Source organism: Castanea sativa, chromosome 12 (genome assembly GCF_040712315.1).
Source record: "Castanea sativa cultivar Marrone di Chiusa Pesio chromosome 12, ASM4071231v1".
In the NCBI taxonomy this organism is placed as follows: domain Eukaryota; kingdom Viridiplantae; phylum Streptophyta; class Magnoliopsida; order Fagales; family Fagaceae; genus Castanea; species Castanea sativa.
This window is the reverse complement of record NC_134024.1, coordinates 9,509,707-9,613,833: the sequence shown is the minus strand read 5'-3', so window position 1 is coordinate 9,613,833 and position 104,127 is coordinate 9,509,707. Positions and strand designations below refer to the sequence as shown.

At 34.7% G+C, this 104,127-nt stretch overlaps 7 protein-coding genes and 4 non-coding genes across 15 annotated transcripts; 5 read left to right on the top strand and 6 right to left on the bottom strand.

Annotated features, from left to right (window-relative positions):
- The first annotated feature begins 27,644 nt into the window (after window positions 1-27,644).
- On the top strand, window positions 27,645-29,088 carry LOC142620148 (uncharacterized). Its single transcript, XM_075793561.1, has 2 exons — window positions 27,645-27,869; window positions 28,684-29,088. The coding sequence occupies exons 1-2, from the start codon at window positions 27,645-27,647 to the stop codon at window positions 29,086-29,088; spliced, it is 630 nt and encodes a 209-aa protein (XP_075649676.1).
- Window positions 29,089-40,211: 11,123 nt separating this feature from the next.
- LOC142621396 (small nucleolar RNA R71) lies at window positions 40,212-40,320 on the top strand. The gene has a single exon (XR_012841777.1). It is a non-coding gene; the product is annotated as a small nucleolar RNA R71 (small nucleolar RNA).
- A 5,524-nt stretch (window positions 40,321-45,844) lies between these two features.
- Window positions 45,845-52,728, top strand: LOC142618702 (hydroxyproline O-galactosyltransferase HPGT1). The gene is made up of 12 exons (XM_075791692.1): window positions 45,845-46,118; window positions 46,240-46,303; window positions 46,837-46,886; window positions 47,091-47,284; window positions 48,217-48,280; window positions 48,386-48,458; window positions 48,818-48,941; window positions 50,051-50,138; window positions 50,248-50,298; window positions 51,575-51,646; window positions 51,734-51,846; window positions 52,125-52,728. The coding sequence occupies exons 1-12, from the start codon at window positions 46,006-46,008 to the stop codon at window positions 52,145-52,147; spliced, it is 1,029 nt and encodes a 342-aa protein (XP_075647807.1). The 5' UTR covers window positions 45,845-46,005; the 3' UTR covers window positions 52,148-52,728.
- A 1,940-nt stretch (window positions 52,729-54,668) lies between these two features.
- Window positions 54,669-57,769, bottom strand: LOC142621006 (uncharacterized). 2 transcript variants are annotated; one of them, XM_075794328.1, is made up of 5 exons: window positions 57,412-57,769; window positions 57,256-57,308; window positions 56,313-56,477; window positions 55,841-55,942; window positions 54,669-55,069 (listed from the first exon to the last, which is right to left on the bottom strand). In XM_075794328.1, exons 1-5 carry the CDS (start codon window positions 57,623-57,625, stop codon window positions 54,935-54,937), a joined length of 669 nt encoding a protein of 222 aa, XP_075650443.1. In that variant the 5' UTR covers window positions 57,626-57,769; the 3' UTR covers window positions 54,669-54,934. The 2 variants fall into 2 exon arrangements, with proteins under 2 accessions (XP_075650443.1, XP_075650442.1); XM_075794327.1 differs by having other exon boundaries at window positions 55,841-55,945; window positions 57,412-57,759.
- A 998-nt stretch (window positions 57,770-58,767) lies between these two features.
- LOC142621224 (uncharacterized) lies at window positions 58,768-63,594 on the bottom strand. 4 transcript variants are annotated; one of them, XM_075794547.1, is made up of 5 exons: window positions 63,431-63,592; window positions 62,312-62,350; window positions 61,028-61,953; window positions 60,319-60,946; window positions 58,768-59,382 (listed from the first exon to the last, which is right to left on the bottom strand). In XM_075794547.1, coding segments are annotated over exons 2-5 (1,962 nt in total). In that variant the 5' UTR covers window positions 62,313-62,350; window positions 63,431-63,592; the 3' UTR covers window positions 58,768-58,975. The 4 variants fall into 4 exon arrangements, with proteins under 4 accessions (XP_075650662.1, XP_075650659.1, XP_075650660.1 ...); XM_075794544.1 differs by having other exon boundaries at window positions 60,319-61,953; window positions 63,431-63,593; XM_075794545.1 differs by lacking the exon at window positions 63,431-63,592 and adding an exon at window positions 63,101-63,366 and having other exon boundaries at window positions 60,319-61,953.
- Window positions 63,595-63,806: 212 nt separating this feature from the next.
- Window positions 63,807-63,878, bottom strand: TRNAM-CAU (transfer RNA methionine (anticodon CAU)). The gene has a single exon. It is a non-coding gene; the product is annotated as a tRNA-Met (tRNA).
- Window positions 63,879-65,254: 1,376 nt separating this feature from the next.
- TRNAM-CAU (transfer RNA methionine (anticodon CAU)) lies at window positions 65,255-65,326 on the bottom strand. The gene has a single exon. It is a non-coding gene; the product is annotated as a tRNA-Met (tRNA).
- A 610-nt stretch (window positions 65,327-65,936) lies between these two features.
- TRNAM-CAU (transfer RNA methionine (anticodon CAU)) lies at window positions 65,937-66,008 on the bottom strand. Its single transcript has one exon. It is a non-coding gene; the product is annotated as a tRNA-Met (tRNA).
- Window positions 66,009-77,049: 11,041 nt separating this feature from the next.
- Window positions 77,050-81,099, top strand: LOC142619784 (putative inactive receptor kinase At4g23740). Its single transcript, XM_075793069.1, has 3 exons — window positions 77,050-77,705; window positions 78,222-79,525; window positions 80,046-81,099. Exons 2-3 carry the CDS (start codon window positions 78,304-78,306, stop codon window positions 80,726-80,728), a joined length of 1,905 nt encoding a protein of 634 aa, XP_075649184.1. The 5' UTR covers window positions 77,050-77,705; window positions 78,222-78,303; the 3' UTR covers window positions 80,729-81,099.
- A 660-nt stretch (window positions 81,100-81,759) lies between these two features.
- On the bottom strand, window positions 81,760-86,382 carry LOC142618497 (uncharacterized). The gene is made up of 4 exons (XM_075791442.1): window positions 85,962-86,382; window positions 83,381-83,696; window positions 82,215-82,273; window positions 81,760-82,076 (listed from the first exon to the last, which is right to left on the bottom strand). The coding sequence occupies exons 1-4, from the start codon at window positions 86,209-86,211 to the stop codon at window positions 82,045-82,047; spliced, it is 657 nt and encodes a 218-aa protein (XP_075647557.1). The 5' UTR covers window positions 86,212-86,382; the 3' UTR covers window positions 81,760-82,044.
- Window positions 86,383-89,570: 3,188 nt separating this feature from the next.
- On the top strand, window positions 89,571-95,605 carry LOC142619671 (ubiquitin-conjugating enzyme E2 10). Its single transcript, XM_075792878.1, has 4 exons — window positions 89,571-90,073; window positions 93,619-93,746; window positions 94,170-94,274; window positions 95,233-95,605. Exons 1-4 carry the CDS (start codon window positions 90,004-90,006, stop codon window positions 95,374-95,376), a joined length of 447 nt encoding a protein of 148 aa, XP_075648993.1. The 5' UTR covers window positions 89,571-90,003; the 3' UTR covers window positions 95,377-95,605.
- Window positions 95,606-104,127: the final 8,522 nt, after the last annotated feature.

Below are 104,127 nucleotides of genomic sequence, written 5' to 3'. Positions count from 1 at the left end.
AGCTATCTAGCAGAGCTGAAACACGCTCTAAGGAACTTCTCCAAATGGTGTGAATCATTGGTGCCCATGATACAATAACAACAACCAAGTCTTGTAGTCTCAAAATTTTGGTGTGAAATATGGAAGCTTTGTGATGTAAAACATATTAAAAGGTACACGATAGTAGAGAACATACCTTTGTTGGTCTAAGAACAACTGCTTTTTCTTTCTCTTAGCCAATAGTTCATACAGTGCTCTGGTGAAAACTGAAAAATAGTCCTACAAAAGAATCCAATTCAACACTATTATAACAGGTTCTAATGGCCTTCACTAACAAAATTCTACGAGAAGCGGACAGAGGACCATGTAGAAACAGTACCAACATTTAAGAATAAAAATAAAAAGCAAAATAAAGGAACTTGATTTCCAACACGACATAAAAAATTATGATTTGAGATCCACATGTGCCAATGTGTCAGAGAATGATATATAAAAAAACAAAAATCACAGATACAGAAGAAGTATTCAAAACCATTGTTATTAATACCGTTTCGGACCCCGTTTCGATTTGTCCAGTGGAATGAAATATTTCGGTACCGGCCGATTTCGGCGTACCGTTTTAAGATGTTTCGGGTTCCTAAAAATTAAATTATATATATTCTTGTAAAACATAAAATTGTCAATTCTAATAAATAAATAACTAAATTTCAAATAATACAAATCATTTAGTCTTAACTCTTAAGTCTTAAACATCAATATAGCATCTATATAACATCACACAATAAGAAGATTTAGAAGACAATAACTAAATATCAAATAATACAAAACATTTAGTCTTAACTCTTATGTCTTAAACCTCAATACAACATCAAATAATAAGAAGATTTATAACAAGTCATTACTCATTACATAAGCCCATAATAATTAATAACTAATATGCCAACAAAATTTATAACATAATATTAGCCATCAAATAATAATAAATTTTTTTTTCCCATAGGCCAAATCATGTACCGGCCGGAATTCATATCTCGGTCAGAATTGGCCGGAATTGGCCGGAATGGCCAGAATGGACCGGAATGGCCCGAAATCTGGCCTGAGGTGGAACGTTAGGTATCCTGGTACCGGTTTGCATACCGGAACGAAAAATTCCTGCCGTTCCGACTGGAACAGAATCAATAACAATGTTCAAAACGACTTAAACAACTGAACCTATCAAGATAAGTGTAATACACTTATCAAAATCCTTTATTTAATACTTTTTTGATGAACAATCCTTTATTTAATACAAAAACAAGAACCCAATTCAACTTTATTAAAAAATTAGACATCCCAAGGGATTATTAAAAATTAAAATTCTGATTTGTGACTCACATGGGGAATAAAAAATACAAAACCATATTCAAATGCTTCCAAGAATCACAGATATAGAGGAAGGATCAAAACTTCAAAAGTGAACTTAAACAACTGAACCATCCAGGTTCCAAAGCTGTATATTGTATTAAAAAATGTAAACTGACCAAGGATCGCTAAATGCAATTAATGCTTGTCTATCTTTTCGTAAGCCCCAAATGAGTCAATGGTGAGTTAGTAGAAATTGTGACCGGACCGGTGCATGGTTTCCTAAATACCTCCTTGGTAGAAGGATCAGGTCATCACGTAGTTCATTGATTTTTTTTATTTGCCTTAATTTTTGCCTAGGCCACCCTTTCGGGTTTTCAACCTAGTAGACTCTCTCACACTCTTTTTTTTACTCTCCTTTTGCATAGATTACCCTTTTCGGTATTCAACCTACCCCTTTTTTTTGTTTGTTGTTTTTTTTTTTTTAGGTCAAGCCTAGGAAGGGAAAATAACATAAATTACAACCACTTCGAACGTGGCGTTTTCAGACTACCACCTCAAACATGGTATTTCTTCAATTGATCCATGTTGGTTGGTTCAGTAAAAGGGTTTGCATCTAAATCCATCAACTTTACTGCTCCCCTAGAGTATATCTACTTGCTAATGTATGGATCTGCCCAATTTTGTTTGAACTTTACATTTACATCTTGAACCGAGGCTCGAATCTCTTTCAACACTAAATCCCCCAACTTCAAATCTCTAGTTCTTACTTTTTTGTCAAAAGCTTTCCTAAGCCTCCTTTGATATCTCTATGTGTGTCTCTGAGAAACAAATGAGAAAGAGAGAGAGAGAGGCTCAATGTTTGACGAAAGACATGACGATGGGAACAATGTATTTAATGAGGTGATCAGCGTAGGTGACGAAATTGAATTCTAAATGTCGTCATGGCTCACGTCTCACCTTGGATGCATCATGTGTCTCTGAGCAGAAAGAGAAAATCTAAACCGCAAACTTCTGTTGCCCATAGCTTTGGCGCAATTTGTCAGCAGTAGCTATATGTGAAAGCCACCGACAACCAATCTAAAGTCTATCACATAAAATAGTTGTGAGAAAATAGTAGGTAAAGACTGTGGTTCTAGAATTAGTCTAATAAATTATTAGAACGAGAATCCTAAAAAAAATGTTTAATTCTAAATTGGTCTAGAGCGTCTATTTTTCTCTAACATATTTGTGGCAATTAAAATGATCATTTATATTTAATTTTAGTCACATGATTGTTTCAATATAGTAGCTCAGCTTTTATGAACAAGTTCTCCACCACAAGTTTTCAAATAAAACATAATTGATAGTTTGAGAGACTTATTTCAGTGAGCGCATTTGCTTCCTTAATGAAGATGTGTTAAATTGTTGAGTTAGGGAAAAGTCTTTAGAATGCTCTCTAATCATTACATAATCAAATTGTAAGTGCCAGTATTGTACATCTTGTCTACTCACTCCCCTTCTTGTTTATAAGAATAAATAAATAAAAGTAGATGCACAATCATTTCTGCCTCCATTTCTACGCTGATTGATTGAATTCTGAGTTGATGTGCTAGAGACTAGAGTAAAGCAACAAAATATTCCATTCTATATGCTTTTTTTGTCAAATGACAATTTTTTTTTTCTTTTTATAAAATGTTATAGAAAAAAGTTGGCCGACACTAAAAGTTTCACTTCACCCAATATTCTTGAGTATCTCAAATGATATGCAATTATTACCGGAATAAGGTGAGGAAAAATTATTGTATTTTTTGAAATAATATAAATATGTACTTTCTTCTTATATGAATGTTAAGTCTTATTAATTAAATTTATAATGAGACTTATTATTCATATGAGAAAATAAAATACATATTTTTTTTTATAAAAAGTTAGAAAAATCAGTATTTTTTCCTGAGTTTATAGTAAAACTGTTGAAAAAATCAGATACATATAGTTTTTTTAAAAAAAAATTTATGTTGACAAATAAATAGTGTATTGGTCAAAACCGTCATAAATAAAATGGAAGAGTGAAAATCTTGGAATAAATATTTTTATTCCTTCCGTGTCTAACTTTACACGAAAATAAATGCATGGATCATTATCGCAGCCTATTTTTCTCTACTCACACGAATTTTTGTTTTATTTAGTTTTTTTTTTTTTTTTTGGTTTTAAACAATCGCATCGTTTTGGTCAAATATTTCAGTGGTGAAATTTACTTGTCGTTGACACTTCAACATCAAAAATGATTTATGCTGGATTTGAATCATTTGATGTGACTTTTTCTACTAGCTGAGAGAGACTGTCTCACAAATTCATTAGGGCCACACATTCCATTCCATCTCGTGTGCAGAAAGTGTAGGACTCGTGTTGTTATACAACACTAGTCATTGTTAGTTTTTTGGTGCCATAATTATAAGTTTTTTTTTTTTATTTGCCCATAATTATAAGTTGATCAGGTTAATACGTGCTCTTAGGCACACATTAAATAATTTATTTTTAAAAATATATTTTTAAAAATTAAAAAAATTGTCAATACTTTTTTAATTTTTAAAAAAATATTTTTAAAAGTAATTAATTATTGTGTGCTCTAAGAACACACATTAACAAATTCTTACAAGTTATAACCATTAAACGGCAAAAAAGGAAATTAATAATAACCACATATATAGAATATGCAGTCATTACCAAATAATATTCCTATATTAGTATCTTATTAATTATTTGTGTTCACCAATTACAGAATGTCATCCAAGAAAAGCAACATATTACGTCCTTAATTTTTGTTTACATTTTAAGTTTTGATTACTTATATTAATTAAAGAAATAAGGGAAGTGTGTGAATTGTGATTCATGAAATATAAAGAGAAGTGTGGACAGAGAGAATTTTATTCATCCTACCCACATTACATATACACATAACTACCAATATTAGCAATTTAGCATACCTCCACCGTTGGTGGTTTTCTCAAAACAAACAAAAATAGTTACAAATGGTAATTTACAGGGCTATCTCAAGAAGTAATTCACAAAGCATTTGTGTATTAGTCCCACTCACCCTTCAGGCACAAACTTCCCTATACGAAATTGCAAAAAGAACCTCAAGATCAAGATTCAGAGGCTGAAAATAACCATTCTTAGGCTACGCTACTGAATTTATATGTGACAACACACACCTCTTTAACAACCCTCATTCAACGAAAATACTAATTTTACACCAATTTACCCGCCCAACAATTGGAAAAGTATTAAGTATTGGCTCCAAATTAAAAGCCAACTTATTTTACTATTAAACTTATTTTCGCTACTATTTATGGTCCTCACTGCGTTTTTTGATACTATTCATTGGTTTCATTGTACTATTCCAACTAAACTTTTACCTTTATCTTCAGTACTTTTAACAAAAAAATTTCAATTTCAGCAAAATAAGCGAATCTCAAATAGACCCAAATACTTCCAAACTACAGTTACATGGGTAATCCTTCCTTTCACATGAAGAATAGTGAAACTTACATAATAAAAATTGAATACTGATCATTGTACTTCCAAACACTGGCGACTCCACATGGAGTTCAGGGTGGTCACAAGACCATCTTGTCTTGGCAAAAAAATTAATTATTATATATAAAATTTATGATTTTATTATCCTTAAAAAATATTGCAATCACCCTAAAATTTTTTAGACTCAACATAATTAATTTTTGGACAAAATTTGACAACAAACTTGATTGTAGACTAAAACTACAACTCTACTCAATATTTTTTTTATTGGATGTGAATTGTGACAAATTCACCATTGGATTACATTTTCTTCCTATATCCTCCATATTTGTTCAATTTCAAAAAGATCAAAAATCAATAACTATATCACCAATTAAATCTTTAACTTTTGAGTTTTGTAGTCTAAAATTGAATAAAAATTTAAGTTTATTAATCAAACAATAAATTACAGCCGATTAACATGAAATTTGACTTGTGTTTTAAGAACATAAAAAACATACAATTCAACAATTAGATTTTCAAAATATATAGCTATAGTAATTTGTTAGTGAGAATGTGTGTGCACATGCATGCGCGTGCGTGTTCGTGTGCGCGCGTGTGTGTGTGTGTGTGCACGTGCGTGCATGTGCGTGTGTGTGTTTTGATCAATATATGAAGTAATTTTTTTTATTAAATTTTGGTCAATAATAACCACCCTGAAAAATATTCCTAGAGATATTCCTAGAGCCGCCCTTGCTTCCAAATTGCTAAAAATGACTCCCAACAATTATTATATTAATAATGTCACAACTCATTATTTATAATTTTGAGGTGCAATAATTAAGGTGAGTTGATATGTGCATCTATTTCCTCTACTTCATGTAATTTTATAATTTTAAGATTATATCTTTTTGTTATAAGGAGTTGAGTAAATAAATAAGGTGGGACAAATTATTAGGTAAGTTTTTGAATAAATCGTTTCCATTTGTAGCAGGTAATGATGAGTTTTCACTTTAGAAGTTGGTTTCAATTAAAAAAACCAATTCTGTTAGACCGTGAGTTGTGTCATTCTACCTCAAAACTAATTAGTGATGAGAAAAGCATACTTAAATCTTTTGTAACATTTGACATCACACCACGCAAGCCTACTTTTAGAGTAATTGTAGAGAGTCAAATTGTGGTCCCCTCAACAATCCCTCCCTCACAATGACATTCCTGTGACTCGAACCCTGACCTTGGCTCTGATACCATTTGTAGAATCGTGAGCTGTGTCATTCTACCTCAAAACCAATTAGTGATGAGGAAAGCACACTCAAATATTTTATGGTATTCGACATCACACCACGCGGGCTTGCTTTTTTATCATGATTTGCCAACATTACACATTGAAGTTCTAATACATTTAAATCTAATACATTTAGATCATAAATCCTTAGAACCTAACAAATTCCTTCTTTCTTATACTTTATTTTTGTCCAATTGTAATGTCATTAATAATATAAATAGTGTTATGACTTAATTGCATTATCTAATTCGAGGCTAAATCCGGTTTCCCCTCCTTTTTCTTTTTTATAATTCAATAATTATAACTGAGGATAGTAACGGGATGGGTATACTCCACTCCCTTGTTCTCATATCGACGGGGTGGTTGTTGCCGCCCCATCCTCAACCCCCCCCCCCCCTTTTAATAGCTAAGAGAATATAAAATTTAAAGAATAAAATCAATTACAACAATACTATATCTTCAAACTTAAACTAATCCATATCTTAAAAAAATATTTTCATAGAGTTAAGGGTTATAATTAGAAATGTTAAGATAACGATATCATTTAAATATATAAATCTAAGGGTGTATGCAGGTCAGGTATTGGGCGAGGTTTGCACTCTTCCTTTCCCTAGACCTGTTATGGCCTTTGGGTATTAATTTTAACCAACATGCTTGTCCCTACCTCATTAGAAAATGTTAGAGATACAAACTTTTTTACAAAAAAATTTACAAACTGCTGAGGTGGTAAATGATTATTGATAAATAAAAAAGTGATGTTAGTGGTGATCTTAGATGAAAATCAGTAAGAAGTTAGTCATAATAGCAACTTATAAAAATGTTATAAAATAGTTTGTGGTTATAACATTACTCCTACTTCATTTGACTCAAAGGTCAGATAAAATTAATACCTCATTTGGGTATTAATTTTAATTGTCATCTTTAGTAATATTAATGGGGAGTGAAAATCTAAATACTAGATATCGAGTCCAAATCTCCTGTCTCACTTTTCCTGCTCCACTCTATACTCCACCAATAAAAACTTGTCACGTGTTCACCTAATTAATTAAATACTATCATTATTGACTTATTAATGCTACCATTATTAATTAATAGTAGTATTTAATTAATTAGATGAACACGTGGTAAGTTTTTATTGGTGGAATATAGAGTGGAGTAGGAAAAGTGGGACAGAAGATTTGAATTCCTAGATATCCTTGTACAAATACAAGGCCCTTAACAAAATATTCCCTCATTGACTTATTGTTATTTTAAAAGAAATTCAAGAGTTAAAAGTGAATCGATATCATGTGAGGCCCAAAATATATCAAAGACTCGATAGAGATTAAAAATTAAAAAAAAAAAGTCTCGATAGAGATATAGCATTAGATTGTTTGTGACATACAACATCATTCTTTGTCTTATTAGCAAAGAATAACATTTCGGCATCCTTTTCGATATTGGGTTAACAGGTGTTAAAAAATGCTTCAGCTTTTTGGAATCATACTTTTATCAGTTTATAACCTATGCTGCAATTATATGCACGGATGTTCAACCAAGCTGAATTTGTTACTTAACAATCGCATCAATTTACAACTATGTTGTTATAAAGTTTTTGTGGTTATCAGTTTATAACCTATGCTTGTGCATAGCTGCAATTATATGCATGGATGTTCAACCAAGCTGAATTTGTTACTTAACAATCGCATCGATTTACAACTATGTTGTTATAAAATTTTTGTGGCTTCACTCAATCAAATCAAAAAGCATATGTCAATGAACAATCAAAGGTAAAAAACAGAGTTCTATAATGATACGTCCTGTCACAGAAAAAAAGAATCAAAACCAAATAACATATAGGGAATTTTTCCTTTGCAAATTGAAATAACTACAGATTGCCCTTCGAGTCTCAACTATCAGTCTATCACCATTCCTCTATCAGTGTCTCTCTCTCTTTCCCAAGTGCACTTATGCATTATACCAATTCGCATCATATCATAAATATATATACTTCAGAATCGAATTATTCCACTTAAAAAGCATATAGTAGTTCCAAAAAGTAATACAAATGAGAGGATACTTTTACACTTCAACAATAGTACTGCATAACTTCTGATCTTCATAGCCTCTCTTTCCTTTCCTTTTTTTTTTTTTGAGATTCAACCCTGGTATTATTAAATTAAGAAGGAAAATCAGCAACAAAAAAAAATTAAAGAAAAAAAATTCTAGTGAAACATACTCCATCCTAGTGAAACCCTGGTACTATTAAGAGAATAAAAAAACCTAGCTCTCATTGCTAAGATATCATATATAACTAAAATAATTGTAAAGAAAGTTTAACATTTGAAATATAATGAAGTCAAAAATTTAAGAGCTTTATATATAACTTAATTGACACTTTCTAATGTTTCTAACGAGAATATCAAATCCCTCTTTCATTTATTATAATTATCAGATATTAAAACAAATTTTATTGAAAATTTTACATAGAAAGTTTTTGAAAAACACATTGTGATTTTTTTTTATTAAATAACCTAACATGAATTGGGACATTATTTGATTTAGAATGCTTATATAATTTTTTTAATAAGTTTAAAATAATTAATTTGGACCAATTTTAATATCATATTATCATTTAATTATAACATTAATATCTAATGTGGAATATCCACTCAAAGACACCCTAGTGGTGGATTAAATAAACTTAAAAAAACATTCCATAAATTTAAATATTTTAAGTTCCGTTTATCACACCATCATGAAATGGGATTTACAAGTGCCTCATACATATATAAGCCTCATATACACGAGATGCAATAATCTGATTAAAGACTCTAAAACGTCAATTCTTTATAATAATAATAATAATAATAATAATAATAATAATAATTAACAGAAGATCTGGTCATTTAAGATTTAAATGAAGATCGAAACAGAATAAATAACATAAGAATGAGGGGACTCCACGATCTCCATAACGGTAATAGCAACTTTTATAAAAGTGCATGTCAGAGAATGTTCTTTTCTACGTACAACTAGAACACAAATCAACAAAGTGATCAAGAAAGCTACATAAATAAAACGAATATAATCCCTACGGATAAGAATAAAATATGCCTTCCGTTACTTGTTCAAATAAATTAAGGCACTTTCTCAACAAAAAAAAAATTATTAATTAATTAAGGTACTCCTCAACAATATATAGGTTTTCTGACTTTCCAAATATATAAATATAAATATATATATTCTAAACCTGAATGGAAATAAAGAATCTAGTGGGCACAAATGATGAACTTTTATTGTACTTGAGGTCATTTATAAAGAAAATTCATGGTATTATTTAACGATCCATTTGGGAAGGGGCCAGGAAATGAATGGATTTGGATCAAATCCTTATCATGTTTGGGAATTTAGTAGAATGAAATGAATTAATAAAATGAATTTCATCATAAGTGGGAGAAGAAGGATTCAAACTTATAGGTTTTCTTCAGTCGAAAATTTGGGTATTACTAAACTCCAAGGTTCTTTAGAGTTAAAAGGAAATGAAACCCAAACATTTTGCTCACATACTCTATGAGCCATGATTTTTTTTTTTTTTTTTTGTTTAAACGGGCAAATTATATTTTCGATCGCTAAAATTTGGGACAAGTTTGACTTTACTCCTTCAAAGAAATTTTATAGGCAAACAATTTTTTGTCCCTCAAATTTGTAGTTGCTTTGATTTTGTTCCCTTTGGTTCAACTTTTTATACTTAAAATATGGGGTTAATTCCATTATCAACCCTAATTCCATTATGTTTTCATTTTAACACTCCTCAAGTTAATTTAATATCTAGTTAGGCTTTAAACTGACCTTGGGCCTTAAAGTTTGAGCATCATTCGAGAACGAAGGCTTGAGTCATAAGGGTACTAAATGCAGTGTCTACAGATAGGTAGTGTTTATTGAGTTAAAAGTTCCTACTTGAGTTGCTATACTAAACTATTATTGCTTGATGCTTAATGAAAATTTTTTGTTCATAAAAATAATAATAATAATAACAAACTCATATATATATATATATATATATATATATATATATATATATATATATATATATTAGCAACTCATACTTTATTAGACATATACAGTTCAATTATTACCTCTACTTAGAATACGAGTATCACTCATCTTTGAAAATGGGTTTTGATTCTCTTACCTCCATTATTTCACATCCCTTTTCTTAAATCTATTTTTATATGTTAAAACATAAATATTCTCGCATCTATTGTGGATATATATATATATATATATATATATATATATATATATATATATATATATATATATATATATATATATATATAATTTGATAGCTGCATGGCTCTTAACAATTCGTGCTTTTTAAATCTATGCAGTTCAGTTATCACCTGTACTTATAATATGAGTATCACCCATTTTTTTAAATGGGTTTTGATTCTCTTACCTCCATTATTTCACATCTAAAATGGGTTTGTTATATCTATTTTTATGTGTTAAAACACATATAGTCTCTCATATATTTATTATGGATATGTATATAAAATAGTAAAAGTAAGTGAAAGAATATTTAACCTTGTTAAAAGCTTGTGCTTTTTTTAATTCAAATTGACCCAACCCTGATTATGATGATGATTCCATGATTTTTTTGACTGGTTGGAAGCTGATGAAGCAAAATCTCGTCAGTCGATAAGACTTTGTCTAGGTGATGCCAGTCACGCTCCTGTGCCTTGACGGAAGCAAAAGTTCCTTCAATTGGTCACCGGTGTGGTGCCTGCCAAAACGCCTTCGATGCCAAAGTCAGCGTAAAATAAGGTTTATGGTAAAAGAATCACTTCGTATCTAATATAATTGTGTTGGTGTATCTACCTGGTGGTGGAGGTGTGAAGGCTTTATATACCTTCTTCTGGATTCTAGCCGTTGCGTCATTAATTCCTTGCTTAATGACGCTCCCAACCGAGTAACGGGTCTTTAATGCACCTCCAATGGTCTACCTAGCTGGCGTTGTAATCGCCCAAGGTAATACTGGCTGCCTTGAATGATTTTGGTATCCTCATCAATGACGTGGTAGTATTATGTTCGTCAAGAAGGGATGGTGTCGTCTGCAGTATTATCTTCGTCCGTGATCTATCTCGTTAGTCCCATCAGATGCCCTCGGATTCTGCGGTCGTCATGACATGTCATGTCGACTACAGTATGCGAAAGGTTTATTGAACCGCAGGCGACTCTTGGGTTTTTGTGCCGTAATAAAGGCGTAGTGGCGGCGCCATACTGATTGTGGCCACGTGGCACTTAATGGTGGGTTCAGTTACTGTCCCCATTGTATGACCCTTGGGTTTCCCGCCGATTTTCAGTTTTTCTGGGCTTTGTTTTAAAAACTCCCTCTTTTCTCTTTTTTGCTTTTCATCTTCTCAAATTCCCTGTTTGTGCTCCGAACCTCCCTATCTCTTTAATTTTTTCTGCAAACCAGTGTGCACCTCCATTTTTCCAATTTCTTCTGTAAGTTGGTGCGAGGCAGGGTCCCCTACTTTCTCCATTTGAGGTATGTCCTTCTTTTCCCCTTTTCGATTCTTCCCTCTCTTTTTTTGTAATGAATTTCTGATATCTCCCCTCTTTCTTTTTTTTTCTTTTTTTTAGCTTCTTTGGTCTTTCTATGGTTGGTAGTTCTGAGGTTTGGACTAGTTGCCCCTCAATTTCTTTCCTTTTTGTGCGCTTAGGAGGGTTTTTAGGTGTTTTCCAAATCTTGAGGATTTTGTCTTTGAGGGTAACGATTTGGGAGTCGTAGTGGCCGATTTGTTGTCGTTGCTTCGTCAGTCCGTCAATTGGCTCGGGGATTTGTTAAGGGAGTGGGTAGAGATGTCCGAGGTGAGGTCTAGTGAACTCGAGACCGGGTTGTCGTCTAGTAACAACCCGGTGGAGGGAGATACAGCTGTTTCTACTCTTCGGGAAGCTAGGGCTTTCCATGCTCTTAGAGAGGTGTGTGGGCTGGATTCTGAAACGCTGGGCCGATTTAGGGATAGGTTTCAATTCCCAGAGCAGGTTAGGGTTCGTTTGCCCAATAAAGAGGATCGGGCCTATCATTCCTTTCCTGGAGAGGTCTGTTTTTATGAGTCTTCCTTTGTCTATGGGTTGAGGCTCTTGGTTCATCCTTTTTTTATGGAGTTGTTAGACCATTACGGTATTGCTCCGGGGCAGCTCATGCCCAACTCCTGGAGAATATTGGTCAGCTGTATGGGGATATGGCTGGCCGCGACGGATGGTGGAGAGCTTAGGGTGGACGAGCTCACCTACTTGTACCGTTTGAAGGAGTCCAAAGAATTCAGGTACTATGAGCTAGTCCCATGGGAAAAGAGGACCAGGATTGTCCGAAATTTACCCTCGTCTTTCAAGTATTGGAAGTCCCGGTTCTTCTTTGTGTCAGGGGACGATTTTGAAACCCCTTCCAGAGGGGTTTGGGGTGAACTCCTGAGGCTATCTCGTCAGTGGAGGACCCCTACCTTAGGTGCGTCATTACTTATTCTCGTCATGTGAGTTTTGTGTTATTTGCTTTTTCTAGTTTTTAATTTCTCCATCCATTGTTTTGTGCAGTCAAGAGGCGCCCTAAGCTCAAGAGCCGGTATAAGGAATGTGTGGAGAAGGCGATCGAATACGCGCTGACGATCGAAGATTGGGACGACCTGGTGGATCCGAGAACTCTCGCATTCTATTGCCTCGGCCCAGAACCTTCTGCTTTTGTCTTACGTAACCTCAGGATTGAGGGGAAAAAAAGTAAGTGATGCTTCGTCTGCACCGGGTTTTCTTGCACATGTATATTATTATTATTATTTCTTTCACAAATGTTTCCCTCTTGCAGAGATGACGACCAAATTTAACAAAGGTATGTATGATAAGATGAGGGCCAAGAAGGACGAACCATTGTCCCACCTCGAGAAGAAGGTGGTACGTATCACCAGGAAGGGCCCTCTCGTCACTTCAGCCGCTTCTGTCACCCACCTCGCCTCCGGGACTGATACGACGAGATTTGCCTCTCCTGCTGCTTCCATTGAGGAGATCCCCACTCCTGCTTCGAAGAAGCAGCGAACCTCAGATAAGGGGAAGGAGAAAGCTGATTCTCACTCGTCCTCAATCTGGGACAATGAAAAATTGGCAGTGGACAGGGCTCATGAGATTTTGACGGCAAAGGACTTGAGGGTCTTTTCGGGTTCGTTGACAAAGGACCTTGTGGGTCATCATCTCCACAAGCTAGTCCAGGTAACGCTCTTATTTCTCTTTCATTTCTTGGTGCCCGTCATTTCTTCCTTCCTTTTTTTTTTTTTTTTTTGAGGTGCGATCTCCTTGTGTGTTCTTCAGGTGTTGGAGGAAAGTATTCACCTTTCCTCCGAGTATTTAGCTCAGGAGGCCAAGGTCGAGTCCGCTTTGTCGCAAATAACGACCTTGGAGGTGGATAACTCAAAGCTGAAGAAGGAGCTTATAACTTCCATGGGCGAAGCCAATATTGCCAAGGAAGAGGCCAGGAAACTTCAAGACGACCTCAGGACCGAGCGGCAGTTGGTTCTAGAGAAGGACGAACAACTTGCCTCTGCTAGGGAGAGGTTGAAGGGTGTCGCTGCGAGGGCCATAGAAGGCTTCCAGCAAACTGAAGAGTACAACTCTGTGCTCTTCAGTTGGTACTTCAAAGGGTTCAAGCTGTTGAGGAGATATTTGATCAAGCACCCCTCTGGAGTAAACTTGGAGACGCTGGATATGGAGGAGGTAGACAAAGAGATGTCTGCTAACAAGGCTACGCAGCAGTCGGCCCCTGATACCAGTGCCCCGGCGGACGTTCCTCCTACTGATGATGCAGCTGACGAATGAAACTTGTGATAATTCCTTTTTTTTTTTGTGCCCTTCGTATTTTGGGCTTAAATTTCAAAACAATTTTATTCATATTTTGAGAACACTACCTTTGGTTTAAAGTAATTACTTTATTGCTCTGGTTTTCGTAACTACCTGCTCTGTTGTCTTTATGTGTGAGATAGTCTTTTTATATCGTCAGTAACGTACATCCGTCACGGCAGAATTTTATTACTTAAGACTTTTTTGGAGATGATTTTTTTATCTCGTTGGTAATGTACATCTGTCACCACAGAATCTTATTACTTAGACTTTTTTGGAGATAATCTTTTCATCTCGTCAGTAATGTACATCCGTCAATGCGGAATCTTATTACTTAAACCTTTTTTTTTTTGAGATCATCTTTTTATCTCGTCAGTAATGTACATCCGTCGGTGCAGAATCTTATTACTTAGACTTTTTTGGAGATAATCTTTTTATCTCGTTAGTAATGTACATCCGTCGGTGCGAAATCTTATTACTTAGACTTTTTTGGAGATAATCTTTTTGTCTCGTCAGTAATGTACATCCGTCGGTGCAGAATCTTATTACTTAGACTTTTTTGGAGATAATCTTTTTATCTCGTTAGTAATGTACATCCGTCGGTGCGAAATCTTATTACTTAGACTTTTTTGGAGATAATCTTTTTGTCTCGTCAGTAATGTACATCCGTCGGTGCAGAATCTTATTACTTAGACTTTTTTGGAGATAATCTTTTTGTCTCGTTAGTAATGTACATCCGTCGATGCGGAATCTTATTACTTAGACTTTTTTGGAGATAATCTTTTTATCTCGTCTTTGTGACCCGGTCTGCTAGCACGAATATATTGGGTAGGCAATGCTTTTATTAATTTCAGAAAAGTGAATACATTAATTTGTTACACCTTTTGGTGGTACTTCTTCAAGTGCTCAATGTTCCATGGTCGAGGAAGCATTTTCCCCTCCAAGGTTTCCAGGTGATAACTGTCTTGCCTAGAGTAATGGGTAACTTGGTATGGTCCTTCCCATGTGGTGCCGAGTTTTCCTTGGGTGGAGTCTCTAGTTACCGTAGTGACCTTGTGCAAGACGAGATCGCCTATGTCAAGTCGCCCGAGCCTCACCCTCCTATTGTAGTATTCGGTCATTTTCTTCTGGTATTTCGTCATCCTGTCAGAAGCTCTATCTCTTACTTCGTCCAGGCAGTCTAGGTTCACTCGTAACTGTTTGTCATTGTTTTCTTCGTGGAATGCTTCTCGTCTGATGCTGGCTACTCCTACTTCGATTGGGATTACTACTTTAGTGCCATATGTAAGCCTGAATGGGGTTTCGCTCGTCGAAGTTCTCGCCGTGGTTCTATAGGCCCATAATACATTGGGCGATTCTTTTGGCCAGGCGCCCTTCGCGTCATCCAGATTGGTTTTAATTATCTAGAGCAACATTCGGTTCGTCACTTCTGTCTGCCCGTTTGCTTGTGGATGCCCAGGGGATGAGAACTGATTTTTGATGCCGAGGCGGGAGCAGAAATCTCTAAAGCCTTGGTTGTCAAACTGCCGCCCATTGTCTGATACGATCTTCTGTGGGATCCCGAACCTGCAGATTATATTTTTCCACACGAAGTTTCGGATTCGTGCTTCGGTGATGGTTGCCGTTGCCTCTGCTTCAATCCATTTTGTAAAGTAATCAATTGCAACGAGTAGGAATCGTACCTGACTTTTGGCCGGGGGTAGTGGTCCAACGATGTCAATTCCCCATTGTGCAAATGGCCACGGGGATGATATAGTCGTCAACTTCTCCACTAGAAGTCGTTGGATGTTCCCAAATCTCTGACACTTGTCATAATTCTTGACGAGTTCTACTGCGTCTACTTGGACATTTGGCCAGAAATAACCTGTTTGAATGACTTTGCTTACCAAGGACCTGGGGCCAGCGTGGTCTCCGCACACACCTTCGTGGATTTCTTCCAAGATGTACCTGGCTTCGTCTTCGTCGACACACTTCAAGTAGGGCAGGGAATAGCCTCTTTTGTATAGGTGGTCATTTAGAATCGTGAACCTAGTTGCTCTCTGCTTGATTTTCTTGGCGTCCTTGGCATCCTGGGGGAGGTGTCCGTTTTGGAGGAAGGACATGATCGGCGTCATCCAGCTATTTATGCTTTGGATTGCGAATGTCGAGATTTCTTCAATGCTGGGGCGTTTTTGCATCTCCATGTTTAGCTCTGCGCACACCGGTTCTTCTTCTGACGAGGCTATGTTTGCAATCTCGCCTGCTTCCATATTCTGGCCTCTTGGGATCTGCACGAACTCCAATTTGTCAAATTCCCGGGCCAAATGTTTTGCCATCTTGAGGTATTTCTGCATTCTTTCCTCCTTTGCTTCGTACTCCTCTCTGATTTGTCCTATTACTAGCTTCGAGTTATTTTGGACGAGCAGATTTTTTGCTCCGAGTGCCTTCCCGAGTCTCAACCCTGTCAATATCCCTTCGTACTCCGCTTCATTATTGGTGGCTGGGAACTTAAGTCGAACCCCATATCTGAGCTTTTCTCCGTTGGGGGTGATTATGACGACCCTTACTCCTCCCCTTTTTTGGGCTGATGAGCCATCAGTCTGGATTGTCCATTGTTCTGTCGCATCTCTACGGTCATCATCGTCGTTAGGGGTGAATTCGACAATGAAATCTGCTAAAGCTTGGGCCTTGATGGCAGTTCTGGGAAGGTACTCGATGTCGAACTAGCTAAGTTCGATTGCCCATTGTACCATTCTCCCTGCTGCCTCCAATTTGTTCATGGATTTCCTGATCGGTTGGCCCATCATTACCAAGATTGGGTGTGCTTCGAAGTATGGTCACAGCTTTCATGAAGCTACTATTAAAGCGAATGCAATTTTTTCAATCCTAGGGTACTTGGCTTCTGCTCCCTAGAGGGCTTAACTGATGTAGTAAACTGGAAGTGCTTCTTGTCTTCCTCTCGAATAAAGGCTGTGCTGATGGCCGTGGCTGACGCTACTAGGTATAGGTAAAGGCTTTCCCCTTCCTTTGACAGACTTAGTAGGGGTGGATTGCCCAGGTAGTGTTTGAGCTCTTGAAACGCAGCTTCGCATTTGTCAATCCAGGCGAAAGCTTGCTTCAACGTCTTGAAAAAGGGTAGGCATTTGTCTGTTGCTTTGGAGACGAATCTATTCAGTGCAGCAATCCTCCCTGTGAGCTTCTGGACCTCTTTGATGGACCTCGGTGATGTTATGTCAAGTATTGCTTGTACCTTCTCCAAATTTGCTTCTATCCCTCTTTGGGACACCATGAATCCCAAGAATTTTCCTGATGCTACCCTAAAAACACACTTACTGGGATTCAACTTCATCTGATATCTTCTAAGGGTGTTAAATGTTTCCTTCAAATCGTCCAGGTGCGTCAATTCCCTTTTGCTCTTGACGAGCATGTCGTCCACATATACCTCTATGTTTCTGCCGATCTGCTTGCTGAACATCTTGTTTACTAATCTTTGGTATGTTGCCCCTGCGTTCTTCAGTCCAAAGGGCATTACCTTATAGCAGTAGAGCCCCTAGCTTGTGATGAAAGCGGTTTTTTCTTGATCTTCCTCAGCCATCTTTATCTGGCTGTATCCTGAAAAGGCATCCATGAACATTAGTAGTTTATGCCCGGCCGTGGAATCTACCTGCCGGTCTATCCTAGGCAAGGGAAAACTGTCCTTTGGGCACACCTTGTTTAGATCCGTGAAATCTACACACATTCTCCATTTTCCATTCGTTTTTTTTACAAACACGACGTTGGCGATCCACTCGGGATAATACACTTCCTTGATGAAGTTTGCCTGTAACAACTTGTTAACTTCGTCTATGATTGCTTGACTTCGTTCGGGGGCAAAGACTTGGCGTTTCTGCTGGACGGGCTTTTTCCAGGGATCTACGCTTAACTTGTGCTGAATGACCTGGCGTGATATGCCGGGCATGTCCTCGTGACTCCATGCGAAGACATCCATATTTCCCTTTAGGAATTGAATGAGCTTCGTCCTCATTTCGGGACTTAATGTTGTTCCTATCCTCGTCGTCTTGGTGGTCTCTCCCTCGACAAGCTCCACCGCTTCCAAAGCCTCTATTTTGTCTTCTTTTTCCTCGTCGATCATCCATGTGTGGTTCTCCTTCGTAGCCAATACAGCCTGGTAACATTCCTTGGCCAGGACCTGATCCCCTTTCACTTTACCGACACCATCCTCAGTCGGGAACTTCACCTTTAGGCAGTATGTGGATGTGACCGCCTTCCACCGTTTGAGCGTGGGTCTGCCAATGATTACATTATACGAGGACGGGCAGTTTACCACCAGGAAGTCCAACTGACGGGTCTGCTGCTTCGGGTAGGTTCCTATTGTGACTTTTAGTGTCACTATGCCCTTGGGGTACACCTTGTCCCTGCTAAAGCTGATGAGGGAGGAGTCGAATGGACGCAATCTTCCAGGATCTAGTTTCAGCTGCTGGAAGGCAGGCAAGTACATGATGTCTGCGGAACTGCCATTGTCTATAAGGATCCTCCTAGTGTTAAATCCTTTAATTGTGAGCATTATAACTAGGGGGTCATTATGTGGCTGCTTTACTCCCCGAGCATCCTTTTCGTTGAATAACATGTCCTGGTTTGTTCGTCTCTGCTTGAATGGAGGTTCCATATGGACGCTATTCACTTGTCTCTGGCTTGCTTTCTTGAGGGATTTGCACGACCCCCCCGTGAATGGCCCTCCTGTGATCGTATGTATTTCCCCAATCACATCCTGTCGTGGTTGTGAATGGCAGACTCCGTTCTTTGACGAAGAGTCGCGCTGGCCCTTAACGTCGTCCCTAAACCTGTTGGATTCTCCCTTCTTGACATACTTCTGTATTTTTCCTTTCTGTATCAACTCCTCTATCTGTCCTTTCAGGTCTCGGCAATCCTCTGTGTAATGGCCATGATCCTTGTGGAATCGGCAGTATTTGTTCTTGTCCCGCACATTGGGTGACGAATGCAAAGGTCTCGGCCACTGAAGGTAATGTTGATCCTAAATCTGTGTCAAAATTTTATCAACAGGCATAATCAGAGGGGTGAATTTTACCATTCAGGAAGCTTTCTCGTCTTTTCGTTTATCTACGTCACTTCCTCGACGGCTTGGGTGCTCCCTCTTTTTTCCCCGACGTTCGTCTTCATTCCTCCCCTCCTTTTTCGGTCTTTCCTCGTCCGCAATGGCTGCCAGTGCATCCTCAGCATTCATGTACTTTTGGGCTTTCCATGGGCATCTCTGTCATCCTCCGGGGCGGATTCTTTGCTAGCGAGACGACGAATTCTCGGGACTTGAGCCCTGCTTTAAATGTCATCAGTTGTACCTTGTTGTCTGCATCGTCCACCTCTACGATCTCTCGAGTGAAGCGTTTCACGTATGATCGCAAGGTCTCCTTCTCCCCTTGCTTAATAGTGAGTAGGTGATCCGCTGGTCTCTTAGGGCGTTGCCCTACGACGAAATGGTGCAGAAAGGTGCTACTTAACTGTTCGAAGTTGTCAATAGATGAGGTGGGTAGTCTCATGAACCATTCTCTTCCAGCTCCCTTCAGCATAGTCGGGAAGGAACGACACATTATTTCATTAGGGGGTTGTTGAAGACCCAGTGTCATCTTGAAGGTATTAAGGTGATCTTGGGGATCCTTAAGCCCATCAAAAGGTTCGAGTTGGGGCAACCGAAACTTTATTGGTATTGGCCATTCTAAGACTGCCATGGTGAAGGGAGAGTCCATTGCTTTGACCATTTTATCTAGGCTCCGATCCGTCTTTTCCTTGATGGCATTAATTCATCCATCTCCTTTCTCATTTCCTGGAGGAGATCAGAATGTTGTTCCTCAAGAGTAATGGTCCTTCGTCAGTCAGTTCTCCCATGGCTATCCCCTTCATCCTCTTGGACCGCTCTTGATCGGTTCTCCTCCTACTGAAGTCTTTCTCTCATCTTCTGATTCTGCCTGGTGAGTTCTTCCACAGTGGCTGCAAGAGCTTGGACTTGTTGAGCCTGGACTTGCTGAGCCAAGGCTGCTGAGTCTTGGTTGGATTCCATCTGGATATCGAAGTTGGTAGGAACTGTGCTTTCAGATCGTAGTACGAAAACGATTTTCCCACAGACGGCGCCAAACTGATGAAGCAAAATCTCATCAGTAGATAAGACTTCATCCAGGTGATGCTAGTCACACTCCTGTGCCTTGACGGAAGCAAAAGTTCCTTCAATTGGTCACCGGTGTGGTGCCTGCCAAAACGCCTCTGATGCCAAAGTCAGCGTAAAAGAAGGTTTATGGTAAAAGAATCACTTTGCATCTAATATAATTGTGTTGGTGAATCTACCTGGTGTTGGTGAATCTACCTGGTGTTGGAGGTGTGAAGGCTTTATATACCTTCTTCTGGATTCTAGCTGTTGCGTCATTAATTCATTGCTTAATGACGTTCCCAACCGAGTAACGGGTCTTTAATGCGCCTAACGGTCTACCCAGCTGGCATTGTAACCGCCCAAGGTATTACTAGCGGCCTTGAATGATTTTGGTATCCTCGTCAATGACGTGGCAGTATTATCTTCGTCAAGAAGGGATGGTGTCGTTTTCGGTATTATCTTCGTCCGTGATCTATCTCGTCAGTCCCATCAAAAGCCTTAGCTTTCATCGTGTACCTCTCCTGTTTTTCAACATGGACAACAACGTGGATGATTTCATTACCATCATTCATCTTGGAAAACTTGCTAATCTTTTTTTTTTAATACAAGATAGAATTTCACCTCTAGCCTAATCTAAGTGTATATGTGTGTGAAGCTCCCTCCTAAACATTTAAACCCTGACTCTTGCCCCCCACACTCCACAAGCATTTACACTTGTTAATCTTAAGTGTGAGTTTATATGCACAAGCAGCACATATAGGTAATGTTTGAATAAGGCTGAACAAAAGTTAATGTTCGCCCACGGACGACACTGTTCACGCACTGTTCAACAACTTTTTCATTAAAAATAAATTTCGCAGCACTATTCACACATTTAAAAATTATTTTGCTACAGTATTTTCAGTTTTCAACTATATCCAAACGGATTCATAGTCTCTCATTTAATATGGATATGTATATAAAATAGTAAAAGTAAGTGAAAGAATATTTAACCTTGTTAAAAGCCTGTGTTTTTTTTATTCAAATTGACCCCACCTTTATTATTATGATGATGATTCCATGATTTGATGAATGGTTGGAAGCCATAGCTTTCATCATGTACCTCTCCTGTTTTTCAACATGGACAACAACGTGGATGATTTCATTACCATCATTCATCTTGGAAAACTTGCTAATCTTAAGTGTGAGTTTATATGCACAGGCAGCACATGCAGCTATGTTACCACTTAGATTATCACCCAAATTCTTTGAAAATTATATGCACAAACCTCAAAGTCCAATCACTATCTCTTCAAAAAGAGGTCCAATCACTCTCCTAGCTAGCTAAGTTTAAACAAGAAAGAAAGGAACCAAAAAACGATAAGTCCCAAAATGTATGAGCCATAGCCTTAGGAAAGACGATGACAAAATGAAGTTTTGTCTCGTAATGGTTGGCGAAATTGACAAAAAGCCTTATGCTCATAAATTCATTCACATGGAAAGCCTGCTTAGTGCTCACACTGCTGGAAATAGATGTATGGTCTATTCAATGAACGTAAATGATTTGTCTACAAAGTTTTCTTAGGTGAACTTTGATAAGTTGTCGTCGAGGTGGAATGGCACCTTTTTGACGTGGCCTGCTAATTATATGAACCGAATGAAAATAAAAAAATTTTAGAGAATTTTAACTTATAGTATCCGTTTTTTTATAATAGCATATTAAAATATTAATCAATTTTTGGTGTAGGTAAAAATTGAACCCTTTTTAGTGTAGGCAAAAATTAAACATTGAATATCTTATTTAACCATTAAAGACTTTACTAGTTGAGTTAACTGGAATCCACACCAAATGAAAATAATTGTTTTCTTTAGAAAGTTATTGAAATCACTAAAACTTCTTAAAAACTCGTTTTGTGACAAGCATTTGGTTATCAAATAATCATGACACTCAATAGTTTAAAGAAGAGAGAAGGTGAAGAGAGGACATTTCTTCTATTTTAAGAGAGAGAGGACATTGTTTTAGGTTTATTATCTCAAAGGATGGAACTACTAACTTCTAAAATACTTGAATTTGCAATATAGAAGCTACATATTTAATTTTCTTCCTTCAAAGATTACGAGTATAATAGAACAAATCAAATTAGAATTTTTTTTATTTCTCAATCTTTTCAGTTGCTTCTACGCAATTGAGATTGAAAAGATTGAGAAAAAAAAAATTTGTTCAAAAAAGCTTCCTAAAAGAGTTATGGATTGATAATTCTTTTAGAAATAAAATGGATTTAATCTTATCAAACACGAGAAAGGTAATAAAAAATTTTGGTAAAAGACAATGTTTCTATAAGATAATGACTAAAAAAAATTTATTTCTCTAGTTACCTCAATTAGTGAAGGAGAAAGGATTTTCCCCAATAAGTGCAAACTCAAACTAAAAGTATTTTTCTGTACAGAAGAATTCTTGTTTCAAATTAATACCCTGTCATAATTATTCTCAATGATTTTCCATATTTAAATAGTAGTATATCAATTTTTTTTTCTCTCCTTATCAATGCTTACAAAAAAAAGTTGATTAACCAAAATAATTTTTAAATTAAAATATAAATTCATACTTTTTAAAATGAAACAATATTTAGTACTAATAATTAAACAAACATAATATCCAAGAAACTTATTAATCAAAATTTATCAAATCATTGGTAATACATATTAATTGCAATTAAATTGAATAAATTATAAGAAGAAAACGTTTCACTGCTACATTAATATTCAAATATAGAGAAATAGGTAAATAGACATTAAAAAAAATTCCAAACAATCAAATAATCCAACTTAGCTAAAAGTACTCAAGACTGATCAGGAGTAGAGGCAGCTCACATTTTAGACGAAAGCAGACTCTGATAGGCAGAAGTATGTTTGACAAAAAAATTTAGCTTTTCTATTTTGTTTCATTTTTTATTAAAAAAATAACAAATTTAGTTTTTTTTTTTTATAAATAAATTAATTTTTAACTTTTTGTTACATGTTCGGCCAAAAATATGTATATCAAAACCTATATCTTTTGATTAAACCGACGAAAATCGGCTGATTCACAAGGGGTAAAAATTGAAGTCATGATTACACTTTATTGCAGCATAATATAAAAATGTCGCTCTCTCGAGCTTGCAGCATAACTGGACAAGAATAGACGGTTAGGTGTCCATGCAAACTCCATCACCACATGCGTCACTTGAAAACGAATGTCAGTAGAAAACAAGGATATCTTAAGTTAGATTAATTAATACTTTTTAAGGTAAGTACACTTTTTTCTTTCCTGAATAGATATATTATGTTCTAATAATTACTCTCTAATTATTCTTTCCCTCTCTCCCCACTCTCTGCATGGAAACGTTACACATGCTTTCCCTCCAAAGTAATTTATTTTTAATAAACCTTGTAAAAGTTTGAATAAAATATAAAGAAATAGTAACTAGCATTTTTTTTTTTCCATAGAATTAATCATGTGCTCGAATTAGCTCGATCACTTCAATTTCCTGGGACTACAAACAATCAACTGGAAAATTTGTATATACACAAAAATTCATTCTCTCCTGTTAAAGTGGAGAAGCATTAATTCTGTATATATATATACACACCACATCTTTTGCTTTTGCTTTTTCTTTTTTCTTCACGAGTTTCCTATGGGTAATAATTAATTCATGAGTAATGCTTATAATCATGCTACCAATGACATATATTATCTGGGGTGTCATTCCAGTCTGCCTAACTGAAAACAAATTGCGTTCTTGATCCTAAAAATAATAATTAACAACAGCAAAAAAAGGACCTGTGGCTTTCCAAGTTAAATAATTTATGCGTAAAAATCATTCAAACTATGCAACCTCCAATTATTTTTATGTCTTCATGTTCTTAATTAAGGGCATCGCCCATATACAGAGATCAGTCTTGGCAGATAAATTTGCCCATAATCATTCAAGAAGATCTCTCTCAGATGTGTACCAGTACACTACACAGAGGCAAAAAATTGAAATAGAACTCAAATTGAAATAGAACTCTTATTCAACTAAAACACTAAGAGAGTAAATATCTCAAAAGTATATTCAAATGGAGAGATAAGAGTGAAATAGTGTTTGGGTTGCTGTGAGTTTTTTCATTCTGCAAGATTTTTGTATTGTTATCTTATCTAGAAATCTCAAGTGAGATATTTAAAGACCCACAAAAGTTGTCAACGTTCATTTCAGTTCTTACAAATTAGAACATGCATGAACATTAAAGTTTCTAACGTTTATTTAAACTTTAAAATCAGATCTCCAATCCACCTCACTGCCCCACCCACAACTCTTTATCCCTGAGAAATCTCAATGACATATTTGACCACGTCAAACCCCACACAACCAATTATAGCCAAAATATGCAATTCAATTATTCAAACAATTTTATTAATAATAATCATCTTATACACAATATTGTGTAAAGTAATTTCTTTCGAGAATTACGCACATACACATTGTAAGTTATTTAACCAAACAGTTCAACATCCATATTCTGGGCTATTTGGCCACACAGTCCAACACACAGTTCTTAAAAAATGCATGCCCTACTTTTTGTTAATCAGTGAAAAAACAGGACCTCAATAATTTAAGTCTCGCACTTTCACTATCGGCTTCTCTGAATGATTATATATATATATGCTCATACAGTCTAAAACTGTGTAAGACCAAGATCATTGCAGACCCAACAGCACATTTCTTTGTTAATCTTTATAAAGAATCTAATCTCATATCTTTCATGTAAAAATTCCAAGGACAATGGAGATAGATCTTCTGCACCAACTGGGAATGGGACAGTAACTATCTGTAGCCTTAGTCATGAACATCACGTGGGAATGCAAGTCAATAATGGCCCTAGCATGCATTTCTTTTTCAACCAAAGCTGGATCCCATCAGGCATGCAGCACCATGTGTTACTTGCAACAACTATTTTATGTTATTTTATGTGATTTGACTTACTATTCTTTCTCTGTCACTCATAGTCAACCATGTATGACATTTATGATGAATGATGTGTAAAAGTGTGTGAGCCTACAATTATAAAGGATTGATATTGTATACAAGGAATAAAAATTTAAAAAAGTTAGTGCCTTGAGAAATTATACAGGATTGTTATTGTATAGCAAGGAATAAAAATTAAAAAGAGTTAGTGCCTTGAGCAATTAAATTGACTCGATCAACCGGTCCAAGCACACAAAACAGAACATAAAATAGAATATACTCTTCCAAGTTGGTCATTGCTCATATTCATCAATATGTACTAATAAACCAAATAATTACCCTCGTTCAGAGAAGCCAGCCTGGACGAGGATAGAATGTCATAAAGACATCAATTGAATGCTCCGACAGTTACGTATTAAAAATAAGACCGTTGGAACCTCCATTAAGGGCAAATTAAGTAGGTCAGAGACGTTACCAAACAAGCTTTCAAGCTACCATTCAAGGAGGATAACGGCTAGTAAGGTGAGCCTATTTATAGGTCCTACCAAGTTCTAGACAAGATACATACACATTGATCACTGCTTATTTTGATCACCATTTTCTTTCTATTTCTTGAACTCTGTTCACTGACTTTACCATTGGAGACTCCATGGCCGGTACCACACCGGTGACCACCTAAGAGGATTCCCTTTCCTTTCATTGATCATGCAGGAGGTTGGACAAGCTCGTATTAGTTTACCTAGACGAACCCAACTACTAACAATCTCAGCATCATCAGTTTGGCGCCGTCTGTGGGGATGACAAATTCAGACTTTCATTTGAAATTGTAGTCCCTTTTGGTTTTGACATCCAAATGGAATCCAATACACCACAAGATTTAGCAGCACTAGCTTTGCAAGTTTAGACGCTTGCTACCAGTATGGAAGAACTCACCAGGAAATGAGGTTACAACTGCAACAGGAAGAAAATTGTTCACCCACGAGGACTGGGATTAACAGGAATAACGATGAAGATAGCCATAGGAGAGATGACTATCGACAACCAAACACTTCCGACAAAGCGAATTCGGACCTCCTCAAAGATATGAGGAGGGAGATGGACGAGTTGAGGAATATGATGAGGGAAAAGACGAACCAGAATCTGAATTGGATGGTCAGAAGGGCAGACTCGCCTTTCACTACAAAAGTCCTGGAGTGTCCTTTGCCCCTGAAGTTTCATCTTCCACAGCCTAAGTCATTTAATGGCCTGAAAGACCCGCTGGACCACATCACTACCTTCAAGACGACTTTGAGTCTACAACAACCCCCGGACAAGATCTTGTGCCGCTCCTTTCCAACCACCCTCAAGGGAGCAGTGCAAGTGTGGTTCAATAAGCTCAAAGCAGGTCTATAGCCGCATTTTTGAAAACGCAGCTATAATCCGCAGCCTATAACCACAGTTATAAACGCAGCTCAAAGCGGGTCTGTAGCCGCGTTTTTAAAAAAGCGGCTATAGACCCGAAGCCTATAGTCGTGGTTAAAAACGCGGCTTTAGGTTTGATCTTTAGCCGCGGTTATAAAAATGCGACTACAAATCCGCAGAGGGCTGTTGCTGCGCAGCATAGGCCTAGTTTGTAAACGCGGCTATATCCTATAGCCGCGTTTTTGAAACGCGGCTTTAGACCCTGTTTTTTGTAGTGCAACATCGTCCATTGACAACTTCGAATAACTAGGCAACTCCTTCAGAAAAGACCAGCAGGCCATCTACTCACCATCAAGCATGGAGAAAGGTAAACCTTGAGGTCGTATGTGAAGCATTTTACCAGAGAAATCCTAGAAGTTGATGAAGGGGATGATAAGGTACAATTAACCACCTTTAAAGCCACCTCTAAAGGAGGGTTAAAATCCAGGGAGTTCATGGTCACCTTTGCGAAGAGCCCGCCCAAGACAATGGCCGAAACGCTACTAAAGGCCCAGAAGTACATGAATGTAGAAAACGCCCTAGCTGCGATAGGGGACAAAAGCATGCCCAAAGGAAAGGAAAGTGTCAGGGAAGACCGAAGGGGACGCAAGAGAGAAAGGAAAGATCGTCAGACCAATTCTGAAGGGAATAAGCAGAGAGACGAAAAAACTCCACGGATGACAAATTTCACTCCTTTGGTTATGCATTTCAACAAAATTTTAGTGCAAATTAAGGACGATCATCATCTCAAGTGGCCAAGACCACTACATTCCTCGCTCAACATACGAGACAAGAGGAAGTATGGCCATTTCCATAAAGATCACAGCCATTACACTGAAGATTACAAAGACCTAAAGGAGCAGATAGAAGAATTGATCTAAAAGGGAAGTTGCAAAAATTTGTGAAAAAGGGTGAGCCCAACCGATCTAGGGATGATCACAAAAAGAAATCTAAAAACCCTTCCATAGACGAAGACAAGTCATACAACCGTCCGCAAAGCGCGATTGGGGAGACAAAGACAATCACTGAGGGACCATCCACTGGTGGATCTTTGAAGTCCCTTAAGAAGTCCCAACATAGACTTGTGAATAGCGTTCACAGGATGCATCCTTTGAAGTAAAGAAGATGAACAAGTATGGACATCCTATTCTCAGAAGAAAATGCTAAAGGTGTGAAACAGCCACATAACAATCCCTTGGTCATCATGCATATGATAGAGGGATTCAACACCAGACAAATTCTCGTCAACAATAGCAACTCTGCTGACATCATTTACCTCTTAGCTTTCCAGCAGCTGAAAGTAGATCCAAAGAGGTTGCGACCATTAGAATCTTCTCTCATTAGTTTCAGCGGAGACCAGGTGTACCCTAGAGGAATAGTGACACTAACAATCACAGCAGGTTCCTATCCCCTGCAAATCACCAAATAGCTTGACTTCCTAGTGGTGGATTGCCGGTCATCGTACAATGTGATCATCGGAAGACCCACGCTCAACCGTTGGAAAGCATCAACGTCTACGTACTGCCTGAAGGTGAAATTCCCAACAAAACACGACATAGGCAAAGTCAAAAGAGACCAAGTGTTAGCAAGAGAATGCTACCAAGTCGTCACAGACGGAGCCAGGACTTTAAGTTAGGCAGCTCTGACCTCTAGTTCGGCGGCTTCTTAGTCACGAAGGCTTTTTTATTTTATTTTTGAGTTTTTAATGTGTACATTTGTTGGATAAAGACAAAATTATTCTGTTTAAAACTTTTTAAATGGCCAGTTATTTGTTTGAGTAAAATTGGTTAATTGGACTTAAATTTTTTTAGCTTTGCTCTTAGTGATTTTTCTTGTTGCACAAATGTTTTTGGGCTAGTATATGTTGTTTTAGATTTTAGATATATAAATTTTTGTAATGGCCTTTAAAATGAGGAAAGTGCTAGAGGTATATTGCTAATATAGTGAGTGATTATTGGTAAGTAAAAAAGTGAAGCAAGTAATAGGCCCAGATGCAAAACAATAAGAATTTGTAACTCAACAGTTTATAAAAATATTGTAGATAAGTTTGTAACTATAACGTTACTCTAAAAAGAATCAATAATATTGTCAAGGGGGAAAAATGTAATTTTATAGAATAGAATTGCTAAAAGTAATGCATATATACATACTAATATATTTTAAAAAAAATTTAGTCAATTAATGCCTCCATCCCTGCAAGTCGTTCTAGCCACGAAGGAGAACCACACCCGGATGATCGAGGAGGAAGAGAAAGAGAAGATGGAAGCCCTAGAAACGATAGAGTTGTAGATGGAGAACCAACGAAGACGACAAAAATAGGGATGAACTTGAATGATCAAATGAAGAAAGAGTTGGTACAGTTTCTTAAGGAGAACCTGGAAATTTTCGCATGGAGTCACAAAGATATACCCGGTATAGCGGCAGAGGTTATTCAGCATCGCCTGAATGTCAATCTTGGAAGAAAGCCTGTCCAACAAAGACGACGAGTCTTCGCCCTCGAATGTAACAAGGCCATCATGGATGAAGAGGACAAGCTACTTGCAGCTAGTTTTATCCGAAAGGTTTACTACCCCAATTAGCTGGCCAATGTCGTCTTAGTGAAGAAAGCAAATGGGAAGTGGAGGATGTGCGTGGACTTCACCAACCTGAATAGTGTCTACCCTAAAGACAGCTTCCCATTGCCAAGAATTGACCGGCTAGTAGACTCCATTACCAGGTATAAGCTCCTTACTTTTATGGACGCCTTTTCAGGCTATAACCAAATCAAAATTTCAAAAAAAGACTGTCTTCATCACTAGTCAAGGGCTTTACTGCTACAAAGTAATACCCTTTAAGCTGAAGAATGCAGGAGCCACTAACTAGAGGTTGGTCAATAGGATGTTCAGTAGACAGATCAAAAGAAACATGGAGGTATATGTTGACGATATGCTCGTCAAAATTAGAGAAGAGAGCACACACTTGGACAACCTTAAAGAGACCTTTGCAACCCATAGGCAATACCAAATGGGGTTAAACCCTGGCAAATGCGCCTTTGGGGTGTCATTAGGAAAATTACTCGAGTTTATGGTGTCTCAACAAGGAATACAAGCCAACCCAGAAAAGATACAGGCCATCCTATAAATGACCTCTCCAAAGACAATGAAAGAGGTACAGACGCTAACAGGAAGGATCGCCGCCCTCAACAGGTTCGTCTCAAAAGCTATAGACAGATGTCTGCCCTTCTTCAAAACCTTGAAGTAGGATTTTGCCTGGACAAGTGAATGTGAAAAGGCCTTCCAAGATTTGAAGCGTCATTTAAGCAATCCTCCCCTCCTAAACCCATCAAAGAGGGGGAAAGAATTGTTCCTATACCTTGTAGTGTCAAATACGGTCATGAGTGCAGCTTTAATTCAAGAAGAGAATAGGGTACAGCTCCCTGTTTACTACGTTAGTCAAGCATTCCAAGGATCCGAGGCCAAATATCCACACAGGGAAAAGATCGTCTTCACCATAATCATAGCTTCACATAAGCCTTAACCCTACTTCCAAGCGAACCCCATTTTGGCAATGACGGACCAACCCCTTAAGAAAGCAATGAACAAGCCTAAAGCGACATGGAGGTTAGTAGTACAATGGGCAATGGAACTAAGTTAATTCAACATTGAATATCATCCCAGAATAGCCATCAAAGCCCAGGCATTGGCTGACTTCATCGCCGAGTTCACCCTATCAGAAAACTAAAAAACATAAGACCAATCAAAAAGATGGACGATACTGACAGACGGATCATCGGTTTAGAAAAGAGGAGGGGTCGGGGTCATCATCAATACTCCTAAAGGAGAAACCCTCAAGTATAGAGTATGGCTTCAATTCCCCGCCACCAACAACGAAGCAAAGTACGAAGTTATACTAACAGGACTCAGGATCGGGAGAGCTTTGGGATCCAAAAACATACTCCTTAAAAGTGATTCTAAGCTGGTGATAAGGCAGATAAAAGGAGAATACGAAGTGAAAAAGAGCAAAATGCAAAAGTACCTCAAGTTGACGAACCAATTGGTTCAAAATTCAACTAAATGGATTTCATGCAAGTCCCCCGAAGCCAGAACTCAGAAGCAAATGAGATAACAAAGCAAGCATCGTCAGAGGAAGGGACAGATCCACCGAATTTGAAAGTGGAGGTACAAAGACACCCAAGCATTGACGACTCCACACTTTTGTGATCCAAAGCCAGAATGGCTGGACAAGTCCAATCATCTCTTTCCTCTGAGATGGACATCTCCCAACAGGCATGGATAAGGAGAGGAAGGTCAAGAAGCAAGCAATTAGGTTCACAATGCTGAACGACGGTCTGTATAAAAGGGGCTTTTCAATGCCCTATTTGAGGTGCGTCGAAGAAGAGGAAGTTAAATACATCTTGGAAGAGGTTCATGAAGGAGTTTGTGGAGACCATGCAAGGCCAAGGTCCCTGGTTAGCAAAATTATCAGAACAAGTTATTATTGGCCAACTATGCAAAAGGATATGAAGGACTACGTGGAAAAGTATGACAAATGCCAGAGGTTTGGGAACGTTCAACGTGTCCCCAGAGAAAAGATGACAACCATCACCTTCCCATGGCCCTTCACACAATGGGGGATTGACATCATGGGCCCCTTACCCCAAGGTAAAAAGCAAGTAAAATTTATGTTAGTTGCAATTGATTATTTCACTAAATGGGTAGAAGCAGAAGCTTTGTCAACAATCACAAGCGCAAGGATCCGGAGCTCTGTGTGGAAAAATATAGTCTGCAGGTTCAGCATACCAAGGATGATCATGTTAGATAATGGTCGTCAACTCGTCAACCAGAAATTCAAAAGCTTTTGTTCAGAGCTTAGAATCAAGAACCAATTCTCCTCACCGGGACACCCACAAGCCAACAGACAGACGAAAGTGATGAATTGAATGTTACTGAAGATCATCAAAGTTCACCTAGAAGGGGCAAAGGGTGTGTGGCCAGAAGAGTTACTAAATGTCTTGTGGGCCTATAGAACCACAGCCAGAACCCTGACTAAAGAAACACCATTCAGGCTCACCTATGGTACTGAAGCAGCAATACCAGTCGAAGTGGGAATCACTAGCATGAGAAGAGAATTCTTTCAAAGAGGCAACAACGATGATTAGTTGATAATCAACTTGGACTGCCTAGACGAGACAAGGGAGGAAGCATGCAAGAGAATGACCAAGTACTAACAAAAGATGACCGAGTACTACAACAAAAGAGTAAAGCTCAGAAGACTGAACATAGGAGATCTTATTTTACGCAAAATTACACTAGCAACAAAGGACTCAGCACAAGGAAAGCTCGAACTAACCTAGGAAAGGCCTTACAAGATCGTCCACTACTCAAGATAAGGAAGCTATCACCTGGAATCGATGGATGGGAAAAGATTGCCACGACCATGGAATATTGAGCATTTGAAGAGGTATCATCATTAGAGACAATCAATTATTGTAATCATGAAAGAAGTCCTTTATTGAAGGAAATAAAGCAATAAAAGTATTATTCAGCAAATATTCTTAAAAGTCGTGCACAAACAAACCATGGACAATCTTATTATTATCAGTGCGATAAACCACTTAAAATAAGCCAAGTGATAAGATTCCTTAAATTGATGTAAATCATCTAAAATGGCTAAATGATAAGATTCCTTAAATGGATGTAAATCACCCAAAATGGCTAAGTGATAAGATTCCTTGAATGGATGTAAATCACTAACAAAGCCAAGTGATAAGATTCCTTAATTGGATGTAAATCACCTAAAATGGCTAAATGATAAAATTCCTTAAATGGATGTAAATTACTAACGAAGCCAAGTGATAAGATTCCTTGAATGAATGTAAATCACTGGCGAAACCAAGTGATAAGATTCCTTAAATGGATGTAAATCACCTAAAATGGCTAAATGATAAGATTTCTTAAATGGATGTAAATCATTGATGAAGACAAGTGATAAGATTCCTTAAATAGATGTAAACCATCTAAAATGGCTAAGTGATAAGATTCCTTACATGGATGTAAATCACCAACAAAGCCAAGTGATAAAATTCTTTGAATGGGGATATAAGCTGCCAGAGAAGAAAAGCAAATGATGCAACCCCTAACAAAGATAGGAATCATCCAGACAAGGCTAAAAGATTGCCACCTCGTAGGTAGTGGCAAATGGCAAAAAAAGAAGAAAGTTCATACAACAGGATAAACAACCATCAAAGGTAAAGAAAGCAAACACATGATATATATATATATAATGCAATTGTTCCAGAGTTACCATCTAAAGCCTAAAAACATACTGGGCACTGCAAAAAAAAAAAAAAAAAAGGAAAAATAAATGACAAGAGCAACAACAAAAAAAAAAAAAAAAGTGCTTCAAATCGTGGCCTCGTCCCCACCAACAGCATCAACAAAAGCGTCCTCAAGTTTAGGGTTGTTGCCCTCTGGAGCGTTCTCTTCGAGAGCAACAGCAGCTTCGACAGCCTCGTCAGCCTCCATCTCCTTATCTACATCCTCGAAGTCTAATTCCTCCAAGTTGACTCTAAAGGAGTGTTTCACCATGTATTGCCTAAGGAGTTCGAAGTCTTTGTAATACTAACTAAAGAGTACAGTGTTGTACTCTTCAGTCAGCTAGAAAGCCTGAACAACCTTGGCAACCACAAATTTAACTTTTTGGTTCGCGGCCTAGAGCTATTCGTCCTTTTGCACCATCAACTGCTTCTCAACCTTGAGCTCGTCGGCCAACGCCTTGGCCTTCTCTCTAGCTATGTCGGCGTCATCCATGGCAATAATGAGGTCTTTCTTCAGCTTTGCAACCTTAGCTTCCAAAGCCTCCACCTTGGACCTTACTACCACGGCTTTCTCCTCCTGGCCAAAGTACTCAGATATGTGGATCGCCTCTCCTAGCGCCTAAATATCATGAGAAGGGAAGAGTTCTAAAAACCGAGAACCATCCCACTTTATGAGTTGTACAAACCAAGTGAAAAGCGGTTTATTTGGATGAGCTTGTGAATATAGCGGTTCACAACCTCATAAGAAGGAACGTCAAAAAGCACCTTGAGGTCTTCCGTTGTAACAGTAGAATGGGCCCTTGCCAGGGCAATTCCAACATCATCCCAGACACTAGACTCCTGGGAGCCCACCTTCTCCTTCCCCTTTACCAAAGTCCTCTACCTCTTTGGACAAGGAGTAATCTCTTCCAAAGAAGTAATGGGAGAGGCCATCTTCGTGGCCTCGAGAGCGGAGGTAGCTGGGGTGATCAGGGTCCCTTGCTCGACGACCCGCACCACTTTCTTTCCCAGGCTGGAAAAAGGCTCGTTCTTCTTAGTCTTTATCCTAGTGTACATCTCCTAATTCAATTTGGTCGTCATCTCTGCATGACCAAAAGGATATATATAAATAAATGGAAAAAGAAGAGAAATAGAAAAAGTTAAAAAACGGAGAAAACTCATTTTTCTCTTCAATTTTGTTAGCATGCAAGACAAAGAGAGAATGATCCGGACCGAGATAGTGACAAGCTAGGGTTCTAGGGTCGACAAGATCGTCAAAGTCGTTAATTGTCTTCGTGTATTCAACGGCTGCCTAGACGCGCGTCTTGTTCCTGCTTTTAAGCTTGGGACGCTTCTTAATTGCAAAGACACAACAAGTAAAAGGTTAGTAACAAATCAAGAAACAATAAGAAAAAGAAGGAACTGACGAAGAAAAATCGAAAGGACAACGCATCTAGACTCGAGGCCCTCCACCAACAAAGCAACCTAGGAACTTCACCCCAAAAGTCATTGGAAAGAATCTCCCATCCATCCCCAGACACAAAAAAGTATCTAAACTTCTAGTATCGGAAGGATGAAGGAAGATCTGTGACAATCCTCGCCTTCCTGACCCAGGGCACAAGTTCGTAGTACTTGTACTCCTTAGACTCCTTCAAATGGTACAAGTGAACGAACTCATCCAACCTAATCGTGTCTCCCTTAGTGACGACCATCCAGATCTCCATGTAGATGTTGTGAAATTTTAAAATACTCGCAAGTGTACGAACCGTACCAAAGTATAGTTTGACAAGAATGAGGTCGAACCCACAGGGACTTGAATGAACGTAGGAAAATTAATCAAATCTTAACCAAATTAATCATAATCTAGTTTAATAAAAATTGGTTTTTTTGAAATTAAATAAACTACGAAAATAGTGAAACTAAGCAAAAGATATAAAGCAATAAAAAGATGTAAACAATCAAGGGAAAGGAATTAAGGTTTTGGAATCTGTCTTGTAAGTCATAGCAGCATATATTTATGATCATTAATTTTTCCCAACTACTACATAATAATCTAGAAATCAATCTTGCTATCATGGAAAATATTCTCATTAAAATCCTTATTTTAAAAATCAAAAGCATGTTCTTCTTCGCTTCTTAAGTATAAAATCAAATCATCAATTGTATCCATAGCCAAACAAATCACAAGATATATCCAATTCTAAAAATCAAATCATAAATTGTATCCATTGACAGATAAATCACAAGCGATATCCAATTTTATAATCAAGAATTAATAAACCAAGTATTCAATTAATTAAGACAAATCCTAAATCATGAGAAAAACATGATTGAACTCATATCTAGAATCTCATCATAGTCAATTGATATGAAGCAAGAACAATTTAAATTATTAAAGAACAACTATTGTGGAAAAAATCAAATCACATAAATATTACTAATAATCCTTAACAAGGTTTCATCATCAACCCTAATTATAAATTTAGCTACTCATAGTGATTAAAATAAAACACAAGAATAAAATACTAAACATTAAACTAGACAAATAAAATAAAACTAACTGTCATGAAAGAAAACCAAAGAAGTAGCCGCACTCTCTATGTTCAGCCCCCAGCCCTAGCACTCGCCTCCTTTAAATTTTGCCCTAAAGAGCCTTTAAATAGGTCAAAGAATCCTATTACAAGTTGAATTCCCGTTTGGGGAAAATTTCAGATTTTTAGGCTTCACTTAACCGAAAATTTTGGCCCATTCAACGTCAGAATTCGGACTTTTGGTAAACTACAAAGTTGTAGCCTTTTAAGTTAACTTTCCAACCCAACTTGAATCATCTCAATTGGACATCTGAGCCGAAAGTTATGCCAAAAATACTAACTGATATGCAGGCTGGAATCCTAATCCGAATTGAACTTGGATTTGATACAAATTTCCTTTGATTCCTTGCTCCAACTGGACTTAAATTTAATTGGGTTGGTCTTCTTTAACTTCATCATGGCCCTTGTAAAAGTAAAGTCCATTAGCTTTCTTCTTTACACAAATCCACTTATTTAATTCCATTCTCCTACAAAAGATAAATTCATGCAATAAGATTCAATTAAGTACAAAATAGATTATTCACCATTATTCTAAAACCAAATATAAAATGCATGAATTACCTCAAAATAAGTATGATAATGCTTTCTAACAATGATATAAATATGCAAAATTAAGTTATTATCAATGCACATCAAATACTCTCAAACCTACATTTTGCTAGTCCTCGAGCAAAACAGATAAAGAGTAAAACAAAATAAAGAAATAAAAAACAAAGAAAAAGAAAATCCTAACTAATCCACTTTCGCTGGAAATTTCGATTGCATTTAGCGTATGCAACAAGCCTTTAAACCCCTAGCTTACACTAGTGGACGAATTGTAGTCTCGTGAGGGTTTGCAGGGAATATACCCACAAAATTCTAAGAATGAATACTAAAATAAACAAAACAAAGAAAATCAAACATTTTTTTTTTCAATTGCCTTTTGCAAAGAGGATTAGTTCAAGTTCAAAAACACTACAAATGCTAAAGAAATTTATCATGCCATCAAAACTCAATGTGAGTGAAAAGTGGTAGCCAACCCAAACATACTCTTAATTTTAGAATAAACTTGACTCGAATCTCTATTTGAAAGTATGCTTCAATTCAAATCTTTCCAGTGTTATCACTCAACAAATGAAATCACTCTGAAATGGGATGTAACACTCTCAACAACATATGTGAGCAGAATAATGTAAGCAAAATCAAATACCTCACATATAAATCACATGAAAAACGCTTAATCAAGAAAGAACAAGTAGTCTCATGAAAGGATGCCAAAAAGAATTTATGCCACACATTTTTCTTCTCAGTCATATCAATATCTGAACTACACAATCTTCAAGATCAAATAAGGACTTTATTAGGACATAATGTAGGGAAAAAGCAAAGAGAATGAAATAAAAATGGGTGAAGGTAAATATAAGAAGTGTTTTCAAGATCATTTGAAATCTCGATACTTTTTGGAATTTCCATTCAACACTTTTTTTTTTCCAACCCTTCTTCTTCAAAGCAGTACTCCTTCCTTCCATTTCACTTCTCAAAATTTGATGAGAACCCTATTTATTTTCTTCTTTTTGACACTTTTCCTTTTTTTTTTTTTCTTTTTTCCTTGTTCTTGAATTTTTTTTTCTTTCTTTGACTTCTTTTTTCTTCCTTCTTTGAATTCTCAAACAAACCACCATATTGAAACAAACTGATCAAATTCTATCTTGAAACACTATGGATAAGGGTTTTAAGAAAGAAAGGCTAATTAAAAGGCTCAACGGGGTGACTAGCGATAATGTATCAAGAAAGAAAAAGAAAAACACATATATGGCTCAAAGTACACAAAAATGGCTTAATCTCATCTCTCAAAGACTAGTATAGTTCATTCAACATCAATGATTTCAAAAGATTCAAGTGTGGCATAAAATTAGATTTTTTTTCTTGGCCAAAAGAAAGAACAATGAGACTACAACAAGGGAAACATGTTATGCACTTCCAAATGAACTTTTAAGATTAGAAACAATAAATAGCCCTCAAAAAATAATGACTGGCTCAAAACTCACAAGGGTTACAGTCTCCACATTGTTATCATCAAGATTTTCTAATCATTTTTATCCTTTAACAAGAAGTTGTGTTTGAGTGGCTACGTGCATGTGCAATGAATTGAGCATGAAAGTACTGAAATTATTTAAGCAGGAGTAGTATAACAAACTCAAAACATAGACCTCAAGCTAGGCAAAAGTTTTTTTTTCTTTTTTAACACAACTAAACAAAACAAAACAAAAAGATAGAAATCTATATACATCCCCCCCAAACCCAAACCAAACATTGTCCTCAATGTTAAAAATGATACTCTCAAATATATGTCTTGAATGAAAAGAGAGCAAAAAAATTAATATGCAACATGAGAACCAAGTAGTAACAAGTAAGGTAAGGAGAAGGAGAAGATGTACCTTGATCAAGCTGATTGTTATAAATTTTAATTTCTGTCAAATATCAGCTAGAACAAAAGAGAATAAAACTAAACAAGAAAATAAACACAAATATTAATCTAAAAACAGAAAATAAACAAGAAAAAGTTTTTTTTTTTTTTTTTTTTTTGCAAAAAAATTCAACACAACTAGAGATCAATCCTGATAAACAAGACCATCCAAACCTCAACAACTCCATGGAGATAAATAATGCATATTATGAATGGACTAGTCCAATGAGATTGTAACTTACCTGGATCAAAAACATATTGGGAAGTTTTTGTAGTGTCTTCCAAGTGAATTCTTTGCATAACCATAGAAGAACTAATACTCTTAATATCAGCAATTTTCCAACCTATAGCTTCCTTGTGTTCTTGAGGTATACTTATCAAGTGGTGTTCCCAAAAGTTATCCAATTTTGGCGGTTCTACAATAGATGGGAGTGGGGATGAAGAAAGTGGAAAAGGGACCACTTTTGGCTGCCAGTTATCAATACTTAAGAGAGGAACAGAATCCAACAATGCATTGACTTCCTCAATTGATTTTTCAATATCCGAATTGCAATAAAAAATGGTTAAGCAATCCTTTAGGGGATCCTCACAGCTTGATTGTATAAGATTATCATGGACTAGGTTCCCAATCATGTTAACCTCACATATATTATCATTATCTAGTACTTGCTTACTTATGTCAAAGATATTAAGCTCAACAGTCATATTTCCAAAAGAAATCTTCATCACACCACTTCGACAATTGATCAAAGCATTGGATGTGGTTAAGAAAGGGCGACCCAAAATGACATGGATTTGTGTATTGGCATTTAGAGCAGGCTCAGTGTCTAACACAACAAAATCAACAAGAAAATAGAATGCATCCACCTTAATCAGCACATCCTCAACAATACCTCTAAGGATTTTCACAGGCCTATCAGCTAATTGAAGTGAGTTGTTGGTTTTAACTCCCCCAAACCTAGCTGTAAATAAACTAAATATGGCATTAAGTTCACACTTGCCCCCAAATCTAGCAAAGCTGGCTCAATAAGGCGATCCCCAATCTTGCATGAAATTGTAGGAGATCCTGGGTCCTTACATTTCACTGGATATTTATTCTGAATAATTGAATTGACTTGCTCTGTCAAAAATGCCTTTTTAGGGACATTTGTCTTTCTCTTCATTGTCACAAGATCTTTTAGAAACTTGGCATAAGCAGGAACTTGCTGAATTGCATCAAGAAATGGAATGTTTATTTGCACTTGCTTAAAAACCTCTAAAATGTCTCCAAATTATGCACTTTTCTGAGGACTGATTAACCTTTGAGGAAATGGAGCTTTAGGAACAAACCTCTTATCAAGGGGGGAACTAAGATCCTGAATTGGAATGGAGGGTGGGTTGTCCTTCTTTTCTCCATGATCATCATGTGAACTATAAGTACCTTTTTCCTTTAACACAATATTTTCATCATCCTCCACTTCTGGCATTTTTACTTGATTATCAACTTGCTTACCAGACCTAAGGGTAGTAATAGACTGAACATGTTCTTGTTCATGAGTAGAACTAGAAGAACCATTGATGGCATACTGTCCTTTTGGGTTAGGTATAGGTTGACTAGGAAACTTTCCTTTTTCCCTCTCTCCAACTTGGGTTGCTAACTGGCCAACTTGATTTTCCAACTTTGAAATAGCTTGAGTACTCAAATGGGTGGAACTTTTCATCTCTTGAATGGCTTGGCTAGTTGATTGCATGAAAGTTTTGAGAGACTCCTCCAAAGATGATTGTTGTCTTGGTGGTGCTACAAACTGAGAAGTTGATTGAGGAATGGGAGGATATGCTTGAGTAGGTGGACGAAATTGACTTTGTTGATGCACTTATTGTCCACCTACATTTGATGAAGGTTGATTTTGCCTCCATGAGAAATTAGGATGGTTCCTCCAATTTAGATTGTATGTCTCTGAAAATGGACTAGCAAATGGTTTTCCATAATTATTCAGTGAATTTGCTTGCTCAGTATAAAAATCAGGGTACCCAGCTATGGAAGGACACATTTGTGTTGTATGCATAGGACTTGCACAAATAGATCATGTTTCACTTTGAACTTGATTGACAGAATTCATCCCTATACCTAAAGCTAAAGCCTTAACCTTACGAGTGAGATTTTCCAACCTAGCTTTTATGTCTAAATCTTCACTGACTTCATACAATCCTCCTTTCTTAATTGCAGGGGCAGATCTCTCTTTACGGTTGAAAAAATCTCATTGCTGTGAACTTTCAGAAAAATTCTCAAGAAATTTGTATGCCTCATCATCTACAAGACTCAAAAATCCACCACCATTCATGGACTCAATCATGTTACGATTTGCTTGAGTCAAACCATTATAAAAATATTGTACTAGTCTCCATGTTTCAAAACCATGATGGGGACACTTTAAGATCAAGTCCTTAAATCTCTCCCAACTCTCATAAAATTTCTCTTGTTCATCTTGATAAAAATCTGCAATTTCTCTCCTCAAAGCATTGGTCTTGGCCATTGGGAAAAATTTAGAGAGGAATTTTGTGACCAATAATTCCCATGAAGTAATAGATCCAGGTGACAAAGAATTAAGCTATGCTTTTGCCTTATCCTTCAAGGAAAAAGGGAATAAACGCAAGCGAACAGACTCATCAGTAAAATTCGGGAACTTACAAGTAGCACAAATCTCAAGAAAATCCTTCACATGCATATAAGGATCTTCTCTATCCAATCCATGAAAAGTAGGAAGAAGATGGATTATTTGTGGCTTTAACTCAAAATGTGCAGCAGTGGTTGCAGGCAATATTATGCAAGATGGAGGGTTGGTGATTATGGGTGAGAACAACTCCCTAAGAGTTTTTGAATCATCTCTTGTTTCTCCCATTGTGGATGAACAATCAAAACTAACAAGACGATTATATTTATCACATATCCAAGTTCTCATACACCATGCACAAAGAAATAATTTTTTTTTTTAAATAAAATAAAACTTAACTACAACTAGTAGAAGAAAAAATTCAATTAAGACTTAATTTATTTTCCTAACCAAGTCCCCGGCAACGGCGCCAAAAACTTGTTGTAAAATTTTAAAATACTTGCAAGTGTACGAACTGTACCGAAGTATAGTTTGACAAGAACGAGGTCAAACCCACAGAGACTTGAATGAACATAGGAAAATTAATCAAATCTTAACCAAATTAATCCTAATCTAGTTTAATAAAAATTGGTTGTTTTGAAATTAAATAAACTAAGCAAATAGTGAAACTAAGCAAAAGATATAAAGCAATAAAAAGATGTAAACAATCAAGGGAAAGGAATTAAGATTTTGGAATCCGTCTTGTAAGTCATATCAGCATATATTTATGATCATTAATTTTTTCCAACTACTACATGATAATCTAGAAATCAATCTTGCTATCATGGAAAATATTCTCATTAAAATCCTTATTTTAAAAATCAAAAGCATGTTCTTCTTCGCTTCTTAAATATAAAATCAAATCATCAATTGTATCCATAGCCAAACAAATCACAAGATATATCCAATTCTAAAAATCAAATCATAAATTGTATCTATTGACAGATAAATCACAAGCGATATCCAATTTTATAATCAAGAATTAATAAACCAAGTATTCAATTAATTAAGACAAATCCTAAATCATGAGAAAAACATGATTGAACTCATATCTAGAATCTCATCTTAGTTAATTGATATGAAGCAAGAACAATTTAAATCATTAAAGAACAAATATTGTGGAAAAAAGCAAATCACATAAATATTACTAATAATCCTTAACAAGGTTTCATCATCAACCCTAATTATAAATTTAGCTACTCATAGTAATTAAAATAAAACACAAGAATAAAATACTAAACATTAAACTAGACAAATAAAATAAAACTAACTGTCATGAAAGAAAACTAAAGAAGTAGCCGCACTCTCTATGTTCAGCCCCCAGCCCTAGCACTCGCCTCCTTTGAATTTTGCCCTAAAGAGCCTTTAAATAGGTCAAAGAATCCTATTACAAGTTGAATTCCCGTTTGGGGAAAATTCCAAATTTTTAGGCTTCACTTAACCAAAAATTTTGGCCCATTCAACGTCAAAATTCGGACTTTTGGTAAACTACAAAGTTGTAGCCCTTTAAGTTAAATTTCCAGCCCAACTTGAATCATCTCAATTGGATATCTGAACCGAAAGTTATGCCAAAAATACTAACTGATATGCAGGCTGGAATCCTAATCCGAATTAAACTTGGATTTGATGCAAATTTCCTTTGATTCCTTGCTCCAATTAAACTTAAATTTAATTGGGTTGGTCTTCTTTAACTTCATCATGGCCCTTGTAAAAATAAAGTCCATTAGCTTTCTTCTTTGCACAAATCCACTTATTTAATTTCATTCTCCTACAAAATATAAATTCACGCAATAAGATTCAATTAAGCACAAAATTGATTATTCACCATTATTCCAAAACCAAATATAAAATGCATGAATTACCTCAAAATAAGTATGATAATGCTTTCTAACAATGATATAAATATGCAAAATTAAGCTATTATCAATGCACATCAGTAGATATCACTATCCTTTACGAATTTGGCATATGTTGCCTAAGAGCAATATTGAAGTGGTTCAAGAGTTCCATGATGAAAGGGTGGACGAGGAACCTAGGGCCACTTTGAAAAGCATCCTCGTGGAAGCACACTTCTCCAGGCGAAAAATGACAGGCTTTTTCCCTTTCTCTAGGAAGACAAATCTTGACTTCCTCAAGAAACTGGACCGTATCTCTAAACCTAAAGAGGGTGTCAGCATCCAAATCACACTCCTCCTTGAGGGCATGGAAGTACCTAACCTCCCTTTGTCTAGGTGAGGACGGGCCAAAAGCCGTGTCTACCTCTACCTCAACGGGGTCAGCACTAGACAACAACCTAGTTTCAAGTTCGTTGGACCTTACCTCAGACGCTACTTCTCTCTCACCCACCATTTCCTTAAACCACCTTAGAGATTGACGTAGCAAAGGGTGTAGATCAACCAACACAAAACCTAAACTACTGCCACTAGATACAAAACCCTCAATTGGGGAACAATGGGTGCTAAAGGAACCAAGATTCCCCTAAACGCGCAAAGAGAAATGAAATAGAGCGACAAATTTTCCTAACCTCAGAGCTTTCGACCATTAAATATAAAAGGAAGAGATATGAATTTGTATCCCTAAACGGAAAAGGAAACGAAGATAAATTTCATTATAAAAGGAAAAAAGAAATTGAAAAGAAATCGTACCTCCAAAAGAACCAAGCTTAGAAAGGAAAAGGTTGATAGAGTTCAAAAGGCTTGAAGAGGAAAAACGCAAAGCAACAATGGCAAGAGAAAGAGAGAAAAAGAGAAAAAGTAAAGAAGGAAAGGAGAGGCTAAGTGATTTAAAAAGCTAGACTTGGGAAACTGAAAATCGGTGGGAAACCCAAAAGCTCCTTGAACAAAACGCTGCCATCCACCACTCAGAGTGCACCACGTGGCCACGACACGTATGGTGTTGCCACTCTGCATTAAATGTGGACACAATAGAAAAAAACTCAAGAGTCACATCTAAGCAAAGGACCTTTCATATTCTCTAGATCGTCATCACACAAGGACGATCTCAAAATAAGGGGGAAACTGATAGACCAAATAATTACCCTTGTCCAGAGGAGCCAACTTGGACAAGGATAGAGTGTCATAAAGACAGCAATTCAATGCCCCAACGTTTACGTATTAGAGTTAAGACTATTGGAACCTCCATTCAGACCAAATTAAGTAGGCCCGAGACGTTATCAAACAAGCTTTCAAGCCATCATTCAAGGAGGACAATGGCTAGTAAGGTGAGCCTATTTATAGGTCCTATCAAGTTCTAGACAAGGTACATACACATTGATCACCTCTTACTTTGATCACCAAATTCTTTCTATGTCCTGAGCTCTGTTCACTAACTTTACCATCGAAGACTCCATGGCTGGCACCATATCAGTGACGACCTAAGAGGATCCCCTTTCCTTTCATTGATCGTGTAGGAGGTTGGATGAGCTCGTATTGGTTTATCTAGACGAGCTGAACTACTAACGATCTCAGCATCATCATGTACACCCAGCTTAGCTGTCACAAAAAATTAACAGAACATAAAACAAAATAAACTTAGCAAAGTAAAATGGATGTCTCGGTGTGATTCTATAAGTGTAGATAGTTACTTCATATTTGGAAATGGCTCTTTCTACTTTTTGATGGAGTGAGATCGATGATGTTTTGTTTTCACATTAATTTTTGAAAAAGAACAGATCTAGCTCGTTGTGTTGACTGATAAGTAAGAACCAACCTTCGTACACACATAATAAATAAACCTGAGAATACAACTCCAACTTGGCCATGCTTAGGGTCTATTTGGGATCCGCTTATTTTGCTGAAATTGAATACTTTTTGCTGAAAGTACTGTAAATAAAGGTAAAAGTTAGCTGAAATAGTACAATGAGATCTATGAATAGTACCAAAAAGTATAATAGGGTCCATGAATAGTAGCAAAAATAAGCTAAATAGTAAGATAAGCTGAATAGTAAAATAAGCTGGCTTTTTAAGCTAGAGCCAAACAGACACTTAGGATTGTAATAAATTCTATAACATAAAACTAAGTCTAATACTAAAAAAAAATTGAAATCCAATTGTTTAATTTTGCTTTGAGAAACTAGCTAAACTTGAACTTACAAGTTACATTATTTGTTCACTAATCTAATTTATGAGTTTTGTATGATAAAGTTATTCTCTCATTCGAAGTAAAAACTCAAAACTATGATTAAAATTTTTTACCCATTTATAGTCAATTTTAATCATAAATTTTTTATCTTTGTAAATTGTAATCATTACAAGTTTAAAAAATAAAGTCAATGATAATCATTAGTTGCTTAATTCTAGCTGATATATATTAATCATATTGTTTGAGCTAAGTCAATTAAATGGTACTAATTTTCATTGGCGGACTTTATAACTAATAATCATTAGCTACCCAATTATCACTTATTTGAATTTGGCTTATATTTTCTGAAGAAAATAACAAAACTATTTTCCATTCCAAGTTGAACTATATATAAACACATACAGATATGTTCTTTTGAGTGCCCCCATGCCCCTAATTGTATAATAAACACATACCTAATGCAATTCACCCGCTTTCTCTCACAATTTTTTTTTACATTTTTAACTTTTGAACTCTTCTTTAATATATTTTATTTAATGGTTGAGATTGAAAGTTTTGAAAGTTGTTTTTTCAACTTTCAATCTTAGCCATTGATTACCGGTGCAATACCTATTGCACCTAGGTATTGTTAGCCCAACATTGGGTTTATTGCATGTAGCCCAACATTTTAGCAACACTGGTCCACAATAATATGCTTGGGCAAACATTGAATTCTAGCCCATTTATAACCTATCCAACTTGAACTGAAACTATTTATTGTTAGCCCATGATGATGCTTGCCTATGAATTATTATTTCGTGCGGAAAAAAGCCCAATAGATGGCCCAAAACCTAATTGGGGCAGCCCGGTAGAGAAGCTTTTTGGGTTGGTGAGTGGGAAACAGCTACATTTGATGAATAAATGGAAGGTGAATTTGGATAGATTTGGATTAATTATTAGGATTTTGTAGAGTTGTTAAGGTATCTTTGTCATTAAGTTTTTAAAATTTTATCCATAATAAATTAAATTTTGTTATTAAGTTTTTTTAATTTTTTGGCAGTTTTTCAGTTTTTGGCAATTTTTTTTTATCTCTTTTAATATTTTTTTTTTTTAGTGAAACACAACAAAAAATGTTAACAAACACTGCACGGTATCAGTTAACATTTTTCATAAATTAAATTTTGTCATATTATTAATAATTTAAATAGGTAAAAAACATTATGCGCACTTTTTTAAAAAGTTTAATGATATGGAAAATTTTCATTTATACATACGAGGAAACCACGTTGCATACAACTATAAACTGCCGTTTTACATGGGTTTAAACTTTAAAGTAAGGCAACTGGCACTGAAACCCAAACTCACGCAACCTCCGACATCAACAGCTCACCTATCTCCAATTTTCTCTCCTTTTTTAAGACACCCACATACATATACAATTGGAAGATTCTGAATCCAAACACTGGATCTGCTTAGCACTTTTACAAGCACAGAAAATGCATGGTAAGGGATCCAATACCCGCCTTTCAACTATGGCTTCTCGGTCCCGAATCCCAACTCTCTTGCTCTTCATGTTCTCCACCTTCGCTACCATCTATGTTGCTGGCCGGTTAGCTCTCTTTTCTTCAATGGCTTTTTGAGAATTTGCTTTTGTTACTAATGCAAAGTTTTTAACTTTTTGGTTTTTGATTTTTTTTTTGGTCTCGATTTTTGGTGGGGTTGGTTTACAGGCTATGGCAGGACTCGCAGAACCGGGTTTATTTGATCAAAGAGCTTGATAGGATAACTGGGTTGGTGGGTATTCCTTGTTATGCTTCAATTTTACTTCTTTGTACTTGCTTTGGAATTTTTATGTTTATTTGGGATTTGGGTTTGTAAAATCAATGCACATTTGTTGGAGCTTTGCAAAAGTTAAATGATTCTTGCAATTTGTTGGATCACTAATGGCATTGTTAAATGTATTATATATATATAAAAATTCAATTCCTAGTCTGAAATATCTATTGTGAATACATGCAATGCGGGCTAATTCTAGTTTGGGCAATTGTTCCGTCATTCAGCCTTGGAAAATTATGCTAACTGCATAATTCTTACATTAATTTCAGTAAACTATCATAGTAGGGGTTAGTGACATAATCCGGATGTCCCATATGTAATATTTTTCATTTAATATCTGGTACATTGTTCACAATGGGGTTGCTGAACAATTAAAATTTCAATTGCTCCTCATTTCACACATGTATATCTCACATATATACCTACGCAAATGCTTGATTCTCTTTGAATTAATTAAATTAACCGGTGATTTTATTTTTTTTCTACTTTAGGGGAAAACTGCCATATCAGTGGATGATACATTGAAAATCATAGCCTGCAGGTAAGCTGGTATTCATGTGTCATTTGGTTTTTTATATCAGGACTCAGGTTGGAACGACATCAACCTGAGTCCCGATTATACTTATCAAAAATATATATTGTTCTTCGATTATACTTATGATCCTTAACTGCTGTTTAGTTGAGAATTTCCATAATTATTTTAAAACTTTGACATGGGTCTGATGTATGCTGTTTTGCTTGTTAGGGAACAACATAAGAAGTTATCAGCCCTTGAGATGGAGTTGGCTGCAGCTAGACAGGAGGGTTTTGCTTCATTGCAATTAGCAGAGGCTAATGAGATTACTTCTAAGAAAAGGCCTCTAGTAGTTATAGGAATATTCACAAGGTTTGGCCGCAGAAACAATAGAGATGCAATCCGAAAGGCATGGATGGGAACTGGTAAAATATTTTTACTCTCTTTTGGATAACATGCTCTATATCTTGGAATGGTAATCTTCTTTTTGTCCATCTCATATGTGTTTGATATCATCCAGTCTTACATGCTCTATAATTGCGTAACATAGACAGGATAATTGTAGAACTAGAACAGTAAATGAATATTACAGTATTCAAGGGTTCTATATGGAATTAGGAACGATCACTTAATTGTATAAATCTGCAACTACAAGTAGGATTTGTATGGCTATATTGTAGTATTTAAGATTTTTGGCAATTAGAATTTCCCATGGTAGCCATTGGATTATGCATTTATGAATCCATATGGAAAGACTAATCTGGAAGCATGTTACCAAACAAGTAAAAACATTCTGGCTGGTTTTGGGTAGGTCATTTAAGCCTGAGCTATAGAAACAAGCAAAAAGAGGTGTTAGGATGTTAAATACATAAAAGAACAGGTACTTTATTACAAGATGTCCTAGTGGGATCCTAGAGGAAAACATCATGGAGACTAAATTACTTTAGTTATCAGGAATGCATAAAAAAACATTAAAAAAGATAAGTTAAAGCCAAATAATTTGTGGATGTGATCAGAAAACTTGTGGAATTGATGTAGTGGTTAACTGTAGTAGGCTTTTTTTAATTTATGAGTAACTGTAGCAGACATATTCTCTGCAGCATAAATAGTTTTATAATTATTGGACTATGTACATCATACCCTCTCAATAATAGATGATATACTTGAGGATTTGTCTGCCTGTGTAGCACTGTAGCTTGTATGTATAATCCTTTGCAGTCAGGCTAAGTTGCGTATGAGTTGTGTATAAATTATTTGATTCTGGAACATTCTTTCTTTCCAAATCATTTTACTTCAAGTAAGCAATTATTTATTTAAAATTTATAAGAGTTGTGAACCAATTGCTTCAACTCTGCAGGTTCAGCTTTGAAAAAAATGGAGAACAACAAGGGAATAGTTGCACGATTTGTCATTGGAAGAAGGTTTTCTTCTTTTTTTTGTTATTGTTTTCTTCTGTTGTGACCCATACCAAAGAAATGTATGATGGTGGCTATAGCCTTTTCTTCTGATGATATTTTCCCTTGCAGTGCAAATCGTGGGGATAGTTCAGACAAGAGCATTGACATTGAAAGCAGACAGAATAATGACTTCATTATTCTTGTATGTCATCAAACTAATTATAAATGCTTCTCCTAGATTTAAATTCCTTAATTTTTAATGGGTTCTTCCTATTAAAGATGGTTAATCCTGCAAAGCAAATTGTGAGACAACCAATGAGTACAAAATAGAGAATTAGAGAAGATGATCAAAAAACAGCATGATTCCAAAGAAAATAGAAATATTGTGGGTACACAACTGTTGTAGTTCCCAAATATGTCAAAAGTATAGTTTGATCGTGAATTACATGCTCTGCTCAGCCTCTTCTTTCTGTGTAGAGAGATATAGAACTGAGGGTAGGAAACAAGATCCAAATAACAAAAGCTCATTTACCTGATCATTTTCACCCTACTTGTTAGCAGGATAACCATGTGGAGGCAGATGAAGAGCTACCGAAGAAGACTAAACTATTCTTTGCTCATGCTGCAGATATATGGGATGCTGAGTTTTACGCTAAAGTCAATGATGATGTTTATGTAAATATTGGTTAGTACTACTATCTTTAATTAGATGGATTAATGGGTAAATTTCAAAGCAGTAGGTGGATTAAGTGTTTTATTCACTTTTACTATATAAAGGTAGAAAGATGAGTTAGTTATACACAACTCTGATATTCTAAAGACACCTGCTAATGGCATGTGTAGTAGTTATTCACAACTGTGATATGCCCAAAGACGTGCTAATGGCATATGTAGACCTCCTAAAATAATAATAAAGTTGGTTTTGAAACCATCTATAGAATTAGATATTTGATTATTGGTGAAATTACATTGTAATCATATTGTTTATGGGGGAGCCAATGAGCTCTAGCTCAACTGCCACCTCCTCCTCCTCCTCCTCCTCCTCCTCCTGTAAGTGTTAGGTGGAGGGTGAGGTCATGGAGTCAAGACCATCGGGTGCGTGTGTAACTTACCAATAAAATATTGTTTATTGGGGATTCAAATTAAACCCTATAGTTTAATAAGTTTCAAATTAAATACTATAGTTTTGTAAGTTATAAATTAACCCTGAACTTTTAAATCCTTTTCAATCCAAACCTTGAGTCCTATGGTCAATGACGGAGAGAGAAAGAAGAAGGGGCTTGAATTGAAAAGATTTTAAAAGTTCAGTGTCTTATTTGTAACTTATAAAGGTATATGGTTTAATTTGAAACATCCCCTGAACTATAGGGTTTAATTTGTAACTTATGAAACTATAGAGAGAGAAGAAAGGGTTTGAATTGAAACACTTTTAAAGCTTGAGTGTTTAATTTGTAATTTATAAAGCTATATGGTTTAATTTGAAACATCCCCTAAACTAGAGGGTTTACTTTGTAACTTTTGAAACTATGGGATTTAATTAAAACCTTCCCTAAATTATAGGGTTTAAAATGTAATTTTTCCCAGACTATCTACCTTCAACGTCTGGCATCCATCTAGTGTTTTCTCTTCTCATAAGACATATAGGAAACTTTGGTTGGTGTTCATTGTTATGGATTTTCTATATTTAGGGTTTCTTATCAACGATATATTATAGAAAGTCTTTTTCAGATTTTGATAAAATTTCAGTCTGTACGTGAACATGTTTTCATGGCCCATATTTTTTTCCCTGCACAGATGCCCTAGGCACTACACTTGCCACTCATTTGGACAAACCTCGTGTATATATTGGATGCATGAAATCGGGAGAAGTTTTTTCAGAACCGTGAGTCTGGCCTTAAAATCTAAGTATAAATTGCTCAGAAGATACAAGTTGAATTAAAATTTGAAGATCTTCTGTACTTCTCATACTTATAGTTACTGGACATTTTCAGGAACCATAAATGGTATGAACCAGATTGGTGGAAATTTGGCGATAAAAAATCGTAAGTAATACTGCAACTTATTACATCTTGTAATTCATAAGAGAAAGAGTTACTGCATTTCATGATTGGCATTTCATGATTGTTACATGAGCAATTTATGAAAATGTCAATGACTAGTTTGAAAAATACAATTTGGTCAAATTTCAACCAATGCAGTTGCTTGCAGATGTTGCTGGAACATGTCTTGCTATGTCACACACTATTTAGCTTGGCTAAACATGCATTATGTGCTTAAACTCACACATTTGGAAATTTATTTCCATAAACAAGATTACTTTCTAACTTTTCTGTCTCTTCTCTCTTTGGGATTTGATTATCAACTATAGTATACTAGATGAATGTATAATGAAGGTAGAGGCCTTGATACCCACCTAGTCAAGTGAGTTCTGGTTAAAAATGAATCCATGAAGCACCTTGGTTTCCTTAGTTCGCTTTTCCTGCCAAATAGATAGTTTGATGGTCATAATAATCATGTGAACATGACTAATTTAATTGCCTGATCTACATTTTACAGCTATTCATTTAAGAATGATAAGAGTATGATTATTTATTCTCTTCCATCCCTAATCAGTCTTCATGCTTAAAAAAGTCAACATTTTTAATTTTTCAAAGGAGAAAAGAAATAGTCAACAGTAAGGAAAACTAAAAAGTGGGTCATCACTAATTTAACCATGCCCAACTAGTATTACACTAGTCTTATTTTTTAATTGTGATGGATAATTAATTAGGCACAATTTAGGAAAAGTGGATACAAGGGATGGCATGGGTCAGGCTTAGTGAGTTTTTTATCTAACCTAACTGACCTAATAGTAAGGGCTTGGGTTTAGCTTTAAATCTGCTGGTTTTTTGGAAGGGTTCGGTTTCTATGCCCTATTTACTCAAACCCAACCTGTTTGTGCATATAAATTACTATATTATCCCTACTATTAGTTTTTACTTGCACACACACACACACCAAAGAAAAAACCCTAAGTTAGGTGGTGTTTTGGTTTCTAAATATCTTTTGGATGGATAGAACTTAAAACTATGTGATGTAAAAAACAGTAACATTATATTGAATTTTCAGTATTTTTTTAGTGGGTTAAACATTATGAGTTGTGACAACAATTGAGTAGGTATAATGCTTGATTTCCTTTAGATTATACTAAAAATATGGTTTAATTTAGTGTAGAAGTGTGTACTAATACATTCATTGAAGGAGTAGGTATATATATATATATATATATATTCACAATTTTGCGCCCTGAAACTCAAATAAATTTTTTGCATCCTACAGATACTTTCGCCATGCTTCAGGTGAGCTATATGTCATATCACAGGCTTTGGCAAAATTCATATCAATAAATAGGTCAGTTCCTTTCTTTTTTGGCTCGTTGGTTTTTTAAGCAATCACTTTATGAAGCAAGGACTAAATCAAGGTCTATTGAGTATGCAGATCTATTCTCCGTACCTATGCCCATGATGATGTCAGTGCTGGATCCTGGTTTATTGGGCTCGATGTCAAACATGTCGATGAATCAAAGTTTTGCTGCTCATCTTGGTCAACAGGTCTCTCTCTCTCTCTCTCTCTCTCTCTCTCTCTCTCTCTGTGTGTTTGTGTGTGTGCATATGGCCATGCTTGCAATGAAATTTTAAATGTTAATTGAATTATTCTTGCAGTAGTACCAAACTCAATACTGCTTATCTAAGTTAAAGCTTTTATTTCTCACAAGATTTATGGCCTGTTTAAGGGCCTCCTCCCTCTGAACAACAATATATCTGTATAAAATAAATGCTGGAATGGAAATCTGCCTATTGATCAATTAAAATTATTCTCTTTTTTTCAGGAGCTATATGTGCAGGTGTTTGATTTGATTCACTTTAAAGATCGTTAAATGGAAAAATGAACCAGATGCTATTGGATTGTTTTGAAGTTGTTGCTATGCATCTCAGCTGTTTTCAGTCTTCTTGATGTGAAGTTTTGATAGAAAAAAGCATTACGCTCTGAAAATTTTGATAAGACAGAGCACCTCTCATTGAAATCTCTCTTTCCCATCAAATGAAAATTTGGAAATAGTCTTGGTTAAATTTGGACACATTCTGGAGATAGGAGCAACCAGCGATGCAGTATTAGCACACAATGATTGCAGAAGACAGGCAACCCAAACCAATAATAGAAAAGTGAAGAATACAAATTTTTTTGTTACATGATTTATTGTTACTGTCTTCTTGCTTCATTGTTTGTATTTTTAGGCTAACTTTTTTCATTTGGGTGCACAAAGCGTGTGGCACATCCTCATGTGAAAAGAGGGGAGGGGAGGATTGATTATATTGAGAGTGATTCTTTTTCATTTTGGAACTAATGAGAACTAGATGTAGTTTTCATACAACCATGTTGTTTGCTGTACTTTATGGCACAATACAATGAAATTTATTTCCTTCTGCTGACTATTTCAGTATTTCTAGAGCATTGAGTAAGACATCTTGTGGGGATGGCAATTTTTTTTGTGGTAAAACAAGATATCATTGCAAGCAAACTAAGCCAAGAACAAAGTCTCAGGGCAATCCCTGTTTAAATACAGTCCATTTAACTCAGAAATAAAAATTCTAGACACGTCCACAGGCGGACAAACAAAAATCTCAAGATAACTCTCTTGGGCAGCTCCCATTCTAGCAAAGCTTGTCAGCACTTCTGTTTGCTTCACAATAACAAGGATTAAATCGAATCTGGGGAATATGGGTAGCCAGAAGCCTGCAATCATCCACCAAAGGTGAAATCAAGTTGTTAGAGCAACTAGGAGAGGACAGTATATCTATGACAGTTTTTGCATCTACATCTACTTCAGCAACTTTGACTGTTTCATATCAATTGCCAAGAAGCATAAACAAGGGAACTTGATTATTTTTGCCTGCTAAGTTGGATCTAATGTTTGATAAACTCTGACGAATTCCAACTAAAGTTGAGACATGCGAATGCTCCTCAAGTTAATACCCCTTAATGTTTATGGTAAACCTTATGAACCATTTGTATATGCTGTATAACAAAAGATACCAGTCGGGGGCAGAAAAGGTATTCTACCCACCCAATCCAATGTAGTATGTTTCATTAAAAACACAACCATTTAATCCATCATCCTTCCAACACAACCTTATCCCAGAGAATGTTAGTTGATCCCAATTACCAATTAATTACACATTTAGTGCAAATCGAATAATTATAATCATAATTATAATTATAATATAAAAATAAATATTTGAAGATTTACATACTTGAGGATATGGTCACGAAGAAAAATCTTGATGTGTCGCGACTTGTCTTTATTAGAAGATGATATAGAAGCTTGGCATATTGAGGATAACTAAAGCCCATCTCTTTGCATCCACTAAACGACGACAAAAAATATCTCAATTTTATCAACCAAATGGAAAAATGAGATCAGCAATTCAACATGCAAAAAGCCAGTGAATCTTCTTACAAAATGAGAAGTGTCAATGTGACTAAAAATAAGATTATCTTATTAAAGTTACTCTGTAAAAGTTAGGTTACTTTATTAAAGTTGATCAGTTAACAACTATTTTTTTATTATCTATTATCTTTACATTCTCTTCACCCGTAAAAGGAAAAAAAAAAATGTTGTCTCAAGGTCCCATGAGATATGAGACCTCTCTCACATGTAGGTTCTAGTCCACACACAAAAGTCCCATGTGTTGTGACTTGTGAGACGAAGGTCTCATTGAGAAACAACCTCTTTTGTAGAGATCACCAAATGTACTAAATATGAACACCAGCAAAGCTTTAAACTCTTATTATGTTAATTGTATCTTCCAAAATCTTGACTTACAATCAAATTTACTAAATACATAGCATTAAATACCTTTGATCCTATGGTTTGATTAACCAAAACATCTTTTCAAGAAATAAAATATTCTTATTAGTCTTAGTATTCGCATAGACACTATAGCTCCAATTAGCAGTTGTAGATAAAATGCTCTTCCGAAAAAATTGATGCTTATGAAGATTATTATTGGCTTATTGCCACAAAAGGAACTGATAGTAGAGAAACGAAAATAGAATATAAAGCAGTTTTCTTTTTTTATTCATGTCATTCTCATTTCTTCTCAGATATTAAGTGGTAAATAGAGACGTTTCTTCGAGCAAAAACCACTTAGTTCGGTAAGACAGGATAGTCATGTTTATTAAAATCTTTATTTACTAATAATAATAATAATAATAATAATAATAATAATAATAAGTTATCACTTCTTCTTTTTTAAAATAATAAGTTATCACTTAATTGTTAAAGAATGTAGTGTGACTCAGCTCAGGTGACTCCTAGAGTAAAATCTGTCCATGAGAAGAAAGAGGGGAAATAAAATGAATACATAAAACCTTCTGTTGTTGAACAAAACCTGTTTAATTTATTTACATAATTTATAAAGGAATTCTTCTACATGATAAGATAGTCACAATACACTATTGTATGGAAGATGTTAAAATGAACGAAATGGAACCATCCTTCGACATTGTACTAACAAAACCCATAATGTTTTTCATCACCAGAGTAAAGCCACAATTCTCAAACAAAGACGCAACTGTTTGTATAAAACCATTACTCAAATATTCACTAGCACACACAGCAACGTGTTTCCTGTATCCTTACGTTGAACTGTTAAGGAAATGAGCTATTGCCTTGTCTGTATCGTTGTCAAACATGACTAAAGCTTCTGCAACATTGCTCGATGAAAACCCCATTTCTCGGAGGAGCCCGTAGCCTTTGACAAATTCCTGAACCTTCAGCAAGTGAAAGCAAAGATATTCTTTTTAATCATCTACTAGAAAAATCAAATTTAAATGCAAAGCTGAGGCAGATCACCAGGTATAAGAGAAAGAAAAGATAAAAAGGTCCACACTAACTAGTAAGCACAAAACACAAAATCCTTCTTGAGGCACAGATATTTCCATGAAATAAATGAATAATAGGAATTCCGTCATAAGATTATGATCATTCAACAAAATAAATGAATAATAGGACTTCAGTCATTTTTGGTAACAAGTGAACCCCAAGGTGCAAATGCTAGAAAAAATAATTACAATTGAACCTCTCTTCCTGTTCTTTGCCTGTCCATTTTGAACTTGGACTTGGTTAGGAACCTTGTGGCCTTTGGACTTCGAGCACAATACAATGGCCTACCTCTGAAGATAAAACTCCAGAAGACCATAGCAAAATTTTTTCCTCAACACCCACCCTTACAGACAACAACAATTGAAGTAAGAGATGTTCCAATATTAAATGTACATGTGCCACACATCCAAAAAGATAACTATACAAATGTCATCGTCAATTCTTTACCAACACGCAGGAATAACTTCAACATAAAGCCCATTCTTTAGAACCCATTTATGGTGCACACCATCCAGGAAAGTCAGTACACATCATAACCACCCCCCCCCCCCCACCCTCAATTTTCTCATCCCCACAGTACTTCAAGCGTAACAAATTTTTGATAGGTACTTCAGGTGTTACAATAAAAGTTAAAATCAAGAAAAGACTCAGGAGCATACCTTGGTTGGATTGTCTCCATAATTCGCAACTGCAAGAGGAACGGCTTCTCGGTTGAGCCCCATAGAAATATATTTGTTTACCACAGGATCTCCGACAGAGCGCTGCTGCAATTTACAATATGATCACTTCATATCTCAAAAGTGGAAAGCTAATGTCATTTACAATCCTTTTTTTTTTTTTTGACAAGTTCATTTACAATCCTTCCTGAAGACAATGTATTTGTCTAAAGTAATAAACCATAAGAACACATTTTTTTTTGGCTGAATAGTCAAACAATTAGGTAATGAGGGCTTTGCATATGAACCCCTGATTAAATATATGGGAAACTCCAAACCATGATGAAATTGTTCCTTCACAGTAATTATTGTAACAATTAGAAAATCAGGTAAAGTGATTATAAAAAGCATATATCACAAGCTAGTATAGCTTGTGAAAGAAAAATGCAAAAATCCCCATAGAAAACGAGCATACCATTGAAGATGTAGACTCCGTATTTCTAGATGGAAGGTTTTCCGGCCCAAACCTGCTCCAATTCTGGCTGTCCTTCTCTGCTTCAGCTAAAATTTTTCTCTCATATTCAAAGTCAAACTGGAAATTGCTCCGGGGAATATCTCCTATTTGTGTTGACAATTGAGGCTACAAGATAAGCAAAAAAAAATTTTAAAAAAGCTTAGTCCAATTTAGAGAGCATATGAAGTAACTCTTCCCCCTTCTCATTTTTTCCACACTTTCTCAGCTACAAATAATGTAACTAATGCAAAGTAGACAATTCAATCGCTTGCTCATGTGATTAGCACTTCTATCTATAATTAAGAAGTTATGATAGTCAAAATTCATATACACTTCAAGAATTTTCAATTAATCATACCACACCAGTACAAAGTTACAAATAGAACTCATCCCCTTACAATAAAAGATCATAAATTTTTTTTGCCCCCTAAAATTCTATTTAAGTTCCTAATAAAGAATAGCATAATCGCATCGCAGTTCATCTAACCGGGACACATTACAAGTCTAAAAAAGAAACAATGAATGAGACCCAAAAAGCCACTATTAAAAAAGGCCAATTCTAAACTAAATAAGTAAAGCAATGTAACAATAGCATATAAGTTCACTCAACCATAGAAACCGGAGTCGAACAACCAATGATTAGAAGAACCTAAGAAGCTTCCCCCAAATTATAGATAGTATAATATAACAAGGATCCGGTTAGCAGATGCCGTTAGGCCACTTGTTAATGAACCATTTACGATAACTTTTCCGAAATAACAATGAAACAACGTTAGGATTAGAAGCAAAACATCATCAACAGCAGCATATGTATTTTGTGAGTACAAAGCATATTGTGTAATAGCAAGTGAACCAAAAAAAAAAAAAAAGCGTAAAAATTAAATTAGGAATAGAAGAAAGTTACCGGAGGAGTGATCCGATATTGGGGTTTGATGGCAACCCTAATGCCCAATCCAGCTGCAACAAATTTAGACATATAATTAATAACAAAATTAAATAATAATAAAAAAAGAAGAGGTAAATTTTGAGAGAGAGAGAGAGAGAGTAAAAGTGAAAATACAAGGAGGGGAGAAGTGGTGGTGGGAAGAGGTGCGGGTTGGCGGAGGGATCATGTTGGGGCCGGGTTGACCCACCCGGGGATATAAGGATGCTCCGCCGCCTCCGCCTCCGCCTCCGTACATTGGATGGTTGGAGGGTGCCGATGAGGTGGAGGATGTACGGTACATCGGTGAGTCGTATGTTGACCCGGACCTGGTCCTGTAATCGTAGTCCATTTGATTTATAATTTGAGAGAGAGAGACAGAGAGAGAGAGATTGGTGAGAGTCAGAGACCTGTGGGTAAAGTAAAAACTCAAAACACCACGCGTATAACGAAATAGACAAAGAGAAAGAGAGAATTGGTAGGAAGAAAATGTGTTAAGGCAGCGTTTGGGAATGGCTTAAGTTAATCTATAATTCGCCAATTTCTCTTTTCGCGCGTGCGGGAAAATTAATATTGGACTTAAACTTAACACTCACCTTTGCGTTTCGGCCCAAACTTACCTGTTGAAACAACAACAACAACAACAACAACAAAATTATGTATTTTTTGGATTAACGACCTATTAACCGAAATAATATCTTACTATCATATTTATTTTAATTTATATAACACTAATTTAGGAATGTTGATATTAAATTATTATTTGTAACTTATTAATGATATAAATAGCCCATTCATAGTCAAAATTTATAAAAATTATGAAAAAGTAAAATATTTTAGTCATGGTTTCATACTGTATAGGAAGAGAATAAGTAATTCAAATAGCTTATAAACAAGTTCAAGTTTGTTGGATAAAAAAATGAGCTAAGCTTGAATATAAAATCTTGTTTAATAATAAGTTCAAGCTCGACTTGCGTTTGAAAAAAATTAAATGAAACATTCAATACTTGGCTCGGTTATAACCCTACACCTATGATCTAACCTCATCTCACCTCATTGCCATTCTTAGCATCCAAGTGCCAAAATAAACTTTTTTTTCCAAATAAAAATGCTAAAGATTCTACAAATTTCAGCATTAAGAGTCTTGAATTTTTGTTGGTTTTGGCATAAGACTTTTAAATTTATAATTATTCCATAAACCTCTAAATAACTCCTCTAATGCACCAAAACATTTGAAAAAATTTAAAATGTAAAACTTATTTTTCCTTTCCACTGAGAAAAAACGAGCTTCAATATGACATTGACTCTGTTTACAAGAAAGACAACAAGAACTTCAATATGACATTGACTCTATTTACAACGAAGACTACAAGAAAGTTTTATAACAATTCTTCCCACCTTCCAAAAGTGAGGTCATTTATTCTTGCTTTCAATATGCTATAATTTACGGAAGGGATTAACATTTAAAATAAATAAATAAACAAACAAACAATGTGCAAAATTGAAATTGATAAAACTTTCATGCCCAAAATTGAAATTGATAAATATCTACAGGGATGAAAAGCTATATGGTCATTGGGCAGATACTAATTTATCATTAACCAACTAGATAAAGAAAAGGCACCTATTGTAAAAGGAACAGATACAACTTACAAGGCACTTCAGAACTAGAGATACACTAAAGGTTAAGAGGGCTACACAGTTACAAATTAAATATGTGGTCACTTGCACCAAATATGGCAGCATTAAACTGTCTAGTATTCAAGTCACTCCCCTCCAAAGCAGTACCAAACCTGTCAAGCCACTGAGTTGGGCTTGGGTTGTCACTCTCCTCTACCCACTCTGAGGTCATATCAATGTCATCAAATTGAATAGGATCAGCTTCTAAAGACTTTGTTCTCATCTGCCTTGCCAACTTGAGATTGTAATTTATATATACAAGGTCATTCAGTGTTTCTTTATCGATCTTATTCCGCTTCTCAGAGTGGATTTGCTGAAATGTGTTCCAGTGCCTCTCAAAAGTGAAACTGCTACAAACTTGACTTAGTATTCTAATGGCAACTCGTTGCAAAACAGGTGCAGAATCACCATATTGTTCCCACCAAAGCCCTACAATGAAATTAGCAGCAAGTTTCAGGACAAAATAAAAAGTTAGAAAGGAACAAAAAAGCTGGAAGGCTGCATATTACAAGGCCCGATATGTGTTTAGCAGCAAGTTTGCCAATTCAATGACTAAGAAGTGCAGACACACACAGAGACATTACTATAATAATATACAAGCCATCAATCCACGAAGGTGGCAAAAAAACTAAATATGAGAAAATCCAAACAATTTTTTGTCTAACCTACTTGATGGTATTAAGAAAAGTTGAAGCATCTTTGGGTCTGAATATTTACATCTGTCTGTCTGGCATAACTAAGAACTCATATGAAAATGCTTGATGGTATAAGATATGTATATGACATCAGAATACATATACATCCAACTATTTCACATGAGAAGATTGATCAAATGTTTCTTTTATTATAAGATTGACTAACCTTTTGGTCTCTTTGTTCAAGAATTTATCACATTATCATATTACACTTAGCTTTACCTAGATTTTAACTACTCAGATATATATATATATATATATGTTAAATTTATGCTGAAAAAAGTATTCTTAAATCTGACATCTATTATTGTTATGGTAAAGACAAACCCTAAATTTTATTGGAACTCCTGAACTCCATAAATCTGACTTCTTAATCCAGTTCAAATTTGTGTCTGAACTAAACAACTAATTCTACAAGCTTCCAACCTGGGCCTTCAAAATACTATTGTTTAAGCAGGATTCGCCTAAAATAGGATATTTCTACAGCTAAGAGATCATTCCAACCATGATAGTCATAATGATGCACTATAATGGGATTGCAGTTGGTGTATAGGGTGCAATCTGCTCCTCACATCTGTCTATTCTACTAAGATGCTGAAAAAATGTATAGCATACAACTCACTCTTAGATGCTTATAGACATCTTATAGAATACAAAATCAAGTACTTACCAGGTGGAACGGTGTCTCTAGCTTCCTTTGCTAAATTACAAGCAAACATCCCTCTCACCTTAGTAAAGGTACATATTTGATTCGTGATGTCACGTCTCATATCAGGCATAGGAAGTAGAATCTCCAGAACTTTGTAAAGATCTTCTTTCATAGCTGGAATAAATTTCATTTCTGGATTATACTGGATACTAGGGTTCAAAAATGCTGCTGCTGCATGTAAGGGTGAATGGAGTTGTTCCCGCCACTTTCTATCTACTATATCTAAGAATGTCTTGCACTTATTCTCATCCATTATATAGTATGTCCTTATCGATTCCTTGGCCCTCGTCATTAGCTCGTAAATAGAACCCACAGCTGGTTTCCCTGCAGATACTTCCCTCAACACTTTCAGAAAAGGCTCGGAGATGGCCACACTTTCTTCAACTGCCCTCCAGAAATCATTATCCTCAACAATGGCAATACAAGTTATGCTCTGCGGTTTATTTGTGTATGAGGAGTTCGTAGAATACTCAGGGCTATTGAACATAACCTTCAGTCTAGATCTTTGCTTCAACAAAGACTGCAGTGAGAGGAAGTGGGATATGGACTTTGTGATACCAGTCTTAATAAGTTCCTGTGCCCCAGTATACTGTTTCATCAAATCAAGCATCAAAGCATTATTGTATATAAACTTTGTTATGGTTTGTGCTTGTAAGATACATCTGCTTACCCAATCTACCTTTGAAATTTCCTCCAAGATAAGATTCAAACATTGAGAGGCACAGTGAGACACAAAAATGGTTCTGTAGTTGTGCGCAATATGGGTTGCAATACCAGTATAATTGAAACTACTATCCATGATAATTTGCACAACATTTTCTGGGCCAAAATCTTGAATAACAGAATCAAATAAATCAGCAAGGCATTTTGTGTTCTTGAAATATGAAGATGCATCTACAGATTTGTGGAAAAAGGTCCTGGAAGGAGATGAAACTAAAAAGTTAATCAGAGCTCTTGATTTATTGTCAGTCCACGTGTCTGCAATAATGGTACAACCTGTGGTTGTCCATTCTTTTTCTACATCTTTCAATTGTAGGCTCACCTCAGACTTTATCCTTTCCAACCATATAGTCTTCAGTATCTCTGCTGATGGACCTGTAAATCCAGGACCACACTTTGCTACTGCATCAATCATAAGCTGATAGGATGAAGAACGAGCAACACTGAAGTCCAGCTTATTCTCAAAAAAGAAAAGAGCAATATTTTTCTCTGCATTTTCTTGGTTGTTCAAGGATGGAGGAGCTATTGGTGTTACAGAAGGAAAAACTTTCTGAACTGGAGATACTACTGACTCCAAAGGCATAGAAGCTTTAACCACAGATATATTGCCAGGAGGTTTGGCTTCTACTAGCTTTGGCTTTGTAACACAAGAATTTTCTTTAATCTCCTCCTTTTGTGCTATTATAGCTCTCACCCTGTCAGTGACATCATCTCTCACTTTGGTACATGGATTTACACCTTTACTTGGAAGTCGAGATAGATGATGCTTCAATCTACTGATTCCGCCATTCAAAACTCTCTGGCAAAATTTGCATCTCACCTTATTTCCTTCCAGTTTCTCAGCATATTCCCAGCAAATGTCTTTTTCTCGAACCACTGCCAGAAGAAAAATGTATAATTAGTTCATATAAATGTTAGTAGTTTCTGCTTTCTTGACATCTCCCACCAAAACAAACTAATCATAGAGAGTTGACACAATTAACTTCAAAAAAGATGCTATGTCTTCAACTTAAGAAGCAATATATACATATTTGAAGTATTAATTTGGGAAAAACAAACAGTATATAATTATGCAAAGACACAGTTATCAAGCAATTGACAGTGTTATCATGATATAATCACACTAGATCATAAACTTTCCCATTATTTAGAGCGTCTATTACACAGGACTGCAATTCTACACGCACTATATACTTAACAACAATCATAATGGCAAAAAAAACTAAGGACTTACTGAGGGTGTGGAAGTTGTATAATTCTCCTGTAGGTCAACCTATGCAGGAAGCAAGCCAAAAGTGAATATAAGCAGCTGGATAATCATTCATATAAACCATGAACTAGTTACATTTTCAAACATTGCCAAGAGCCCAAGAAAAGGACACAAGCCCTCCTGATGTAGCAACCCAAAAAAAAGTACTTGTTACACACTCAAGAATACACAAGCAATCATCAGAGTAACAAGGATGACGGCACATTTTGAATAAGATCGAATTCAATACCAATAGCAACTTGATTGAAATTCTTAAAATGTAGATATAAAATAAGTAATCTCAATGAAATGTGTGACCATTACTTCAATAACATAGATAAACGATAAATGTTATAGTTATATAGCTCAAATTGTGGTCCCTATAAACTGATTGAAACAGAATCAACTCGATCAAGCACAAATAAATGATCAAATTTTTGTGTTTTTTTCTTTTTAACCCAGAATTGTGAGCACTGTTGGCACATGAATTCATGAATTCCTGTGAAACCCAGTTCTGAAATAAATCTTATTGCCTCCTATATTCTTATCCCAGCTTCACAAATTTCGATAAAATTTTAACGTTTCTCTTTTCAAATAAATCCAACACACTATGAAAAAATACATAAACAGTAAAACAGATACAGACAGAAAAAAAAAAACATTTTTTAAAAAAAAAATGTGTGGGTTTCCTTCCAAATCTGCTTGTAGAAATTAAACAAGCTCCAAATTCCATTTCCCATAATGTATCCTAGTAAAACAACTTAAATATTTTACCTTTTCCAGGAAAACATTTTCCATGGAAACAAACAACAATGGCTTTGCAGACCCAGTTTGCATATTACAGAAAAGAGAAAAAAGTTTCGAACTTTCCTTTATTTTCCTCCATTTTCTCACAAACCAAACAAGTAATAGTTCAGATTTGCAGTGAATCCGACCCATATAATAGCTGAAAATGTTTTCAGATTATAAGAGCACAAAACATAAAAAACAGTTACTAAAAATTAAAAAAGAGCAAAAACGGTTTGGGAGAATAATTTTAAAAAAAAAAAAAGAAAAATGAAAAAAAGAGTGAAAGAGAAATAGCGAGAAATTTAAGGAGCTTACTGAGAGAAAGAGATTGGGCTTCTCGACGGAGAGATAATCGGAGGTTTGCTGAAGATTCTGGTTCTTTTTTTTGATTTTATCGCGATATTTTTAAGGGGTTAGGGATTTTTCTCTTTTTTTATTTTTTTTTGGGGGTTTTTGACTTTTAATAAATCCTCTCTTTTCTCGTTTTCTTCGATTTTTGAATTTCTTTTTTATTTTATCTTTTTGTTTCTGGCGATATATCGCCCGGACAGTGTGCGAATGGAGCCAGTTAGGAGTGAACACGTGGATAAGGATTTTTGATAGAGTGGTGAGGGTGAGCTGCTACGACGTCGTTTATGTGAGTTTGGAAATTTAAGAAAAAGAATTGGGGGCGACGGAAGCTACTCAATTGTATCAGAGCCAGGTTTCGATCCTGGGACCTGTGGGTTATGGGCCCACCACGCTTCCGCTGCGCCACTCTGATTTGTTGATATACCTTCAATTATAATATATTTATACCATAAGTTTAATGAAAAATGCATGATTCAATTGGGCCTTGGTCTGTGACGAAATTTTAGGCTTGACAATAGAAAACATAATCTTTTCCGCCTTTTGTTTTGCGGGCCACAAGAAAGATATGGACCTTTTTGCTTTTTTGGGATCAATAAATTAAGAACAATGATTCACATGCCTAAGGCCCTAAGTTGGTACTCTCCTTTTTGTGCATGTCAATTTTAAAGATAAAATTTTTATCTCTAAAATTTTGGTAAAATATTTTACAAAAACACAGAGTAGCTTTCTCTCTCTCCCATCTAGTGACTTGTTCACCGGTTTGATGGGCTAGATAGTCGATACTGGCAATCCAATAATCAGAAACATTATCTCACCAATGTCCAATGACCGAAGTTGTCATTCCAATAACTAGTGTCTACAATTCGGTCACTAGAGACCACTTTGATGGTAAGTATCTAGTTTGGTGGTTTGCTTAAAAAACTTTATATGTCATATCAAACACCTGTAAATGTTTTATATATAAAATATTTTATGTTTGAAGATATTTTACTTTAAAACAAACTGAGCATTTGTGTTGGAATAAACCACTAAGAATGGGAGAAGAGTTTTCTCTATTAGCTTCTTGCCATCAAATATAAATCATTTGTACCACATTTTGTATTATAGTTTATGTTCTACCAATCATGGTATGTCATGTATTCATTTGACTTTCCTTATAAAATAATCAAAATTTAAAATAGAAAATAATTTAAACAAATGGCATACCATGATTTAAAAAAAGAAAAAGAAAAAAGAAGTGGGCTACCCATTTATTGAGGGTGGGGGTGCCCTTTAACCCAAGGGCAAGGGGCTTGCTGAATATTGACACTAAGGTAGACAAATTAACATACTAACCACATCCCATTTAGTCAATCCCAACATACTGAGTTACTCAGTTACAAGCTTACTCTACTAAGCTCAACATACCATGATTGGTAGAACATGAATGGAACACAAAAAGTGGTATAGAAAATTTGTATTCTTTGTTATCATTATTTGGGTGGGTTTTTTTATGTGAAATACAAATCCTCCAGCCCATTTGCCCTGTATACAAAAGTTTAAAATGAAAAAAAGATCCAAAAAATAAATAAATAAAAAAGTGGAATAAAAATCCTTTGTCTCACTTGCTATATATTCATATAACTTTCCTTATAAAATAAAATTAGAAAAGTTAAAAGAATTTGCTGTGCAAATGGAAAAAATCAACAAAAGACATATATTCATTTCACTTTCCTTTTATATATATAAAGATTTTGTAGTGGAAATGGAAAAATAAAATAAAATTCGCAATGGACACCTACTCCTTTATATCAGAGCCAGGTTTCGATCCTGGGACCTGTGGGTTATGGGCCCACCACGCTTCCGCTGCGCCACTCTGATCAGTTGATATGTACTTTTTTCAATTATTTTTATACACTATTTTACAAAAAAGAAAAAAAGAAAAAAAAAGACCGGTTCAGTTGGGCCTTTGGCCTGTTAATGATTTTCAGGCTTAACAGTACAAAATCTTTTTTTGTTTTGTTTTGCGGGTCAAAAGAAAGACATGCACTTTTTTCTTTTTTTTTGTGCTCAAATAAAGGAAAAACAATTATTAATATGCCTTTAAGGTTTTTTTATTTTTTTGCTGAATAATATGCCTTTAAGTTGGTACTCTCCATTTTGCGCATGTCAATTTTTGTGATGGGATAAGTGGTAACCACTAAGAATAAAGTGGAATAAAAATCCTTTGTCTCGCATGTTATATATTCATATAATTTTCCTTTTAAAATAAAAATAGAAAAGTTAAAAGAACTTGCTGTGGAAATGGAGGGAAAAAAAAACAACAAAAGACATATTCATTTCACTTTCCTTATAAAAGAGTAAAATATTTTGTAGTGGAAATGGAAAAAAAAATAACGAAGACATATATTCATTTGACTTTCCTTATAAATAAAAAGATGTTTAAAATCGAAAATAATAATAGAATTTGCAATGGAAGCCTACTCTTATATATCAGAGCCAGGTTTCGATCCTGGGACCTGTGGGTTATGGGCCCACCACGCTTCCGCTGCGCCACTCTGATCAGTTAATTTTTTTTTTTATCAATCATATTTATACACTATTTTGTTTTATAGAAAAAAATGCCTGGTTTAGTTGGGCCTTTGGCCTGTTATGGAATTTCAAGCTTGACAATACAAAACTTTTTTTGTTTTGTTTTGTTTGGTTGGTTGAGCCCAAATAAAAGAAAAACAATTATTAATATGCCTTTAAGTTGGTTCTCTACTTTTTGTGCATGTCAATTTTTGTGATGGTATAGCCAATGAGACTTGGAGAAGAGTTTTGTTTTCTTCATTAGCTTCTTGTTACTATCACTTTTTTGGGTGGGTGACCAACGTTATTCTTTAGTCAATGAACATGACTTCTTTGAATTTTTGAACTGTTCAAATTGAACACAGCTAAGAAATTCTTAACTCTAATCAATAGAGAAAATTTGTGATTACAATTAGAATAAGCAAAACGCCACGTTTCCTCAATGTCTCTGATTTTCAATTCCGTTCGAATTTGGTTTTCATGTCAACTTCTATTTCTATTTTCCAATCAAAACTTTGTTGAGTGCAATGTAGATAAATTTAGCTTTAAGAAAAGTTTTTTTTTTTTTTGCATGTTCATAAATATTATAATTAGGAATTTGGACCTGACCAGGAAAACGTAGCACTTTCTCAACCTTTTTCCACAATTGTTTGATTAAATTGTGAACTTCTGGACATGTTTGTGTTAGGTAACGTACATGATTAATTTTTGTAAAAGCATATTATATTAGACATATTAACATCTCGTATATGTCCAAGCATGTTGGCCTAATTTGGTTAGCTGGGAATCTTATAATAATTTGAATTATTAAAGATAATGACATGTACATGTATATTGAAATATATGGATGACCAAAATAAAAGTATCCCATTGGACCATTGGTAATAAAATATAGTGGGGCATATAGAAAATGCTATTATTATATAGAGAAAATTACAACTTAATTGCTTGTGGTTTAATTGAAATTTAAGTTACTTACTTGTGGCTTAAAATGTAACATTTTACCCACCTCAAGATAGCTTAGTTAGATTTTTGTAACTCATTTCTGTTAAAAACAAGGCTAAATAGGTAGTTTTACTCCATTTTTATGTCTCTCTTCTTCAAAAACACAAAAAACATAAAAATACAAAATCAAATAAGATCAAAAAGAATCCAACGGAACATTTGCATCACGGAATTTCAAACCACAGGTAAACAAGGCTAAATTTTGGACTCATTCATGCCTATGGTCCATGAAGTACCCTTTTCAAGATTCTTGCCATGTTCTTTTAATTTTTTTGGGCAATTTCGTTTTTAAAACTCTATCATGACATGAATATGATGATTATTGAGCTCGTATTTTTAAGCATTAAGGTATATGGATGTAGAGGAATGAAAAAGAATGTGAAAACAAGATTGCTATAATCATTTCATGGAGGCATAAACAATCTCACTGGCAATTTAGTGAAATAAATAACATACATAAGACAAAGAAGAATGTATTTATTTTGAAACAGAGCAGTTGATAAAGGTTTTGATAAACCTTGCTCCCCAATCAGCTAATGACACATATCTCTGTCAAAACTATATGCCTTACATTTTGTTTGGTAGAATACAATATGAATTTCATCACAACCCATAGACTAAATTCCTGTAAAAAACTGTCCCTAAGTTTTCTCTTTTCTTTTGCATGTCCTTTGGAAAGAAATAGGATGTACCTTTTGGTTCATAGACCATTGATATGATGAACATGTACCTCTACAACCTTTATGTCTTTTCTTTTGTTTTATGGCTTTGGCTTATTTCAAAACCTGAGCCTTGAACCCAACACCCACCTTTGTAGGGTTATTTCGGGTTAATGGCGGGTTTAGCAAGTTAACACGAATTAACTTATTTATTAATTATGTCAAAGTGGCTTGACCTGTTTTGATGCAAATCCATGTATTCATGTCATCTTCGTGAGTTGTGTTAAATATCATCACCCTTATTTTATTGTCCATTACCTAAAAATTGAAAATAAAAATAATTAATTAAATCTTTCTTGCCATTGATTTCATTTGAATGAATATATTAACATGTGGTTTTAAAAGTTACAAATTATAAACTTGTACTTAGTTATATATATTTTTTCATTCATTAATTCAATATGTTGAGATTGTAATTTATTCGATGAATTTATTTTTACAGTAAAATTGATTTAAACGTGTATTTTTTTTTTTATCAATTTTGGATTAATCTTTATTAAAGAATTAAACCTCATGCAAGTGAAATATAATTTTTTATATATTAAATATCAGCAAACCATATTCAATCCATCTGATTGATGGAGAAACTGTAAGTAGTAACCTGATTGATGGAGAAACCATAAGCAGTAATTACAAATAGCTTCTTTAGTTATGCAAAGCGCTAATCATGTTTTAATTTGGTTGAAATGATAGAAAAGTAGGATGATGAAAAATATTTTAATTTTTCACCATGTGAATTTAGTTGGAAGAATGAAAATGTAGAATAATGTAAGATAATATAGATTGCATTTGTTTGGTTGAGAAAAATAATGAGAGAAAAAAAAAGTAATTTGTGTAAATTTACTTAAAGTGGTTTGGAATTGACCAAAAATGATAGTTGAAGAGTAGGAAAAAAAAAAGTTGTATGGAATGGCAGTTTACCTCCCTATATTCATCCCAGATTTCTTCCTGATTTGAAAAGAAAACAATTTGATGGATTTGAGTGAAAAAATTTGAGCCCCACTTATTTTTTCCATATTTTTTATTCTTAATCAAACAATGAAAATTTTCAATTTTCCACTCACTTTCCACCGAAAGTTTTTCATTCTTCATGTTTTCACTTTTCACCTAAACCAAATATTGACTTAGCGTGCGTTTGCCATGCAATGATTTTGTGTTTCGCGCTTTTTTATTGGATCTTATGACACTGTTTACGAACCAGCTAAGTACTGAAAACGCAACAATAAGCAATAAATCATGGGTCACACGGAACTATTCATAATTTAAAAATTATTTTGCTACAATATTTTCAGTTTTCAGTAAAATAAACGGTATCCAAACAGACCCTTAACGTACATTAGCATAGAAATTGTCTGCGTTTTGGAGCCAGGTCCCATGGCACTGTTCATGGACAAGCCACCCAGGGAAAAACGCAACAATAAGTGTTATACAGTGTTTTTAGTTTTAAAAATTATTTTTCTATAGTATTTTTAGCAATAAATTTTTAGTAAAATAAACGATATCCAATCAAAAAGTATTTTTGAGAAAAAAAACAAAAGTAGATACGTCAAAAATAGTTGGCGACATTGGATGAGGCTTTTAACCCCGCCCAAAATCAAATTATTTTATAGCTTTAGGGGGGGGGGGGGGGGGGGGAATTTGATATTTGGAATTTTTGAAAAAAAAAAATGTTCTACTATTCTTTGATATGAAGTTTTCCTATTCATTGTCCACGCTTTATAATTGCAAAGTTTTAAAGTACCATATATACTATTCTCTATTTTGTAAAAAGAGAGAAACACCTAATCTTCATTACTTTGGGACCCTCTAGTTTGGCTTTTACGAAAACAAATAACATGATTTTGGGTGATAATTACAGTGTCTAGAAAGTCAATTTTTGACCATTTTATCACATGCGGCATATAGTGCAATGTCTCATGCGACTAACTATTTGAAGAACAAATTACCTGGATAGTCTGGATCCCAATACCTCTCCATAATTTACCATATTTTCTTTTTGTATCATACTGGGATAAAAAGGAACAATATAGTACTTTTTCTTCCTAGATTCTCTCTTCTTTCATTGAATCATTGATTGACTACTCTTATTCTTCTCTTTTTTTTTTTTTTAATTAAGGAGAAGAGTTGCCCCCATAAATTTTATATCCAATTGCACAGAACTGCTTGAGAGCATTTCTATTTTTAATTCACAGATTTTCTCTACCACTTCTTGAGTCCACTATATGAATGTGCCATATAGCATCAAAGACTCTCACTTCCACACAATAACCTTATATGGTCTTTTTTTTTTTTTTAGTAAAACTAATTATAAATCGAATCTTTCCTCCCCCATTTATTGTAACAATTATTAAAAAAGAATTTTTTTAAGTTAAAATCCTTGGAGAAGAATTTACGTAGTTAGGTTTTAACTGTTAACTATATAGTTAGGTTTTTTCATATGCAATGCAAGTATCAGTTAACAATGTAAGTTACTGCCTTTTCCGAGTAGCTACTCTTTCTAATTTAAATAGTGAAATTAACGTAATTATTCATTTGATTGATAGTTTTGTTTAAAATTGTTTTGGTTTCAATGATGATCGGTGGTTATTTTGGGGAGAGTCTCCTCAAATTTTGTTGTTGTTCTTAAATAAATAATTAACATAAAAATGTATAGTTATTATTGAATTGCATAATTCTTGCTCTCATTTGTGAGCTTTGCAGGGTTGCATGTACTACGTGGTGCCTTAGAACCAATTTGGAAATTGGTAGAGTTGGTGGCGTGTTTAAGTTTGGAATAGGTGTTGAGACTCTAACATTAACTTGGCATTTATTTAGAGAAATTAAACAACTACAAGGGAGATTTTTGTGCTTGTATGTTTGCTTTTGTTTACTGTGCCTTAATATGCATGCAGATGGAATAATAAATTTGTGCAATCCTGTTAGGCAAGAAGTAAAGGCAACCATGAAATTTCAAAGGGTGATTGAAGATGATAATTTAAATGGAAGTGTTAGTTGAATGACGTAGGTTAACAATCCTTATAAAGAAAAGTATTTAGTAGTTCCATTAGATTTATTGTTTTTAAAGTTTTTTTTTTTAATTATACAACAAGTCAACTATATATCAATAATATGTTCTCCATTACTAAGTTTTGGTTATATATATAGTGTGGGGATAAAAGGTTCAAGGTGCATTTTTGGGTCATGGGCTTTATCCAAGAATGTTTACCTGTCTGAGGATGGATTGATAGCGATAAAGATGTCATACCTAGAGACCCACGAGCAAATTGTGGCAGAAGAAGCTAAGGGAAGTAATCCAAGGAGGGATATCTCCTCAACTAAGCGAAGTAAGGCTCAGATGGTGCGTCATTTTTGTCCAGAATGATCTTCTAGGAGGACTTATGTATGAGGATATGTTTCACGGGAGCACGGAAAGCAGGAAAATTTGGGAAATATTTAAGAAAAAATTGTTATCACCGCATTGAATACTCTGTACCTAAGTCTCTGGCCGCATTAATGAGGAAGTGATATCTGAATAGTGATTTTTAGCCTTATAGCTATTACCTAAAGATTTCCCGAAAGTGTTGATGGGACAAATATCAACGTTAACAGACTAGACTTACACGCGGAGAGCAAGAAGGAAGAGATAAGATGGGAGAAGGTCACGGACAAAGGGGATTGGGAGAAAGGAAGAGAAAACACTGTAGACTGAATATCTGTAATAAATCTTTAAGAAATAAGAAATATAAAAATCTGCTCCTTAGCTTGAGTTTGAGGACTACTTTCATCATACAAACTAATTCAATCTCATCATTTTGTAATCTTGGGCCATTTTTGTTGTCATTTAAGCTCATTAGAAACAAGATTTCTAACTCACTCTTTATTAAATTTATTGTATTGGGCTCTTTGGGCCTATACCATTCCTTTTGTTGGGCTTAGGTACAAATTGCAACCCTACATATAGTATTCAATATTTTGAATTCAAAAGTTGAAAGGCTAATAAATGTGCATGAATTGAAAGAGAACTTTTATAATTTATTTTCTTAAACAATATAAAAGGCTTTATTAATTAAACAAAGAGCTAGAAAATTGTTACAACTATTCTACATTGGATTAATATAACCTCTCTCAATTTGAATAGAGTTTGTCCAAATAAAATTGCACTAGAAAAAGACCAAACTTCAAGTACATGGAGTGCAATAATTAACACTATCATTCTATCATTAGAATATATATATATATATATATATATATATATATGAGATGGTTCAAATTATATCTGGTGTAACTTTACAAGAGTTACACCTTTTATGAACCATTGATTACTATTAAATCTAAGGGTCAAAAAACGTTCATAGTAGTATCATTATTACTCCCTAGAAATCAGTGATTTAGGCATTAACTCTTCTTATTAAAGGAGAAAAAAAAAAAAAAAAACCCATAGCATTAGCTCTATTCTTTTTTTTTTTTCGGTCCATATCATCATCTTTTTCTTCTTGTCTTTCTTTTTGCATTATACTTTCAAGCCTCCATCATGAATGGCGGTTGGAATAATTCTGAAAATAACATCTCAAGTTTTTTCTTCTTCTTAGACTTGTTGTTGGAAAAAATTCTGAAAATAATTCTCAAGTCCTTTTCTTCTTGCTAGGCTCGCTGTTGAAAGAATTTTGAATATAACATCTCTATATATATAAAAAAATATTTTAGTCAAGATTCTCTCTTAAAGTTAATGTGAAAGTTCTTCTCATGGTTGCTCCACAAAGAAATTTCTTCAACAAAAAACGCATTATCTACTTAAAAACTCCTTTATAGATACAAGACTATTATTAATGTTGGTAAAGGAAATCCAAATTTAAGAAATATCTTTTCACTGCAATAATTTTAAAGCACATGTGGTCTTCTCAACGTCAACTATGCAATTACCTAGTAACACCAGACGAATAAACAAAAGAGAAACTCTTGTGGCTGCTTTCTGACCCAACTTTGAGAATTATATGAATGGTGGAGGCCTGAAAGTATAGTACAAAAAGAAAGACAAGAGGAAGAAGATGATGATATGGACGAAAAAAAAGAGAGTTAATGTTGTGGACCTGTGGTTTTTTTTTTTTTAATAAAAATAGTTAATGTCTAAATCATTAATTTCTAGAGAATAATAATAATACTACTATTAGTGTTTTTTAACCCTTAGATCTAATAGTAATCAATGATTCACATAAGGTGTAACTTCAATTTCTTTCTCTCTCTCTCTCTCTCTCTCTCTCTCTCTCTCTCTCTCTCTCTCTCTCTCTCTCTCTCTCTCTATATATATATATATATATATATATATATAATCCACTTCAATTTCAGATCTCAGTCGAAACTAACAAGGTAACTAGATTAACATATAATATAATGGGTCGTGATAAAATAGAGTCTAAGCTTAAATATTGCCATGGCAGTGATAAAAAGTAATTATGCATGTAGAAAGTAAAAGGAAATAGAAAATATTAAATAATTATGCAGATATAATAACGGTCCCTTGATTCTCAAAAAAAAAATAACGGTCCCAGTTAGGCACAAGTAGACACACACACACCCAAGCTTGGCTTGCACACCTGAAGTACTGACAGAAGTCACAGAACTGAGCAATATTTTAACATTGCTTGTTTATCTAATTATTTTTTTCACTTAAAACAATTATAAATATTTTATTTTTTGTCCTAAAATTGTATTAAATTTTTTTTTGTATCACTAAATTATTGAAAAAGTACTCTTTATGTTTTTTGGGAGGACTTTCTATTTTTAATTTAGGTTTGAAATTTTTTTAATAAAATTTAAAAATCAAAATAATATTATAGTAATTAATTAAATTTCTTGATGAATAACATTGCTTGTTGGTGGAATAGACAGAGAGTAGCTTAGCGTGCCGTAACTTCGCACGTGGAAGTAGGTTCAGCTGTGTCACTGTCAGTCCGCCACCACCATCACCATTGATTGGATGAAGCTTGAAAAAAACCAATTTATATTTAGAGGAAGCGTGTGTTTCGATCACGATGAAAAATAAAATTATTTTACTCTTTAATTTATTTTTATTACTATTTATGAGTTTTATTGAAGTTTTTGATATTATTTATAAGTTTTACTGTACTATTTCAGTTAATTTTTATTTTTATTTACAATACTTTTTGTAAAAAATTTTTAATTTCAACAAAATAAGTGGTTTCAAACAAACCCAAAATCTAGTGTCATCAATTTTTTTTTTATGATTTTATCACAATTTTGCTACATGGTGATTTGTGAATAGTGTAGATAAATTAAGAGGATTATGTGGGTCCATTGTTTCACTACTCATAAGTTATTACATAGCAAAATTGTGATAGAAAATTTTATAACAATCAAATTAATCAGTCTCACGTAAGAGAGATGAGTTAGAACTTAGAAGTCAACTATTCATTTTATTAGAGTGTGACTAAACGCTCCAATCCTATAGTAAACAGAATTGTATAATTCTCCTTTATTTATTTATTTATTTTATTATTCATTCTCTTTTTCCAGTGTACAATTCAATTTGGTAGGTTACCAAACTTACCTGTGGCAAATTTTTTCAAATTTCAAACTTTATAATGTTTCTTTTTTATTTGGCGGTGGTTTTTTTTATTATTTTTATTTTTTATTGACCATGTTATTCATCTTTGCTAATAATCCCATTATTCTATGAGTGCTTAGTAATATAGCCGCTAATCTGACACTTAATAATTAAATTACTAACAAAAATAGAAAATAGAGCTAATATAAAAATAAAATCAAATATGAAAGGTTCAAACGCAAGTTTGAATCGAAAAAGACAAAAATAAAAATAATTTCAAATTTAGAGGATCAAAAATATACTTTAATCTTTATTTCAAGAAAAAAGTGTTTTCCAATTGCAATTTGTATTAGTTTTTTGTGTAAGTTTGGACTGAAACAAATAACCTTGAACTAGGGACAAGGTTCTCCATGAGTTATCTTTGATGGTTGATTTTTGAATCTGGATGTGGTTTGCACTTGATCTACGTTATCTACTCAGCTTAGCTTATCAAAAACATCTTTATAACCTACTTGGTTTGGCCCTTAGTTTACTTTGGACAATCTCAACTCAGCTTTTTAAGAGACTAGTTATCTTATCCCAACTAATCACCTTGTAAATTAATCATGTTTTGGAATTGTGCTAGTGGTTATTACCATTATTCACTATTGTGATTAAAATAGTATCTTTTAGAATAAAACATATGCAACAATATATAAGAGGTGGACAACTTGAAAGATAGATACGATGTGGTGATCCAAGTTAAACAAGTAAAAGCCAAGAATGATGTCTAGGATGCTAACAAGTGGAATTTATCTAGTAAATTAAGCTCGAAGCAGTTGAGAAGAGAGTGAGATAGTTACCGTAAGGAAGTTAAGAGCAATTACCTTGAGCAGTTAAAAAAAATACATAAGAGAGACATTTGGCATTGACACAATTAAGTTGAGAATAGTTGCCATAGGGAAGTTATAAGAGGTTATTGAGACCCGTTGATAGTCTAACACGTGTTATTAAGTGTCAACAAGGAAACTATACATGAAAAGTATAACTCTTAGTAATCGTGAAGGTCTCAAGTATAAATAGGGTCTCATTAAGCAAAAAAACACACCACTAACATACAAGAGAACTTTTTTTGTGTTATGTATATATGTTTGAGTGAAGTCTTATATTAAATAATAACGATAAGAGCAAGTGCAATAACGGCTCTATGATTTTTTTTTAACGTGGTTATTAAGAAATTTAAATTATACAAAATCTAATGAAAATAACTTGAATATTTGTTATAACTGCAAATCGAGTCGTTAAGGAGAGCAAAATTGTTGGATTGCAAAGTCAAAAAGAGTATAACTGTCATCATCATTAAGGAGAATTCACAACGACAATATTTTTATTGGTACCATTTTTGAAGGAAAAATGAAATTATAATTTATTTTTATTGAATTGGTTAAATGAGCTACAAATTTGAATGATTATCGATTTTTATCTTTTTGTTTATCATAGGTTTTTTGTAGAATAATTTTTTCACTCGTTGTTTTTTGGTCTTGTCTTGTTTTTGTTTGGTTTATGTTTATTGTTATTTGAGTTAATATTTATTGTTGTTAAGCCTTAAAAAAAGGGATTAAGGATTATATTTAGGGGGCAAAATTAATTTTGGAGTAATACTATGCCCACAACATTTTTACAATAAAATTTATGCAAAAAACTGTTATTGATGGGTAAAAAAATAATATCAGTATTGGATTTAAATTAAAATCAATAACATCTTATCATATTAGATTTGTTGATGAAATTGTTGTGAATATAGCATTACTTTTATTTTTATTGAATCCAAATTTTTGTAATTCTCAAGTTAGGGTATTTAACATTTTTATTAGGTGGTTACAATAGGTTAGTTTAGCATATAATTTCTTTCTGGCAAGTGTATATATAATTTTTTTTTTTTTACAAGTTGGGGTTATCCTATGAACACTCTGACTTGCATGGAGCCGCCACTGAGTAAGTAATTGATATAACATAATTGGACTCAAACTCATAAGCTTAAACTTTTTAAATATGTTATACTTCCTCCGTCCCAATTTGTTTATTCTGTTTGAAAAGTCAAACTTTTTAAGGGAATATCATTTATTGTCTTGTCTACCTTATAAAAATGTATAAGTTTACAAAACTATCTTTAAATAAATTAATCAGCTTTTAAAAAAAAGAGTTATTCTTAATGAGGCAACTAAAAAAATGTTTCAATTAGATTGATTTTTTAAATATTTGTTAGTTTTCTTTTCAAATAGTTTTGAATATAAAGTAGGGGTATAATAGGAATATTAGTAAATTAATGACTTTTATTTTTAGAAACGGAACAATATTTTAGGACATCCCAAAATAGACAAACAAACTGGGACGGAAGGAGAATTAATTACTCAATTAGAATCTTCTTAAGTTGTTATCTCCTTAATATATTGTAATTAGTTTCTTAGTTGATGATGATCTTCTAATTCTTAGAATTTGAGAAGAATTTATGTTGCAACTACTTTCCTTGTACTTCGTATTTAAGTTTAATGCAAGTATTAAGATGATTTAGGCTCTTGCTTGGAATTAGTTTGCTTATTTAAGAATTGTAATGAATGAAAATCATTCATATCTTTTCCTCTTAATTTTGAAAAAAAAAAAAAAAGAGAGTATAATTTCTAAAAGTAATTTTACCCTAAGGCACGCGCCACTATGGTAAGTGGACTTATCATTAATAGTACCTAACTAGATATATATATCTTATTCAATTCATTTTTGATGGATTATTCAATTCATTTAAGTAACCCACTTACCCGCCTCTCCAGTCACCGCCCACAATTAGTATAGCTTTTTTTTAACTAAATTTATATAGAGTTTCATTTTCTTTGCTACAATCACAACTTAGACCAGTCACATACAACTCTTTAGATTTAAAGAGTACCCAATAAAAAAAACATTAACAAACAAACAAAATTTCTTTCTATGAAGAAGAAGAATAAGAACAATCACTGCTAAAATTTTCGAACTCAACAACCATGTTAATTGCTACCTATCTTCTTAAACTTTCTTTGTTTTCATGATCTCTCTCTCTCTCTCTGTCTCTCTCTTCACTCTTCCCCCACATGCACCCTCCTGTTCGTGCGCTACAAAGAAAATAATATCATAGAAACAGTGAACTTCTTTGGCACACAGCTTGCTTGGCTTCTCTCAATGATTATCTAAATGGTTTTCTTATTTTCTTTGCATGTGACACTGCTTATTTAACAAGCATACACCAGCTCATCCCCCATCATTACCATTATCATTGCACTGTCCCCCAGTACGGTTTTTTTCTTTCTTTCTCTGGTAACTGTTTCTGAAAGTCCAAGAATATGTACAAAGCTTTAACTGGCTATTCAATACTTGCAAGAAAGGGAACAAGTTTGGTCTGATCTGGAACCATGAAGTAAGTTTTTGACTTTTTGTGTGTGTTTGTGTCTTTCTTTCAACTGTTTATTTTCTGGTGTTTTTGTTTGAATTCTTTGTTTTGAATCTTTTGATGATCATGAAAAAAATGAAAGCAAACCAAAAAGAAAGGAACTTTTTATGCCTATTATCTATTAGTATGAAACAAAGAGTTCTGTTAGGCTCAATGAAGTAGCTATTCATGGGTTCTAAATTCTAATTATTGAAATGTCTAAAATTGTGAAGCTTTTGAATTCTGTCTGCTCTTATGTAAGAGTCCTTTGGGGGTTTGTGAAGGAGCAGAGAGCCAAAGTCAATAGAAGACTGAACAAAATTCAAATTTCTAGATTAAACTGCTTGTCTTGACAAATTAGAGCACGGGCAGAATATTTATAAAAGTCAATCTTTCATAACAGAATTTCCAATAAATGTACCTAAAGTTAATGATTATTTTATTAGCATATTCTTTATGTTTGGCTTTCAGATTTTAATTCATCTTCTGCTAAATTTCATGTAGATGTGAGCAAGTTTTGCGGACGCAGTTTCATTTGAACTGCAAATTTGCTTGAGCACTTGGTTCTGCAACTCTGATTGAGAAAATGAACAGCAAAAAGGCCCTCTTGTTCATTTTCTTTTTTGTGTCAATTTTCTCACACATTGCTGCTGACCTAGTTGAAGATACACAAGCATTGCTTGATTTCTTTCACAATATCTCACACTCTCACTCTCTCAATTGGAATGAGAAAACTTCTGTGTGCAAAAGCTGGACAGGAGTGACCTGTAACAGTAATCAGTCCAGAGTCATATCCGTCCGATTGCCTGGAGTTGGTTTACAGGGTCCAATTCCATCCAACACACTCAGTCGTTTATCAGAAATTCAGTTTCTAAGTCTCAGATTGAATGCTATATCAGGTCCTTTCCCCTCTGATTTCTCCAAGCTTGTAAACTTGAACACCCTTTATCTTCAATATAACAAGTTCTCCGGCCCATTGCCTTTGGATTTCTCAGTTTGGCAGAATCTTTCAATCATTGATTTATCAGACAATGGCTTTAATGGGACTATCCCTTTATCAATTTCAAATTTGACTCACCTCACATATTTGAATCTTTCTAACAACTCTCTTTCGGGTGAAATTCCTGATCTCAATATTCCTAGTTTGCAACAGCTAAATTTGGCCAACAATAGTCTTACTGGAAGCGTGCCAATATCCCTTCAGAGATTTCCAAGTTCCAAGTTTTCCGGTAACAATCTTACAATGGAAAATGCTCCTTCTCCTGCTTTTCCGGTTCAACCACCTAGTGCTCAACCATCAAAGAAAGGCATAAAACTTAGTGAACCTGCAATATTGGGTATAGTCATCGCTGGTTGTGTTCTGCTGTTTGTGGTTGCTGCTGTTTTTATGATGCTTTGCTGTGCAAATGGAAGTAAAGATGGGGTTCAAGGGAAAGAGAAAAGGAAAGAAGTCTCTTTAAAGAAAGGTGCTTCTGAGAAACAAGATAAAAGTGAGAAGATAGTCTTTTTTGAGGGGACTAATCTTGCATTTGATTTGGAGGACTTGCTGAGAGCATCTGCTGAGGTGCTTGGCAAGGGAACATTTGGGACAACATATAAGGCAGCTCTGGAGGATGCAGGTACTGTGGTGGTGAAGAGGCTTAAAGAAGTGAGTGTGGGGAAACGTGAGTTTGAGCAGCAGATGGAGGTGATTGGAAGTATTAGGCACGAAAATGTAGCTGCATTAAGGGCATATTACTATTCCAAGGAAGAGAAGCTTGTGGTGTATGATTACTATGACCAAGGGAGCGTGTCTGCAATGTTACATGGTATGTTAAACCTTTCCTTCCCCTCTACCTTGCCCAAGTAGGAGATGTATATAGTGTGAGGTAATGGAAATTGTGAATCATCATTTGTAGTGTTACTTCCCCGTGAACTGATTCCTGCTTGTTGCACTAAAGTCTGATCATAAATTTGGGTCAAGATATAAACAGAACCTTAGGTTATAGGTGGGAGTTGTTAATTACTAGTTTATTTGCATGTAAGCTTAAACATAAATAATCATTGTGATCACAAGGTCCTGTCTGACTGCTTTTAGTGGAGTTTTCTTGATTAAAGTAGGATTTCGTATGAAAATTCATCTGTTCTAAATGCCAGCATGTATGAACATCGAAAAGGAAACATAAGGTAGAATTATATGAAGCTGTTCTCTCAATTCTTTTACAGTCCACCTTTGTAGTTTTATACTTTTATTGCCCCTGCAATTTTTTCTTGGGTTAAAATATATACTGTTTTAAATTCTCAGGTTATACTTGTTATAAAGATGTTAATGCATCTACAAATTTTCAGGTAAAAGAGGAGAGGAGGGCCGGATTCCATTAGACTGGGAGACTCGGCTAAGAATTGCAATTGGTGCAGCAAGAGGCATTGCTTATGTCCACACACAAAGTGGTGGGAACAAACTTGTCCATGGAAATCTAAAAGCCTCTAACATTTTCCTCAACACCCAAAGATATGGTTGTGTATCTGATGTGGGTCTAATAGCATTGATGAATCCAATGCCAGCACCAATGAGGGCTGCAGGATACCGAGCCCCAGAAGTCACAGACACCCGGAAGGCAACCCAAGCATCTGATGTGTACAGCTTTGGGGTCTTGTTGCTTGAGCTCCTCACTGGAAAGTCACCTATACAAACCACAGGTGGTCATGAAGTTGTTCACTTGGTCAGGTGGGTGAATTCTGTGGTTAGGGAGGAGTGGACAGCAGAAGTGTTTGATATAGAACTTTTGAGGTATCCTAATATAGAGGAAGAAATGGTGGAGATGTTACAAATTGGGATGACTTGTGTTGCAAGAATGCCAGAGGACAGACCAAAAATGCCGGATGTTGTGAAACTGGTAGAAGAAGTTCGTCGAGTGAATACAGGAAGTCGACCATCAGCTGAGCTTCGACCAGAGTTTACAAACCCCACACCTATTGCAGCTGATATAGGAGCAGCCACTGCCATAGCATCTTCCTCCGCGACACTTTGAAATTCTTTAGTAATTGGTTGTTGCTATGATATATACTTTTCTATTTTCCATTTCAAATTCATAATTAATTGAAATTGAGTTGGGGGAACGCTTTTGATCTGGGGTTGTTTGTGTATCTTAAATTATGTGAAAAACTTGATGCCAAGATTAATTCTAGCTACCTTGGCCAGCTAAAGCTTAAAGTTGACTTGCTTTCTTGGCTGTCCTATTCTTTGGTTAGGACCTGAGTAGTTAGGCATGTGGAGTTTAGCGGTCATTGCTAATAAAAACCAATTTGTTATTGTATTATTTATTTAAGTGCTTAGAAGTTAAGCATGTGGAATTTAATGGCCATAGCTAATAAAAAACAGTTTATCTGTGCTTGTACAGCAGAGCAGGTGAGTGCAGGATATATGCTCTGTAGATCCACATAATTTCGAGTCTCTATTGGCTCGTAAGTCATAAGTCATAACCTACCTACTTAATTGGATTTAAGTATATACATTAGATTTTAGAAATGTGCACAATGAGCCTCTTGGCAAAAGTCATACCAAAGCCAAAAAAGAAGAAATGCAAAAAGGCTTCCTTGACGACTTTCATATAGCATACCAACCCCAATCCCCACCCACCATTGAAAATTATTCCAAACAGACTGGTTTTTTAAGAAATAAGCAACCACAAGGTCATCCACTGGAGAGAGAGAGACGTGTAAGAAAGTTCTTCCAGAGTTTAGATAGGCATATAGTATCGTACAACATGACATGGCTCACAAAGAGTATAACCGCATGCACTCAGGATTCGGAGGTCAATTATCATCTTTCCTTCAATTTCCAAACTGCTTGGAGATTTTGCCGTATTTTATGGTCTTAAACTACGGTATCTGAGGCAGCTGTTTCTTTAAAACTAATTGCTTGTATTTGCTTCCTTCATAGTCATACTTCTGCCAGGAGGATTATATGGAATATCAGAGGCAGACTAGTCTAGTTTCGAAAAATTGACTGAAAAGGAAAACATTGAGACATACATCACAAGAAATGTCAGTCACAAACGACTTTTAAATCAATTGGAAAAATTCTATATAACCACATTTCAATGATCTCATACATCCAGATGAAACTGGTTTGAAGTTGAAAAAATTACAATATCTTCTTTTATACAAGATTACACAGGATATTTGAACTCAAAAGCAAACCAAAAAAAAAACTATATATTTCTCAATGAAGCTTGACGCTGAGCGCAACCTTTGGATGCCATGTTTAAAGAATCACTCGTCTTTACTATATTTCCAATCCCTTGCAGAGTCTACAGCACATGATGGCAAAGGAATGAAGTGCAACTCATTTTCTCAAGATTCTTGTTTTAACACCTCCTGAAATAGACATACAAAATGGCTTTAGAAACACTTGAAACCAGGATAACCAAACCAAAGTTCTAAGCGTATAGCTAGAGTAATAAATCCAAATGATCCAAAATTATTTCTTTACAAATAGTTCCACAGCCCACAGACCTTCAACTTCCTCGAATTGTACTTCCTTTGTCAATTCAGCGCTTGCTTGATACTCAAAACTACAAGAGTTATGGAGCAACAAGTTAGTACGAGCAATTTTAAGAACAAATTTCAATTATAACTCTACTGCAAAAACTCATTGAGGGAAACAGATTTTGCCAAAAAAGAATATATAGAAACTCATAAGAAAGCACCAAACAATGATGAATGTGAGTAATAATAATTTTTTTTTTTTTTTTTTTGTATAAGTAATGAATGTGAGCAATAATATTGCAGGTATATCAAAATTCCTATATATTCTAAAACCAATAAACTAAAATCACTACACCAGCACCATTATCTTTTTGTAAAATAAAAGAAGACCACTCCATCAACTCTCACCTAACAATATCTCTCCACATACATAATTATACAGAAGCCATATCTGAAGTATACTACCTATTTTCTCACTTCATAAGGCAAAAATGAATCTTCCTATTGCCTACAGCTTCTAACAAGAGTGAAGTAAAAGATATTTATATGCCCCATTTATGAAGATTAATGGACCCCATGGCGGAATCATTGATTCTCTCCCAAGTTGTTAGACCATAGGTATATCAATATCCACATTGAGGCAAGAGTACGGAAATAAAACTAAAGTCAAAAGAAGATTATGTTTTCCTTCTTATTACACTATTACATGCTGTGGGTGAGTGTTTGTGTGCAGAAATCAGTGACAGGCCTTTGAAGCAACTCCTAAAGACATTCAGTATGTGAACATATTAATGCAAAACTTAATCGGTGACAGACCTTCAGCTTCTGTAAATCCAAACAATGACTACAGTAAAACTTAAGCAGATCATCAAATAATCTGGGTGAACCCCACCTATTCATGATGAGTGGTCCTACAGAAAAGTGGAATGGTGTATTCAGATGAATTAGCTGGAAGAAATCCTCATGGCCACAAAGTGAACTGGAAAGGTTTCATAGATTTCCCAAGGTTCTTAAACTCTCCTGATGAAAGCACACATACATGGAAAAACTAAACCTTGAATGCTTGATGCAAACTTCTAAAGACAGTAGAACATTCCATTCATATAAACAATGATGATCTCACATGGAAACAAACACACAAAAAAAAAAAAACCCTGAAATAAGAAACAGAAAGAGTGTTAACTTTCTTTTACCTATTTGAAAAAGCCACCTCAACTTCACCCGATGCACTCTTAGTAGCTTCAACTAACACAGTGACAATTTCAGTCTTCCGGGTACTGGCCATGAGTATGTCGTACTCCGTAGGAATGATTATTGCAAAGAAATTGTCACTTAGTTCACTCAAACACATCTTCTCCACAGCTGCCAGGGAAATCCTCCGTTTAAGTGCATCAGTCTCAGGGTCAAGAATGTAAATGGCGAAGTCGGTAATTAATAAGATACGCCGTTTCATCTTCCCTGAACCAGTGAACTTCAAGACTTTATCAGCAAATACAACTTGCTTGTCACCTGAGGAGATAAACAAATGGAGTAGCATTTAGACATACAACTATTAAATAGACAAATCTCTCTATTGTGCATGGATTTTTTTTTTCCTGCCTTTTCAGGTTGGGGGGCTGATGAGAGACTGCAAAATACTTCTACTTAATATTCTATAATACATATTTGAGCGCACCATATGTTTCTATAAAGACAATTGAACCTACACTCTCACAAAATTTATCATTCATTTCCAGAAAATGTACATGTAATGATTATTTCTAGACCTGATATTCAACTAGGAAAGCCTTCAAATTGGGGTTTAGGTCTGTCTGCAATCAACACAGGTTAAAGAAACATCTCTAATCAAAATTCTTATTCAAATTGCACAACCTCAAACTATTCCTAGATATAGAAAGGGACTCTCATACAAGTCATCCTTCGTTTAAAGGCAGTCCCCCACTCATCTCCGGGCACATCCTAATATGTTGATAGCCATTCTTCAAGTTGATCTTTGTCAAGATCGTGACTCCTGCTATCATATCTAGCATATCTTCTAACCTTGGAATAGGAAAGTGATATTTCACAGTGATCTTGTTATTGCATGACTATCCACACACATTTGCCAAAAAGACATCCTTCTTAGGGGTTAAAAGTGCAGGTACTGCACAAAGGCTTAAACTTTGACAAACAAACCCTTTATGAAGCAATTTTTCTAGTTGCCTCTTTATCTCAACATGCTAATGACTCATCCTATAGTGAGAAAAGTTTGGGAAAGCAACTCCTGGGATAAAGCCTATAGCATGTTGGGTGCCAGGCATAGGTGGCAGCTGGTCTGGGAGTTCTTCCGGAAATATTTTTTACAAGTACAAATTAAATTGACTAAAAGAAGAAGAAAAGCTTCTCCAAGAACACATGCTGTGTACTAAAGGTGCATCGAAATCAAGTAAAATTGCAACAACCAAGGGTGTCTTTCTTCTTGTGGTGTGTGACAATGGGCAAGAACTTGACCAAAGAACTTGAGGGAAAGTGATATCATCATTATGAGCTGCTGTTTTGTGTAACAGGCATGGTGTGAATGTGCCTCACCTGTTTCTCCATTGGGGTGGCTTGTGTTCTTATTGCTAAAGACCCTTTACAAATGGATAACCTCAAGTTGATTCTCTACTGTGGACTGTTTAGAGTTTTTGGATTCTTTACACTTTATACTGCAGAAAGATTACTGAATTCTCCAAGTTGATTCAACCATGCAATAAATGAGGCAATTTTTATATGCATGATCATTATTGCTCTATTTCATTGAAAATTTTATTTAGTTTTGAATTTTTTGCAGAAGGAGATTTTTTTATCCCTAAATTTTAAATATTTAACAAAGAAAACTCTAGTTTTATATGTAAAATATTTTTGGAGTAATGTTATGGAGTGTTGTTTGACGTTGGATTTGTTAAAGTTCTCTAGAATAGGCATTATGATCGATCAGAAGTTCAACAAGATCTAATCAGAGTCTTGCTGTGACTCAAAACTTAGAGTCTCACCAAGGCCTTCCAAGCTTCTCAGCTATATAAGAATCCTGACGGAAACTTACCATTAGACAATTTGCAAGCCATAATTGATATCAAAGTCCACAGAAACAAGTAGCTAAGTTACGTGCCTTTAGCTCACACAACTATTCAAAGAATCACAATCAGAGATTTTTTCTTTTTATTAATTTCCCTAAATTCCCATAATCAACTTACACATTAACCAACTCTATAAGACACTCAACTTGGATTATTTGATTAAACCCAATAAACGAAAAGCACAAACTTTCGAGCACTCTACATTAGACATAACGGTAGAGCACACACATTGATGACACAATATGAAGTACACAATGCTCAACGATTACCGATATTAATGGCAAATAACATGTCATGTAACTCTAGAACGACTAGCAAACTCTATAGCAGAAAGTAGACACCTTTAATTGCCATAAAAATGGTATCAGAATCAGACACACAATGACACAATGTACTCATCCCACATAAAATATATCAACATAATATCAGAAACCCGTATTGCCAAATGCATATTTCCCAAGTTCAAAAACTAAATTAAATTTAATTATTTCAATTTTTTGGGTCAAAATCAAAGTTCCAAACTTTGATTAAACCAGAATGAAACTATGCAAACCAAGATTGACCCATGTCAAATTTCACACTCAATTTCATTCCCACAACAAGAATTTAGTAAAAAAACCAAAACCCATTTAAAAAACGAAACGAATCGAACACAAATAGAAACAGAGAAGCTGACCTTGTTTCTGCAAAATTTTCATCAAGTAGGGATGTGAAGCCACGTCAATGTAGTCACCCTTATAGTCTCTGTGAAGCGAGGCTCTTCTGCGAACCTTGACGCCCATGAACGGTTCTTGATCTTCGGTGACGTTGATATCTGAGAGTCTGAGTCGCAATCCATTTACCTCTGCGCCGTCCTCAGCGACGTCGTATTTGGGTTCTTGGGATTCGTCGATTTGGACCCGCCTATTCGATCTGATGCGATCCATTGTTTTGCTTTTTTTTTTTTCTTCCGGGTTTGGGGATTGAGTCAGAGTCTGACTCGGTGTGAGTGAGTTGAGCGAGTTTGGTTCTGTAGCGGAGACAAAATTTGAGGGGCTAAGCTGTTTCTGTGTTGTTTGGTGCACGCACCATGTGGGGAAGGTGAGAGTCGAATCGATATTCTCAATCAAGTGGCGTAATTATTATTATTATTACTTTAATAATTAATGGCATAATTATTGTTCATTAAAAAAAAAAAGAGCGTAATTAATTTTAATAATTATAAAAACATAAATAAATGCAATTAATCTATAAAATCGGTAAATAGTAAATAGTACCTTTTGTTAAAAAAAATTGTAAATGTTTTTTTTAAAATAATTTATGTAAATATTTTTAGGCCAAAATATTTACATACTTTTTTTTATTAAAAAAATATTTTCATAACTTATTACATAACAATGTCACAAATACAAAATAATGGCTAAGAGAGTCTTGTATTATAATAAACACTTTTAGTAATATTCTTTTATTAAAAGTTTAAGTTGAGACATCTAAAATTTAAATTCTGATAATAAAATTATGCAATTATAAAACACAAACACACAACAATGTTGGAGCCTTAAAGGGTAATTGATACTTCAAACATAAAGCATAAGCTTAGAAACAATCCAATAATTTTACAACTGTTGCATTTTAGTGCGGTGGTCACTCTACAAGTATAAACGCTTGTGGGGTGTGGAGGGGCAAGAGCCAGGGTTCAAGTTTTCAGGAGGGAGCTTCACATACATATACACTTAGATTAGGTTAGAGTAGAAATTCTATCTTGTATAAAAAAAATAAAAAAATAAATAAACAATCCAATAAATTTTGAAACTTCACATTCAATCATATCAAGTATATAAAGACACAATGAATTCATGTAAGTTGCTTTAAATAAATAAGCTCTTGTTAACAACTTTGTATCTCAATTGATTGACATTTTTTAGTTTTTTTAATAGAAACATTTATAATTCTCAATTGACTGACACTGCCGCTACCATTGCTAGTCTCCGTCACTACTAATAGCTTGTTGCTACTAGTCTTTGGCTTTGCCACCATCGAAGCTAGTTACTACCACCGCTAGTTTTCATAGCATTTTTAACCAAATAATTGAATTTTTTTTTTTTACCTTAAGTAATTTTATGCTTTGGAAAAATATTTTCCATTGAACCAAATCAATATTGCCTAAGGTGCGGGTTAAAATAAGTGTCATATATTGTGAACAATGTTATAAGATTTTATTTTTATTTATTTATTTTATGAATAAGAAAATCATACCAACCAAAATAAAAATAATACATCTCAAACAACAAAAATAACAATCCCCATGGTAGACAAAGCACCATAACAACATTTTCCCCATAAAACACCTAAACAACTACCTAAACACAAGCAATAACACATCTACTCCAAAATTAGAAGACTAAACTGAAACAACACCTCTACCATACAACTCCAAGAACCAGAAACAACAATCTCTGGGACAACAAATCAACCAATTAGAACCCAAAAAACATGCCAAATCAATCAGCATGCAACCACAGCCCAGGAAATAGAACAATAATCTTACAGCTGTGAATTTGAATGTTACACTTGGTTATAATAAATTTGATATAATTTTTTATTGGTCAATTAAACCAATAAAAAAAATTATAGTTAAGAGACTTATGGTTTAATGATATTGTTTAGTTCTTCTGTAAAGAAAACAATTGTTGAAATTGACCTTACACTTTTGTTATGACAAAAAAAAGAAGAAGTTATAATTGCAACTGAACTATTTTATATATATATATAAAGATCCCCAAATCTTATTTGTAATGTTAACAAGACTGTATTATATAGTATAAATAATACAATTAACTAAGAATGTACTATTGTTTCTCAAAGAAAAAAAAAAAAAACTAAGAATGTACTATTATTATATGCAAAAATTATTCAAAAATAGAGTCTCTCATTATAAGCTTATGAATCATACAATATAAAGCTTACAGTTGTCGTTAATTCCAAACTTGGTTAGAGCCGAAGCCAATAATTTTATCTCAACACGTAAATCAAAGAACTCAATCTAATTTTTTTATTGTTCATCCTTATTAATTTATTTTATTTTTTAGAAATAACTTTCATCCGTAATTGACTTGTCTTCTCTTCTCTTCTTTGCCTTTCAACTATGACAAAGTATATTTTTATTTTTGACCAATTCATATTCTATTCTATGCCAGCACATTTCTTTCTTGCACCTTATGTTTTTTGTGAAAAAAGGAATATGTGCTTTACGTGTTTTGTCATTTTAGTGCCTATTAATTTAAACCACAACCTTTTGGCTTAATTGCGAAGGTTTTTTTTTAGCTTATAAATCATTAAACCACAAAAAAAAAGGTCCACCTTCTACGTATGTGGTTAAAAGAAACAAAGAGAAGGATTCCAAATCCATAGATAGATAACATCATGTATGTAGAAGCTTGATTTATATCTTTTTTTTTTTTTTTCTTAATTACAATTGTAACGTCTATATTTTTTCTTCAAAATATTGAATGGAAAAGAAAATTTGGTCACAGAACGCGGTTGTGTAAGCTAGCAAATCATATGCATATTACTAGATGGATTGCTATTTAAGAAATACTAGATGGATTGCTATTTAAGAAATTCAAATGTATATATATATTTGATGGAAGAAAACTGTAAATTTATAAAGAAAGAACAACCAAATCAGGTAAAATTACAACATTAAGAAATGATGAAACACCCTTCATCCAGATCGTCATTTTTTTTAGTAAACAGTAATACTTATTAGAACACACAAAAATAGTAATATTAGTGTTTTAAATCAGGTTTATAATACATTATACTCTAGTTATGAAATGTATAATAAACTCGCTTTAAAATATTAGTATTATTATTTTTAAGTGTGTTTTAGTAAGTATTACTATTAAATAAAAAAAAACCAAAAATTACTGATACCACTGGTAAGAATTTTTGCATTGTTAATTAAATGACTAAAAGAGATGCTTCAAAAGAAGAAACTGGTTAAAAAAAAAATTCAAAATAGCAATTATCACTGTGTTTTTGTTTATTGAGAGAATCAAATAAAAAGAAGGAATAATGAATTAATGATGAGATGTTATTTTTATAATATGGTCCCCCAAAAAACCAACCAATCAATGAATCCAACCGTTAAAGACAGCGGGGCACGCACGGTGGCGCGCCATCGGAAACGACGTCATGACAAAAGAGATTAAATCTCATCCACTAAAATTAAAAAAAAAAAAAAACGGCTAATTTTTTTTTTTTAAAAAAGGTATATATAAAAAAAAAAAAATAAAATTGGCGTGAGCGTGAGCGTGAGTCTGAATTGAAGAGAAGTCCACTTTCGGCGGAAAAAGGAAAAACAGAGCATCATATCGTAAAGAAGACGCAAACGCGGGACCCACTAAAAAACATAAACAACTCTCACCCAATCAATCAATCAATCAATCTAACTCTTCCTTCCTTCTTCCTTCTTCCTTCTTCTCTCTCCTTCCACCGTTTCCATTTCAGAAAGAAGAGAAAGTAAAAATAAAAAAATAAAGAGGAAGGAGGAAGGAAAGGAAAGGAAAGGAAAGGAAAGGATCTCTCTCTTTGTACGGCTCCTCCATCCTCTTCAACCTCTCTCTCTCTATATATATATTGGTGTTTACGGTCGAGAGGAGAGTAGTGGTGCGCGTTTTAGATTTTGGATTGGTGATCTTTCTGTTGAGGATCTTGTGAAATTAGGGTTTCTCGATATGGCTTCCAAGCGGATCTTGAAGGAGCTCAAGGATTTGCAGAAGGATCCTCCTACTTCTTGCAGCGCCGGTACTCCGTTCTCTCTCTTTTCTTCAATATATGTTTATGTTGCCTTTGTTTTGCTTTGATCTCTGTACTCTATTTATATCCATATATATATATTTGCCGATTTGTTTTTTGTTTTGGTTGATTCGAGAGCTTTGTAGCTCAACTGAAACCTTTTGGTGTTTTCAACGGAGACGCTATTGAATTATAAAAAAAGTAGAAATTTTTTTTTAAAAATTGTAGTGTTTATATTTAAAAAAAAAAAAAAGAAGAATTTGGTTGACGTGGATAAACATGGAGAAGATGCATGGATTAAGGTCTGAATTCATTGCAAAATGTGTCCAATTTTGTGTATGGAAATTGGGTCATCGGCGTCTGAGTTGGTTAAGGTTTTGTCTAATCTGTGAATGTTAGGTCGTTGGGTTTGAAAAGGTTATGGTATTTTTAGAGATTTTTGTGTGTGATGATGGAACGGATAAGGAAATCGAAGCTAAAAGTAGAAAAAAAATAATGGGTGAGTTTCGTGTGTACTAATTTTGTAGTGCTTTTGGCATTGATGATGGGTTTTAACACAGTTTGAAAATGCATTTACTTGATTGCTGATTGGTGCTTTGCGTGTGTGAAAGGATCGGGGATTCCATTGAGCACCTGTTGCTTCATTATCCAGTGGCTACTGGTATGTGGTCTTTTGTGTTTGTCTCAAATTTATTGTGTGATGCCTCTGTTGAAGTGTTGGTAAGGAAGATTTCACTGGTATAGAGTCTCAAAGATTTGGAGGGTCATGTGGACAATATGGCGAGACAGAAGAACATTGGATGGAGTTGCAAGTACTATATATGCTATCAAACAGACTTTTTTGAGGTTCTTGTACACTTGAGTGTGTGTGCCTTGGACAACATCCCCGCTTTGTCTTTTCTTGACTTTCTATTGTATTTGATTATGTGATTGTAATTCTTTAGGCGTGGTTTGCTATGCATTCTGTGCTTGTGAACCATCTCCTCTTTTGAACAATATAATTTTTACTTATCAATAGAGGGGGTAAAAAGGGGGCGGGGGGGTGTGGTTAACATATTTTGGAGTACTTGTGTCATTTTCAGAGATTATGCATGACATTGTAGTCTTCTTCTATATTTCGGTTTAAATGTAGCTAGTTACTGTCAGCCACTATGACCTTGGAATTATTGGTGTATCTTGAGGCAATCAATCCTTGATCTTTTGAATGGGACAGAAGTTAATATGTATTGCAATTGTGCATTTCTTAAGAAGGGTAGATTCAAGGAACTCTCGATTCCATTATTTTTGGTAGTACTTGTTTTGTTTAATAACACTAGGACTTTATCATGCACAGGCTTTATTGCCAGGATCCATTTTAAGGTACTACTGCAACACTCACAGATGTTCACTTGCTATAGTTCCATTTTAATTTTTATATTTTCTATTGGATAAAGGAGAACATTTTATTAACATACAAGAACAAAATCTCCAAGCAGCAAGTGATGGCACAAGTCAAATGATCACACAAAGCTCAACTAACTAAGAATAGAAACGCGCACATTCCAGAGACTGCACACAACCCTGTTTTGCAGGAAATTCTTGAACCTACTATTTCCCACAAGCCTAAGTCTAAAATCACTTCTTATATACTTGAGGACCTTCTCCTCAGAGAGGATATTACAACTGTAGACACAGGCATTTCCCTTGATCAAAAGATGAGAGATAGTGTCAGCAAAAGACTCTACTTATTCATATCTTTTTCCTTCAAAGCATGGACTCCCCATTGCACTGCATCATTCTAGCTTAACAAATTGCATCCTGCAGAGACAACCTTAAAATCTAAATGCAAGTTCTCTTAGATAAAGGCATTTGAAAAAAAAAAACAGTGAATGTTTCCTTGCTAAGCCCAAGCAAGTAATCTTTCTCTAGTAGTCAATCTAACTTTGGTTGCTAACCATGCCACAAAAGGATGCTTAAGGATATTACCCTTGCACCAGATGAGATTTGCCCACTCCTCCTTCTGATGTTTAACCTGGATTGCTTCCCAAGTAGACTTACAAGAGAAAATATTTGATGAAAGGGAGCCAGCGTACAGGATCTGACTGGCCAGGTCTAATATGAAGAGATCCTACTTGAATTGACACAAGATCATTTGATCTAGCAGGTTGCCAACACCATTGACCATCTTTTAGCATGCTTGACATTTTTGCATTTACAGTACTTGCAGCACTATGCAACTCCTGGTGGCCAAACCTATTGTAAGGAACCCCCAAAGGAGGCAATTTTCCAACCATTAAAAAACTGTCACCTGACTTAATCACATGCTTAAGCACAGCTTTAGGCACTGAGCTCAATTCAGGAGCATTCTAATTCTGCAGTCCCAGGAAAAAACCTGAGGCACAACCACCATCCAAAAACCTTACCCTTCAAAAGAGTTGTCTTTAAGAGAGTGGGAAATACTTTACTAGAGTTAATGAATCTAAATAATTTATAGTATGTCCGCATAAATTGGGATGAAGTTGGACCACATTATTATCTCTTAAGTTTGTGGTACAAAAACTGAATCTATGCATGTAATGGTTCAGCCGGTAAACTCTTTTTTAGTAAGATCTTTAAACTATAATTTACCATTAAATTTATGAAATTTTAAGAAGTGCCACCTTTTCTTCTTATTATTTTTTTAAAGAGTTTTATTGTTGGCCCACACTAATGATTATGGGTGCAAACTATGAGGGGTATTCTAGTGCTGAACATATAGCACTCAAATATTTTCTAAGTTTCAGTGGGAGCAATTGCCTTAACTCAATGCAAGGTAGTTTCACCCATGCTTTTGTAATGGCTGTCTAGGTGTTGAAGTTGGGACCAAAGAATTTGTTTTTCCTGCAAAAGTTTACTCTAGTTAAGGACTTTTGATAGCTTTGGATTTTTGTCCCATAAAAATTGAATTTTGTGATTTGTTATGAACATCAATCATGAAGCTTTGCAATGATTTGAGGATCCTTGTCTGGAGTTGGATGGGGAGAGTGGTGGTAACCTTTGAATGGAGTTGGGAGAAGCATGTTTGGGTGGATTGTTGTAGTGATACTGTCTGCTTTGTGCTGACTGGACTAATGATCAGGCCATGCTACCATTCTCCTGGTTAAACTGGCAAATCTGGCTTGGTCTTCTAAATTTTAATATTCTTCTTGACCTGAGCTACTCACTGGGGTCAACGCATGGAAGTTTGATGGATTAGAAATCAAGAAGATGCTCTATAGTTTATCAACAAAAAAGAAAAGAAAAAGATGTACCTACATTTCTAGGATTTGCAGGAAAAGAAAAATTCTTTTTTTCTCTCAATACACCTAAAACTGAAGGAAACTATTGATCTAGTGTTACATTGGCAACCATATTCTCACTTTTTTTGGGTTTCTGTATTACGTCAATTGTTTATATGAGTTCTTTGCTGTATTGTTGGAGCTAATGTATCTTCTTGTAAGAGGTGTAAAATCTGTGTTGCAATATCCTATAATTGTTCTTTTTTCATTTTATATACATTTATTTTTACTTATTGGCTCACAGTATTGATCTTGCAGGCCCCGTTGCCGAAGATATGTTTCACTGGCAAGCAACAATAATGGGTCCTCCAGACAGTCCTTATGCAGGGGGTGTTTTCCTAGTTACTATCCACTTTCCTCCAGACTACCCATTTAAGCCCCCCAAGGTACTTCATATGAATTTCCACTGTTCTTAGTTGCAACCCTGAAGTTTACTCACAGTGCTGCTGAGATTGAAGTGTGATTGGCTTTGCACTTAAGTTACTGATTCTTGTTTAAACTGTTATTGGTGTTACTTATTTTATGTTGGAAGCATTTATTGTTTTGTGTATTTATTTGAACGTTTTGAATGAAAAACAATTTATTGGTTTACATTCATTTGGTAATTGCACCCGAGGATTTGGCTTCAAATTTCTAAAAAGAGGTGCCAATTTGAGTTTAGAATTTTGGGATGTATATTTAGGAAAGTCAAACATGCATGCCAATAATAATAATATTATTTATGTACATTGTGTTTTGAAGTATCATCAATCCTTGATGTAGCTCTCTCTGCCTGTTTGTCTGTTTCTCATACATTATGTATCTTGCAGGTTGCATTCAGAACAAAGGTGTTTCACCCAAATATAAACAGCAATGGGAGCATTTGCCTTGACATCTTGAAGGAGCAATGGAGCCCTGCCCTTACCATTTCCAAGGTATTTGTCCTGTAACCTTGAAAGCACCATTTTGTGTATGGAAAGGCCCTCATCCTAGAAGTTATGGATTACTGGTTATCATAATGCCATCTTTCTGGAGGCTTACGTATCAAAAGATTTTTTTGCAAGCTTATGATGTTTTACTAATGAGAGTGTTCATCTTTAGCTGCTTTAATATGCTGAATCATTGTGATATAGAGCTGATAGATGCATCTCTGTTTCTTTGTATCTCTTGGTGGGTGGAATATACAGGGTCAATTACAAAATATTAGTCCACCTGTATATAAGGATGGTAATGGGCTGGGGCTGGGGCTGGGGCTGGAGCAGGGCATGTTGGGGCCAAGCCATTTTGCCATCCTAATGAGGTGGTGCCAACACTAATAAGTGTAAGAGAAATAAGAGGGAAAGGGGAAGGGTGATGGTGAGAGTTCTGATAGAGAAAGATGCATATTTTAGATGGTAATAGGCTATGCATAAAAAGATGGTGAGAGTACTGATAGAGAAAGATGCATATTTTAGATGGTAATAGGCTATGTATAAAAAGACTAAGTTCTTCATAAACTACATAAATAATTTAAACACACACACACTGAGATGGGGTGGGAAAAACCTGCGACTGGGCTGGTTGGGTTGGAGCCCTGGGGGAGAAGGGGGGGAGGGAGTATTTTGCTATTCATAGGGGGGATACTACTGATACGGCCGATGAATGTTTTTTGTCAATAATGCCTATATGTACAGCATCAGACTCACGTGTTTGCTTTATGATGGATGTTATTAATTGACATCTTAAAAAGTACCCATTGGCCGTTATAATTTCTTGTCTACAGATTTTAATTCTTTTGTGATTGGATTTATAGGTACCCACTAGATATATTCCTTTGTTAAGCTTTCTCCATTCAATTTAATTGAGTAAAATCAATTTTCATTGGGTAAAATTATTTGTTCTGTTCATCTTTAGGTGTTGCTTTCAATCTGTTCTCTGCTGACGGACCCAAATCCCGATGATCCTTTGGTGCCTGAGATTGCTCACATGTATAAGACAGACAGGAACAAATATGAAACAACTGCTAGGAGCTGGACCCAGAAGTATGCCATGGGCTAAACAAGCTTTGGTATGTGAGGGGAGGGCACCCTTGTTTTCTCTGTATTTTTCAGCCTATGTATCAATGTTTGTTGTATCCTCTACCCCGAAATGAACCAAAGAAGAGGTTCATAACATTTCTCAGTTAAAGATGAAAGAAACGCAAACACATCTTTGATGTTTTGTTGTTGTATGGATAATTGGATCTTTAGCACAATGAAATGTGTCTGTATTAACCTTGTTTCCATAATCCTTCTGATTAGTGAGGACTGCATCGCCATTATGGTTTCCTGTTTTTAATTTTCTGTTGGGAGAGGATTTTTCTGGTTGTCTTTCGTTAAAAGGAGGAAGAATTTCCTGTTATGATCATCCTAGTGATTCTTGATTAAGTATGGAATTCTATATGGGATTAGCTGAAAAGATAAGTTGGGCTTTAGCAATTCTTAATCCTGTCGAGTTATTGATACCCTTTGGATTGGATCCCAGCCCTGCATTTGGTGTGGGAATATATGTCTAGCTTTCTTTTATTGCTTGGCAATAAAAAAAAAAAAACAGAAAGAAGAAATGTGTGTTTTGATGACATAGCAAAATCCAACCTTTTTTATTTTTATTTTTTTAAAATTTTTTGTTTAGAGCAAGATCTAACTAATTCATTTTAATTGTAATAAGTTGAGTAGCCAGGATTTCTATTCAGGGAGGTAAAATTAATTTAAAAAATATTATTTGATATTAATAACAGAATAACTAAATTGCAAAGTAATATACTCATAAAAAATCTAATATAAATGTAAGTAGTAATTCATTTTTTTTAAGGTTGTAACTCATTTTTTCACAAGTTTAATCTACTCAAAAGTCTTTTTATATTTTGCAATTGTTGAACGATTTTTTATTCTTAAATAGTCCTTTTTTTTAAAATGTAAATTCCTAATAGCTTATGCATTTGGTATAAATTGGATTGAGATCTAGTGCAATAGCAATATCCCGTGCAATTAACCATGGGGTGTGAAAAAGAAGTTAAAAATTAAAGTAAAAGTAAAATAGTAAAAAGTTGAAGGTTAAAAATTATTTTATTCAAGGGTTGAGATTAAAAGTGACTTTTGAAAATTTTAATCTCAACCTTTAATTTGCTATTGCATGTTGTAATAACTATTGCATTGAATCTCATCATCTCAATTTATATAAACTTATTTAACTTTTTGCTAGAAATGTGCTAAAATAGATTTGTATTTTGATAATGAGAAAGTGAACTTTTTAAAAATTATGCATAAAAATAATAAGAATATCGAATAAGCACACAAATACATAAAATTTAGACATTTAATTCTATTTCTTAAAATATGAAAGAGAAAATTGCAAAAAAGCCTCAAGGTATGTTTGACAACTGGTTTGTTTTTATCAATTTTCTATTTTCTAGACCAAAAAATTTATTTGGTAATTCAAAATAAACAGAAAAAATGGTTTCCAAATCTCAATTTCCAAAGGAAACTGAGTAGCTGAAAAAAAAAGAAAAAAAAGAAAAAAAAAGTGAAACCAAAAGCACAATAACAAAGTCCAAATCAAACTTGCGGCCAAACCCAAACCCACTGCTCTCTCCCCCGTCCCTCCACTTTCCTCTCGTCATCCATGAAATCTTTTTTAGTTCACAGCCAGACGTGCGGAATCACCAGAGATGACAAACTTGAGCATCGATTACTAGTGATATATGAAGAAACTACCCAAGCCTAGAGTTAAATGAGATTTCATGTTCAGGTTTTGCTCTTATGTTTTAAAGATACAATGCCTTTGTGTTCAGAGTTTAGTGAGCTTGCTTTAGTTTAGCAACAAATGCATGTACCTGACATGTGATTATTTAGACACGTCTTTCTCTCTCTTTTTTTTTTATTTAAATTTATCTATTTATTTATTATTAAATAAAGTTCATAGATAAGCCTAAAAAACAATATATATAATGTGAGGATAAATGAGCCGAGCAGGAGTGTTGGGTTGTGGGCTATGCCCGAGGACATATAGGAGCTCAAGGATGGTCAAAATGTTTAATAAGTATTGAGGTTAATGAGTCGAGGAGAAGGAAAAATAATAACGAACTGGTGGTGTCTCTTGAGAAATCGAACCTCCTCGGGGAAATATTGTGGAAGGTTGGAACCCGGCCGCCTGGAGGATGTTGTGCAAGAGGTAGCCATTCTTTTGAGGATAAGCTTCAGGGAAGGAAGTCAACAATAAAAGAAGAAATATCTAAGAAAAAGGCTGCTACTACCACATTAAATACTCTGCACTTAACAAACTGACTACATTTATGTAGAAATGACACCTGAACAGTGTGATATTTTAGATTACAACTACTCACAAAGCTTCCAGGAGGTTTTTGATGAGACAAGTATCTAAGAGATCACTTACAGCATCAACAAGTGGAGGGTTAGAATGAAGGATGGAAGAACTATATAAGAAAAAAGCCTCCATAAAAAATGGGCATCTACTCTGGGAGAAAGAAAAAAGAAAAGAAAGAACACCTTATACTTATAGAAGTGAAAGTGAATATAAGAATACTTCATCCTCAAACTTGATCGAGGAGTAATTTTCTTAAAATCGTGTTTTCTCATCTTGAATCTAGTCAATTAAAGTCCATACTTGATTTGCTGAGACGCTTTCTGTTATAGTTTATTCTCTAATAAACATATCGTGTTGAACTTGTCAGGCCATCATCCATTGTTAGTGGGCTGAGGGTTAATTCTAGTCCTTACATATAATATACTGATTGCTGATTGATCACTTAGTTAATGGTCCCATTCTTCCCCTCAAAAATAAGTTAAAAAGTCACAAGAAATTCTTACTCTTGTTTTAATAAACTAACAAAATGTGTTTTTAATTTTGAAAACACAATAAAATCATATTTTTTCCAAATCAAGTTTTTAAAAACTAAAAATAAAAATAATTACCAAAAAAAACCTTAGCTTCTTATACTGGTTAACTTATTTACTATTTTACCCATCACAACCCAAAAAAGAAAAAGAAAAAAGAGAGATAAATATAGAGGCGGGTTCAGGGAAAATTGGGATAAAAAGATTTTATTATTATTATTATTATTATTATTTTGAGTAAATAAGTAATATTCTTTTTAACTTTTAGTGCTGAGTTGTCGAGTCTTTTGGTTGAATATTGTAAAAAATGAAATTTATTTGTGATATGGGTGAGGAGAGAAGTGAATTTCGGCAACATCATTGCCGAAATTCTGAGAAAAAGTAGGAGAGATGAAAGAGAAATGATGCGACGGATGTGGGAGAGAGAAAAAAGAATTTCGGCAATGATATTGCCAAAAATAAAAAATAAATAAAATAATTGAATTGCCAAAATTGAAGATTTAAAAAAAAAAAAAAAAAAAAACCTGAACTGTGGCAAGAGTAATGCTACGGCCACAAAGACCCACTAATAACATTAATTTTTTATTTACTAATAATCACTCATTACATCAAAAGTTTATGTAAAAAAATTTGCATCTCTAGCATTTTGCCAAAAGTGGATGATTTAAAAAAAAAAAACTCAATTGTGGCAATTGAATTGCCGAAATTGGAGGAGTAAAAAAAACTAGATTGTGATAAGATTAATGCTACAACCACACTTTTGGATGACTAAAAGTGTGTATCTCTATAATTTTACTCCAAAAGTGTGGCTGTAGCATTAATCTTACCACAACCAAGGTTTTTTTTTTTTTTTTTTTTTTAAATCATCTACTTTTGGCAAAATGCTTGAGATACAAATTTTTTTATAAAAACTTTTATAAACTGTTGATGTGATGAGTGATTATTACTAAATAAAAAAGTAATGTTATTGGTGGGCCCTGATGAGAACCAGGAAGAAATTGACCATAACAACAGTTTGTAAAAATATGGTAAAATAGTTTGTGGTCGTAGCATTACTCTTGCTACAGTTCAATTTTCTTTTTCTTTTTCTAATCCTTCAATTTCGGCAATTGAATTGCCACAATTCAATTTTTTTTTGACAATATCATTGTCGAAATTCTTTTTTTTTTTCTCTCCCACATCCGTCACATCATTTCTCTCCCCTCTCTCTTACTTTTTTTTTCAGAATTCAGTTTTCTTTTTTTGTTTTTTTTAATTCTTCAATTTCGACAATTCAATTATTATTATTTTTATTTTTGGTAATATCATTGCTGAAATTCTGTTTTCTCTCTCCCACATTCGTCACATCATTTCTCTACTCTCTCTCATACTTTTTCTCAAAGTTTCGACAGTAATATTGCTGAAATTTCGCTTCTTTTTTTATTTTATCAGATAAGTTTGAACAGTATATATATCTTGAATAAACTTCAATTTTTTACAAAGACTCGTGAGTTGTCCCCCACCCAACCAAAAAATATATATACACCGACAAAAACAACAACAACAACAACAATAGCAACGTACTTTAACTGCTGTGAAAAGTTGGTCAAGCTAAAAACTAAAAGCTTTCAATGTGCGTGCGGAACAGGGACCTCCTTTATTTTGTGTGTCAGCATTTAGTTGAAGTTAGGAGTGAACTTTTTTTCTTTTTTTTGTTCTTTTTTCTCTGTCAGGATCCTAGGCCAGATTGACCTCGACGTTTCAAATACGTGAAGGGATAGGTAAAAAGGTCTTGAGTTTTATTGTTATTCAGTGCTTCTAGAATCATAATTTTTTATTATTTATTTTTTGTTATAATTTTCACGTCATAAATTTTGAGTGGTCATATATTATTTTTATATAAATAAATTATTTTTTCCCCACTATTTAGAATCGGCTTGCCAGATCAAAATTGTAACAAAAAAAAAAGTTGTGATACTTAGGGGTAGGGGTGTGCGCGGTTCGGTCGGCTCGATTTTTTTTAAAATTTGCTACTGAACCGATAGGGATTGGTTTGTAATAATTAAAACCGATGCATACCGATTAGGGTCGGTTTTTCGACCTATAGCGGTGCGGTTTGATCGGCTCGGTTTAATCGGTTTTTGTCGGTTTGAAACATTAACAATCTTTTTTTTTTTTATAAAAAAAATCTGTTCAACCTAAAAAAAAAAATCTGTTCAACAGCAACTTTATAAAAAAAAAATATGTTCCCCCCAAACACAAACAGTAATGATCCCAAACCTGTATAAAAAATGGGCCGGATCCAGTTACAAAAAAAAGGCCCAAATAGTAGAAGCAAAACACAGATAGTAAACAATAAATCTATTCTAATCTGAACAGCATGAAGGAATGCCTTTTTTGTTTTATTAATGTTATATATGAGTTAGGCAGGCCCACCCATTTGGCAAAGAGCTTACAACAGCATAATACCCATTCACTATGACCGTACACAATTTTGGAGTATTCAATTTAAAGTTTTATATAAAAATCACAACCTTCACCAACCTTAATCAAACATAAAGACATTCATGCTTTTCCAAACAGCCAAACTTAATCGTTCATGCTTTCCCAAACAAAAAACAAATGAAAAGGAAAACAAAATTGAAAAGCAAAAACACGAATACAAACAACTATCCAGTATCTAACATGAAGACAAACACCTATCCAGTATCCAACAGGACTAATACGAAGACAAACACCTATCCAACACGAAGACAAATAGGAAACACCTATCCAACCCGAGAGGCTTACTGTTGTTTTGTAGTAACTGGTGAGCGACGGCGAGAGCTCAGACGAGGCGGAGGTGTTGCTACGTCAGGCGACGGCGAGAGCTGCGTCAAGCAAGAGGTGAGAGCAAGAGAGAGAGAGTTAAACGATTCTGATTTTTGAGAGAAAAGAGTGAATTTATACCCTAAGAATCTAAAACCTAGACTAAAACACAACGTTTTGCTTTTTTTCTTTTTTCTTTTTTTATAACACCCATACCATGCGTCGTCGTTTTACTAAAAAAAATTTAAAATCAGAACCTGGTATCGGTTCGGTTCGGCTTAGCGGTTTTGGATTTCTCAATCCGGTGACTGCACCGCACCGGCATCGGAACGGGCTTCGCCCTCCGAACGCCGGCCTCGGCTCAGTCGGTCGGCACTAGTGTCGGGACGGTGTTGTCGGCGCCGGTCGGTTGGGTCGGCTCCGGTAACGTTTTGCTCACCCCTACTTAGGGGTGTTTGGTTTGTGTTTTCAAATAATAATTTTCAGTTTTTAAACAACATTACACGTATTTTTACGTATTTGTTTTTACTCACACGCATTTCTGCACATGTTTTTAAACAATAATTTTCAGTTTTTAAACACATGTACTAAACGGACCCTTAATTTTCTCTTATTTATACTACTATTTAAGCGGCTGCACCTATTTGGAATGGATTTTTTTTTTTTTTTGTTCCAAAATACCTCTACACCCCTTGATTTAAGTAGAGATAGAACTAAATGATAGTTTGGTAAATGATTTTTATTTTGTCTAAAATACCCCTACAGCCTATGTTTATTTAAGGGCAAAACTTGGTAAAAATGCTTCTTTAACTTCCACGTAAAACACTATCTACAAAATAGGAACACACTTCCAGTACACTCACGTTGGTTTTCAAATTCAAATTGCTTCTTCTTCAGTTTTCCAATTCTCTCAATTTTGTGTTTTCAAACTCCTTTCACCCACCTCTTTGCTTTAGATTTCAACAACAACAGCAGATAGATTTGAGATAACCTCTTTCTTAGATCAAATTTTAGCCCTCGCTCTCTCTCTGATCTCTATTTGGCCATGTTTTGCTTATTGTTATTTCGAAACTTATTGGATATTTTCTGATCTATTATTTTACAAGCCTTTTGGTTTAGGACGGGCTGCAATTTAAAGTTGGAAAATTGTAGGTTGTGTGTTCATAAGGCTTTCAACCACGGGTTTCTATGTTGCCAAATTAATTGAGACTTTAATTCTTGCGATTGTGTTGTGTCGGTGGTTTTTTTATATTTTATTTCCCTTATTATCCATTTCTGACTTAGTTTTGTGCACTTCTGTTTTCCTCCTTTTTGTTGTTGTTTGAGTTTGGCTGCCAAATTGTTGATGCATAACCTAACCTTCATAGTGATCGTCATATATATGTTTAGTGCAGAGGGAAGAAAGATCACGATAATGCTACCGTATTTTTTTTATTAAAGCTCAAAATGAACGTGTCTTCTATTTCCCTCAGGGCCACATCGAAACAGGTTCATTTTTAACTCTAAAGCTAGCATTTTTCACCTTACCTTAAATTATTATGGTTTGCAAGTCTGATTTTGGGCAACAGCTGTGAAAGCTTTAGTTTTTTTTTTTTTTGATAGTTTTGGTTTGTTTTTAACTCTAAAGCTAGCATTTTTCACCTTAGCTTTAATTGTTATGGTTTGCAAGTCCAATTTTGGGCATGATAGCTGTGAAAGCTTGAGTTTTTCTTGATAGTTTTGAGCTGTTGTTTCTGGGTTTTGTTTCGAGAATGAAATCATATGAGGTTCTGGATCTCAAATGCTAGGATAATTATTGCTTAATTTTTAAAAAAGGGTTGTTTTATCTCCAACAAAAACTTATTATTTTATCACGATTTACATTCTAAAAGGAGTACACTTTCTTATCATTATCCTTTTCATATCATTATCTTATCTTATCTTTTTTTTTTCTTTTATTTGGTTAGTTTGATGGGTGTTTAAGTATTTTCTCTAATTAATGACTATTTTTTAAAGAATAGGAATGATATATATTGATTTGTCTTTTTTTTTTTTTTGTAGTTATCGGGTTTGATCCATTATTTTATTGTATGTGTTCTAAGTGGTGCCCTCTCTTCCTCTTATTATTTTTGTTTGTTGTTTTTCTTACATTTAAGCCTTACTCTCTATTTTTTTTGTATTTTTTTTAGGTTGATGTATCAACAATTTGGTTAGATTGCATAGCAAACACATTAAATGAATTCGAGTAAGCGAAGTGGTAGTCAATCTATTAAGTAGTTGTTAAAAAACATTTTTTGTAAATATCCTACGTTATGAAATTTAATATTGTCCTCTTTTGTGCCTTTCATTGCATATTTGATGATTTTTAATATTGTCATTTTTTGTGCCTTTCATCACAAGGTCAGTTTAAATATTTCATTTCACAAGTTTATGCTTCATGTTTATTGTACTTATCATTATTGTGTACGTTTTAAGTCTCTATTAATAACACAGACACACACATTTTATATCATAGGTTCATGGCAAATGCTACTGGAAAGCAATTAGAATGTGGAACAAATAACATTGCTCCACCAATTTCTCCACCGTAACCGGCATAATATTAATAAGTTCACATATTCCATGTTTTAGATGTAGTGAATTATTTTACAGTTTTACCTTATGTAAATATTTCACTTTTCTACATTGATCCATCAACTTTTCATAATAGTTTTTGTAAATGTCACCACATGTATGTTGTAAGTAGTTTAACTATTACAATTTCATTATGCATTTTCATTATATGCACTATTTATAAGATTTATTTAGAGGATCTTTTTTTCCTCCCCCTAAAGGTTAATACTAAATTATTGCATCATTTTCCAATCAATAACACGTTGATTACTGCATAAATAAAATTGGCAAAAATGGATAATAGTTACGGAATACTAGCCTCTGAGCACGCGCGGAGGCTCTTCTATTTTTGGGTAAAGGTTAATTTAGAGCATTTATTATAATTTGGGAGTACTACATTTTTCAATCATAAAAAAACCTAGGGGTGTGATGAAAAATTATTTCACCTGCTAATGCATAATATTCATCACACTCCTAGGTTTTTTTTGTGATTGAAAAATTTAGTACTCCCAAATTATAATAAATACTCTAAATTAAC

Excerpts from the sequence above, each read along its gene's own strand:
- LOC142619784 (XM_075793069.1), top strand. The coding sequence starts at position 78,304 with ATGAACAGCAAAAAGGCCCTCTTGTTCATTTTCTTTTTTGTGTCAATT. Across the intron at positions 79,526-80,045 it reads CGTGTCTGCAATGTTACATG|GTAAAAGAGGAGAGGAGGGC; the intron begins GTATGTTAAACC and ends ACAAATTTTCAG.
- LOC142621224 (XM_075794546.1), bottom strand. Across the intron at positions 59,383-60,318 it reads TAGAGACACCGTTCCACCTG|GGCTTTGGTGGGAACAATAT; the intron begins GTAAGTACTTGA and ends ATTTCATTGTAG.
- LOC142618497 (XM_075791442.1), bottom strand. The coding sequence starts at position 86,211 with ATGGATCGCATCAGATCGAATAGGCGGGTCCAAATCGACGAATCCCAA. Across the intron at positions 83,697-85,961 it reads GAAAATTTTGCAGAAACAAG|GTGACAAGCAAGTTGTATTT; the intron begins GTCAGCTTCTCT and ends TTATCTCCTCAG. Across the intron at positions 82,077-82,214 it reads ACAATTCGAGGAAGTTGAAG|GAGGTGTTAAAACAAGAATC; the intron begins GTCTGTGGGCTG and ends TGTCTATTTCAG.
- LOC142619671 (XM_075792878.1), top strand. The coding sequence starts at position 90,004 with ATGGCTTCCAAGCGGATCTTGAAGGAGCTCAAGGATTTGCAGAAGGAT. Across the intron at positions 93,747-94,169 it reads ACCCATTTAAGCCCCCCAAG|GTTGCATTCAGAACAAAGGT; the intron begins GTACTTCATATG and ends TGTATCTTGCAG. Across the intron at positions 94,275-95,232 it reads CTGCCCTTACCATTTCCAAG|GTGTTGCTTTCAATCTGTTC; the intron begins GTATTTGTCCTG and ends GTTCATCTTTAG.
- LOC142618702 (XM_075791692.1), top strand. The coding sequence starts at position 46,006 with ATGCATGGTAAGGGATCCAATACCCGCCTTTCAACTATGGCTTCTCGG. Across the intron at positions 46,304-46,836 it reads TTGATAGGATAACTGGGTTG|GGGAAAACTGCCATATCAGT; the intron begins GTGGGTATTCCT and ends TTTCTACTTTAG. Across the intron at positions 51,847-52,124 it reads CTGCTCATCTTGGTCAACAG|GAGCTATATGTGCAGGTGTT; the intron begins GTCTCTCTCTCT and ends TCTTTTTTTCAG.
- LOC142620148 (XM_075793561.1), top strand. The coding sequence starts at position 27,645 with ATGGACATCCTATTCTCAGAAGAAAATGCTAAAGGTGTGAAACAGCCA. Across the intron at positions 27,870-28,683 it reads TTAGTTTCAGCGGAGACCAG|TCAATTAATGCCTCCATCCC; the intron begins GTGTACCCTAGA and ends AAAAAAATTTAG.
- LOC142621006 (XM_075794327.1), bottom strand. The coding sequence starts at position 57,625 with ATGGACTACGATTACAGGACCAGGTCCGGGTCAACATACGACTCACCG. Across the intron at positions 57,309-57,411 it reads CCACCACTTCTCCCCTCCTT|CTGGATTGGGCATTAGGGTT; the intron begins GTATTTTCACTT and ends AATTTGTTGCAG. Across the intron at positions 55,946-56,312 it reads CGGAGTCTACATCTTCAATG|CAGCGCTCTGTCGGAGATCC; the intron begins GTATGCTCGTTT and ends TGTAAATTGCAG.